This window comes from Saccostrea echinata, unplaced genomic scaffold, assembly GCF_033153115.1.
Source record: "Saccostrea echinata isolate AGI-Se365-2 ecotype Australia unplaced genomic scaffold, CSIRO_AGI_Sech_v1 ptg000019l, whole genome shotgun sequence".
NCBI classification, from domain to species: Eukaryota; Metazoa; Mollusca; class Bivalvia; order Ostreida; family Ostreidae; genus Saccostrea; species Saccostrea echinata.
Genome location: NW_026889768.1, coordinates 96,604 through 216,250, shown reverse-complemented (window position 1 = coordinate 216,250; position 119,647 = coordinate 96,604). Strand labels below are relative to the sequence as shown.

Below are 119,647 nucleotides of genomic sequence, written 5' to 3'. Positions count from 1 at the left end.
AGGCATCTAAACCGCATGTGAACCGAACAGATGAATTTTCACTTTTGTAGAACTAGTTTCTACTGAGTATGCATGTACATTATGCTTATCTTAATTTTTTTTAAGGTCATGGATTCTTTCTGGTAAAAGTCGTATTGCTGCAGATTGCATTGAGTCATTTTCATTGGTCGAAGTTACCCTCTGACGCCGTACTCAAGCAGGGCCAACTTCGGTCGATTTCTGTGCAGCTGAATTGCATTTTAATTTGTAAAAACTATGAATAATTTAAATTAAAAAGGCAAGAATTTCAGTTGCAAAAACAAAAGATTGTATTCAGAATTTCAAAAGAATTGACCTATAGGAGAGAACAATTTCCCGGAAAAAGTCAAACTTAAAAATCAATGTTAATTAATTGTTTTTAACCGTACATATTTCAAAATTTTTCAAATTTACATTTTGAACCTAAAATTTATTATTTGCAACTTTAATGCCGCATATAATTCCATCGAAACAAGCGATTTTTTTTCTATCAAAATGACATCTAATTTCATCTTTTAGAATGGTATTTCAGCAATAATACATGTATCTACAATATGTTGGATAACTTGAAAAGGTTAAATATATTCTTAAATTCAGTAATTTATCACGATGAAAATGATGATATGACGTATTATAAGTCTGAATTATTATTATTATTATTGAAAGAATAAATAATCTGATAAAAAACAAATGAAATGAAATTTGCTGGGCTCGAAACCATATATTCCAACAGGGAAATGTTATATCCGATTTATTTACGTCAAGGACATCGATAAAAATAAGAGAATAATTTTCACTGTGGTCCCTCAAGGATATATCTTGTATGATGGTTTTTTTTTCTTTTGAATAGTTTAATTGTGTCATCACAGCACGTAGTATATCGGAGGGGGGGGGGGGGGTGGCTCTCATTATTTTTTTCCGAAAATAGTCTCTTGCTGTTAATTTAGTATGGAAATCTTTATTAAAAGGCCGGTCTCCCACCACCACTTTCTGTTGCAGTATGGACCCCCCTCCCCCCCCCCCCAAACACACACACAAACATTAAATACGTTTTTGTGCGTGGAAAGTTTTCTATTTTTTTAATGTCAAAGTTTTTTTTCAGGTAATTTTTTTTTTTTGGGGGGGGGGGGGCTAGTGAAGTCAATTAAATTTTTTTCTCCTTACCTTAAAAAGTTAATTGCTTTGCCATTTTTTTAATACCAATTTGACCACGGTTTACTCCATTTACCTGCAGGCATGCTATCTTAGGACTATGATGTATCCTTAGAACATCTTAGCAAGTATCTTAGTTTCTCGAAGCTTTCCTAAATTTAGGACCTCGCCATAAGTTTGTCCTAACTTTAGGACAACATAAATCATGTCCTAAGATCATCTTAATTAAGGTTGTGGTGATGCTTATTTTTCTAAGTATCGCAAGTATAAGTGACAATTTCTCGTTCCTCAACAGTCTGTGTATGAAATGAACTGAATTACACAAACCATTTTTTTCACAAATGTTATCCCAAGCCCTCTTCTTTGCAACATTAGTTATAATATTCGATAATTTGCAGATGATGTCTATTTTTTCCACCTCATCCAAAATCATCTGAATTTTGCACTTGAAAATTTTCAGTTCCTCTTCTTATTCATAAATAAAAGAAAAATAAAATTGATTAACCAAAAAAAATTTCTGAAAACTCCCTGACATAAATAAAAAAAAATGTCCGCACTCAAAAACTTACTTAATATATGCGTGTGTTTGGGGGGGGGGGGGGTCCGTCCATACTGCAACAGAAAGTGAGGGGGACCAGTCTTTTAATAAAAATTTCCATACTAAATTAACAGACTATTTTCGGAAAAATGATGAAGGGCCAGCTCCATCCCCTCTCCGATATACCACGTGTTGTGATGAGACAATGAAGCTATTAAAAGAAAAAAATTATACAAGTTTTATGTGTAAGGGGCCAAAAAAGAAAATTATCCTCTTAGTTTTATCTATAACCTTGGCATAGGTAAATCGGGGTTTTGATTTATATCATTTAAAACCACTGAGAGTTCTAAAACTCGGGGATTAAACATTGTCTTTAAAATAGTGCAACATTTCCCAGTTTGAATATTATAGTACATGGTTTCGAGCCCTGCAAAAATTCATTTCATATTTTTTATCAGTTTATTTTTCCAAAAAATAATTCAGACTTTTATAATACGTCATATTATAATCTAAATTATTGTAAATTACCTGATTCAAGGTTATTTTTTAACTTTAAAGTAATAAAACATATTGTAAACATATTGCTGAAACATTGCTTAAAAAAAAAAAAAACTAAATCTTTCAATTTGATAGAAAATAAATTTGCTTGTTTCCTTCCGATTTACATGCGGTATTAAATATTTCTTTTATAGTTTTAAAGACATAAATATTAAATTATACTGAAGTCGTCATGCAAATGGATAATTTTTTGTTATGAAATATAATAGTTGACTGGGGATGCTTACTCCTCGTAGGCACATAGCCATCCATTATAAGTATAGCATAGAAAAGTATGTTGGACTATTGGGGAACAAGAAATTGTCGCTTATACTTGAAAAACTCAGAAAAAAATAAGCATTACAAGCGCTGCGTTTGCACTTTATCTATATATTTATTATTACAAAAGCTTCTAAATGATTTCATTTTCGAATAACCCCTATAATAGTTGGCTGTTTTTACAGGGTGTCCTATATATATCGCATCGGAGGTATACACTCCATCTGCAGGTGATAATGGTATGCTTGTATTACTACATAAATAAGAGAATTTGAGGATTGAAATGTTGGTAATTACGTTCTTTCTGTAGTAAAATAGCACAGTAATAAATAATGTATCAGAATCTTTGGTGGCTTCTATTTCGAGTTCAATATAACGGGATAATATTAACTGATAAAACGTCGTCGATATATCTAAATGTCGAATTGAAGGCCACAGCATGGGACTTCTTTTCATGAAGAAATTTTTGAATAATTAAAATCTGCTTCGTATGAATACAGAAATAGGTCTTCTAATAAGGGGGCATTCCAACAGATTATTGGAAGACTGGTTTCCGAAAACTACATAGAAATTGTCAATGAGAAATTCAAGCATCTTTTTAATACCAGCCTCGGAGTACTTGTATATAAGTAGAATAAGTATGTTTTTTAACAACGGAAGTTTGTAGATGACCAAAGACAAGGTATGCATTTACGAGATTCATTTTTACTGAAGAAGCAGTTGTCTATAATGTCAAAAAGCACCGTCTGTAATTTAAAAGTTGTTTAACGTATTGAAAAGTCGTATGTTTTGATGCTATTGATTTGGGGAAAAAAAAGGATTTTAAATTTTCTGAAAGTTCCTTGGAGTTAATAAGTATTCACATCTGATTAACACCACTTCTCGAATATGTTGTACAGTACCCCTGAAGTTTCTCCTTCACTGCTATTAATATTTTCGAGAGGAGTAAAGAAAGAGGGTAGGTAGAACATTTGCTTAGAACCCGCTATGTATCTTTATTTGTAAGGTTTTTTTTTTGAAGTTTAGGAATCCAGAATAAGTATGATAGTTCAAATTTAATTTGGTTGTCGGGAATATTAAAAAAAAAAAAACATTGAAAATTGACATAAGATTTTGAAAAAATTCCTTCTTAGAAAGGAAACTATGAGTATAAATTGGATTACCTAGTAAAGAATGAAATCCAAGTTCTTCTAAAATGCAATTATAATAATGAGCCTTACAAAGACAATGTAATTACCCTTGGTCATCTGTGACCAGTATATATTGACCTTGTAATCTATCTTCCGTCAATTCTCGTTAATTATCTCTTGTACAGAGAAAAAACTTTGATATACTAGTATGCGAGAAATCGAGATATCGAGGCTAAAACGAAAAGAAAATGTGGTAGGGACTCCCAGTTTTCTACATATCCATGGTATTCGAGATCTTGAACTTTAACTGTTTTTGTTTTTTTTTTTACTTCTGAATTAATGAAACAGTAAAATAGAGATGATTCGTTTTAAACAATGAGTTTATAACATAAATGTTTTAAGTTATTTTAGATAAATACGACAATCCTCTTGTATAAAATATACAGGCAAGTCATTATGATAGGTATACCCAGAAAGTAGCGTCAATAACGTGTTAAGCAAAGAATTTAATTGAAGGCAAACCATTTAAAGTTTATTAGAGCTTTGAAAAAACAAGTGTCGGTATATCAATTACCATGACAAATACTAAATTATTCAGATCAGAATGTTTTTACATTTTGGTGACATTATAATTAATATTACTTCTTAAATATCTGTTGGTGAAATACCGTCTTTTAGTATGCCTTTGAATTCCTATCTTAAAACCATCAACTTAATTGGTAAAAGGGTCACAAAAGCTATAAGAGTTAAATGAAGCCGATTTTAAACAGGATATAGTTGCTCCTAACAAAGATTATGAACTTGTTATTGCCCAAGCATTTAATTCGGGATAGTCTTAAAATTATAGTAATCTAATTCCATTAACTCATTGTATAGAGGTAACTTGTCTGTAATATGATAAACAAAAGCTACTGAAATTGTAGGAAACATTTTATCCGTCGAAAAGGAAGAATATTAATTGATTTATTTTAAATAATGCGGCATGTAAAGCTTGGTGTAATTTACTTTAATTAATTTTGTTTATTTATTTTAAGTTAGGAGGATAAATAAATCTTATTAAATAGCTCAAAAAATGTTGTTCAGCAAAGATATGCATTTATTAAATTTTCTCTCTTTTTTCAAATGGTATTCGAATAGATGTAATTTTCGCCTAATCATACGGGTATTTTACATTGTTAAAGCGGATATTTTATGTATTTCGAAATCCCGGTTTTCAAGGTTCGTATAGTTAGTATTGAGTATGCATGAAATTGTCCATGCACCATGCCTTAAATCTCCAACATTTCCCAAACACTATATTACGAATTTTAGAAAAACTGGAGTGCTGTTATCCTATAGCAAATATTAAAAAAAGTATTTCTGAACTTAAAAGTTTATTGTGTATGCTATACTATGTATACTAATAATCTACAGATTTAGACATATTTCTTTTTATATAAATATACACGAAACATTGCGATTATAAGCGAAAAATTCTCTACAAATAAATGACTTGCATGTTTGATGGGTTCGTCGGAAAATTCGAATCCTTCCTCTTTAAAGTGTTTAATATTTGTACAGACTGTTCATTTGGAATTGTCAATTTGAAATTGAATATATTAACATTTTAATCTAAAGAATGAAAATGAATTAAGTGTAAATTTTTAATTGAATAAATCATAGTTGTGAATATCAATTCATTGGTGTTTTTTTATGTTGTTGAATTTAAACCGATTTCATGATCAAAATTCCACGACGCGGCTCATTTTCAATGGACTAGGAACTAAATTCAACACCTTTGGTCTCAATATTCAAAATTCTACATTACAAGGGATCCAGGCTTTGTTCCGGAAAGGGGGGGGGGGGGGCACCCACTCAAAAAAAAAAAAAAAAAAAAAAAAAAAAAAAAAAAAATTGAGAATTTTTTTGACAAAATTCTGACTAAGATTTATTTTTTAACAATCAAGAATCAAGTTTTCCAAACCTGATAAGTATATTTCGCTCGCCCGCGTGCGTTTATATGCGTGTGTGTGTGTGAGGGTGTGTGTGTGTGTGTGTGGGGGGGGGGGGGGTTACATGTAGTTGCTTGCCTTTACAAATATGCAGAAACTGTACATGTGTTATATGACTTTACTAATCATTTTTACTAGGGGTCAGTGTTTCGAATGGGTGTTTTTATTAACTAATAACTATATACACTTTATACTTCTAATAACTAAAAAAAACTTTCGGGGGAACAGGACCCCATACCCCCCCCACCCCCTAAATCCGCGCATACATATGAAAATAGGAAATAGGAACAACAGGTAATATTTGTTTTATAAAAAAGAGAAAAATGCCAAAAAGATACATCTTCGGAAATTTTCATAAGCATGCCTGCTGATTCCCTAATCCTTGTCATTCCCATACATAAAAACTCGGGAATTCCAATTTTTGCTAACTTCAAAAGCAAGTAAAGCTATAGTTCGGTTAGATTCGGATAGAAAATTAGATGGTACATATTATTGATATAGGGACTGCCTGGTTTAAGTGATATAGGGACTGTTTGGTATAATTGATATAGGGGCATTCTATCACTTGCTTCACCTTTCAGATAGTTTATATAATTATAAAATTGTTTAATAAATAACAGAATAATAGAATCAGTATTGGTTCATCACAGTGCAGTTTACTCTACGAGGATAAATGGAATTCACAAGGAAAGAATACCGTAATGTTCAGTACATGGATTATATAGGAAAGGATATTTAATGAATGAAAATGATTGTCAAAAAATCTGAAATATCTTGAATTGAAAATTTTGCTTATCACTATCATCTTTATCGTCTATATGTATAAAATAATTAAAAAACAAAGCATTACTTACTTTCCTTCCTGCAGCAAGAAGGAAAAACAGTTTATCTGCACAGGATAAATAAAAATGATCGCCGACAAAAACAGCCACTCTTTCGGGTCCACAATCATTTTATGTTATAACTCTTTTATAACTCGCTGACACTTTAAGCTTTATTTTCTTCTAGCCAAAATATCCTGTTTCTACAAGGAAAAGCCATCCTTTAATGGTGAAATAATTTTATTTACCCCCAGAGCCCTCGTTTCATTTAAATCTCCTGCCTTTTTGTACACGTATAATAATTATTGCTTCCGACTTATTTGACAATTCATGAATTGTTGTTTTTCATTTTTTGCTTTGTGTACCTGCAGATAAAATCACTGTAGTTTTGTCCAAAGAGCACCAGAACAAGAAAGTGAAATATATTTGTTACAGGACATTCGTTCTATTACGTCCTTGACAATGTGTTAAATAGTTGAAGAAAATTAGTTTAGCGTTCGATGATCGTACCGCATCATTTCTCATGTAAACGAAGATCCATTAGCCAAACAAGCAGAAAAGGTTTGATGAAATTTGAACAGCCAAATACTTATGAAAGGCATTAGAAATAAGCTCAAACTTATCTAATTTTTTTCCAATGAACTTTATACACGTATACATAAAGGTTATTTAATCCCTCGACCTATAGTTGTTTACCTCATCAATTCTAACAATTTATCAAATTCAGCGGAATGTCAGCCCAATATCTGGCACCCCCTTCTTCCAAAAAGATTAATTTCTTTAATTTTAATGTCTAATGGAATATTGAAATTTAAAATGAAGATATCTATAATTTACAAGAAAATTCAAAGAGCAAGGATTACTAAGGGACTTGTAAAATTCTGAGAAATTTAAAAAAGTTCAAGTTAATTGGATTAAGTGTAAGTTATGTGTATCAACTGGACCTATGCTGACCACTTATCTATTAGTAATAGCCTATATATAATATAAAGGAATATATATGCAAATGTAAAAGAAATCATTTGATCCCCACCGTATATTTTATTCTGTTTTTTGAAGACTTCGAATAGGGCACAGCCTCCAATCCAACATTCAAAAGACTAATGTTACCATAATTTCTGTTACCAAAATCATTATACACGTTTTATTCTTTAAAAATATTATTTTTACTGCATAAATCTGATTGGTTTGCTGAATATCTTATACTTGATTATATTTTAACTTCATTGACTTGAGTTTCTAAACTAAGATCGGGCAAAATCCAAAGATGAGTTTTATGTTAGGCATTAAAGGTAAATATGATTAAAAACTTACAAGTTCTACAATGATGACTCTGTTTGTCTCTTATTTGTCCAGAAGAAAATAATCTAACAAACGTATCCCCTTCATTCCCCCAAATCACAGATATATCAACTTCACAGAAAAGTATATTGACCTCGCATTTCGTACTCGGTCGATACGGTGTACATGTATGCTTCCTGTGAAATCACTATACATGTATCTATGAATCAATTTCTTTAAAGGGCTATATTTGTATAATATTGAGATGCATGTTCATATTTCAATAAAACATTATAGTTTTATTATACCTGTAATCGATGACTCTCAGAGGGGTTTTTTTTTTAAATAAGGTAATAACAGTGTAAAGTACCTTCTTGATATAAATGCTTGAAATAGGACATAAACATTGAGTAATTGAACCGGTATATTTTTCTGCATCACCGAATTATTACCAAGCATTCTAATCAAAGAATCCAGTTTTAATTAGTTTGTATTACCATGGATCCTAGGAGTGTTAAACATTCTGGCAGAATGTGCTTTATAGGGAGCCAGTGATTCGTGACATTTCATTATTTAGATGTAATACAGGACTGAGAAGAATGCATACTGTGATTCAGTGATTTAAAAATTGTGTAATTAAAATAAAAATTTACAGTAGGTAGTTTTTGGTGAAAGGACACACCTGTATTTCTAAAGAGGAACTGTTTTTCTCTCATCTGTACAATATACAAACACATGTATAAACCCGTTACCCATTTCCCGTGTTACGACTGCAAGGAACTATAAATGTACCGAAGATAAAAAAAAATCTTTCCTGAGTGGAAAAGTGCGCAAATTATCAATTTCCTTTCTTCTGATGAAACTAGTATTAAAAATATTGGAACCCCCCCAAACCCCCCCCCCAAAAAAAAAAAAATAAATAAAACAAAAACAAAATTTAAATTTAAAAAACAAAAACAAACTAACAAACAGAAACGAATAACAAACAATCAAAAGAAGAACAAAACAAAAAATCAAACAAATAAACAAAAACAAACAAACACCCCCCCCCAAAAAAAAAACAAACCAAGCTAACACTACCCTAAAAATTAATAATTGTAAAGCTATGAAAATGTGTGACCTGTCTTTGAAAAAATGCAATTTTTCTCTTTATAAAGTAAAATTCAAAACAGACATGTAAATTAGTTTTTATCAGTTTTCACTTTTCTGGACCAACTTACTACAAAAGAGCAGAAACGGCGGATAAATACAAGGGCTTTCATTTTCAGCTAAATAGTGTACTGGTCTATAATTAATGAGGTTTTTCATGAAATGTTAAGAAAAAGAACAGTGATCATGCTAAAAAGTCCATTAAACAATTCAAATAGTCTGTAGAGCCAACACAGACATTTAAAAACAGAGACGGGATCAGGTGCCATGGAGAAGTAAGCATACCCTGTTCACAGGTCACACCCACCGTGTGCTCCCTGTCATGATTGGGTAAAAGGAAAAATCCGTAGTCAACAAAAAATGTAAATATTTGGATTTAACTCATTTAAGTTAAATCGGTTTATCAAAGCATAAATAGCGTTAATGACATTTTCACGGGTTTATCGGGTTTTTAGTCACCCCTAGTTCATGATCGGGCATTAGTGTGAAATATGACGTCACGGCCTTCCTGCAGTCTCCCTGCATACTTTTGGCATTCAACACGTGAAAATTCACCCACCCAATCCTCCCATCAAAAGGGTGTTACCTTTAAAATTTTTAGGTTTCTCAAAGTAATTGTATTATGGGTTGTAAGGATTGAAGAAATTTATTTTCCAAGTGTCTTTGGCTTCGTTTTTGTGTATTTTTCAGGTTAAAATCCTACCACGAGAGCCAACCCCTCTGTCACGGATGCTGATCCCTAGAGTGAGCGGATATTAAGCTTACCAGTAGTGCTCACCTGGACTTTTCAATTAATTTTATTCAGAAAGCATTAAAGAACATGATCATTATTTTAATTTCCGGGTGTCCATCTGTTCCCAGGGTTCACCTTGGAACTGTTTCCATTTTTTGTACTTGCAGTTACGAATGCAGCTGTGGCCATAACCGCCAATAAACCATTATAAAAACTTGAAATATGTGTCAGTTTTTCTTCTTAAGCTTAATTTGATATGGTACCCTAGTAAGCAAATTTTGTCTTTGATTAAAACCTAACAAATTGTAATAAAGACGGTATTCAACTGTCGACATAACAATAGATCATATTTGAAAAGAAGGCCATTGTTTCGTTGTTACAATTTGCAAAATTTAACCTTTAGCCTATAGCCTTATAGATTCTTTATCATCAATTTATTTGTCAATAGCTTGTTTTGTTTTTAAAAAATGTTCGCACGTAGAACATGCTCTTGCTTATCGAATCAACTGGGAGACATAAACTCCATATACAGGTGATAATGGCATATTATACTATATAAATAAGGGAAGTTGACGATAAAAAGTTGAAATCATCTCGTATATCATGTTTTAATTGTTACTTTGCCATCAATGTCTTCCTGTGAAGTAAACTATCCAAATATGAAACGAATGTGTCAGACTAGCTGGTGTCTTTTATTTCGAGTACAATGAGATATATCGAATCAACGTAGGAATAAAATGCATATATATGAAATGTTATATATGTTAATTTATAAATCGTCAATATATCTAAATTGTCGAATTGAAGGCCAGAACAAGGGATTTCTTTTCATGTAGAAGTTTTTGAATAAATTTTGCTTCATATGAATAAAAAAATAGGTCTTCTAATAACAGGGCGCAATAAGTACCCATGGGAATTTCAACAGATCTTTGGAAGACGTGGTTTTCGAAAGCTTCATAGATATTTTCAATGAGAAATTCAAGCAAACTTTTAAAACCAACCTCGAAGCACGGAATGTATTTTAACAAAGTAAATTCACAGATGTTAGTGGTACAATATAAATGTAGCATATGTGTAATGTATTATACTCGTGAATGTGTATTAACAATGATAACTTGTTTTCCTGTAACGTTACCAAATAAATCTAAGAGTGTTAATTTATAAAAGAGGTCAATTGTTGCAATATTTTTCGAACTGGTCTTCATTGTCACAATATTATGTATATCTGTTTTGACTTGTTTTCCTCACACAGTCTTTTGTGAGCGCTTTGTCAGCGATGTTTTAACAGTTGTATAAGTATATGTCACTTGTATACATGTTATTTTTGTTCCATTCACAAGAATCAAAATCATACACAACATGACGAATCTAATGTAGCATTTTAAATTTCGAATTCACAGCTGATAGAATAAAACTTAGCAAAACATATCCCTATCCCCCTCCCAAACCTTTCTGTATTTTGATAGTTGAAATGTATCAAAAGAATTCATTAAAAAATAATGTTCCTCGTAAAGAAAAAAAATTCTTTGAGCAAAATTGTACCCCCTTCAGTTAAGATTTAATTATGTTTATGTACACATACGTGTGGGGATGATTTGACACGGCAATAGAGAATGAAATAGTCTGACACGTTTAATTATTGTATTTAACAATGTCCAAAATGTACTGAACCCATTAAAACGCCATTCACATCATTTTAAACTGGTTGTTTTCATTTCTCCCTATGAAATTTACAAAAGGAAATTATTATTTTGATTTCATTATTGTTATTTATCGTTCCTTTAACAGTGCATCACCCACAGATGATATGGATGAATGACCAAACAATGGAGAGCCTTGACAGAATTACCTGAGACCATCAGTACACCTACATACAGATCGATCCTCGACGATTTAATGTTTCCGAAATGACAATGCATGTACTCGATATTTAGGTTATGGGGTTATAATGTTGGAAAATCCAATTGCAACACCCCTTTTAACCGCCACTGTCAACAGAAAAATACGATGTTGCTGGGTACTGTTTACCGAAGCGTGATTTCCATACAGAAAAGAAAAAAAATGAAATGTTAACAGGGGTATGACGTAGGTTAGAACATATAAACATGCATCGCCAAGCATGGAGAGATGTCATTGCCTTATTGACTTATACCCCATCATAGTTTTTATCCGATAAATCTCTGGTCCATAAAACCCAACAGAAGTAATTGACAACTAAGTGCACTAGTACAAATTGCTAATCTGTGATATTACAATAAGAATGATAAATGCACTTTGTGCATGGAAACTATTAAGTTATAATTCCAGAGTAAGCAAATATTAAAAAAAAATTACTTCAAGGATATTTGCTCCTTATTCAGGAACAATAACTCTTAAAATTATTATTAAATTGACTAAGTCTCAAAATGATCGATCAAAGCATGAAACTGATTTTTTTGTGCAACGATTTTAATTTCATACAGCTTAATATGATTCAAGGATGTTTGAAGTCTTAGAAACTTGTGTAAAAAGACATTTGCACCACATAAAAGCACAAAGAGAGAGAGAGAGAGAGAGAGAGAGAGAGAGAGAGAAAAGAAACAACAATAACGACACATTTTAAGAGGAATCAAATTTCCTTTAATCTTCCCTTAGATACCAATGTTTAATAGCATGAAAAGTAATTAATGATCTGTGATATCTTACACTGATAACACATGCTTTTTACACCATGTATTTAATAACAATTGAAGTTAATGGAAGAAATAAAATACCGCATAGGTTTAAGAAAAAAAAAAACATTTATTTTTTTTCCGAATGCCTGTATACCAATATTTTTTTTAACCAAAAATATATCTGTTCATCAATTTTCAATTAGGAAATACATACTTGGTGCTTCTATTCAAGTTTCCTGGAAATTTAAATTGAGATTTGATAATTTTCCTATCAAATATAGATAACTATAAATCTAACCTTTGAAGAAATAACATGGGAATATTCACATTACTACGTGAACTCAGTGACATTTTTGTATTTTCAATTACTTAATTACCTGCTGATTTTCAGAACATGAGGAAAAAACCTTCTTGAAGGTTCGTGTTTAATTCCGATAGTAAATCACCTTCATTAATAAACGATTAAATAAAAAGTACTTTGAATGATGGCATGGATGCAGTTGAATATGTTTCTTTCGGGGTTAGGGATTGGGGATTAGGTAGCCTTAGGACAGTTTCAGTTGCTTAAGATGCCGCATATTTTATCTTGGGATACTATTTACTATTGCAAGCCGTTTGGAATTGATAAAAGTCTTTAAATTAGTCTTGCATTCCACCATATTTTAAGTTGTAGTCTACATCCTGCATTTCCTACAGATATTCACCAACTGTTGCTTCCAAACTTTACAATTATAAACAACCCTTACAGTGCCTAGATACTGAACATCTGAAACAAAATCCTCTTAGGTGTTCTTGCTTTTCTTCTTCTTTCAACTATAGCCCCACCGGACACATCATCACTGATGATGTGAATATAGTCGAAATGACGCTTTGTCAAAATTGATTAAATGTTTTAGGAATGTATTTAAAAATATTGTCAGAAAGTTAAAAGGTCAAATAAGAACCATATATCCTTCCGTTTTCTCTATACCGGAAGTGAAAAAAAATACAAAGAATATATGAGCAATATTTTTTTTGTTCCAGCTGAAAAGGCTTGTAACAATATCATCTTTATTTGTAAGGCTCATTATTACAATTGTATTTTAGAAGAACTTGGTTTTAATTTTATATCTGGAAATTCAGCTTACACTCACAATTCACTTTCTAAGGATGAAATTCTTCAAAATCACATTTCAATCTTTAAAATACTTTTAATTTCAGTGAACGAAAGTGAGTTTGAACAACCCTACCTATACTGGATTCCTAAACCTCTGAAAAATCCTTACTAGCATAGATACATTGCAGGTTCAAGCAAATGCTCTACTAAGCCCTATCCATACTCCCCACAAAAATATTAACTGCTGTGAAGGAGAAACTTCAGACGAACTGTGCTAAAGCATATTCTAGAAGTGATGTCAATCAAATGTTGATTCTCAAAAACTCCGAAGAACTTTTAGAAAATTTAAAATCACAATTTTTTTTTAAAAAGTCAGTCACATTAAAACGCATGGCTTTTCTATACATTATGCAACCATTTTCACGATAAATTAAAGACAAGGCTTTTTGGTATCATAGACAACTGTTTTTTCAATAAAAATATCAAAGAATGGAACTCAGATTTTCATATCTCGTGATTGGTCATCTACAAAATTTACTTTGTAAAAATCATTCTGAATCAACATACAAGTACTCTGATGTTGATATTAAAAGGGGCTGGTGTTTCTCATTGACAACATATATGAGCCTTTGAGACCAGGTCTTCCGACAATCTGTTGGAATTCCAATGGGCACTGTGCTCATCTATTATCCGACCTGTTTTTATATTCCTATAAAGCAGGATTTATTTAAAAACTTGTCCATGAGAAAAAATGTTTTGGCCTTCAACTCTATATACTGAGATTTATCAACGATGTTTTAACAATAGTTACTTTCATTCATATGTCGATATATCCCAGTGAAGTCGAAACAAAAGACACCACAGAGTCTGCCACATCTGCTTCATACTTGGATATTTTACTGACTATAGGCGTTATGGCAAACGAGATGACTTCAGGTTTTCCATCGTCCACATTCCCTGTTTATGTAGTAATATTCCACAATCACCTGTGTATGGTATTTCCTAACTGATTTGATACTCAAGAGCACGTTCCAAGTACGATCAAGTTTTAAACAGAGACAGGCTACAGACAAATAAGTTGATTTTAACAGGTTTTCAATTATCTGTTTAAAGTTTAAAGTCAGCATTTCGTAAATTCTATTGTCGTTATATTGACCTTGTTTCCAAACACAACCTATCTATGGGTCGTATTTTGACCGAACATGTTTCCTAACAATTATGAGGCCATTTTTTTTAAAATACCATTTTGATTTATACCATTTGATAAAATTTTAACTTAAAAAAGGAAAACCAATTAAAGAATCAAATCACAATCCTAAAATCTACTTGCAATGATGTTCATTTGTTTCTATTTTGTTAAGTACTAAGTTTGATGAGAAAATGTGTGAATTGTAAGATTCTTTTGCTTAATTTCTTATTTGTCCATTGATGCATTTTTTTTTCGAAATAAGAAATATTTTAAAAAAAATCAGATATAGATAATGATTAATTAGTTAACAATCATCTATCAATGGTATGAAATTTATAATTGTTGGAACTTACAAAATTCAAAATGTGGATATCTTGTCTTAAAAAGTAATAATAAAATAAAAACAGAATTTAGCAGAGCGTGGTTTCGATCCACGGACCTCTGGGTTATGGGCCCAGCACGCTTCCACTGCGCCACTCTGCTTTCTTAAAGTTGACCGACAATTTTTGTTTAATATTCTATTTCCTCAATGTGAAGGTTGATTGCATCAGAACATTTTTCGAGTGGGGTCTGTCAGCTACCATCCGCAACTGTACTCGGCAGTACTGGTACCGGACATCCATGACTGTACCTGCTCACTAATATCAAAAACGGAATGTCAGAGCAAGATTTTCCGGATTGTTCAACGTATTAAACTATATGTTTTTGATTAAGTATGGATTGTTTTTTAATGAAAAATACGAAATGTGTTAATATGGAGGAAAGAAAATTTCTGATTTTAAATAAATCTACTTTATGGAAGGCTGTAATCGCCAAAACGGTAACGATAACTGGCTTAGTGAATATATCGCGGAAAATATATGTAAACTTGACTATGCCTAAATCCATTGTATGAATCGCTATTATCTCTAAAAAGTAACATTTACTACAGCCTACATTTTGTATATCTATGACTGTATCCTGTGCCTGATATACAACATCTGCGACTGTACCTGTGCCGTACATACACACTACCACTGACTCAACCCGCGCTTGATTAATAACATCCACAACAAAAAATTCTGTGGATTTTCTCCGATTTAGATTTAGACCGAATTCAATCAAAGCGCAATTAACGCTAATCTTTATATTACCCATGACAGTGATACCGAGACAAACGATGTCAGCAGTAATTAGGGAAGGATCCAAAACTTTTACAGATTTAAGTTTAAAGCTTTATGTTCAGAGTACAATATGAGCCAGGTCTTCAATTTTTTTGGGGGTGGGGGGTTCTGCTGTACTGTCCAGACAACTCTAGAAATTTTACACCATGACTGTACCGGTGTCTGATTGACAACATCCACGACTGTACCAGATCCAAAACTTTTACAGATTTAAATTTAAATCTTTATGTTCAGAGAACAATATGAACCAGTTCTTTATTTATTTTTTTTTTGGGGGGGGGGAGGGGGGTGGGGGCTGGGGGCATGATTTCAATATCCTACGTGCTCAATAATAATGATGAATTTAAAAATGAAACAAAGTAAAATAGAAAAGGAAATTAAAATAAATATTGGAATTAATTTTGTAATCCTTAATTTTATGTTAGAAAGTATAAGTACGTCACAATATTATTAATTTCACCCATTTCATTGATCACGCAAGTGGTGTCAATGAAAAACACAGGTTTTATTTCCCATAAATATACATTTGTATGTCTTACGATATATACGGGTGGAATGGGCTGATCCACCCGTTTTCAATGTGTTATATATAAACATCTCAAGTGCACCCCAGGAAGTAGCCTCCTATGCCCTGAAAAGAATAGTTCCTGACAAAACACCTTTATTTATTTACAAAGTACATAAAATTTACTAGGAACAGGCATCAAAGTTGTAAAAATAGGCTGGAAGACCCCCCCCCCCCCCAAAAAAAAAAAAAAAAAAAATTTCAAAAGAAATAAAAATTAATTTTATATGCATGAAACAGTTTACATCTTGACTGGTCGATAACCGTGGTGTGATACCTGAAATATGCAGGGTATGGTATTAAAATAATTGATCATATTAAAGGAAATTTATGCTAAAATTATCGATAACATCCAAACTAAATATTTGTATAAGTAAATATTTTTATTAGATCCACCTCTCTAAGATTCTGCTGTACTGTCCAGAAAACTCTAGAAATTTTACACCATGACTATACCGGTGTCTGATTGACAACATCTACGACTGTACCTGTCCAGTACATACACTTTATTCTACATCCATGACTGTACCTGTGTCTTATAAACAACATCCACGACTGAACCTGTGCATATATATATATATATATATATATATATATACTTTATTCTACATCCCTGACTGTATCCGTGCCTTATAAACAACATCCACGACTGTACCTGTGCATATATATATATATATATATATATATATATATATATATATATATATATATATATATATATATATATATATATACTTTATTCTACATCCATGACTGTACCCGTGCCTTATAAACAACATCCACGACTGTACCTGTCCAATACACACAATTTTTTCTACATCCATGACTGAACCTGTGCCTTATAAACAACATCCACGACTGTACCTGTCCAATACACACAATTTTTTCTACATCCATGACTGAACCTGTGCCTTATAAACAACATCCACGACTGTACCTGTGCCTTATAAACAACATCCACGACTGTACCTGTGCATATATACATACTTTATTCTACATCCCTGACTGTACCCGTGCCTTATGAACAACATCCACGACTGTACCTGTGCAGTACACACACTTTATTCTACATCCATGACTGTACCTGTGTCTTATAAACAACATCCCTGACTGTACCTGTGCAGTATACACATCTTACTCTACATCCCTGACTCTACCTGTGCTTATAAACAACATCCATGACTGTACCTGTGCATATATACATACTTTATTCTACATCCCTGACTGTACCTGTGCCTTATAAACAACATCCACGACTGTACCTGTGCATATATACATACTTTATTCTACATCCATGACTGTACCTGTGCCTTATAAACAACATCCACGACTGTACCTGTCCAGTACACACACTTTATTCTACATCCCTGACTGTACCTGTGCCTTATAAACAACATCCACAACTGTACCTGTGTATGACACACACTACATCTATGACTGTACCTATGCCTTATATAATCAAGATTTACACACAATAAACATCTCAGGGTTTAAGAGGTACGTATTGTATACTGTATTTTGACCATCCTTCCATAAAAAACAACAATATTTAAACAATTTTATTTCATTCACAAATTTTGATCTTTAAGTGTGTCATTGACTGTTAAAATTTGACCATGAAAATCAATTAGAATCAAGTTCGAGACACGAATAATCATCAGTGTACAGGTGGAAAACTCAAAGCTACAAGTCAACTCATTGCCAATTACTATTATTAATTTTAATTAATTTTAATAAACATTTGTCGTATACGTTTGACGTATAATCAGTTGTAAACTATGATAATAATACCCTGCAACTTTGGGATTGGCACAGAAGAAGGTGTAAAAATGTTTTCATAGTTGAAAACATTTTAGGATGGAATAGTGCATTTTATCGTGTTAACAAAGAAAGACCTATTGAAAATAATTATTGCAGTACATGTAATACTACATGTATCTACACTTCACAATTCAATGTTTAAATGGCATTCAAAAGAATTAAGAAATAAGCCAATAATGAAACATGACATAAACAGGAGAGGAAAATGAGGAAAAAGTTGGATTTTTTTCATGTGCTTAAGTGCCCTCTATACACTGCACACTGAAGAGTTCTAATTTTGTGGTACATTTATGCAAATAGAGTAATTAATCTGCCCTTTCATCAAGAACAAGCATTCTGAGAGTATTGCATTAGCAATACTAGTCCCCTACCGGCAAGTGTAATCTGGTTCCCGTTAAAAATTGAAAATGCCATAATTCCGTCAAAAATCAATGAAGCGGAACGAAATAAAAACTTCCTCTATAACTCATCATGGTAAAGTCACATACCAAAAATCAGCTCAATATCTGCAAGCGTTTATAAAAAAATTGCGGAAAACCCTGAAAAAATGAAAAGGTAATATTTCCGTCAAAAAGCACTGAAGCGTAACGAAATGCAAACTTTAGCCCGGTAGGGGACTAGTATTGCTAATGCAGAAGGCTTGTCTCAATAGCTTTAATACGCATGCTTGAATAAATCATATGATAGCAAGAATGATAGTAAAATTCTGCCACCTATCGCAGAGTTAATTTAGAAAGTTAACATATTGGAATGATTTTTTCATATTTATATACCGAATATTTATGTGAATTTTATCAGAAAACATAACTTATTTGGGAAAACAAAGAGAGATAAATTTATAATTTTGGTAAAACTTGATCTCTATAGAAATCAATGGAAAATATTTTTATCCCCCCCCCCTCACTGAAACAACAATTCCTTTTTTCAAGTATTATGAATTGTTATTTCACAAATTCAAATTTATACCAGTTGTTTGTTGTTTCAGGGGAGTGAGTTATTTGAAGGGGGGATGGATGAGGGTGTAGAAAATATGTTTACAGACTCAAGGCTCGAAAAAGAACGAACTTTAAGTAGAGCTTTGAATAACTTTTCTTGGATGTTGTTAATAAAGCAAGATGCAGTCATGGAAGTAGAATAATGTGTGTGTACGGGACAGGTACAGTCGTGGATGTTGTTTATAAGGCACAGGTACAGTCAGGGATGTAGAATAAAGTGTGTGTACTGCACAGGTACAGTCGTGGATGTTGTTTATAAGGCACAGGTACAGTCAGGGATGTAGAATAGTGTGTACTGCACAGGTACAGTCGTGGATGTTGTTTATAAGGCACAGGTACAGTCAGGGATGTAGAGTTAGATGTGTATACTGCACAGGTACAGTCGTGGATGTTTTACAGTCATTGATGTTGTTTATAAGGCACAGGGACAGTCATGGATGTTGTTTATAAGGCACAGGTACAGTCATGGATGTTGTTTATAAGGCACAGGTACAGTCAGGGATGTTGTTTATAAGGCACAGGTACAGTCAGGGATGTTGTTTATAAGCACTGGTACAGTCAATGTAGAATAAAGTGTGTGTACTGGACAGGTACAGTCGTGGATGTTGTCAATCAGACACCGGTACAGTCATGGTGTAAAATTTCTAGAGTTGTCTGGACAGTACAGCAGAACCCCCCCCCCCCCCCCCAAAAAAAAAAAAAAAAAAAAAAAGAAAAAAAAATGAAGACCTGGCTCATATTGTACTCTGAACATAAAGCTTTAAACTTAAATCTGTAAAAGTTTTGGATCCTTCCCTAATTACTGCTGACATCGTTTGTCTCGGTATCACTGTCATGGGTAATATAAAGATTAGCGTTAATTGCGCTTTGATTGAATTCGGTCTAAATCTATATCGGAGAAAATCCACAGAATTTTTTGTTGTGGATGTTATTAATCAAGCGCGGGTTGAGTCAGTGGTAGTGTGTATGTACGGCACAGGTTGTATATCAGGCACAGGATACAGTCATAGATATACAAAATGTAGGCTGTAGTAAATGTTACTTTTTAGAGATAATAGCGATTCATACAATGGATTTAGGCATAGTCAAGTTTACATATATTTTCCGCGATATATTCACTAAGCCAGTTATCGTTACCGTTTTGGCGATTACAGCCTTCCATAAAGTAGATTTATTTAAAATCAGAAATTTTCTTTCCTCCATATTAACACATATTTCGTATTTTTCATTAAAAAACAATCCATACTTAATCAACAACATATAGTTTAATACGTTGAACAATCCGGAAAATCTTGCTCTGACATTCCGTATTTGATATTAGTGAGCAGGTACAGTCATGGATGTCCGGTACCAGCATTGCCGAGTACAGTTGCGGATGATAGCTGACAGCCACTGTTGCATTTTTCTGCGGAAAAAATTTAGAGTTATCTCGCTTGACATTTAGCAAGCTGGAAATGAAAAATAAATTCTTTTGGAGAGAGAGAGAGAGAGAGAGAGAGAGAGAGAGAGAGAGAGAGAGAGAGAGGAGACATCCCTGGAATCATTAACCCGATATAATTCTTTTTCTAAACATTTGATAATTATTTTTTTCCCCATAAATTATACCTTCTGAAGTCTTTAAGAATTACATCTCTAACATTAAAGAAATTACACAAAGAATTAATATTTGCGTAAGATTATCAATTTACTGGACTGTAAATATTTTTTCAGTATATGGCCTTTCGCTAAGAAAGCTTTACCAGTTTTCAATGTCTATTTTAATTCTCAATTTCTTAAGTGCTTAACTCTAAGAATTGCAGAAAATACAAGAATTAATGCGGCTAACAGACAATGATTTCAATCAGATGAGCTGGTTTTAAATATACTTCTGAATTATGTATATATTTGAAACTGATTGTCTTTTGATTATTATATTTTTATGAATACAGATCTTTATAATTATATTACGTTTTGTATTTATTTATCTATTTTCTTATTTGGGAGCATGAAGCATAAATTCAAGAGATTTATTATGTTTTTAATTTATTGAAGTAAACATATATCATGATGGATTTAAAGTAAAAATAAATAGATAAATAAATAAAGAAATAAAATAATAAAGAAATAAAGAAAATAAGAAGAAATAGTATAAAAGATGTCTGTGAAATGGGAAAAAAGAAATCTTATCCGACGAAAATCAAAAGCATAGAATTGTTGAAATTTATTTAAAAAAAAATTAAATTAGCAGAGCGTGGTTTCGATCCACGGACCTCTGGGTTATGGGCCCAGCACGCTTCCACTGCGCCACTCTGCTTTCTTAACGTTGACCGACGATTTTTGTTTAATATTCTATTTCCTCAATGTGAAGGTTGATTGCATCAGAACATTTTTCTGCGGAAAAAATTTAGAGTTATCTCGCTTGACATTTAGCAAGCTGGAAATGAAAAATAAATTCTTTCAGAGAGAGAGAGAGAGAGAGAGAGAGAGAGAGAGAGAGAGAGAGAGAGAGAGAGAGAGAGAGGAGACATCCCTGGAATCATTAACCCGATATAATTCTTTTTCTAAACATTTCATAATTATTTTTTTCCATAAATTATACCTTCTGAAGTCTTTAAGAATTACATCTCTAACATTAAAGAAATTACACAAAGAATTAATATTTGCGTAAGATTATCAATTTACTGGACTGTAAATATTTTTCCAGTATATGGACTTTCGCTAAGAAAGCTTTACCAGCTTTTAATGTCTATTTTAATTCTCAATTTAAGTGCTTAACTCTAAGAATTGCAGAAATTACAAGAATTAATGCGGCTAACAGACAATGATTTCAATCAGATGAGCTGGTTTTAAATATACTTCTGAACTATGTATATATTTGAAACTGATTGTCTTTTGATTATTATATTTTTATGAATACAGATATTTATAATTATATTACGTTTTTTTTTATTTATTTATCTATTTTCTTATTTGGGGGCATAAAGCATAAATTCAAGAGATTTATTATGTTTTTAGTTTATTGAAGTAAACATATATCATGATGGATTTAAAGTAAAAATAAATAGATAAATAAATAAAGAAAGAAATAAAGAAATAAAATAATAAAGAAATAAAGAAAAAAAAGAAATAGTATCAAAGATGTCTTTGTGAGATGGGGAAAAAAAAAAGAAATCTTATCAAACGAAACTCAAAAGCACAGAATTGTTTGAATTTGTTGAAAAAATTGAATAGCAGAGCGTGGTTTCGATCCACGGACCTCTGGGTTATGGGCCCAGCACGCTTCCACTGCGCCACTCTGCTTACTGACATAGGAGGAAGAAGGTTTAATAGTGTTAAAGTTGGTATTGATTGCATCAGAAAATTATACAGCATGGGAAAAAGAGTTATTGCGCTTTAAATTAATTATTGGACAGATCAGAAACCCAGTCCTTGTTGGAAATTTCTTCTTTCGTATTTATAATTCATTCTTTGATTTTTGATTCTCAAACAAATTTGCAATTGGATTTGATAGCAAATAAATTGAGAGAGAGAGAGATTGTAAGAAATGATAAGTTTTTGTCCATGAATACCGTTATCTATATGCACTGGACCGATAAATTTTTACCATCATAACTAGCTCTCCTATCGTTTAGTATTTGTCACTCAGAGTGGCAGAGAGTGCAAGAGTTAATATGGTTCATGCGCCTTACAAGTTTAAAGGTCTGAATTGGCAGTTAAAAATTGAAAATGATCATCTCTCAAGAATTATATTTTTATGAATACAGAACTTTATAAACTTAATTAATTTAATATTTTTTTTATGTGGAAGCATGAAATTTGCACTGTGAATTATCGTTTTATTTAAACCACTTCCTTTCACAGAGCGAGAACAATGTGGTATGCCCACAATCTATCCCAGAAGTCACCCGGTTCTGTAGTGTAGTGGTTATCACGTCTGCTTCACACGCAGAAGGTCGCGAGTTCGAGCCTCGCCAGAACCTAATCATTTTTATAAACCCTTCTTTTTCAAGTGTAATGTTAGATGATGTTTCTTTTTAAAATTATAATGCGTTAAAGTATTAAATGTGCATTTTACATTATATTATGAAACTTAATCACCAATGTAATTTTAAATTAAAAAAAAATAACACCAGAAGATATATGCAGACAATTTTTTTTGTTGCTTGGTGCTTACGCTTTATCATGAACATGGTAAATTTGAATAGAAATGTAAATGTACTGCTAATTAAAGAATTATAACATTTGTAATATTGGACCTTTATTCACTGGTGAGGAAAAGGCCATAATCCGGTTTGAGTGAAATAGCAGGAAGAAGAGACTGCAACGGTGTTCGTTATGTTATGATATTTAGTGAAGTATTATTACTTCTATATACGAGGTCATGCTAGACAAACCAGATAATTTAGAAACACATTGTGACAGGTAACATATGAAATGAGTTATTACATTTCTAGTCAGCTAGCGCAGTGCTTAAAAGGTAAAAATATTACCTCATTTGAAAATGTTTCATAACAGGGTGAAAAAAGTTCATTGACAGGAATGTCTATTTTTTTAAGGACGCTTAGTGCAAGAAGGTTTTCCAAGGCATTACCATACATTTTCATTAAGTTTCGTTTGTGTGTGTGTGTGTGTGTTGCATTCAATTTTTATTTGGATGAACAGGTAGCGATGTTCCGCTGAAATAGGTAACCTTTCCCCCTTGTTTTAACCTCGGAATAGAAAACGGGGTATGAAAATCTGGTTGAGATATATATGATAAGGTTTCCAATATCTCCATAATTGTAATGTTAAGTAATATTCGTCTTACGCAGCATGACGTATAAAAAAGCTTGATGGTGTTTAGGATTGAACGGAGGAATCCCCATACATCTTAAAATTTACTATAATCTGTATCAAAAATGATGAAGTTTGGTAGATCGTTTAAATACATGTTTCTTAACCTGATTCTAAAGAAAAGAAGCGACAATAGATATTTGTGTGTGTTTGTGTGTGTGTGTATGTCAGATTTAAGAATTTTCATTTTCATCCAGATGGCCAAGAAAGGGTAGAAAAACTACGCTTTCTACAAAAACCATGCTCACAGAACTCCTCTCACATTTTAAGCCGCAGGTAAATCATATTTTGGAATATGATTGATGATGTAGATATGGATTAAGTTTTCAGAATTAATTTTAATAAATGTACCTAAGGGCCGAAAAGCTGAAACACATTTTTTTTATTATACACAAAAACCTTCTTTTCAATTTCCTGTCAAATATAATTAATGTTTCATCAAATTCTTTAATTTCAGACTGATAATGTATTTATCATATGAAACACTTACATAAAAGGTCCATGGGCTACATGCTCACCTGAGCATTTATACTCAATTTGATACATATATTGTTATATTTCTGTAAATCTGAATAAACTGTAGAATTAATTTTGTTCTTCTTCGCTTACTATCCCTGGGGGGGGGGGGGATAGTGCCCCCCCCCCCCAATAATTTTGCCGATATATAGATTACTATAGAAAATATAGATACTATATGTTTGTGCCCCCTCAATAAAAACGTCTGATGAGCTGCTTTTTTTTTCCTTGTCAAGAAATTTTGATAGTTGATAGTGCCCCCTCAACTGAAAATGTATGGCTGTGCCCCCCAAAACTGAAATTGCTTCCTACGGGCCTGAGTTTATTATAATTTATGATAATATTTACTTATAACTTTGCATTGATATGTTACTAAATCTAGAAAAATATACCATACTATGGGCATTTGTGGAAATATTTGTGACATTTACTAAACATGTAGATTAATAATTTTTATACCTGCATGTGGCAGTGATGAGGTTACAAGACAGAATTTGAACATTTTCTTATACTTTAAATTATACAATATTTTATCTGGCGGCCGCCAGAAACTTATCTGGCGACCGCCAGATAAAATATTTTTTTCTACCTTGCACCTACCGGCTTCCGTAAAATTACATGTAAAATTTAATACAATAATAAATATTATACAGTAAATTAATGATGATTTTTTTTTGATGGATTCAAAATTCCATTCAATAAATAAAATTCATTGCTTACGTCTTCTTACTATTCTCAATGCTTTGATTTTCTAGTAGCCATTGGTGCAATTATTATAAGAACATGTTTAGGTGAAAGTAATGGTAAAATGAGTGTTTCACTTGGGAGTTGGGATACGAGCCCTCGGTTTATAGGAGTGGGGCCCGTTTTACAAAGGAACTTGCGGCTAAGATAAAAATTTTAGTTGATTGTAAAATCTTGAAAAATTAATGTTTACGTTAAAAATGAGCTGGTATAAAAATGTCGCTCTTAAAACGAATTTCAAATTAATGTAAAAGAGAAAGTTATTCCCAAAGTTACATTTTAATCTTAGTAGTAAGTTCTTTTGTAAAACGGGGTCTTGGTCTTCAAGTCCCACAGTGAGATAGAACGACAAAGCGCTGAACCATGTTATTATAGTTTTTGTTTGTAAGACTCGTTATTAGTCCCCTACCGGTGAAACCGGAGGGGACTATAGGTTTCCTCTGAGTCTGTCCGTCCGTCTGTCTAGCTGTTCCTCTGTCTGTCAGTCTGTCCCACTTGGTTTTCCGCACTTTTTTTTCTAAACGCTTGCAGATATTTAGCTGATTTTTGGTATGTGAGTGTATCTTGCTGAGTCACAGATCAAGTTTGCATTTCGTTCCACTTCAATGATTTTTATCGGAATTACGACCTTTGCAATTTTTCAGGGCTTCCGCACTTTTTTCTTTTCTAAACGCCTGCAAATATTGAGCTGATTTTTTGGTATGTGACTTTACCTTGATGAGTTATAGATCAAGTTTGCATTTCATTCCACTTCATTGATTTTTGACCGAAATATGTCATTTTCAATTTTTAACGGGAACCAGATTACACTTGCCGGTAGGGGACTAGTATTGCTAATGCAATACTCTCAGAATGCTTGTTATAATACAACTGTGTTGTATTTTTAGAGGAACTTGGATTTAAATCTGCAAGTGGTAATCCAGCTTATACTGATAGTTCCCTTCCCAAGAAAGTGATTCTTTTAAATCATATGCCAGTATTAAATATTTTTAATACTCTATATCAAATTGAATTTAAATTACCATACCTATATAACTTTAGTAGTACTGTAAAACAACATATTATTTGTGAAGTGGTGTTAATCAAATGAATCAAATTTAAATACTGAAGATTTGAAATCACAAAATTTTGCCAAACTCAAAAGCATCAAAACGTATGACTTTACATTTTTTACAATCATTACCCACGATTAATTAAAAGGTAGGCTTTTTGTATGGCTTGTCATGGGTCATCTGCAAACTTATTTTATTGAAAAAATACATGTACTCTGATGTGATAATCATGCCGGAGCTCCTCATGAATTATGAAGTCTTTAGAGGACAGGTCATCCTACAATCTGCTGAAAATCCAACGCATATGGGCATTAATTTTACATCATTATAATCAGGCCTGTTTTTATATTCTTAGGAAGCAGGACTTAAAAAAAAACCCTTCTACCTGAAAAGAGTCTCTTGGTGTGGTCTTCAACTTGACATTTAGATTTATTATACTTTCATGTAAATTAGTTAAATCTGATTCGTTGAAAAACATTTGTTAAAAAATACTATTACCCGCTGAATGATGAAGCCACGCCCTCCAGCGTAGCAACAGTCAACATTGCTTGACGACGGGTGATATTCCAAAAAATAGTGACTGTGCAGAATTTATGCGTGCAAGGTTCACTGTTATATGTATTCGTATAAAACAAAGGGTATCAAAAATCCCGTTCAAAGTCACCTTTTTGCAAATCTATGGTTGACAAAATGACTTTTTTCCAAATACAATCTGTTGTTATGTCGAATGTTGACTGACGTCTTAATTTCACACAAATTATAAGGTCATTGTTTTCATACTAGGTTGTCTGCGGATTTTCCCCATTTATCCGACTATGAATAGAGAATTTTCAATGTTCTGTTGCTGGATATGGAATTTATTTCACGAGTGGGACATGACTTTTTGATATTTTCACGAGTGCGAAGCACGAATGAAAAAAATATATATAAAAAAAATCCTATCTCACGTGTGAAATAAATTCCATTTCTAACTACAAAACATTAAATTTTGTGTTCGTTACATTTCTTTAATTTGCCCTTTGCCTCTATCTTTTCTTAACACAGTGTCATAGACTGTAACGTCATAATTGAGCGGTTGAGACGTCATATATCATCAAAATTGGTACCGTACATGATTTATATCGTAGCAGTTGTGAGATTGAAAACATGGTAACATAGATTTTAGCAACATATTTGGGAAGAAATTGGCAGTTTTAGTCTCTTTCAAGATGGTTTAGTTACTATCTCTATCTTATGACAAGCTAAAAATATTTTTTACTTACTTTAATATATTTTCACACTGTGACAGAATATCACTTTGGTGTCCTTTCACACTGTGAGAGAAAAATCGCGTTTATTCAATACATAAATCACAATATTTCACTGTTTAATATGTAATAAAAAGTAGTTTACAGTGGGCATGATTGTTCAACAGAGGATGAATTCGAACTCCTCCATGGCACCTGATCCAAGCTCTGATATTTTAGGAATCTTTGATTGCTTTGTTCGTAATTTGTATTGTATTATTGGACTTTTGAGTTTGGATACTGTCCGTTATTTTCAGATTTCCCCTAATATCATTTCATAGTTTCAAGCCTCTATGTCGAACTGTTCTCGAATAATGGCCTAGAATTTTTTTGTTTGATTTCATTTGAAGAATTTTGTCAAGATAAAAATAATTGTTCAGTACATCTCATCTAATCCTCATTTTTCCATGTTCCAAAGCCTGAAGTCCTCATGTCAAAAGGTTTTCAAGTTATGGCCTAGACAATATTTCGAAGAAGAAAATTGGTGTGAACACCCTTTTTAATACCACTTTTCCGAGTTCTTAATGTCACTGGGTCTTTTAGAAATGAGCCGGACAAAGTCAAATACACCGACGATCACCATTACATTTGTATGCAGAGTTTATCGCAGCTGAAGCAAAACTAAGCCTACTTGAAGTAACCTGTCGGACAAAAAACCTGCCAAATTCAGCAGAAAACCGTTTCTTTAACATGTAGACTAAAGCTAAAATTGGTACCTAAGCACACTTATAACCCAAAGACGCTTAACACCCATGGAAGGAAAATATTAATATTAGTGGATGTAAGTGACAAGGAATATATCTGTTACAGTTAAGCTTGTGTTCTGTTATTTTCCAGTTTGTTTTGTGCTTGACAAGCCTCTCACTTTTTTTTCATGAAGGTATTTTGCCTTGCTTAGAAACCAATTTCCTTTTTAAATGATGATAGTGGTTAACTTGAAATACAATTTTTTATTAGAACATATCTTACCGATTCTTTTTTTTGTTGAACTCAGAATAGAGAAGTTGATCTAATTAGATGTTCCTCAAGAATATTGTATTTTGGTTTTTGTAAAAAAAACAAAAAACAAAACAACCCTGCTTGTAATTAGATTAAAGTTTATTTGTTATAATGCAATGAAAAACTCATGCAGTTCCTCGTGCTTCGGATAGTTAACATCGATTCAGATCTGAATGGATTGCAATCTCGATTGAATTCGTCATTTCGCAAGTTCTATGGTTGATACAATGACCTTGTCAGCAAATACAATTTATCATCAAGTCAAAGGCTGACTGACGTTTTTCATTCTAATTGTTAGGCCGTTATTTACACACTGAATTGTCGACGGATTTTTTCGTTTTTACTCGATCATGAGCACACGACGGGTGTGACCGGTCGGCAGGGGATGCTCACTCCTCCATGGCACCTGATCCCACCTCTGATGTTTTAGAGGTCCGTGTTTGCTCTGCTCCAAAATTTGAATTGTTTAATGGACTTTTGAGCTTGAATACTGTTCGTTATCTCCATACGTTTCATTTCTAAATCAATCAGAACAGAAACAACAGTTAAAATCTGATAAAATTCACTGAGAAATTAATATGATCGCCGAATGTTTAAAAATTTTTTTTTAAAAATGTATGTTTTGGGGGCTGACAAAATATTTGAATCCAACGTTTCTGTGGAACAACTGTATGTTTGTTCTGCTGCTAAGAACCGGTCACTGTAGCCTAGTATTAGGGCGTTATCTTCCTGATCGGGAGGCAGGGTTCGATTCTCATTCACCGAGCCACGTCAAACCTAAGACGTAAATATAGGCATCGACTGTTCCTTCGCCAAGCGCTCGGTACAATAGAAGCCTTTCGTAAGAGGCCTTAAAACCCTAGATCCCGGGTCACCGTAGGCTTTGCCACAATTAAGAGACATCACTGCTCAATGGCCCTGAGTAGGGAGTACATGAACACCGGTATATGGTGACGTCTCTATTCTCTATATGAGTGAATAATTCTTGAATGGGACGTAGAACAACATTCAATCTGCTATAAAGCTATAATCATGATGAGAGAAAGTGTTGCAGAATTTAGTCAATGAAAAGTAAAATTCATCTGGGCCTTCCAATAGGTTGATTACAAATAAATGGCACATTCACAACCGAAGATTCCTCCATCCTGTAAAGATCTTTTCAATTTTAATAGATATGCCTGTCATTCCTTCTGTAAGCAACCAGTGAGTATTATATATACAATGTAATCATAGGTTTTTAGTAGAGTTTATATTTATTCATTGACTTAGTTTTTTTCATTTCTCACAGAGATGTGCATACGTATGTATTGATCAGATAGACGGAATATACCATGGTCAGATTTATTTAAAATAAAATAAAAAACCAAACAAAGGCCTAACAATTGGTATGAAACATGTCAGCCAAAATACAACCCAGTGAAAGCATATATTTGCTAACAAGATCACTATAACATCCATAGAATTTACAAAATGCTGACTTTAAACGAGATTGTCGAAATTCCAGTGAAATCAACTTATCTGTCAGTAGTCTGAATCGGTTTAAAAATGATCTTACTCAGAGCATGCTATGGAGCATCTAATGAGTTGGAAAACATAAGCAAACTAACTGCAGACTACACATACATGTATGCTCCTGAACATTTTAAATAAAGTGAAGCCTTTAAAAAAATATATACCATTCCCAAAACAAAAATGCCCAAGTTTCCTAAAAACCTTCTTTAGCTCAAATTACTAGTAATTGATATGGAATTATTATCTGAAGAAACATTAATTCTATAGCTTCAAGTGCATGCTCCAAGTATGATCAATTTTTAAACCGAGGCAGACTACTGACAGATAATTGATGTTACAGGGATTTCAACAACCTCGTTTAAAGTCAGCATTATGGTTGTTATAATGAATGACCTCGTTAGCAAATATAATCTATCATCGGGTTGTATTTTGGCTGACTTGTTTCATATCAATTTTTAGGCCTTTGTTTTTTTATACTGAATTTAACCATTGAATGTTTCGTATACCTGATCAATAGATAGGGCTCACGGCGGGTGTGACCGGTCAACAGGGGATGCTTACCCCTCCTAGACACCTGATCATATCTCTGGAATTTCCAAGGGTCTGTGTTTTATGCCATTTTCACAGAATTGTATTTTTTTAATAGATTTTTTGATATCGATTTCTGTTCGTTATTTTCACCTTATTTAAATCCTTTATGATGTCATGATTTTTTCCGATACTTGAAGCTATTTCATAGTATGTAATTTGAAATCATATGAAATGTAATCAGGATACTCATTTTCATTCACTTATCAAATTTCAGAAAACTATATGCACCTCTCATATAATAGATCTTTACCTTAGCTTACATATTGCACACATGCATATAACTCAAACTGTGTCACCTTAATTGGAATAACATCTATGTGAGAAATTCATTTTACTTTCAGATTATTAAAGATTATAGGGGAATAATAGTTACCTTTACCTTTTCCCATTAATCTGAAACGAAAGATACTTTCGTTTTCAATATTTCATTTGAACGACACGATTCTACTTTCTTCTTTCGATGAGATAACAAGTTAATCGTCGACAAAGAAACCGATTTTAAAGATTATCAACATTTTGTAAAAAAAGAAAAATAAAATAAAATAATAATAATAAAAAAAAAATAATAATAAAAAAAAAAAAAAATAGAAAAATCAAAGCAAGTCGTAGTATGTCTATCCGTTTTTTTAAGGTTTAATTAAAATAATTAAAACAATTCGCTATGTTTACTTTGAAAATTATTTTATGCAAAATAAAATTATCCTTTCATTAAATGATTTTCAAAGTACACGAAATATTTCCTAAAAACTGAATTTTTTCTCAATATATGTGGTTTCCAATAGCAGACATAGCAATTTAACAATCCCTGGATAAAATGAAGTCAAATGATAGCTACTTTTTTTTTAAATTTTGAAATGGATTTCAGATGGGCAAAACTGTGATACACAACTCAGATCAGAATATAAATGTTGCTAATCATCTCTCTAGAATATGTTAACCCGTATTCTATGCATGTATATAGGATGAATATACTAAAATTCACTTGAGACTACAAATATGTACATATCCTTAACAAAGTCTTAACTATGCGATGGTCTATGGATTTGTGTTTAGACATATATAAATATCTGTCTTATTCAGATAGATTGTGCTTAAGGCTTGCGAACTATTTATTAAAAGATTTAAATTTTTTAGGGTATTAGTAAACATTGAGTATCCATATCTACCTGTACGTAATCTCTCCTTTTGTTTTAATTCTTTCTATATTTTGGAAAGTTTTGAAGCATAATTAATTTTTGGCAGGTGTTTAAGGGGACAGGTGTTTCTATAAGCATTATGAAGCCTTAATCCTCCTTCCAATTAGTATCTCAGAGATTTACAGTATTCAATTATTAATTTTGTACAAGATACGGATAACTTAAAGTAACAGTTAAGCTATAATTAGTGAATGAAAGGCATATTCTGTTCCATATCTTCCTCCAGTGGGTCCCTCCTTAACTACCTCTTTCCTTTCCTCTGTTTTATTTTACCATTCCATACCATTCTTATTCAAAAAAAAGTTTACGATGTCAAATAGTTTAAAAAGAAAATTTATGACTGTCATTTTTATTTTGAGAGTATCCACAAACACTTTTTCGGATTATGATTGCATTTTTTTTTAAGAGTATGCTTGCTTTTAACTTTCAAGAGTACATGTTTCCATAATGGAATTAATGTACACACTTAATACATATAGTTGTCAATTTCAACTGAGTTGAAGGCGCTTCTGAAGAGTGTATATCCGTCATACATTAACAAAAATAATTTCAAAAACCTCACTAACTCGCATTCTCCTCTTGCATTTACACAAATTGCTTTACAAGTGCAGAAAAAAAGTTATAAGGAAGGTTTTCTAGTACGTGGACGATGGATAAAGATCGGAGTTGCGCGCACAATCGTCTTTGAATCAAAGCCTCTTTTCAGATTACTGTTAAACAGCACGGCGGAAGGAAATATGTGTATAGTGTGTGACATTTAGACAGACATTTTCTTAGGAGGATATATAGTATATATATGTATTTTTTTTTTTACAAATAATATTCTTACAGTAGCATTATCGATTTTGTCCCCGACATCGTAATAGTTGAACGTTTTATGATGGACGATTTATAGCGCTAGCAGCTTAACAATTATCGAGTTAGATTACACAGGTAAGAGTTCTCCTACAACTTTTAAGTTTTTCTTGTTTTCATTTCAGTTTGATGTGAATCAGAATGTTAAATTTCACATATCTTTTACAATATTCCATTTTTAGCATGCTTCATGATTGTTTGAATTATTAAACCAGATTTGCTTACAATGCTTCTCGCATTTAAAGAACACATTGTAAACGCAGCTGTTCTTGCATGTAATCCTGTGTATTTAATTATCTAAAATCCCCTGTATTAATCTCTCAATCACTGCAGAAAATATAATTACCACTGTGTACTGTTAATGGGTTACAATAACATGCTCGTTAAGCTTGAATTTGCGTTTTCTGGTGGCATTTGAAGAACTAAGATATGAAATCTAGAGTAAAAACAAAACAGGTCATTCCTTCTGTAAAGAAATTTCATTCAGATAATCGTCAAGAAAATTTTACATTTAAGATAAACTCGGAATTGTCTTTTTAAATATCTTGATAGACTTCCATAGCAAATCGAATTGGACAAACTGAAATGTTAAAATTTAAGATAACCGTTTTTTTTTAGTTGAGTACATGTATTTTTGCTCACAATATTCGAATGAAGAGGAAAGCGTCTCAATGACAGTGATTGTTTATATTTTAGATCCAATGAACTTCAATTTGAATATATTGTAAATGTATTCTGATAAAATGTATCAAACAAGATAGCCACGTTTTAGTTGAAAAGAAGCAATGGCTATTTAAAAAAAAATTAATAAAATGCCCAAATTCTTTGATCCAGAGATCGATTTTACTGAAAATTGGGCTGGTATTTGATTTCCTCTCGTTCTCTGATGTTCTCCCTCCGATTCTCATTGCTATTATTCCTCTGTCCCCCAACATCATTTCTCCTTGTCTTGTACCCCTTTTAAAGCCAGTATAAATACCCTTATTTCATTTTCCCACCTCAGGGTAACCAAATCATAAACCGCTCTGGCTTGTCAATGATATTTTTACGACATACCGCAGTAATGATAACGCGACACTTACATGCTATTGACATTGTTTGTAACAAGTGGTGAATTAATTCCGCCCTCTTAGTGTGGTTTTATTCAAGCATTACTCAAACACTTTTGTCAGGTTTCTTTTTATAATGATTACTGATAGAAACAGACTGTGCATTTGCATTTTTATGGAAAATGTATATGGGAGTTCATAGTGATATAAATCCAACCGGGGAGTGCAGTTTTCATAGAGGAAGGAAACATAAGTATGCAAATATATTCTGATACTAGTAATCTGGAATGTTACTAAGAACTACAAAAAACTTAAGTTTAATTCGATCATATCAGAGTGAAAGTCAAGCATCACTGTACTAAATAATTTTTATTGCTGTATTCTTCTAATGTAAGCATCTATGGACTGTTCATATTCACCAAATACTCGTAATAATTATAAGAAGGAGACATAAACCTACATTTTAAAATCCCTGCTGTCATTATCTACAATTCCTTAAGGCATTTGTTATAATTAAATTCAAGGTATTTCTTAATGTGACACTTTTACTTTTGTGAAATGTTCTCGTCAAAAAAACAAAAAAAAAAAAAAAAAACAAAAACAAAAAAAAAAACAAAAAAAAAAAAAAAAAAAACACACACAATAACCTTCATGTATTTCCATTTTCGAAACAGGTCATGTGCAGAATCGGTTATCTAGAGATATGCTTATTTCATTGTAAATGAGTTCAATATTTCTTTCAATGCATAAAATTAATCTTTTAAATCTTAAGTACAGTTACTAATTAAACAGTCTGCCAGAAGTTTTCAAAACATAAGCTGGAACGCAAATGTTTATTACATGGTTCTGACTGTTTTTATATCAAGTAAGTTGCGTTTTTGGGTAACTAGTAATCATGATTAAATTAACCAATTAAATATAAGTCACATATTTTGTAAATTTCTGTATCTCATAGATTGTTCGGTTATCATCGAGTGCCGAGCGAAATTTTCGCTCTGGATACGTTTGTTAATTTAGAATACATGTTCAGTCTCAGTAATTTAAATTCCCCGAGATTACACTTCATAAGGTAATTATGCTACATAAAACAGGCCGACACTGTAGTACAACACAAAGAACAAAGGTTATAATACTCAAATAAATACAAAACTGAGCTTCTCCACATAAAACGGGAACTAAGCAAAGAAGAACCAAAAATGACTAATTTTGAAGACTCTGGAAGATAGTATGAAGTAGCACTAAATAACTGAAGTGTTAGGTTCGACGATATCCTATGCATTTATACCGACAGATGGAGACATGTTAAAGTTAAGACATGGAGACTGTAAGACAGATACTAGAATGCACTTACTTTTAGACCGATAGGTACTTGATGCTAAAAAGATAGACGATGAAAACTAAAATGATTTGAATGCGTGGATGAGGAAAAGAAGTGCATGTCTACTCCAAACTAGATAAAATCAGCGATGAACACTAGATTCTCGCAAATATTACCACCATTTGGGAAACAAAATTCACAGAACTATTAAATGCATATTATATATATATATATATATATATATATATATATATATATATATATATATATATATATATATATATATATATATATAATGTTATTCATTTTGTAACTGTTTGAAGAGCCAATAAAAGGCAGAAAGCGCTTACAGTTAAGATAATTATTCAAGTCTTGTGAATCTTGATTTTTTTCATTGGGTATATCAATATTTTACTGTACCAAAAATTGGATTTTTCTTAAACTATATATGAAATATGGAGATAACGAACAGTATTCAAGCTCAAAGTCCATTAAAAAAATGCAAATCGGGAGCAGAGCAAACAAGGACCTCCAAAAACATCAGAGGTGGGATCAGGTGCCATGGAGGAGTGAGCATCCCTTGCCAACCGGTCACACCCACCGTGTGCTCCTTGTCCTGATCGGGAAATAACGGAAAAATCCGTTGAACATTAAGTGTGTAAATAATGGCCTAACAATTAGTATGAAAAACGTCAGTCAGCATTTGACTTAATGATAAATTGTATTTGCTGACAAGGTCATTGTATCGACCATAGAACTTACGAAATGATGACTGTAAACGAAATTGTTGATATTTTTGTTTCATCAACTTGTTTATCAATAACTAACATCGTTTTAGAAATTGTTCATACGCAGGGCATGCTCTTGTGTATCGAATCAACTAAGAGATATATTCACCCCATATGCAGGTGATGGTGTATATTGCTGCATAAGTAAAGGAAGTTGACGACTGAAAAGTTAAATCATCACGTTTATCATAAAGCTTTGTTGATAGATTACCATTAACGTCTTTTTCTAGTAAAATATCCAGATATGAAACAGATGTGTCAGACTCTGTGGTATCTTTTATTTCAAGCTCACTGGGATATATCGTGTCGACATATGAATGAAAAAAACTATTGTTAATTGATAATACGTCGTCGATATATTATCTAAATGTGGAGTTGAAGGCCACAACAAGAGATTTCTTTTTCTCATGTATAAGATTTTGAATAAATTGTGCTTCATATATATATATATATATATATATATATATATATATATATATATATATATATATATATATATATATATATATATATATATATATATATATATATATATATATATATAAAGATAACAAACAGCAATCAAGCTCAGAAGTCCAAAACAAGAAAACTTTGGGGTAGATGAAATACGGACCTCTAAAAACATCAGAGTTGGGATCAGGTGCCATTGGCAGTGAATACCCCCTGTTGACCGGTCACAACCACCGTGTGCTCCTTTTTATGATCGGGCAAACGGAAAATCCGTAGCCAATTAAGTATGAAAATAATGGCCTAGCAATTTGTATGAATAACGTTAGTCAACATTCGACTTAAAAATAAATTGTATTTGCTGACGAGGTCATTGTATTACCATAGAATTTGCGAAATGTTGACTTTAAACGAGACTGTTATTTCTTCAACTTATTTGTCAATAGTTTGCCTCGTTTAAAATATTGTTCGTAGTAAAATATCCAAATATGAAACAGGCATGTGTCAGACTCTGTGGTATCTTTGATTTCGAGTTCAACGTAATATATCGAATCAACGAATCGAATCGTTGATATATCTAAATGTTGAATTGAAGACCACAGCAAGAGACTTTTTCTTTTCATGTGGAACATTTTGAGTAGATTCTGCCTCGTATGAATACAAAAATAGGTCTGTAATAACCTATAAAGTGAATTTCGCTGTGCTTGTGCTTTATATTGTGCTTTGTATATATATAAAATTCACATATAACTTATAATTTAAAAAAATAAACTTTAAAAAAACTACATTTTACTACGTAACTCAATAGTTCTTTTGTCATAAAACGGTCATCTCAATACGTTCTAAATTTAAGTGGGTTTTGATTGAAATTCTCTCCAGAGTTTTAAATAAAGCCCTTCGGTTATGAGAAACAGTTAATAAGACGGAGAATATTACATGAGAGCTACTTCCTGGGTCCTCAATACTGACGTACTTTACTGTGTCTCATCTGATATAAGATGTGTATAATAACTCTCTCTTTCTACAGTTATTTACAGTATATATATTAAAATGTGGCGTACTTTAGCGTCTCGTTGAATCTATAAATAAAGAAGCTTATGAATCTTTCTTCCCAGAAATAAATTTCAACCATGTCTGCAGACAAAAAATCCAAACGGTTATTGGCAGAAGTTACCGAGGATCTGACTCAGGAACAAATAGAAGGTTAGTAACTGGTCTCTTCTGTGAGTGAATATCTTATTTAATAAAACGCGGAAAAAAATCTAATCCTTTTGTCAAACTTATTGTTTATACATAATTTTTTTTAACATAAGGGTAAAATCAAAAGGAGATAGATAGCGTCGTTTCGATGTGAGTTTAAGATGCATACAGGAATCGGTGTCTTTAAGAATAATTAAAACTCTTCATACAGAAGAAAAGGCGTATAAAAACAATAATTTGCTTCTGTCAAAATATAAAAGACTAAGGAAAAACAAGTGCCATCGATTGAAATAGAAATATTCGTTTTTCTTTATCATAAGACAGGAACGTGTTAGTTCATGGCACTTTTTATTCAGAGAATTTCTTTCAAGAAATTTGACACCAACTTAAGGATGTTTCCCTTTCTACCCACATAACTCTTTATCATAAATTGATACATGTATTTATTAAGACTTCATTTCATTGTTAATCATAGCCCAGGTAGATTCGTAATAAAGAACCAGGTTTCCACCTCAGTTCATCAGTTACTAGTTACATATACTATAGAAATACAAACACAGGGTTGCGTCGATATTAATTAAAATCCTGTAAAAATATTTTGTTCTTTTGTTGTATATTTGATAATACATCACATTTCTGTATGGACTTATTATATTGATGGTATGCTTATCTTAGGGTAGGTTTCATGTAATTTACATAGTAGTTAAAAGGGAGTATGTGATAGTACACACACATTTCTAAATGTATTCATTCGTTTTTACTTCTTCATTAATTTTTTTTTGTTTAATTGAATCTGAAATATTGTTTTACATTAAGTTTTACTGCGCAAGTGGATTGAGTTGACAGAGTATTCTTTTCTTGATTAATTTCATTGTCTCTTTGTTTGGCCTTTTCTGTTTTTAGGGTTCCATCCAATTTCTATCATCTACATCTTATGGTCAGTGCTATTTATGAAGTAATGAAATAAACAAATATAAAATGAAAACTCGTTCTCCATTATCGGTTACTTACTCCTCCATGGCACCTGATCACACCTCTGATGTTTTTAGAGTTCCGTGTTTGTTCTGCTCAATATTTGTATTGTTTCATTGGACTTCTGAGCATGACTACTGTTCGTTATCCTCATATTTGACTAATATCTAACATATATACTTCTAGTTGCCATAGAGATTAATTCATCTGGATTATTAGAAATGAGGGATCACTGACTCTTTGTGTAGGTAGAAAAGCAATAATAAATCAAGGGAGTGGTCTATTCAAAAGAGAAAACATATGAACAAAGGTAATCCGAGTGTATATCAAAGCAAGTTATCATTACACGATTTTCACACCAGTGCAATGGGTATGGTTTTAAATATAGTCAGGACACAATATTTCTTTCATGCTTTTGTAAAAGATCTGGCAGTTATTATAATTTTTATTCAGAAATAAGAAAAGTATAAACAGATTGGTAAGATCAAAGATAACATGCAAAAAATCCTGCTTAGGGTGATTCTTAAGGGGGACCAACCCTTTGATAAGAGATATAACTTTCCAAGTACAAAATACGAATAATACTCATAGCTTTCTTCATCAGAGTTTCATTATCGAGATCTTTGAGTAGTCAATTCGATCAATTCTGACATATGATGGAAACATTACCTTTTATTTCCTGTGCATATTCTTTTCAAATTGTTTTATTATATTTAGCAAAAACATTTAGATCCAGTTTTAAAAGCCTTATAAATCGAATAAGTTCTATCTTCTTAAGGACCAATTTAGAAATGGTTTAATGTTCAAGTACCAAATATAGAATTTTTATTAGTATTACATTTTTTCCATTAAAAAAAAATTATAAGAAAGATAACTCTTGCTAACAGATTTTTTTTCTTACAACCACATACTACATTATGATATTCTGACTTAGAAAACCGCTCTTTGTTATGTTTTCTAGTATGATTTTAATAAGTATGATACTAATTATTTTCATATATACCTCATATTTTTAATTTTATGTTGTGATAATAAATTGTTACTCTTTCTATTCTCTGTCTTAAAATTTCTTCATATCATGATCTGACATAAAAATCATTTCTGAAAAAATAAGCAGCGCTTCATACCTCATACTATTTTCCATTTGAAGCTGATGCTTTTGCTCTTGATGAAAATCAATGTTAAAAAAATGTGAAATTTAGAGCAGAGGGTCATTAGTCCTTAAATGTCAGCCCAGAGTTTCGATGTTTAATGTAGAAATAGTCGTTCAGGATTATGATGTTTACTACTAACTTCATTTTTGTTGAATTGTTGGACCCATTCATTTGCTGTAATGTGCAAATCTAGAGTGATGAATAGCAATAATATAATAAACTGTTACAGCTATATCTTTTTATAAATTCATTTAGCATTTTAATTTATTTCATATTTAGCATCTATTTTGTGTGTATTAGTGGTGCATCTTTTCAATATAAAACATATGACCTATATTATTGAATGAAAAAGGTAAAACATTCAAATGTGCAGTAAGTTTACGCATGTACTAGAATTTTTCAAATGGCATTATTTTTATAAGAGTCCTTCATCTCTGATAATTTTGAAATATTTCCTATTTTTTCTACTGTTTCAGAGTTCAAGAAAGCATTTTCGTCCATTGATCTTAATAAAGACGGTAAAATATCGAAGAAAGAACTGGTAGAGGCTGCAAAATTGTTGGGTATTAATATTACACTAGAGGAATCGAAAAAATTGATCGAAAGTGTAGATCTGAATAGTAAGTAGCTTGCTGCATTTAAACCCTAGTAAACATGTAATGACGTTGCGCACGGTGTTGGTACACATTGACGTTACGTCAAAATAACGTTATTGAAGTCATAACGTTCTTACAACGTTTTAAACGTTAATTGAAAATTTTAGTTGTTTAATGTGAATTCTATTTATTATTTTTTTTTAAAATCTAAATAAAATAACAGAGCACAAACTTTTCAATTTTTGAATCTTCGTTGAAAATATTAAGATGTACACTAAAAATCTTATAATCTTATAAATATTTAATAAAATGTCAGATTTTTATTATGAAATTGTCACAGGCATACATATCCCCATTCATATTCTTGATTCCTCTTTCTATTTCTTTTTTCTCACTTTGTACGCTCTGTCTTGCAAAGAGAAAAACACATCAAGTAGCTTTCTCTTTCAACCGTTTCTCCTTCATTTTTTTTTCCATTAGATCATTTCAAGTTTTCTATTTCTATCAAGCCCCGCATGCGCCTTGGTTTCTGACAACCAAGATCAGAGAAAAGCACAGAAAATCGGTTAATGCGCGGTTCCAGGAAATTTTGCGAGGGGGGGGTCCAACCAATAAAAAAATATGACACTCGAAGTTTTTGACAAGCAAAAAAAAATATAACTGAAAATCCCAGGGGGGAGGGGGATCCGGAACCCCCTTCCCGACTTCCCCCGCCTGCCTTTTTTATTGAAACTTTCTTTCTATATTTTTCTAATATGTTAAATCAGGTAATGTACCTAGCATTTACAACCTTGATTTTGCGAAGGAATATATTTTTCTATGATAGAGAAAATATGTCTTTCTACGAGAAAAATGGAATTATGAAATCAAAACATATGAATGATGTAATTTTTATGACAACCGCTGTACAAAGTAGGATTTCCCCCATAACCAGCCCTCCACCCCACCCCGGAATCTATACTCAGGAATCTTACACTAGAGCTAATTTTCCTCTCTTTCTCTCTCAGAGTAGGTTTTCCCCTGTTTTATCAATGCTTAAATCATATCGACATTGCTAAAGTTTATATGAAAGTCAACTGGTTTTTTAATAGAAATATGAGTGTTTTCGCTCAAAAATTTTTCAAAGGATCACTTCTTGGTAAATATATACGTTGACTTATATGGCCGATATTGGTTTCAGTCTTTAGAGAAAGCTTATCGATATCCGTTCCCTGACTTTAGGCCACATGCGTGTAGTTTCTTGTTTCTCATGTATCGTTTTAGTTCTAGTCAACTGTCTTCATATGACCCTACATCGATATTTACAGAAACATCCTTTATACGAGAGTCCTTACTTGATGCCTGGGTAATGGCAACGGGACATAAAACTTTAACTGACCTTACCACATTCTTTTCTAATCTGTAAACCTCCCCCAGCATTTTGACATAACATGTCGCCAATGCACACAATTTTCCCGAGGAATGAATTGCATCTACTCTGCATAGCGCAGTATCTCTCCCAGTGGCACAACAGTACTATTACCCAGAGATATTCTTGAAAGACAAACACAGCAATATTTGCTCGGCATGATTTTTTTTCCGTGACACCTGCAGTATCGAGTAACAAAGTGAATGATTCGTGTCCTCGAACAAAGTGTGCTTACACTGAGGTATAGTTCCGGTTGACTGCGTTTAGTTAAAGAGAATTTATGATCTGCATTTCCATAAATGTCTTTTATATCAACAGCAAACATATACATTTAACGAAGAAAATAGAAGTAAAATGAAAAAGCCTGTATGAAAAATTAAATTCGTGTTTATACAGGTGAAAAATTTGAAAAAAAAAAAAAAAAAGTGTGCCAACAGGTGGATTCGAACCAGGACGCTAAAATTGTCCATGGTGAAAGTCTACGGTCTGTCTCTCTGAGCTATACTAACTATGAGAACATACGTCTGACATAAATATAATCCAGTATGATAGAAATAGGTTTTCGCACTTTTTGTAGGTTTTTTACGAATTTCGACCCTAGGGCAGGGGTGTCCCTAAAAAAACCTTGTTTTAAATCATTCTTCAGATCAAAATCTATCAAAATTTCATAATTTAAATTAGGGGTAGGCCTGCCCTGAAGGACTTCTATTCCAAAATTTACGCAAAAATTAGTGCTTTAACGGATAATATACTGTCTTGACCAACTTTGTACGTTAATTTCAAAGTTGCAAATAAAAAAAAAATAGGTTCAAAATGCAAATTTGAAAAATTTAGACAAATTTACGATAGAAAACAACTAAAGAACATTGATTTTTAAATGTGACTTTTTCAGGAAATTGTTCTCTCCTACAGGTCAAATCTTTTGTTATAACGAAAACATCCTTTAGTATGAAATTTTAGTAGTTAAAAAAATACAATACAAGAAGCACTGCTCTTGCAAGCTGTAGGATAGGTATGACTCCTCGACCACAGAGGTGTAATACTGGATAGCTATTTTAAACCCCAGAGACTTGGCGAGACACTTAATCAATATTATGCACATGTAGTTTTATGAAATATAACTGGAGAAAAAAAATCCATTAAAAATAAAATTCCTCGTTTTTTTTAAAATTAAATGTTGACACAACTAGACTTTTTTTTATTACAATTTTTGTGAAGTTTCATTAAGATTGTCTACTGCGAGAGCACCTGTGAAAAAATTACAGAAAGTACATTTGTAACCATATGTCGCCCCCTCCCCCTCATATATAAGTACTGGCATGATATTTTATAGCAGAAGGGGTAAATTGGCTCTTCAGGGAATCGCACTTTATAACTGTTACACAGAGTAGGGATTTCCCCGGAAAATTGAATGTGGTGTGAGATTTCTGATGATGGGGAAATTATACTCAAGAGCCAGTTTTCCGAAAAAGACTTTAGAGGGGAAAGACCGGTATAAAGTTCTTGTTTTAATTTTGGGCTTTTGTACTGATATGTTTTTTGAATCGGTAGATAGGTTCTAGAATTATAGGAGGTCGCTAAACGGAAAAAAAAAATTAAATGGCCTTATACTGAATTAAACTTTTCTTGTTTTTTTTTTTTTCTTCACCCCAAGTAGTTAAGCTCTCTTTATAAATGGGGGGGGGGTACTGACATGCAAAAAAGAAGGGATGGGGATGTTTCGCTATTAAAAACCCTACTAAATTGAAAAAAAAAACTAGCCAGAAAAAATAAAATTCAGAAACCCTTTCTTTTACTTTTTCGTGGAGGGGGGGGGGCTCTCATTCTCATTTAGCAAAGAGAGAGAGAGAGAGAGAGAGAGAGAACAACGTGATATGTTTAGATATTGCTGCAGCAAAATAAAAAGGGGGTATCGGCCTTTGAATGAAAATTTTCAGAATATTTAAAACAAAAGATTGTTCTAAAATGGTACTCCGGACCTGCAGAAAATTGGGAAAAAAAGAGCACGGCGATACAATTTGACGCTCCCGACGTCATTCGTATATATACATGTAGTGTATAAAATGACATTTTTGTACCTGTGACAAAATGGCTACATCTATATTAATGCTTGCGTTTATTTCATGTAGATGATAACCGTAAAAATTATGTTTTTATCTAATACAGTATGAAATGTTCTTTCAAGATACAGTAAATGATTGGTATATATATGACATTAATTTATGTATATTTGATATGTAACTGAGACATATTAAGTAATAGTACAGCGACTCGTACGTGCATAACAAAATGGCTACACTTAACAAAGCCTTACTAATATTAACGTATCGGCAGTTATATAGCATGTATCAACATAACTAATTTTAGAAACATATGTACTTAAAGATTATTCATCAAAATTTATCTTTGTGTGGCATTTATGTCTAGTTACACATCGCCATGCGGGCTAATGTCAACTTCAGGAAACGATTTTTTCCTGTTGGACATATTACTTACGCACTGTAGATACAGCCCAAACTCGTGAAATTGAGAAAATGATGCTAAAAATTCAACAATATCACAAAGAATGCATACATATTATTGTATTTCCTAAATTTTATTTAATTTAGAGGATTGGAAGTGGATCTTTTTATATCTTGTAGTTGCGCGAACAATAATTTATGTAACGTTGGACACGGGAATTTCGCCGTAATAACCAATATTTAATAAAGCCATATCATACCTAAGATATTTTTATATTATTAAAAAGAGAGTTTTTAGAATAATTTATTACCTTGGATAAAATAATTAATTTCATTTTTAATTTCTAGTATCTTTATCATCTTGAAAACGCCAGTTTCTTTATGACATCTAAAGAGTCAGATTTTATAGTACCAACACCGTGCGCAACGTCAATATTGAGCCATAAGTATATAATTCTACTTTTCCTTTCATGAAAATACAAATGCAGATATAGAAATGTAATAATAAAGAAATATAAAGAGTTAAAAAAAGCCTACGTAAACCAAGATATGATACTGTACTGACATCTTCAATGCTCTTCATTTGATGTTTACACGCTGACGGCATCCATTATAGGATCAAGTTTAGAACTGTGTTAGCAAAACTGGGAAATTACTCTAAATTTATTTAGACTATGAACTACCATTTTTCACTACCATAAATTTGCTTATTTTTGAGGTTACTCTCGGAAGAAACACCACAATGAAATTGCATTGACTTACATTTTCTGTGATATAATTTCAACAACGCTTTTTCAATTAGCTAAACTTCGGCTTTTATTTCAGAAGATGGAAATATAGGATTTGAAGAATATGTCCTACTCATGAAAGACACATTTCTACAAATAGAACTTAACTGTGAACGATTCAGAGCATCATTTATGCTGATAGACAAGAATAACGATGGTGTGATTTCCTTCGACGAACTTGTACGAGCTTTAGCATTTAAAAAAGAGCATCATGATCTAAATAAAGTACGCGAAATCTTTAGTGCTGCAGACACGGATGGAGACGGAACTATTAATTTTAAAGGTAAAATGTTAGCTGTATTGCTTACTTTAAATATTTAGAGACTGTGGGGTCAAACAATTTTGTTTTGTTTCTATATTCTATTTAGCATACGTATCCATAGTATGTGAATGGACTTTATACTACTGAGAATGTATATAAGGAAGAGTTATATATATATATATATATATATATATATATATATATATATATATATATATATATATATATATATATATATATATATATATATATATATATATATATCACTCAATATGACAGGAAGACAAAAAAAAAATAAAATAAAAGAGGAAGCAAAATATCTAAGATCTATAATTTAAAGCAAATCACTCTTGCAGTTAAGCTTAAAGACTAGGGTTCTTTCTTATGATACTGCTAATGTGAGAGATATTTATGTTTTCTATTCACAACTAAATTTCTTTAATTTTGAATTATTTATATTCATATAAAAGAAAATTTCCAGTTTTCAAATATCATTTCACTAGCCCTTTCTTCTTGATTTACATACATCCATCTTCAGCTTTACATCCAGTTGAACTGTTCAAATGTATGTCCATTTCTTTTTCAGAATTTGCTACATCATCTTTACCAAGTGTTGTATTTGGAGAATAGTTATGGATTAATTATCTTAGTTAAATTGTGATAAAAACTATGAAGACTGGAGAAGTTAAAACTCTGTGCAGGAAAGAGGAATTTTTGATGTTGTCTTTGAATATTTCTGTTACATTTTGTAAATTGTTTGCATGTGTTCAGCAGAATTCGTTCGAACAAATAAGTACAGTTTTTTTTTATTTATAATTTGTTCATCAGACATTTTGTGATATTTGATGCTTGATATGTGAATCTTTACTTTGAACAGAAATCCATTCCAATATACCTTTTTCATTGCTATCATTATTATTCAAATCATCGAAATTGAATTAGAGATAACAGAAATCTTTGATACAAATTCTAGAATGATTTGTTCCCGTCTTTGGACATGAAGGGATTCAATAAAACTGAAATTTTTCATGAGTCAATGAGAGATAACCCTTGATATTTATTGTCCCTCATATTAAATTGCGCTTTACTAACACTTTTGATTTTCCAAAAGAAATCGAACTCATAATTAAGTCCACACAATTCAGCCTACCTTGTAAGGGAAAATTGAACTGAAATGGCCTTTTTACTTGACAATAGTATAAAGGAATGAGTCAATTATCCTTGTGATACTAGTAGTTATATGTTAGACATATCAAACAAAACACAACAGAACGATTCGTTGTATTTGCTAACAAGATCATTATAACGACCAAAGAATTTGCGAAATAGGGACCTGAAACAGAGTTGCTGAAATCCCTGTAACCTAATCTTATTTGTCAATAGCATATTTCTGTTTAAAAGGTTTAAGTCAATGAACAGAGATCAATCTTAAAAATATCAGAATTAATAATTAAATTTTTTAAAACGGGTCATAAAAACGGACCCCCTGGAAATTCAAGAGGTTAGATCAGGTGCCCAGGAGGAGTTCGCACCCCCTGTTGACCGAATCAGTTGGATGACATAATCACCATATGCAGGTGGTGGTGGAATATTATTACATAAATAAAGAAACCTTAACGATGGAAGAGATGATGTTATCCCGTCTGTTTTACTGTTTATTTTTTAGTTGACCAGGATTCTTCATGGGCATTTTAACTTGGTGGCACCAGCCACAGTTAAATCCCTTAGCGCTACAGTTAATAAAAATCAGCGCCATAGTTCCGCCACAGTTAAAATATTGGCGCGCTGTAAAATCGTCGTCGTCAGTAATATAAATATATTAATTTATAATTCAAATGAACCTCCAAATTATGTACTGTTTTTCAGTTTCTAATGCTAAACCGTTAATTCTCTAATTAGGGCCCATTGTTTGGTTAGCACAATCAATTTTTCGCTGCACACATGAATGAAAAGAGACAAGCCATTAATTAATACTTCACGATAATTACAAATGAAATTTTTGATATCAATTAATTCAAGCTTTAATATTAATAGTTCTACAGATAACCACGTCACTAAAATTGCAATGGCTATGCGAGTCAAACATCGTACATGTATTGTTATCATGCAAATTTGCAATGATGAAAAATCAACAATACGAGTAGATCTACCAAAATATAGGTCGCCCGCGTGGCACAGTGGTTAGAGCGTTCGCTCTAGAGTCGCGGAGTAAGGAGTTGATCCTTACGTACCAGGTTCGAATCCCACTGTGGGACGTGGACACCGGTCCTTCGGATGAGACCGTATAAACAGAGGTCCCGTGTCGCAGTAGGTGCTGGCACGAAAAAGATCCCTCACTGCTCAAAGGCCCTAAGTTCCGAGTATCGGTCAAAATTTGTAGCTCTCCACCGGCAAGTGGTGGCGTCTCCATATGAGTGAAAAATTCTCGAGAGGGACGTTAAACAATAAACAAACAAACAAACAAAAACCAAAATATAATTTTATGACTCTAAACTGATTAAAGATTTTTTTATTCACAAGTTTTAAAGATACCTCAGTCTTCAGATCAATAATTGTAAATATATATAGATGGAAGGGTGACCTACAGATACCAGAATTTTTACTGTCCTTTAATGAACACTGTAGGTGTATAATTTACCTTTATGTTATTACTGGTACTATTATTTTCATATTCTATAAGGTAATATTTGTTCATTTATTAGCACGTATGTGTTGGGGGTGTCTTTTTCACAGTATACATATATTTTGGAAACATGCTAATTTTTGTTTTACACAAAGCTTAATCGATATCGATTAATTGTTTTAGTAGTAAATTTATCAATCAATTTGCCCAATAATTAATGCCATTTGTGTATTAAACTTTAATAATTGAATCACCGAGGTTGTGTGTTTTCAATTTATTTCGTGGTTCCTTCGCGGATATAAGCATTTCGCGTAAATCTTGCGCCAAAGTTACATTTGAAATGATGGAGAACCCTGGTTGGCCATTTTCGTCTTAAGCCATTTATACATCCAAATATGAAACATACCCTGCGGTAACTTTTATTTTGAGTTCACTGGGTTATATCGAGTCGGCATATGAAAAAAGTAACTACTTTATTGTTAATTGATAACACGTTCTCCCTAATTTGTGATTTGATCGATTATTTTTATCGAACAAGTTGTGTGTTTCTATTCCCGAGCCTTATTGATAAATTGTCTTCGATGTATCTAAATAAAGAGTTGACAGTCACAGCAAGGATTTTCCTCTCATGTAGAAGTTTTTGAATTCTGCTTCATAGAAAAATAAAACAGGTCTTTTAATAAAGGAGCGCCTTTTGTGCCCTTTGGAATTTCCAAAAGATTGCTAGGAGACCTGGCCTCAAATTCTATACAGATATTGACAATGAGGAACTCCAGCATCTGTTTTATATCGGCTTCAGAGAACTTGTTTGTATAATAAGAAATGTGAAGATAACGAATAATGATCATTCTCAAAAGTCTATTAAAACAATTCAAATTATGAGCGAGGCCAACACAGACATCTGAAAACATAGTACGGATCATGTGCCGTGGAGGAGGAAGCATCCACTGTCGACTGATCACACACCGCCATGTATTTCCTTGACATGATCGGGTGAACAGAAATCCGTAGACATTTCAGTATGAAATTATGGCTTATGTATGAAAGACGTCAGTCAACAATCAACGTAACGATAGATTGATTAGCAAACAAGGTCGTTGTACAGACCTCATAATTTGCAAAATATTGACTTTAAATGAGATTTCCTTGTATCATCAACTTATTTGTAACTTGCCTATATCGTTTTATAAATTTTGCGTACGTGGAACATGCTCTTGCATATGTTAAAGGTAAAGATAACGAACAGTGATCGATCTAAAAAAGAATCCACATACAGTACAAATATGTGAAGAGGGCATAAAACACGGACCCCTTGAAATTCCATAGTTAGGATCAGGTGCCTAGGAGGAGTAAGCATCCCCTGTTGACCTGTTACACCCGCTGTGAGCCCCATGTATTGATCAGGTAGACGGAACTATCCGTAGTCAATTTAGTACAAAAAAATAAGGCTTAACAATTAGTATGAAACAAGTTAGCCAAAATACGAACCAATGATAGGTTATATTTGCTAACAAGGTCATTATAACGACTATAAAATTTACGAAATGCTGACTTTAAACGAGGCTGTCGAAATCCCTGTAATATCAATTTATCAGTGAGCCTGCCATATCAACTGATGACATAAACTCATTTAGCAGGAGATGATGGCATATTGCTACAATGTACATAAATAAGGAAGGTGGTCGATAGAAAAATTCAAGTCTATACGTTTTTCATAAGGTTTGGTTATCAGTTTGCCTTTAGTATCTTTTCACAAAAAAAAAAAAAAAAAAAAAAAAAAAAAAAAAAATGACGACATAACCACAGAAAAAGTCAATTTTTACTCAAGTTGTCAACAAAATTCATTTCAAAAAATAGGTTGTTATCAATTTTGATTGATTGCTTAGGATAAAATTTAAAAAGATATGGGAATGCTTGTGTGAAGTGTAGAAAATTTTATACGTTTTGATGCTATAAATTTAGACAAAATTTTGTGATTTCATTTTTTTCTTAAAGTTCCTTTGAGTTTTTATGAATCCACATCTGATAAATACAACTTCTGGAATATGATGCTAGACAGTACTCATGAATTTTTTCCTTCACTGATATTATACTAGTAATTTTTGCGAGGAATAAAGAAAGAGGCTTGGTAGAATTTTAACTAGAACCCTCTGTATATCTTTTTGGGGGTATAGTAGTTCAAATTGGATTTGGTTTATAGGAAAATATTTAAAACTAACACGATTTTGAAGAATATTTTCTTTATAAAAGGAACTATGAGTATAAGTTGGAATACTAATTGTAGAATTAAATCCATGCTCATCTAAAATGCAATTGTAATGATGAATTTTAAAAACTAAGATTATGTTGTTACCTGCTTTGTAAGCTGAGACCAGTACCCAGTAACCATTAATCGGGTAATCTATCTAATTCTTCTTTCACTTCTGAATTACTGAAGATAGAAGGATAGATGGTTTTTGTATTGCTCTTCGACCGTTAACACGATATTTCAACATCAACTTAATATTTTTAACCCATTCTGACAAAGTAAAAAGGATTTGACCCATCGTCTGGCATAATCTTCGAATGGTTTTTGGCAAAATAATTTTGTGGATGACCAATGTGAAGAAGTAAAAATTTCTGAGTTCCATTTTTATTGGGGAAGCAGTTGTTTGTGATGTCAGAGAGCCTGCTCTTTAATTTATCGTGAAGACAAATTAAAAACACAAGGTATTTAAATCCGACCCGTTAAACATGCAGTATATGTTCCCACACTGCATGCATCGATATGATAAGAATTTAATTGCAGATTATCTTCGGTATCTTTGGTATCTTATACAAAGAGACGACAAAAAGAATTAAAGCTTCATTTAACGGCCATGAACTGTAACATGCATCCTATTTCCGTTGACGTCAATTAAATGTTAAACATAAACAAGACAGATGATTGCCATGTGCCCTGTATGTCCAAATGATTGAATTATTCAAAACTTCTTCCCAAAACTTCAGAATATTCAATCTATTTAAGACTGTAACTAGTAGTATAAGGTGTGTATTAACCAATCTTTATTTACCGAAAGGACGTTTAATACAAGTTGCGTGTAGAATTTTGATGGTGTCATTTAAATCAACTAGTGAATTTAAAGTTTCAAAATTGACACCACCATGGGCATGGTTATAAAAGCAACAAAAGACAAGGGCCATTCCATTTTAGCTCACCTCAGCCGGAGGCTTAAGTGAGCTTTTCTGATCAAAAACAGTCTGTTGTCTAGCTGTAGTTATCGTTGATGTTGTCACAAACTTTTCACATTTTCATCTTCTCCAGAACCACCGAGCCAATTTCAACAAAACTTGCCAAAAAGCTTCCTTCTGTAAGGGGGATTCACATTTGTTCAAAACAAGGGTCAGGCCTTCTTTCAAGGGGAGATAATTAAAAAATAGTAAAAATTGATATGGCATCTTTCAAAAATCTTTTTCTCCAGGACCACTGGGCCAGAGAGGTATATCTTATGTTTAAGCTTCATTACACATAGCGTAAATTTGAGTTTGTTCAAATAATAACCCATCAAGGATAGGATGGGGCCACCATTTGCTATCAAAGTTGTACATGGAAACTTTTAGGAAAAACGCTTTTAAAAATCTCCTTCTCATGATATCTTGGGCTAGGAAAGTTGAAAGATATGTAAAACATTAATTACATTTTATATTAAGTCTGTTCGAATCATAACCCCTTATTATCATTATTAAGAACAGTAAGCATGATTAATAATATTGATATGGAAGCATCCTCCGGAAGTACAGATTCAATTTTGTTCAAATCATGACCCCCAAGAATAGAGTGGAGCCACGATGGAAGATCAAAAATTTTACATTAAGATACAAGGGAAAAAATCTAAAAATCTTCTTCTCAAGAAGCTTAAACATGTTTATATGGGAGCATCATCAGGTAGTGTAGATTCAAAGTTAAAACATGACCTCTATGAGTAGGGTGGGGCCATAATGGATGATCAATGTTTTATAAAGAAATACAAAGAAAAAATCTTTAAACATTTTTTTTCTCAATATCAAATGCATGATTGGTCTTGATGATATAAAAGCTTTTTAAGATAGTGTAGATTCAAGTTTATTCAAATCATGATCCCTGGGAATAGGGTGGGGCCAAAACAGTGATATTTTTTATTCAAAGGAATATATTGGAAAATATCCTAAATATCCTAATGTGATGCCAAATAGACTCAGGTGAGCATTGTGGTCATAGGTATCTTGTAATTATATGGGTTCTTTCCTCTTCAGCACTTCTCAAAGGGATTCTTATATAGAATACATTGATAAACAACAAATACGGTCCTTAAAAGTAAACATTGGGTGAAGTGGATAAAAAGAGTTGTTCCTATGAATTTTCAGCCATCTAAGGGAAAGATGAACGATTTTTACCATTTCGTCTGTAGAAAATAAAGGTATAAAATTACTTCAATATCCTTGAAGAGTCACAACGGTGTTTATTCTTTTACAAGGATAGAATCCGGTACCTATCACTTCTTATGTTTGAATATACAAGTCTTTTGAGATATTTTTAATTTTTGTTCTTGATAATATTATACATTTATTGGTTGCGCAACCATAGTTTAATGGAATCCGAGAACTAAATTGTTTCCTGAAGCCGTTAGGTCGAAGTTAACAATTTGGTCCGATGCAAGGAACGACAACCCATATTCTACCAGAGAACCCAGACCATAAATGTGTTGCTATACCTTTTACGTAACTGTTGAATACCAAAGAATGCAGATTAGATATATAGCTTGTTGACTTGTGTCGGATTATCCAGCCTAAGCCGAAGATTAACAAATACAAATCCAATGTGACGTAAAAAGTCATAATTGTCCAATATTTCACCGACCTGTTCGACATTATATTTTTAACACATTAATCAAAAACTGGAAATGATAAACTTTAATAAAATATAGATTTATGTGGAAAACACTTTTCGAACTTTACAATATTATTTACATAAAGAATACGTTTTAAGAAATGGGAAATTGCATAGCACTAGGTTAAATTACTCAAGCCTCCCTAAGATAAAACACATTATCCTGAATAATATGAATTTCTAAAATAAAAACACTGACTGGTAGAGCATTTCTCAATTTGATTACTTAAGTAATACTTTGACAATACTCTATCATGCTCGATGTAGCACGAAATGAAACACTTACTTTTATTATTTTTCTTTCTTATTCTGAACTGATTGAATAAATGATTGATAAACAATGATATTTAATGGAAAATTACCAAGCTTTATACTCGATGATGAATGTGGGCTGAGAGATATACAGACTTTAACATGGATACGTTTTTCGTATGTTGCAAAGCATAGTCAGTCATTCACATGATAATGGTTTAACATAGAGAATTCATCATTTATATAGTGATTATTGCAATGTTCTGTTTATGCTGTGTAGAAGTCTTTAATCACAATGAAAAGAGACTAACATCTTCTCAAAAGTCTCAACACAGTATTTGTTGTCAGGTGAAAAGGTAGGTGGCCATTAGAAGTCCCCACTTGTTAAAACAGCCTTAAACTCTGTTAAAATAGATTAAGGGACAGGTATTAAGTGTGTTGCCATGATAACACAATATATAAAACATTCAATGTACAATACATAACACATAGAATAAGAAACAAATCTGTCTACCATCAAAGCTGATGACACCATCGCCATTTTTATCAGCTTCCCGAATCATGGCCTCTGCCTCTTCCTCTGGCATTTCACATCCCATAGAGCGAAGCACTTTTTTTAGTTCTTTCTTCGTAATGGATCCATCGCCATCCAAATCAAATTCATTAAATTTAGCAAGTAACATTTCATCTTCATAGTCAATCTCAACACTCTGTCCAGCTAACATTTTCTCCAGCTCAGGAAAGGTGATATAACCATCAGCTAAAGATGCAGAAAAACAAAAAAATATGTTTGATAATAACGAATAGTGATCATTCTTAAAAGTCAATTTAAACAATATAAATTATGAGCAAGGACCTCTGAAAACAGAGGTGGGATCAGGTGCATGGAGGAGTAAGCATCCCCTGTCGACCTGTCACACATCTGCCGTGTGTTCCTTGTCTTGATCGGGTGAACGGGAAAATCCGTTGATAATTCGGGGTGAAAATGATGACCAAACAGTTTGCATGATTTCATCAATTGACTTAACGACGGATGAAATTTGCAAACAAGGTCATTTTTACCATAAAATTTACGAATTGCTGCCTTTAGATGAGGTTCATAATATCCTTGTATCATCAACTGATTCGTCAAAACATGCCTTGATGTAGAAATTGTTCAATGTAGGAAATACTCTTGCGCATCGAATCAACCTGGAGACATTAAATCTTATATGCAGGATGTAATGTTACATTGCTAATAAATAAGTGAAGCCGACAATAGAAAAGTTGAAGTCATCAAGTTTAACATAAAGTTTAGTTATCAGTTCGCCATCAAAGTTTTTTCTCGGAAAAAATCAAATATGAAACAGGTGTTTCAAACTCTGTGGTGTCTTTTATTTCGATTTCAATTGGAATATTAAATCAACTTAGGAATTAAACTGAGTATTGTTAATTGTTGAAACGTTTTCGAAATATCTTTATATCAAACTGAAGGCACATTAAGAGAACTTTGTTTCATATAGGAGTTTTATGAATAAATTCTGCTTCATATGAATAAAATAATCATTCTCATCATTTAGACGTGAAAAGTTTAAGGAAACCTGTAAGTAAATTATTACTGCTAATTATTAAGTCTTACAATCAGTGTGGATCGTTCGGAGTACTTTTTCTATATCCTTGAGTGTTTTATTGCTTCCAGTCCTTCTGGATGCTCGAGCTAGCTCATGCTTTGAAACCTTTCCATCCCCATTCTCATCAAAAGCTTTAAATATTTTCAGCAATTCTACAATGAATGAAAATTTTTCTGTCGTGAACTACATATCATGTAGAATTTTGAAGTGCTCTTAAAACTAAAATAGAATGCATGAGTTAATTAATTCATTCTTCATCTTTATAATTCCTCTTCTAATAAGAATTACAATCCATATCCTACTCAATAACAGATCTTTGGTATCAGTACTATCTAACATTTCTGATATAAATGATGTACTCCATATCAAGGATTATAAATAAATAAATAAATAAATAAATATATAAATATATATATATATATATATATATATATATATATATATATATATATATATATATATATATATATATATATATATATATATATATATATATATATATACACACACACACACACACACACTACATATCAAGTTTTCAATCAAAGTGTTTTCTGAGACGTATAATGTATCTGATGTTATATACATCAGGAAAATATGTACAGAGAATATAAATATATGTCAGATTCTCAGGAACATCGTAAGAACATTTTATCTCACCCGCAATACTTAGAGAGACATTCTTATATTCAATCATGTTTTAATATTCTGTTGTTTTTTTAAATACCAAATTCATATTCTTTTCATTTTTATTCAAATAAAAATCTGCATAATATAGATATATTAGATATTTTTATATGTTTTAATCCATTAAAATATAATTTTAGTTATTTGTACTAAAGCACTTTAGAATAATTGTTTTTATTACGAGAGGTATTTCATAAATCTCTTGTGTAGTAACTTTGGGAAATAACAAGATTTGTAATCTTTAATATTAATTATTATTCAGGCACAAACGTAAAATCCAAGATAAAACACTTTAAATTTGATTTGTATCATTCAATTGAAATAAACCTGAACAAACATAACACAATTCAAAACAAAACAACGTAATGAATATTAGATATCTCACATTTTAAACAAAATTAATACGAATAAAATCGAAAGAAACAACAAATAAATCAAAAAGAAAGAAAATAATTATACCCCCGTACCATCACATTTCACGCAACAAATTTACTAACTGTGCACTTAAATATTTTAGAACTTTTACGCCCACCAGTTTCATCAAAAAATCACACTTTGCAATTTAATTTAATTTAGTAATTTGTCATTTCTGCATCGTTTTTTTATATAATTTTGAAATAAGGTTTCAATGAAATCATCATTAAAAGCAATAAATAAAGTACCTGCTCTCTTTTCTTTAGGCAAACGATTTTGCTTTACTGAAACTCCAATTTCCATGCTCTGTCTTCTGCTTCTCTCTTCTCTTTAAAATCTCCTTAATTCAAAAACAAAACAACAATAAATATCAAGGTTAAACATAAAAGTTTAAATTGCTTTTCAAACGACTTATTTCGTATACATTTCATATACAAATCTGTATGGCCATTCGATGGTTGTCATTATAAGGGTGGTCACAAAATTACGTTCCAAATCACTCAGTCTAAATGACGCATTAAAAAACTTATACCATTATCTAAAGATTATGGATTGAGATCGGATGTACTGATAAAAATGCAAATCCGTATTTATCAATAAAAAACAAATGAATCGATGGACTTGGCATTTAATTCTTGTCGCCTTCTTAAAAAACAGCCTGACATTTTGACTGGCATTTAATGTAGAAGCTAAGGTTTTTATTAACGCTTCGTAAAACCAATTGAAACCGCCAATATTATGTCTTATTTACTTAATGTATATTAAAAAGCCCTGTTTTCTTCGTTTTACACAACCAGAGATTAGATAAGATTTGTTCATTTGTAAGGTAATTTATTTTAGTCCCTGTAAGTAAACTAATGAAGAATCTTCAGATGAAAGTATTTAAAAAACAGAATTGTACATAATTTTAGAACTAAATACCTATTGTAATTATATATTTTGTGCACATATTCACTGGTCTTAATCAAATGACGTGGTCAGATGTGGATTTACTACGTATACTTATTTCAAATTATCCTCGACAGGTTGCAAAGTATTTGTATTTTTCATTTATGCGGAGACAGTCCGTTATGTTCAGAAAATAAGAATGTATTTCAGTGTCATATTTATCTACCAATAACTCTTATAACAGACACTACCAATCTTAGCATACAAAATACATATATATGTATATATATCACAGTTATGTTTATTTACTTTTTTGTTTATCTCTTAACGTTGTGCTCTTTATTTTCTTTATATATTGTATTTCAATTTTGTGTTTAAAGTGGCATATAGACCCGATGGGCCGGGTGTTGATTGTTATTTTATACAGTTTGTAAACAAAGGATTTAATTATGTACACATGTCACTACAAATAAATAAATTACTTACTTACTATTCAACAATTTCTAAGAATATTTTTCCAATGGTTGACATAAAGAAAAGGAAGTATTCAATAAATGTTTTATTATAAAATAAATATTTTACTAATAATTCGAAAGTAGAGTGGTGAAAATTTTGTTAATACACATTTTTGCAAGTGCCATAAATATTTCAGAGTTGATGACATTGACAGTTTTTTTTTTACCGGATACACTGAAGTTCCAAAGGACATCATTCTTTATAACACAATGTGTCTTTCAGCACGTAGCTCAAAAAAGTTAAGAATTCCAAACATGTATTTCCTCTCTAGATCATTTTCATTAAAATTAGCTTTGTTCTTTTCATGTCCTTGGCATAATAAACAAGGTTTATTAAGTTTAATATCAGTTGCAGTCTTTTTCATTTATGAAATCTATGTTTATGTGCCGCCATGCATTATTCAAACCTCTATTAACCTTTAAAATCAAATAAAAGCCAATTGAGTTTATCATTTTTCAGTGCTGGTATACGAAACCATAAACAAATACAATGATGTCTTTTCATTTGGTGTTCTCTTGATTCATCTTATACTAAGTCTTTGCACTCCTTTGGAATGCATTTCCTTTCTTAGAACTTGACACCTTTGTTGAAATATTATCAAACCCTTGAAAATTTAGCACACACCTACGTGTATAATTTCACCATATAAAGTAATCGTAAATTGTTAATAACATAAACATTGTCTCATATGATATACTGATGATACTTTGGTCTTCAGATGAGTTAAAAAAAATACAATAGTAAAGTATAGTTTACTATAAGTAATTATGGTTTGATTAATTAACTCAAGTAAATCAAAGTGTCAAAGTCATAATTAATTAAAAGTAAATCAAATTTTTAAAAAGTTATCACTTTAGTGTCATAGTAAACACTAAGTTTTCACAGTTAACACTTTAGTGTCATAGTTACCATTATATTTAATCAAAGTGTCATAGTAATCTCTAAAATTAATCAAAGTATTCAAAGTGATAACAATATCAACATTCAAAGTGTCATCTTATCCCTAGAGTAAATCGGTTTTGTGGGATAGAAGTCATATATAATTTTAAAACCAGTATATTTACTAGTAATGCAGACTTTTTTGTCCTTGATGAAAAATAGCTGGCTGTTAATGTCATGCATTTACAATATGAAAATTCCATACACTTTCTATTGAATACCTTTCATTTAAAATCTTATTCTTAAAACTAAAACAAAATTTTTCAATAATCAGTAATGGCAAGATAATTCTAAATTAATAAATTAGATCAGTCTCTCCTTTCACTTTTTAAAAATATTAAATCTTTTAATGAAGAAAATTAAAGACCCACTTATGTTTTATTTTATTAGTATGGTACATTAGAAAGTGGTCACTGTTTCACAATACAAATGCCATTAGGTATTTCAAACTAGACGTGTAGAGTTAATACCTTATACAGAACGATATAAAGTAAATCTGACCTGTATAAACCAAAGTGTCAAAGTTAACATTACAGTAAATCAAAGTTTTCATAGATATCACTTTAGTAAGTAAAAAGTTTCAAAGTTATAACTAAAGTAAATCAAAGTGTCAAAGTCATCATTATATTTAACTATAGTTTCCATGGAGTCAAAGTTATCACGATAATTAACTATAGTTTACGATAGTTATCTTAAGTATACTAAAGTATTTTTGTTAGGGAAATTTGATTTTCTGTTTGAAAATGTATTTTGAACCTCTGTTTGATTTTCAGAAATTTTACCTAATGATTTAATACCAAACTAGCAGTGTGAACCATGTCCTTTAAGTATGTTTCACAGGCACTTGGGGTCTGGACCCCCCCCCCCCCCCTTTTCCATTTTTTTTTCTTTTTAAATATGGAGTCGATTCACCTTTTTCCTATTTTTGTATTCTAATATGCACTATATGTTATCAATAATGTAACTCTTTTGTCTCTATATGCTGTTTTTAAATATACCGTTTTCGACTGATACATAAAAAGAGAGAAGGCTTGCAACTCTTTTCTCGTCGTCTGCCTCACCTCGCTTAAACTTCGCCTGATTATTTATCTAAAGCATAAGAATACATGGAATATGCATACATCAATAAATTTGTTACACATTCTTCTTCCTTCTCATATTTCCATTTAATTTTTATGTGCCCCCGATTTGTAAATATTTCGATTAAATCAACCGCATCTAGGGTTAATTTTGTTGATGTGCATTAGCTGGGACGGAAGTGTCCGGTATTTTCGGGCGTCATCATTATGTGTAATGTCATTCGGAACATTAAATGAAAGAGGGAAAAAAATCCCGAATTTTCTCTTCATAATACATGTAACGGTAAGTTCTGTATATAACAAGATAACTCTAACTAGCAGATTCTAATGGATGAAGATTAACATTAAACATACGATCTAGACAACCAAATTTCTCAATATTTTTATTACAAAGCTTTGAATTTTTATTTATATACAGAACATTTGTAAAGTTAGAGTTACCGTTATTGCACTTCCGTCCCAGCTAGTGCACATCAACAAAATTAACCCTAGATGCGGTTGATTTAATCGAAATATTTACAAATCGGGGGCACATAAAAATTAAATGGAAATATGAGAAGGAAGAAGAATGTGTAACAAATTTATTGATGTATGCATATTCCATGTATTCTTATGCTTTAGATAAATAATCAGGCGAAGTTTAAGCGAGGTGAGGCAGACGACGAGAAAAGAGTTGCAAGCCTTCTCTCTTTTTATGTATCAGTCGAAAACGGTATATTTAAAAACAGCATATAGAGACAAAAGAGTTACATTATTGATAACATATAGTGCATATTAGAATACAAAAATAGGAAAAAGGTGAATCGACTCCATATTTAAAAAGAAAAAAAAAATGGAAAAGGGGGGGGGGTCCAGACCCCAAGTGCCTGTGGTATGTTTTAGAGGTCTTCAAACGGAAAAAAGTAGACCGTACATGTATATTTTACTTTATATTCATTTTTTTGATTTTTCAATTTCTTCCCTACGATAACCAAAGGACCAAGCAAAATTTTTCACAATGATGGGACCAGTCCAATAGGTATGGGACAATGATTTTTTTCATCGAAAAAAAAAACAACAACAAAAAACCATGGGACAAAAACTTTTTTTTAGCATTAAGTACCCATGGGACACAAACTTTTTAAGAATGAGTTACAGTTCTTATTTATAATATTTAAAAATATTTTATATTTTATTTTTTCCAAAAAAGTCATATCTTTTAAAGTCAAAGGAAGGATACAAATTGCAACATAAATCTTCATATTAATGGGAAAATTAACGAAGTAACAATGTTAATAAACGTTATGAATATAATAAACAAGCAAATCATTTCAATAAATCTCATGCATTCAAAATATTCTACTAAAAAATTCTAGAGCATCATCAGAATCAATCATGTACTTTATACACGAATGGTGTACGTCTCAAGTTTAATCAATTCAGAAAACTTTCATCGTTTATTCAATCCAAAAAACTTTCATCGATGTTTGAAATATCTGTAATCTGAAAGACTCCTTCAGTAACTAAAATTGTTATCAATGCACTTCTTGTTATTTTTGTTCTAAAAATCTCATGAACATCTAGATATAACCATGGGACGGTAACTTTTTTTTACAAGCCTAAAGGCATGGGACAAATATTTTTTTTTTAAATTTGAATGCCATGGGACATGTAATTTTTTTTATTGAGAATTTTGTTTTGTACCGGACCCATCATTGTGATAAATTTTGCCTTCCCTTATAAGTGTCTGCAGAAGAAGTTTAAAAAACCTCAACCCATTAGTATGAGTCAAGAACTTTTTGAGAAGAACATTGGTTCCGTCCATGAACAATTTTAAATAAACCATGAATTTTTCTTTTACTAGTACTCCCTTAAGTTAAGGGATCAGGTTCAATTCTCTTTCATCCATTTTATTTTAAGACATGTAGACACAGGTACAATGATTGGAATACCTTTTCTACGATTTAATATATCAATGAAGAGTGATTGATAAAAAAAATGGCTAAGTAACATAAATTTGTCCGAACAGTGAGCCACTATACAGGAGATATCACACTTAATTGAGAAAGAAAGATAACTTGGTTTGCATTACTTAGTTTTCCCTGCTATGGTAGCTCTTAATATTGTCATATGTCCCATTTTAACACAAAGTAAAATAGGACATCCAGTTGTATTTAAAATATTTTGATAAAGGATACTTCAATGAATTTTTACACTATTCAGCTATGATAGATTCTCCCAACTTATTCTATACTCAAGAGCATGATCTGCATGACTTTCTGTGATATGTTTAATTGATGTAATGTATACATTCATGCCTTTTCAATACCCCTGTAATCGAAGATTCGGGGGACAAATATTTTTTGGTCTGAACATCCGTCTTTCTGTCTGTTAGTCTTTTTGTCTGGGCATTCATATTTCACACGTATATTCCTTGTGACAAGACTTTTGTTTGGGCACCAACATATTTGACCTCTTGACCTTGGAGTTTAACTTACTTTTACATAATTTAACCTTGAGAGGGACGTTAAAAACAAACAAACATGAAGTATGACCTACTTTTGAAAAACTTTAACAATTTTGTTATTTTACGTACCGGTATTTTTTATGTCGGAGATTGCGCCGGGTGGGAGGACACGGTAACATTGAAATTCTTATTACTCGTACGTTTTTCAAGTAATCTTGTTAAAACATCGTAATTGATCAGCTAAAAACACATTTAATACACCCACAAAATTATGTAAAGATACGTTGATTTCTGTAATAGATATGAGCTCAGTCTACGGAATTTTGGGACAACCCTCGTATAGTCACGGGTATACCGAAGACAAAAATCAGTAACATTTTTTGAAATATCAGGAATTTAACAACATTTTAACACTACTGTTCTTGTTTCCAACAAATATTAAAACTCATAATGTAATGTTTTTATGTAAGAACATATCATAATTATACTCCAACAATCATACAACTGTTAAACAAAGGAGAAAGCAAAATTTGAAAACAACTAGTTCTAATTGTAACGGAGACCGTTACTGATGTTCCCAAAATGCCCACCCCCATTCCCTTGGGGCCATATTTCCTATATGCTTCAACAGATTAAGCAAAACCTTTGTATTATAGACTTTATCAACTTATTTTCAAAAGCATTCTGAAGAAATAACAATACAAATATAGCACAGTGAGAATAAGCAAATCAGATTTAAGTTCACATGCAAGTACATGATTTCGAAAAATACCATATTCGTGTAGAAAATCTGATAGAATGTCATAAGAAAAAGCTCCATTTTAAATTTCAAAGAATTTCACTGAGAACATAGAAAGTTACAGCAACATGAATATCAAACAATCAGGTATCATATCATCTTCATATCTGATGATTGAATAATGTAGGAACTTGTATTATTTATATATAATCTGAATTTCATCTTCTTTGGTTAACAATTAAGAACCTTATAAATACTAATAACCTTAGCCAATCAGATTTCAGCAAACGTGCATGCGCGTATTTCTAGATTTCTCACATATATATTCTTTTTGTGCCTTATAACATATGACAATGTCTTAAATTTCAAAGAATTATAATTAATAGTAAGAGAGATACAGCCTATAATGTATTAACCAATCAGATTTCAGCACACGTACGTACGTTTATGTTCTTGCATTCAATTTTGATAGATCTAAGCATAATGTAGGAATCTATTATACCTATCTATATTCTAAATTTCATTCCGTTTCGTTGAAAACTCAAGAGGTTATATCCATTTATAGTTTCAGCCAATCAAATATCAGAACACGTGCATGCGCGTCTTTTCAAGAATTTATGCATAACATATTGTAGAACATTATAATATATACGTATATCTTAAATTTCAAAGAATTTTGTCAAATTCAAGGAAAATATTGAGATTTTTGCTTCAGCCAATCAAGCAAAACGCATGTGCATGAATTCATCCTAATTTGACCATATCATCTTTTTTACACTACTAATATACTAGTATCTTAATATTTTGAATTTCAAAGCATTTCATAAAAAAATGTAAAAGTTATTTCATAAAAAATGTAAAAGTTATCGCTATATCAAGTATATCAGTCATTTTACTCATTGCACGCGCACTAACGTAAAAATGCACCTTCGTTCCGCACATGTATACAGCATGCTTTTTAACCCTAAAAAGGATTCATCTCAATCGGATGAGTAGTTTCCAAGAACACTCACGGACAAAAAAGTACCGGAGAAGAAATTTTGAAAAAGAAAGTAAAAACAATATGTTCCCAAACTTCGTTTAGGGATCATAATAAATACTCCACTAATTACTGATAAATGAGTTAAGACTTTTCAATACTGGCGTCTTTCATATTTGAATTTCCAACGACAGGTGCTTTAAAACGAACAATTTGATTGGTCGATAAAAATGTAAGCAAAGCTATGGTTGGACAAGAAGGAAAAGGAATAAGCCTTTGAGAATCTCATTATGGGTTGAACTCACTCTGAGGCACACACAAGGAAATAAAGTCTGGACCAATCAGAGAACACCAGATTTTCTGATCATTTAATAATGCGAAATATAAACATATCTAAAAATACTATATACGCTAATGCCGAAATTATACAACTATATATTCATTATAAACAGCTAATTTCTTCGATATAATGTTTATGGATCGTTAGATAAATCGCAGAACGGTGATTATTGTTAACGTCGACAAAAACCTATCGACGTTAGTGTAAAAATCAAACGACTGTATCAAATAAGAAAATAACGTTATAGTTTATTTTATTGAATTAGGTATTTTAATTGTTGTGCTTGGGAGTTTACATAGCTGTATAGCGAAATGCTATGAACGTTTTACAGGAAATAATACTTTGGTTATTAGTCCCCTACCGGTGAAACCGGAGGGGACTATAGGTTTCCTGTGAGTCTGTCCGTCCGTCTGTCTGTCTGTCTGTCCGTCTGTCTGTCTGTCTGTCCCTCTGTCTGTCTGTCAGTCTGTCCCACTTGGTTTTCCGCACTTTTTTCCTAAACGCTTGCAGATATTGAGCTGATTTTTGGTATGTGAGTGTATCTTGATGAGTTACAGATCAAGTTTGCATTTCGTTCCGCTTCATTGATTTTTGACGGAATTACGGCCTTCTCAATTTTTACGGGTTTTCCGCAATTTTCTTCTAAACGCTTGTAGATATTGAGCTGATTTTTGGTATGTGGCTTTACCTTGATTAGTTATAGATCAAGTTTGCATTTCGTCCCGCTTCATTAATTTTTGACGGAATTATGGTATTTTCAATTCTTAACTGGAACCAGATTACACTTGCCGGTAGGGGACTAGTATTGCTAATGCAATACTCTCAGAATGCTTGTTATAGTTTGTTTATGCCACAAAATGATGTATGAAATAGAGAACACTTTGTCAAAATTAAATTTCTTTCAACCAGATGCTAATATTACAAAGCCAAATGTGTCAATATAATCTATTTTTATTTATCAAAGACAAGATATATAACCTAAAGCATCAAAGCAACAGAAATCATAGCGTTATCTCAGAAATCATTAAAAATTACTGTTTAAGTAAAGATATCCAAATTTATTGTTAAAATCATGTAATTTTATTTCAAGTCTATGCAGGCCTAAAGCACTATATCGCTTTCTCCATATATTAAATTGTTTTGGTCTAGGGATTTTTTGAATTGTTCTAGATGTCCCAAAATCGAAGGGTAGGTTATTAGCATATATGTGTATAATGACATGACAACATATTCTGTGGTTAAAAATGCTGGCAAAAGTATGGAATTATATGGTTTGATATTACTGTCTAACAATAAAATCATTCTCACTCATGTTTCACAGGTTATGAATGCTAGTGCTCTTGCAGAATTTTGATATGAGCTACATAAGTAGATCATGACATAGAAATTGAGTTGCAATTATATTTGTCATTTCAAAATACTAAAGTATATTTGACACATGTATGACCTTCACATTGCTTTACATAATTTTTTCTAAGTTTATATTTGCAATAAATGGTCATTGAATAAACAAGGCTAATGCTAGTAAATTAATGCTAGTTCCTGTTCTATTTCATAAGAACTATATAAAGGCGGAACATCATGTGCACCTGTTTATTCATTCAAGCGTCACGCTCTGTCTACTGAACGTCAGGAATAAGTTGAGCTGGGGGGGGGGGGGGAAAGGATATCCTTTACTAGTAGATTAATTTTTTTTGGTGCACTTTCATATGAATATACTGCATAATAAGGTAACCCATTGTTTTCTTTGTTTTTTTTTTTTGTTTGTTTGTTGTTTGTTTTTTTTTTTTGCTTGTTTATTTTCAGTTGAACGATAAAAGGATTTAATATTTGCCCTCAATATAAATCTTTGATGGATAAATTTTTAATAATGTTCTCAATCACGGAGATATTTGCAGATTTCAAATCAATAAATATTTTCCTCAACTATGACGTCATAAGTAAGGCATGACCTCAAAAAATGGCTTAAATTGAAAATTTCAAGGTTTTTAATTGAAAGAACTGATGTTTTTATGCTGATAGTTTGATTGGAAAATATCGAGCGTAGAACTGCTTAAATATGATCTTTTGAGATGATTTGTAGAATGATATCAATGAAATATGTGAATATTGCACTTAGGCAAGCTTGCACTTTGATTACTATAGTCAAAATTGAACAACTTTGTGCATTTTGACTTCTTTTTATATAACAGGAAATAGAATGTATAGTGTAGTTTGTGACGTCACAGATACAATGCATCCAATTCATGATATATCGAATTCTACCAATTCAGATTTTTCAGATATTTTTAAAACAATATATAAAACTGTGCACATATCAATAGATTTTCAGAAATTGACTATTATAGGATCTGGAATATGCCTCTACCATATGTAGTTCCCTATATTCACGCTATTTCGGTATCTTTATAAAGTGCAAACTAGATCACATAAATCGAATTTTTGCATTAATATATAATTCTTTTGCAAACGTTAAATAATTTTTGCAATATCAGCATGTGTTAAAAATACGTATGTCACTATAAACGTTCCTTTCCGACAGCATTATGTAATCTGCCTTGTAGAACAATTACATTATGTCAGTAATGTTTAAGTTATTTACGGCCTCAGTAGCGGCCGATCTATTTGTGGTCGTGTTAGAATGTACACATGGGGAAATTTTCATTGGTTCAATGGAATATTTCCCTATTGAGAACATACAAAAAAAAAATATGAATGTATTTTTAAAAAAAAATGTAAATGATTGTAATTACGTTTCGATCTGTTTTTCATTTCTCATTAGATGTTTATTAATTTATGATTTTACAAAAATTGTTACATGAACTGCTTCCCAACATGGGAGTGTGTAAGACACACACACACACACCCTCACCCTCACACACACACACGCACACACACACACACAATGAGTTTTCGGATATTAATTACTGTGCCAAAATGGTTAATAAATATTTGAAGTAAATTATGTTTTGAATACAGAACAGTTGTAAATGACACAATGATATATTTTTCTGCACTTCACATTTATTGTAATACATGTCTATTACAATCAAAACCTTAAAAAAAAAAAGATCCAGGGTATCAGCACCTAAAACGTTTGCGCGTTTTTTTGTCAGAAATCAATTCAGACATTCATTGCCTGACGCCACGTGCGTCAGGCAGTATAAGGATTAATATTTCAGGGATCCGAAACTAAGCGATCATTCTTAATGAACTAGATTTTGTGCAAGCTGATATACATCGGAATTTGTTACCTGCATTTAAACAAATACAGTTTGCAGGAGAAAGAATCATATAACTGATGCAAAATAATGATGTGTTTGAACCCCTCAGTTTTTTGCATGCACATGTTTATTCTTTGCGTTTCTTTGTACGGACATGTCCGTGTAACATTTTTTCTGCGTTTCTAAACTACTGGATCAGTCCATTTGCCTTCTACGAAAGGGGTGACACAATCATTTCGCGCCAAATGTCACATGTAAATTATCTTCGCACCTTTTTATTGGGTTGTTCTATTGAATGGGTGTGATACCTTCTATGGAAATAAATAATGTTTATTCTTTTAACACGATTCTTAAGCTCCAGATTTTTTATTAACAGTAAATTTTATCTCATTTTTTAAGAGAACACATTGTATATGGACAGGCAACACTAAAGCAATGGATTTGCTGATTATTCTTACTATTTATCCCATAAGTGGAATAGTCTCATCATAAACAAACTCCCTCCACCTAGTAATTAAATGGGACATCCCTTCTTGATTCAGTCTGTTTTCCACCTAGCCTTTTTTTTCAATATATCATTTATTAATAATGTACGTTACGAGGTTAGGTTTTTAAGAAAGCTTAGAAAGTCAGCGAGTAGCATATTATCTCATGCTTTGTGATGAACAAGGATTTCCTTTTAATACAGTGACAAGAGTGTAGGTCAGTGCCCTTAGAGGAATGGGCTTCACTCCCGTAAGGTTCTAAGTAAAGAATCGGCAAAATGAAGACGACATCATGATCTGTACTGGTTTTGATTTCATAAAAAAGCAGGTTATTATAATTATGAGAAAGGTCTTGAAATCGGTTGAAAAAAAACTTAACAATTTCAAAACTGTATATAAAGATGTATTTTAAACTCATTTATAATACATGTATATGGTAAGACCATCATCGCGTGAGTTTTGTCCGGGGGGGGGGGGGGGGAGGGGGTATTATTAGTATCTTGTTTTGCGCTAGCTATAAAGTGTACAGGTCATTTACTTTGATTTCTAGAGCAGCATTGAAGCATTTTTGTCTCAAACACTTCAAGACAACTTTCCCAGTTAAAACTGTTCATAATTTACTTCGTCGTCTAGTGTGCATGAAGCGCGCCCTCTAGTAAGAGAGTACATGTAATATGAATTTCTTAAGAATCATCTAACTATTTCAGAATTATCAGTGGTGGATCCAGGAATTTCAGAACCGGAGGGTGCAGTAGAAGGCAGGGGGTCTGGGGGCTGTATTGAAACCCCAGTGGGTCCAGGGCAAAGCCCTGATGGGGGTTCGGGGGGCGAAGCTCCCGGAAGCTGACGAATTCTTACAAAAATGAGGTGTTTTTTCCTTGATTTTAGCATAATGAACATATAAGTTCTACATACAAAAAATTCAAACGGGGGGTTGGGGGGGGGGGCGCACGCCAGGCGCGCCGGTGCTTTGATTATAATCTACGCTAGCGCACTTGCAGTTTCATCCCAACGTAACTAGTCAGCCCGTGGGTTAACTAATAAATGACCAAATAGTGGCATGTCTTAGATATTCGTTAATATGTAGTATTTGGTTATGACATTTGAGAAAGTCAATTGTACATCTTGTGTAATGAAGTATCGCAACTATGTCACTCCTTGATGACGGAAAAATCTTGCATATACGTTCCATAGATATTGATTGATTAGTCAGGCAAGCTTTTTGAAAAGCTATTACTTGTAATAATCTTATATACACTAGACAAAATAGCTCACGCACCACCTAAATAAACGGTGCGCAGTGCACGTCGGGAAATTGCTTTTTGGGCAAGAAGGTCCTGTAAGGGTCTTATCATGACACGAAGACATTTCTCAATCCAACAGTTTTGAAAAAGATGGCATATATTATATACTAGTATCGATCAGGCAAATGATCAATTCACAAATAAGAATAACAAGTGGTACGTTAGCAATTTTGTCTAGTGTATAAGTTATAATACTTGTCTTAATTTTAAAGAATAGTTTAAAATTCACTGAAAATTACATGTAGGGTATTAAAAATGTGCAGAAAAGTAAACAAAGTATACAGTTTTGCAAGCAAAAAAAATTAAACTTTTTCTACTTTGAAATTTATTTTCTTTGGACTTTTTCATAGGGAAATACTTTAAAATACGAAACATTTGTGCGGCCGATTTGATCCTTTTGCATTGATTTCACTTGTAAAGATGTGATACTTTTAATAGATAAGCAGGTTGACACGTACGTACTTTGACGTTTGTCATCCCTATATGGTTTAAAATGACATTTTACAAATGAACGCAGTAATGGTATTCAATATGATGTCTACTTTTTCAAAACGTAATCATAAGCTAAAAATTATTGTGCAATGCTAATATAATACAAGCAATTATGACGTCACATCTAGAATAATTATTTAAAAATACATCAAACCAACATTGGTTTTGTCATTAAAATACCCCTGGATGTTGATGGCATCTATAAGCCAGCATAAGAACTTTTTTATTTTGTTCAAATACAAAACATGTTTTCAAAAGCAACAACTCTAAATAATTGGATCACACAATAACATTCAAAACTCTTTCACTGTGCAGTAAAAAAAAAAACATACTTTTTAAATGTTGAATAAATTACAAATTTTGTATCATTGAAAATAACAAAAAAAAAAAAAAAAAAAAAAAAAAAAAAAAAAAAAATAAATATATAAATAAATCGTTATTAAACATTTTTGCCTATCAAAATTGGTGGTGGAATTATAATGGCTGCACATGCAATCGAATTGGAGATTTTAATGCCAGTATAACGAAATGTTTTGATAATATGAAGGGAAATGGTGATAATTTAGTACTTGCTTTTATGCCACAGAATGATGCATTAAATGCTTTGCACAATCCAAAAAAGTAAGCAATTGTTAAAGATTAAAGAAGAAAGTACGTTATGTATCAAAATTGGCCCTGTCCCCAAAATGACGAAGAATTTTTTGAAGCATGTCTAAGATGTCCTCTTTTTAATTCAGCTTAATTTTTGTAATTATCTCAAATCAATTTTCCTACAAAGCTATCTGAATATAGATCGTTTCTTTGGAAAATAACACTAAGACGTTATGACGTCAACCTAGCGACGCTAGACAATTCAGTGTGAAAATAATGGCCTAACCCTTTGTATGAAAAACGTCAATCAACATTGGACTTAATGATAGATTATATTTGCCTACAAGGTCATTGTATCGACCATAAAATTTGCGAACTGATGACGCTCAACGAGAGTTTATATCCTTGTTTCATCAACATATTTTTCAATAGCTTGCCTCATTTATAAATTGTTCGTACGTAGATCATGTTCTTGTTTATCGAATGAACTCGAAGACATAAACTCCATATGCAGGTGATAATGGTATATTGTTACATAAATAAGGGAAGTTGACGATAGAAAATTAAAGCTGAATTCATCATGTTTATCATAAAGTCTTGTTGTTAGATTACCCTTTTTTAGTCCTTTTCTAGTAAAATATCAAAATATGAAACAGATGTGTCAAACTCTTTGGTATCTTTTATTTAGAGTTCAAAGGGATACATATATATCTAATCAACGTAGGAATGAAAATGAAAATTGTTTATTGATAAAACGTCGTCGATATACTAGTATCTAAATGTTGAATTGAAAACCACAGTAAATGATTTTTCCTTTTCATGTACAAGTTTTTTGAATAAATTCTGCTTCATATGCATTCAAAAATAAGTCTGGTAATAACGGAGCACTATTAATACCCATGGAAATAACGATAGATTGTTGGAAGACTTGATCTCTAAAAACTTCATAGATATTGTCAATCAGGAATTCAAGCATCTTTTAAATATCAACGTCGGAGTATTTGTGTGTACAATCAGAATGTTTTTAGCAAAATGATTTTGCAAATGACCAACGACAAAGTAAGTAAATTTACAAGTTCCATTTTTATTGAAAAGCAGCTGTCTCTGATGTCAAAATGCCTGGACTTTAATTTATCGTGTGGAAAGGTTGTATAACGTGTTGAAAAGTCGAACGTTTTGACGTTATTGATTTTGGTAAAATATAATTTGATGTGAGTTAAGCATGTAAACAGATTGTGACTTAAAATCGAGTTGAAGTAATTAATCATTCAACGTCACAAAAATATATTTGACACATGTATGACCTTGCTTTACATAATTTGCTAATTTTAATTTGTACTTACAATAAATGTTTATTGATTCAACAATTTTACAACGCAAAAGCTGGTAAATCAATATTAGTTCCTGTTTTAATTTCATAATAACTATAAAAAGGTTGAACACGTGTATCTGTTTAAACTCCTTCATACAAGCGTCACGCTCTATTTACTGAACGCACGTAATAGGGTTGAGTGAACTGGGGAAGGGAACTAAATAAAATTGGATGGCATATAGATTACTTTCCTTTCCTGATTCACTTTCATCAAGAGACTAGTCTTCAAAATAAAGGTAATCCCTTTAATTATTTTTGGTTGAGTTATAATTGATGAAGAAATCAACTTCTTTATCTTAATCAAGAATAAAAAGTTTGAACAAGATTGAACGTAAGAATATATTTTTACATAAAGTACACAAAAATATGAACGATTTTCAAAGTACAAGAGCAGACGAACATGTCCCACTTGATGCTCTACTAACAGCCTGTCTATTCATCGAGAGGTAAATTTATTCAAGTTGTAATGTCGATCGATTTACATTATGTCCTTTTTCCGAGCAAGTCGGCCGTTGAACTATTTTCAACGGATGTTGACGTCTGAAAGAAAGTCATTCCATTTTTTACGAACTAGGTTTTTCTGTTGAAAAACATTGACAACGTACGTCTTATTTTTCCGAGGTAATGTAAAACGTACTTCTAATTTCAGATTTCTGAAATATTTTATATTGTTCTTAAGGCAATATTTTAACTTTCTCTACCATAGTCTGCTTTATTCGAAGGTCAGATTTTAATATGTTGACAGGCTTTAATATTAAATGAATGTGTATGCAAAAATATAATTGACAGGTAAAACAAGAACCTTCATTAAGACCTGTAACCTCTTTGTTTGTTGATAACGATAACTCGTAAAGGAAAAATATTTTAACATCATAAAATAAAGTTTATGAATGTGGTTTAATGAATCAAACTTTGTATGCATGTAAATTATGACAATTTTAAATATCAAGAATGCTCAGCATTTCTTTAGCAATAATATGTAAATTCCATGCCAGGCCTAATGTATTTCTTTTGTTAATAAGGAATTTGCAAAATTGTCATCTCCACATTGCTTCCTCTGCGTTAATATCTGAGTCGACTGTGTGCAGGATTTAAAGGAAAGTTACTAAGCTTATATCTTTTATTGTCTCTTTTGACTAATAATGTTTGCCGTCTTAGCTTAGCTGTGCAGTTTTTTGTTATGTAGAATAGGGGGGGGGGGGGGGCACAGTTCAACGCAATACAGGCAAAACATCGAATACAGTTTTTGCACAGGATACAGAGTCAGTTAGAGAGTGATGGACTGTGGAATATGTTGTCCACGCTAAACTTTTAAAGCAGGAATTAGAATTGTAGGGAAATTTTAATTTAAAAGCCCTCTTTTTATCAGTATTGACAGTATCACGAAAATTAAATCACAGTTGAACTTAGTTGATAAACTCTAAGACTGTATGAACTTGACAGCCTGATGGTCAATATATAGGGCAATCTAGGATCTAGAATCCATTTTTTCAGAATTTGAATGTTATTGACTAAATTTTACCTAGTTTATTCTCCGCCGCCTTCGTCAGCTAATTGTTTCTGATTTACTCCACTCCTCACAATCAGTGTTTTAGAGGAGTGGAGCGGATGAGAATCACTCAGTGAAAATGTTTTTAAATTAGGAGACAAAAAGATATGCTATTATTATTTTTTTCATTTTCTGAAGATTTGCTCTCGTTCAAATCTTTAAAGTTCTAAGTAATATTTTGCATTTTCACAGACATTATATTTTCAAAATATTTTGTAAATTTGTGAAAACATCATTTGTGATAATAATTGTCATTATGTTTTGTGTATTTGCCTTCTTTACAAAGATATTCATATCCTTTTGTAAGAACAAAGTAATTTTAAAATAACAAAAAATGAAATAATGACACTTATTATTCACATGAAACTACACACAGCTTTTTCATAATTTTTCGCTTAGAAATAGATAAGGAAAAGAAACAACCTTAGCCTAGATATATTAACAATATGAAAGCATTTGCAAAATGCGTTTTTACGTTGGATTTCTTATATAAAGACAAAGAAGAAACCAAAATCTTAACTAGAAACATTAACAATATTATCATGATTAAAGCATTTACAAAAATACTGCATTTAGTTGAAAGTAACATTGAAAGTTTTCATTTCAATAAAACCATTGTTGACAATGGTTTTCTTCGAGTGGAAATTTTTCAATCTTACCTTCAACTGCATGCAGTTTTTATTATATTTTATTTTATCCTGCAACTGCCCCTTGTATTGACCTAATAGAGGTAACCTAATAAACCAAAGCTTTATTCGGTCAATGCCCTAATAAAGCCTCGTGCACGTATTCCAACGTTCTAAAAGCATTGTGACGTCATGAATATTGCAATGTTTACGCCATGGCGTCTTAGTTTTAACTGCAGAGATGTACCTAAATCGGTTGAAAACAGCTCGTTTTGGAGGTCCTGTAAAAATGTGTTGCAGGATAAACAAAATACACGGAGACTGTCTTGAAATATAAGCGATATTTGGGCTCGGGTCGAAAACGTGATAGGGGCTCGGCAAGCCTCGCCCTCTATCACGTTTTCTTACTCTTGCCCAAATATCGCTTATATTTCAAGACAGTAACCATGTATTTTATATATATAGCTAATAAATAGTATATAATTAAAAACTACCAAAAGTCTAGAGAATTTTAGCGTTCAATATCTTGGCGTTTTATTGAACGCTGAGTTTGTACGAGGTATTACGTATATGAGTATGCCCGAAACATTCCGAATACGAGCGTTCAATATCGAACGCCCCGTTGTAAACAAAAAATGTCGTCTGGTCAACCTCTCAAAGGCAAATTTATGGTAGGTAGTGGCACTTAGGTAAGATATGTTTATTTTTACGCAAAACTGAAATAACTGTTTAATAATTTGAGGTTTTGCCAAAGGTCAAGATGTTCAAAAATTAATTTTTACAATAGCTCCAAAACTATGTGAGGTATAAAGTTAAAACTTTTACAGTTTATAAATATATCATTGTTTAACAGATAGAAAGTATCATTTGAAAATAAATATTTAAAAAAATATATTTTTTAAGGAAAAAAATTTCAAAAAAATTGCATATTTTAAAAAAATGCAACTGCTTAATTCTGTACTTTTAGTGAAAACCATCATTGCAGAAATAATATATGTATATCAATGAAGGGCAAGTTGGACGTGAATGGTCTCTGAAAGGCTGTTATTGAAAGCATGACATGTATAAAGACAAGACCCTTATAAAATCAGCCATTTGCAATGTACTTTCGGTTTCAAATCTAAACATTTGGATTAAATAAACAGGGAAAACAACTTTCCAACTTGCCCTTCATTGATAAACATATATTGTTTCTGCAATGATGGCTTTCACAAAAAGTACGGAATTAATTAGGTGTATTTTTTGAAAATATATGCATTTTTTTAAAAGAATTTTTCTCAATAATTTTTTTTAAAGTATTTGTTATCAAGTGATACTTTCTATCTGTTAATCAATGATATATTTATAAACTGTAAAAGTTTTTACTTTATAAACCACATAGTTTTGGAGCTATTGTAAAAATAAATTTTTGGACATGTTGACCTTTGGCAAAACCTTAATAAGTAATAGCCTTAATAAAAGCTCAATGTGCATACTGTATATGTACTTAAAAAAGCGGCTTTGGCGCAGACAACGATGCGCTAATTCATGAATACCGCCAAGAAATCATTTATAAATACAATATACGACACGAACATGTGTAGCGCTAATTCATGATTTCGCCAACAGCTCCATATCCAGTGATTGCACTAAATTTTGAATACGCCAGCTGATGTACACGTACAGTATCATAACGCTTGGTAGGGTTATTGGAATGATGCGATATTAAACACTTACAGGACAAACGTTAATTTAACGACGACGGACCTAATTCATTTCTGCAATAGATTTTTTATTCAAATTTTAATATAAGGTAAAGTGAATTTTGGTGAGTTAAAATCAATAAAAAAGTCATATGGTCATCGATGTAGATTTTTAATGGGGAGCGTTTCTAAAGTTGGCAATGGAAATCCATAATTACTATAGGAAGTAACGGGAAATTACCAGTGTTGGGTATAAGAGTGATCATTGAAAAAAATTCTGCAATAGAATTTTTATTCATATTTAAGGACAATGTTAACAAGACAATTTACCAGCAAATTATGCCAAAAAATTAATGGGTCTTTGGCTTAGATTTTTCAGGGGGCATGTCAAACTCAGGTGTAGGGCACATTTTAGGGGAAATTTTTAATGAAAATACCTTGGCCAAATAAATCATTTATTTATAAAACCAACAAATGAATATAAATTGAAATATTTACAATATTTTTGAATTGAGAGAAAACGTTTGAATATCTTTAAAAGAATTAAAAATGTATATTTTTTATCTTTTGCAATACATAATTAAGTCAATTTGATTCAAGGCATATGCGCAGTTTTCTGCGCAGTGGCATGAAATTTTGAATTAGGTCCGTCGTCCTTAAATAATGATACTGAAAATTCGTATTAATTTGAGTTATTTTGTTGAAATAATTAATATAAATAAATGGGAGATGTTTTAGCTATATAATAAAGGAGTTATTGAACTTATATTTGGTGAATATTGGCACTCGTTGGATGTACAAATGCATTCACAAGCTCGTGCATTTGTACAGCCAACTCCTGCCAATATTCACCAATATAAGTTCAATAACCCTATAATACCGAATGTCTTTTGCAAATACAAATAAATGTGAAGTGCACGCGCATAGTTTCCGCGCAGTCAATATTTTTCTTTTGGAAAAATCACCCGTCGTCAAGCAATGTTGACTGTTGCTAAGTTCTATCGCGCTGGAGGACGTGGGTTCATCATTCAAAGGGTGAACAGTGTTTTTTAACAAATGTTTCTCGACGAACCAAATTCAAGTTATTTACTTGAAAGCAGCTGTTTTCTCACAGAAAGACAAATAATTAATAGATAGCCAAACATGTGAATAAACACACCAAATTCTACAATATTTCATATATATTCATTGACGAAAAGGCCATGCATTCAAACGGCAGTATTTCAATGAAATGATAGGAATCGATAGTACTTCAACGAAATAAATTATTTTTCTGACGAAAGCAACATCTTCAAAGAGTTCTGAAAACCACTGGCTTAATGAATCTGTGTAGATCGTGATTACTGGACTCGTTGATAAAATCCAGACATAGTCTAGAGAATCGCCTTGATTAAATGAGTTGTTTTTTGTCTTTGAAATCAGGCTGGGGTTGTCTGCTCAGGTAATCTAGATTTAGGGCAAGATAAACAGCGATGTATCTAGTGTAGTTTTCACCTTTCCTGTATTTTCTGTATCCCTTTAATTGCAACAATGCTATTTTGAGTCATTTTGACGCAGTATCCAATATAAATTGGAAGAAAAGACTGGATTTTTCCGATACTTTTCATGCTTTTGTTGCAGGGAAAATGACTCTTTGTCTGACTGGAAAGACAGCTCTTGTAACGGGATCCACTGGAAAGCTAGGTAGAACTGTTATCAAGGATTTAGTCCAAGCCGGATGTTTCATTATAGCAACAGACCGTGTCCCTAGATATTCTGTTGATGATCTCTTCGAGGAAATGAATGCTGTGTAGGTATTGCATGTACTGACTTAATGAATGATCTGTATATTTTTCAAAGAAGGACTGATCTATTTTAATAATTTTATTAGGCTCATTAGCTTTACGTTTTGTATCATGAATTAATTGCAGTCTGCAAAGCTGTGAATGTGAAATGTATAATTATAATAAATGTGTAATGATTATAAAGAATATTAGCAAGTTTACTTTAACCCATTGATGATTGATGAACACTTGAAAATCACAGAAATTATAATGACTTTTTGTCTGTGTATAGAATTATTCTATTAAACATATTCTGAAAAATTGTGAATACTTTAACCAGAGAATTAATTTATATATAAAATTATTTTGATGTGAATGTTTAAAAAGATTTTCTCAAGAAAATTGGATAGTCAAAAAGTTATGGAAATCTGTAAAACAGTTTGTGCACGCTTAATTACTGATAAACACATATTTATCATGAAATTTCCCAATCAAACCAGCATTTTTTCAACCTCCTCAAATCTATACTTTAATATCTTTTTTGAAATTCTCATGAAAAAAGAAAATTTAAAAAAAAAAAAAAAAAAAAAAAAAAAAAAAAAATATATATATATATATATATATATATATATATATATATATATATATATATATATATATATATATATATATATACACTGCAGTATATATATATATATATATATATATATATATATATATATATATTCCCAAAAAAATACAATTTTTCTACGATTAAAAAAATAATTTGAAACTAAAAGAGTTATTTCAAATTCCACTTTTTGAAGATTTTGGGTTCCATATGACCTTTTAAGAAAGTTAAAGTTTATAAAGATCTCATGGATTTTTTTTTTTTTTTTTTTTTTTTTTTTTTATAAAAAGTCCAGAAATGCATGAACCACGTGAGGCATCCTTCCAACAAGTGGGTGAAACATACATAACGATTACTTATACATATAGTGTGCTTCTAGTACGGGAATTTTGAATTAAAATGTTTAGAAAAAGTTTTTTAAAAAAGTATTTTCCGTCATATTTTTCTTTATCGTGTAACTCAATTAGGAGACAATCAATACTCTGGATTTCTTGATTCTTACTTTGTTATATTAATTTATAAAAAAGCCTTCACATTTCCTTAAACGTGTATGGAATAGGAATCCTAATTCTTAACTGTTTGTGTCTTTCTGATTAATTTCTACTTGGTTTAATACTTTTTTTGCATGTTTGGAATCAAACGAACTGTTCTTTTTCAAATTACCTTCACAACATTGACTTTTCATTTCATAAATTATTCTCAAGCAACTTAAAACAAGAGAAAGAACACGCTCTATTCTGATACATGTACATTGTATAACGCTGCAAAATTCCAAGCATTTCACATTTCATGCATTTGTCAAATTGCATGTGTCAAATGCATAGTGTAATAAGACCTAAGAAATGAAATGTGTACAATGTCTGTTTTTTTTTTGTTTTTTTTTTTTTGTTTTTTGCAAAGGAACATATAATAAACTCAAAATAATCATCGAGTGGTTTTTAACATTTTATGGTTTAAATGTGACCATATGCTATGATATGAAATTAAAACAGGATTATATTTTTAGGTACATCGCATCATAAAATATTTAACACTCCAGAATTTATATAGTCTAAGACGCGATATTTAAAAGAACCAAGAGGGGGAACTGAAGAATTGAAAGATAATTCAAAGATGTAAGAAACTCATGAAAAAAACCTTTCAATTGAGAAAACCGCATAAATTTCGGTTCTGCAGCAATTTTTTCATTGCATCTGTTTATTATCTTGAAAAGTGAAAAGCAAAATGCTGCTTTGCTAAATTAAAATATTAGCAGTTTTTTCTGCAGCATTTTAAGATTATTTTGGCTATCCATTTATTACAAAAACATTACAATTTTTCGCAATATATTTACATCCACTGAATATCATTTCCTCTATTTCTCAAGAGAACCATCAGTCAGTAAACAACACAAAGCATATCACCTCTACAGCAGTGGCTCTGTCATCAATGAAATATACAATGACGTAAATATCAATAATACAATATTTAATCTACTTAATCCTACTTTAAATGCTAATTTGTACAGATATAAATATAAACAATAAAATGTCTTTCTTTGTTAGTACGGGAATTAATGTTGCAGCTATTACAGAAAAAATACATAGCCCACTTACGCGAGTTATACATTTTATTTGCAACAATAAAAGAAAGCATTTTATTGTTCAAATTTAACATTTTCATATCTCTGAACTACGTCTGATAATGAACTACTAGTATTTGCCACTTCGAATTTATTCTTACCTAGCAAGTTTCTCAAGATCCTAAAAGATCACGGATAATGTGGCAGTTGAACTTAACGTTTGTTTGGTACAAGCAGTGGAGGCCTAAAATGGAATAATGAATTGCTAGATTATAGGTCTTCTATTGAGTAATTAATGCCTTTTGAGCTTAAAAAATTATGTGACTAAAATTATGAAAATCATTACAATACCTTAAAAAAAATTACGCTTTTATCGGGTGTCAGTAAATACAAATAAATTTATATTAACTGCCACCCGTTAAATTCAAATTTACAACATGACGAATTAATTTAATAACTATACTCAAGTTATGTTATATAATAAGGGTTACGGCAGTTTCCGCTGTATAAATCGCAAAGTGGCATATATAAAAATGAGTAAACTGTTCCAATGTAGGTTAAACAAAGGCACGTAGAATCAGGTGTGGATGGTCTGCCCCCTCCTTCCACCTCTTTTTTTTTTAATCATAATGGCTTTCTGTTAATGTACATTGAAAGAGCGTCCCCTACTATTCTTTCTATCTTTTTTGTATAGTCAAATCTTCTTATGTTAACGTATTCTAAAAAAAAATTCCTTGTCAATGAAGTTGGGAAGATAAAGAAAACGGTCAATCGGTTCTCGATCACTTTTTTCTGCTTTGAGTAAAATATAAACTACTTCAACATCCAAATCAAACCTGGCTTATACGGAGAGGGCATTTAAATAGTTTGTACAGTAAAACTCGTTTAGTACGAACACGGATATTGCGAATTCACGGATATAGCGAAGTTGTCTTGGATCCCCATCTATATAAATTTACGAATTCCTTAAACGGATATAACGAATTACGTATATAGCGAAGTAATTTCACAGGTCCCAGTGACTTCGTTATAACCGAGTTTTACTGTATATGTTGTGCATGTGCTACATGTATATGCAAACAAGTTAGTAATATCCTTACAAGGAGATATACTGTACTAGATTTCGGACACATTAATATAAATGGATTTTTCCCTGATTACATCATCGCATAGAATCTCATTCAACTATTTAAATGAAGCAAATAGTAAAGAAATAGAACAAAATAAAAAAGGCGGCATATTCACCAAACAACTGGAAGGGAAAGACGTAGACTGTAAACTTATGTCATCCGTTAACATGGTGTATTCTATTGGAGTGATATGGTTAAAAACTGTCAAAACTAAAAGCTTAGTAATTGTATCTTAGAGTTTATTATGCATATAATATTTCTGAGAAATGTTGGTGAGATCTGATAGACTTTACGAGAACTTGAGATTTGTTTGTAGAAATCTGATTTTAGTAAATTTTAAGTCCTTGATTTTTCAGCAAATACTGCATGGGGAATCAAGGACTTCTATCTTCTACAGCAAAAACAATAGAACTTGATGAAATGAAATGACTCAATTCAGTTAATTTCATAGACGTTTTATTTATTATGTGAAAAGGGTGAAGATAACGAATAGCGATCGATCTCAAAAATCTACAAACAATACAGATCTGTGAACAGGGCATAAAACACGGACCCCCAGAAATTTCAGAGGTGGGATCAGCCGGCTAGGAGAAGTAAGCGTGCCCTGTTTACCAGTCAAACCCTTCGAGAGCCGTATGTATTGATCAGGTAGACGGAACATTCCGTAGTCAAATTTGGTATAAAACAATGACCTAACACATCAGCCAAAATACGACACAATGATAGGATATTCATCGTATTTCTTAACAAGGTCATTTAACGTTGTTGAAATCCCTGTAACATGCCTGTCTGACACGACCTTTGACCATGGTATTTTATTTTCCATTATGCCATTAAATCTGCATTAACAATTTCCCCTTATTTCTTTTTGATAATTATATAATCATTTTGTGCACTTTATAGATGTTTGTGAAAGTTATTTTTAATTTTATTTCTAGATGCAAATGTCTACTCTACTTTAATTTGTGTCTTATAGAAGAATGAAATAAATATTTTTGCTTTTAATCTGTAGTTCAGATATGTTGTGCATCATATCAACCAGCATCAAGCAATCACATATGTGTATATAACTCTGTAAATATATTCCAGTGAAAAATAGCTCAATACTAAAGGTTATTTGTAGTGGAAAATGTTATTTGAAACACAATCAAATAAATATGAGTTTCATTTATACAATGACCTTATCAGCAAATACAATCTATCATTAGGTCAAATTGCTGTCGACGTTTTTTAGCTCACCTGAGCTGAAAGCTCAAGTGAGCTTTTCTGATCACATTTTGTCTGTAGTCCGTCTGTCCGTCTGTCTGTAAACTTTTTACATTTTCGACTTCTTCTCCAGAACCACTGGGTCAATTTCAACCAAACTCACCACAAAGCATCCTTGGGTGAAGGAGATTCAAGTTTGTTCAAATGAAGGGCCATGTCCTCTTCCAAGGGGAGATAATTAAGAGTTGGTGAAAATTTGGTGTCATCTTTTAAAATCTTCTTCTCAATAACCATTGGGCCGGAAAAGTTGAAACTTATGTGAAACCTTCATTACATAGTGTAGATTTAATTTTGTTCAAATCATGACTCCGGGGGGTAGGGTGGGGCCACAATGGGCGATCAAAGTTTTACATAGGAATATATACGAAAAATCTTTTAAAATCTTCTTCTCAAGAACAACAAAGCCACGATTAGTCATATTGATGTGGAATCATCCTCAGGTAGTGTAGATTCAAATTTGTTATAATCATGACCCCTGGGGGTAGGATGGGGCCATAATGGGGGATCCAAGTTTTACATAGGAATATATACGAAAAATCTTTAAAAATCTTCTTCTCAAGAATAACAAACCCACGATTAGTCATATTGATGTGGAATCATCCTCAGGTATTGTAGATTCAAGTTTGTTCAAATCATGACCCCCGGGGGTATGGTGGGGCCACAATGGGGCATCCAAGTTTTACATAGGAATATATAGGAAAATTCTATAAAAATCTTCTTCTCAAGAACAACAAAGCCATGATAAGTCATATTGATATGGAAGGATCATCAGGTAGTGTAGATTCAAGTTTGTTCAAATTATGACCCTCCTCCCCCCCCCCCCCCCCCGGGTAGGTTGTAAGACATCTTTAAAATACAGTTTTCAAGAACAGCAAAGCCATGATTAGTTATATGAATATAGAAGCATCCTCAGAAAGTTAGGATTCAATTTCATTCAAAACATGGCATCTGGGGGTAGGGTATGGCTAGAACAGGTGATCAAAGATTTACATATGAATATATAGGAGAAGAAATAGGCTGACGAAGAACAACAGGGCCATATTGACTCAGGTGAGCGTTGTGGCCCATGGGCCTCTTGTTTTATACTATAATTGTTAGGCTATTATTTACACACTGGAATTCTTACGGATTTTTTCCGTTTGCTCGATCATGACAAGGAGCACCTGTCGACAGGGGATGCTTACTCCTCCATGGCACCTGATCACGCCTCTGATATTTTGGAGGTCCGTGTTTGCTTTCCTGGTTAGTAATATTTGAATGGCCTATTAGCTTGGATTACCGTTCGTTGTCTCCTTATTGTATTGAAGTCAACGATGTCATTGAAAACAAAACAAAAAAAATTGATGAAGTCGTGATTTATAATTTTGCTCTACGCTTGAGTTTATGACAGTTTTCATTGTATTGAAAGAAACTTCTTTAAGAATTGGAATTTTTTTTAAGATCTGGTGAAAATATGACGTACATATCTTGTGACCTGGCATCAACAGAGGATATCGAAAAGATGTTCAGGGAAATAGACAAAGAGCGTCCCGATGGCGTTGATATTTTTGTAAACATTGCAGGTAAATAAAAATTGCAAAATTATGAATAATCCCTCAAACGAAAGGTTTTCATAACATGTTTTGCAATATATAGACATATTCACATTTTTTTTTCTTAATGTCTTTAGAGTTTTTAAATAAGAAAGAAGTTTCCTTTGAATATTGTATACATGTTTATGATCTATATTTTATATTTTAATTTTATTCTGCTCCAATGAAAGTTAAGATGTTGATTCAAATAATTAAATTGCTATTTTTATTTATGCCTTAAATTACAATCGTGACTTACAACTACTTTACCGTCCTCCGTCTATCGTAACCATCTATGTTTAAATTGAATCAATTTTAACCAGATTTGATGGAAATTCTTAAGCTTTGAAAAGGGAAAAACTTTAAAACTTCGTAGTCCCTGCCTTAACCAGATTTATTGTCGTTCAAAAAACAACTGTATAAATGCAATCCATTTACGTGTCATATTGAGAAAATTATTATTGATACATCGTGAGCATGAGGTATTCTTTAGCAAATTTGTCAAATTCATATCTCATGGATTTTAAGGTTCAAGTTGGAACTAAGTTTGGTATTGTGACATAATTATAATTTAGAAATCCATAATAGTCAGGTGATCATGATCAAAACATATTCCAGAGTCTCTTGTTTAATACTAATAGTAAAATCTGATAAATATAATTAAATTGGTAACATTTATATTTTCATTTTACAGCATCATTTTGTTTTGGGTCCCTTGTAGAAGACATAACTCTGGAACAGTGGTCTAGGGAGATTTCAATTAATCTCACATCGGCATTCATGATTACACAATATATTATTTCCAAAATGAAAGATAAAGGTAAAGTTTATTGGAACATCTTATTTAAGGAATTGGTCTTGATACAATTTTTGCAAACCTCACAAATTGATATAAACTCCAATGATAAATACTCCCCTTTTTTTCAAAATAGACTTACAAAGTGAGAGCGTGTATTAAACAACGTAGCAAGTATAAGCTGTGCTTTATATACTTAAGCTGAACAAATATAATTTCTCATATAACTCATCTCTTTGAGTCAAGAACTTCTTTAAAAGGCCGATTTCTCATGTCATTGAGCATGAAATGAATACATGCTTTCACCATAGGTTGGGGACGGGTCATATACGTTTCCTCCCAGCTTGGATTAACAGCCATACCGAAAGCGGCAGCTTATATAACCTCCAAGGCCGGACTCCTGGGTCTCACACGGGTAAGTATTGTCTTATAGTTCAGGGACCCTTGGATAAGAGAAATACATGCGATTCTCATTGGGACATCTAATCAAGATTGAGGAGGTGTGTCATGAAACAGGCAAATGGGAAATTCAGACTGAAAGTTTTATTTAAATAACACAAACACACTTTTCTCCCAAAATTCAAATATCTTTGCTAAAATAGGCGCCTCACTTATTTTAGAAGAGAAATATTTGTTCATTTAAGCAGCTTAATGTTTGGCCAAGTCACATAATTTGATGAAAATTGCGAAAATGCATTTTACAGTTCAGCATATTTTTTGAAAAGTTTTAGAAATGTATAAATTTTTCTTACTGCAGAGTTTTTTGGGATATTTTCAAGAGTGTATTTTTACAATCTTAAGAAATAAAATTTCTGAATTACATTTCCTTTGAAAGAAATATTTAAAAGGATACCAGTGTAACTCTTCTGTCTGGGAGGTAAGAAAATTTGTTTGTGGTATGTATCTTTAAGACTAAGCTTTTGTTTTAGGCGGTAGCTGTGGAAGTAGCCGACAAAGGGGTGACGGTCAATGCTGTGTGTCCAGGCCCAATGGAGACTGGATGTTAGTGAACTAAGTACTGAGATCTTTCCAAATCTCCGTGCCTTATCTTTCATTTCTCATGACCAGGTCGACTCAATATCCATTCACATGCACCAAAATTTAGAACTCATTTGCCAAATATTTTTGTGGAATGTTAATGAAAATTCATAAAAATTTATTGGTTTAGAGAAAATGTGTATAGTGGTTCAGTCGCACAAGGACAAAACAAAATCTAAAAATCCAAGAGATTAATGTTGCCCACGTTGTTACAAATGGGTCTTGCAATGTATAGGAAGAATGTTAAAGACACATCATCGTAAAATTTAAGTTAAGATACATTTGATTAAAATGGAATGTTATTTGTTTTGTTATCAAGATCTCTCACTTATGTGTTCCGCGGTTTTCAATTTCGAAACGTATCCATATTCATGAAAACTTAATTCATGTACGGTTGGTGGTTACATTGAAAACGATACCTTCTGTTAACATTAGCATATTTTGCTCTATGAGTAAGGGTGACCGATTTTCGAGTATTCTGATGCAATTAGTCTGTTTACCTTCATGCAGGTATTAAAGCATTCTAATAAAAATATGTCTGAGATAGCTTTCAATCTCACTTCTACTATAATCTTGTCAATTAAACATTAAGCAACCCTTCAGTGGTATCTGCTGACGTCTCATATGACCGAAATAATCTTGTAATGAAATATATGGAGATAACGAACAGTATTCAAGCTCGAAAGTCCATTAAACAATACAAAATTTTGAAACAGAGCAAACACGGACCTCTAAAACATCAGAGGTAGGATCAGGTGCCATGGAGGAGTGAGCATCCCCTTCCGACCGGTCACACCCGCCGTGTGCTCCTTGTCATGATCGGTAATAACGGAAAAATCCGTCGAAAATTAAATGTGTAAATAATGGCCTAACAATTAGTATGAAAAACGTCAGTCAGTATTTGACTTATTGATAAATTGTATTTGCTGACAAGGTCATTGTATCGACCATATAACTAACTGACGATTTTAAACGAGACTGCTGATATTCTTGTTTCATCAACTTGTTTGTCAATAACTTACATCGTTTTAGAAATTGTTCATACGTAGAGCATGCTCTTGCGTATCGAATCAAGCGAGAAATATAAACCCCGTATGCAGGTGATAAAGGTATATTGCTGCATAAGTAAGGGACATTGACGATTGAAAAGTTAAAGGCATCACGTTTATCATAAAGTTTGGCTGTTAGATTAACGTCTTTTCCTAGTAAAATATCCAAATAGGAAACATGTGTCAGACTCTGTGGTATCTTTTAAGGGACGAAAACCTACAACAATTAATCAATCAATCAATCAATCAATCAATCATCAAGCATTCAATTATTTTGCAATTGTTTCCAATCGACGCTCATATATTCCTAGTATCTATTGTTTATATTGCTTTAATTCTACTTTTCCTTTATAACTAGTTGTTGATGATGTTGTCAAGACTCATGCAGTTGATAGGAATATATCAATTCAAGATGCTAAGGTAATTATATCTACTTTTTTAATCTGATAAAACATCAAGTTAAAAAAAAATGAAAAAAAGCTATATGACTATCTAATGAGAATTTTCATTGTCATTACTAATTAAACATCTTTTAATGTAAATTGTAAAAAAAGCATACAATATTCACAATGTTATTTATAATACTTTATTCATAAATGCACGAAGAGTTAATTCCTTGTCTATTTCAGCAACTAGTACAGACATACCTGCCCACTAAGCGTTTTTCTAGTGCCACGCAAGTAAGATATACTATATAGGACTTTCTTTATCCTGTTATTATATAAAAAAATGAAACAAGCTAAATGTATTTGATTGGATAGAAAGAAATTATTATTATTATTAATATATTATTATATATCCATCTGTTTAGTATTTGGATTTTTTTACTGACTATAGATGATAAGGACCAACAAACAACTAAACTTTATGACAAACGAGATGACTTCAGCTTTTCCATCGTCAACTTTCCTTTTATAGTAATGTTCCACTATCACCTGCATATGGTGTTTATGTCTCCCAACTTAATTAATGTTCAAAAGCATGAGCCGAGTACGATAAATTTTTAAACAGAAGCAGGCTACTGACAAATATATTGATGTTTTAGGGATTTCAAAGACCTCGTTTAATATCAACATTTCGTATGTTCTATGGTCGTTATAATGACCATGTTGGCAAATACAACCTATCACTGGGTTGTATTTTGACTGACATACATTTGTTTTTCATACCAATTGTTAGTCCTTTGTTTTGATACTAAATTTTACTACGGTTTACTCGGTCTACCTGATCAATATATAGGACTCACGGCGGGTGTGACTACCTGATCAATACATAGGACTCACGGCGGGTGTGACTACCTGATCAATACATAGGACTCACAGCAGGCGTGACTACCTGATCAATACATAGGACTCACAGCAGGTGTGACTACCTGATCAATACATAGGAATCACGGCGGGTCTGACTACCTGATCAATATATAGGACTCACGGCGGGTCTAACTACCTGATCAATACATAGGACTCACAGCAGGTGTGACTACCTGATCAATATATAGGACTTACGGCGGGTCTGACTACCTGATCAATACATAGGACTCACGGCGGGTCTGACTACCTGATCAATACATAGGACTCACGGCGGGTCTGACCGGTCTACAGGGGGTGGTCGCTCTCCCTAGGCACCTTATCTCAACTCTGGAATTTATAGGGGTCCGGGTTTTATGCCCTGTTCACAGATTTGTATCGTTTATAGTTTTTTTTAAGACCGATACTGTTCATTATCTTCGTCTATTTCATTCTATATAATGAAATAATGTAAATACATATAGAGAGTGCAGTGCAGAAACTGAAAACAGGAATAGATATATGCCTCAACAGCTTGAAAGATTCATTCTGTTAAATAAACTGTAAAAAAAAATTCTATGTAGAGAAAGTTTATGAATAGTGTTTTTCTGTTTGTTTTTTTTTTTGGTAGATATCATCATTCATTTTATACCTGTGTTCACCTGGAGCAGACAACATGACTGGAACGTCTACTTCAATGGATGGAGGTGTGAATGCTATGTGAAAATGACTACATTTCATCAACACTTTTTAAAGATAATTTCCGGTGAATTACATTGACTTTCAATTTTAAAAATATCAATGCTCACAAATCCTATGATGCGTTTTATGAGGAAGTGACTTTCGTACATTTAATGTATATATTCTTTTAGGACGATGAATTTTGGAGTTGATGCTATAGTGGAAACAAATCATTTCATTGTTTAAGGATAATTGTCTTGTAATGAGTGAATGAAAAAAAAACCCTGCACATTTTTGAAAGATTTGAATGTTTAATAAAATAAAATAGATTTTATAAAAAGAGTATAACTAATTTTAATATAAGGCTACTTGCTTCATCAAATAATGTAAGAAAATGTTTCAGATGCTGGTATCAGTTACTGAAATTTATTTTTATGCGACTTTATGCATCACATGCAAGCATCGTATTCACACATGGGATTTTAAAATATATATTAATATACAACTATTTTCCATAAAAAATGAGAAAATACTTTGAAAATGAATTGAAATGCATTTTCAGAATACAAAGGTAATTCACTCACCTTGATGTCTTATCTCCATATTCAAGGAATGATCGATTTCAGAGGGGTATAAAGTTTTGTATTTTGCATACAATTCATGTTTTGTTACTCGAGAGACAACTTTAAGGACATACGCAACGTAGTTTGAACTTTACTGTCTTTTTCCTTGGAGTTGAAGAGTTCCAATACTTAAAGGAACTGTGTGCTACATTTTAATGTCTATATATGCTATTGTACACTTCTTCTAAAACAAGTTTGGATAAACAAAACATCTAGAATGTATGTTTAGTAATTTTTGTATATTTTTCTTTGAATTATACAAGAATTTTCATCAATTGATATCTCTTCAAAACCCCTGGTAATGCATGCTGATTTTTTGTCTACGAACATTTGGTGGCACTATAATCTTAAATTAAGAATATCTCGAAAAATTATCAGTAGGTAAGGTACGTTGCGTGTGTCCTTAAATGATCTTTATTTGGCTCGCACATTGTCATCTGCAAAAAAATATCATAAAGAATCCAAATTTCATTTAAGAAAGTGAAACTAATGTATTCTTGTTATTAACCGAGAATCAATAAGCGCATGAGCGAAGGGAGGTGTTTTATCATCTCGAGCGAAATATTCTTTGGAAAACGACATACATTTAATAGATTGTAAAATTGTTTGATTGAATAATTTTATCTCTGGTTGGCTGAGATCTGACATTATAGAAATAAAACTACTTATGTTTACCTGCACGTGACCTTCCAGGTGAACATAAGAATTTAATTTATCTACATTGGATTATAAATAGATCGGCGAATTTCAAATTGGTACAGAGAGTTTTGGAAAGCTATTTCACTTGCACCAGAATTCCACTCAGGTGAACATTACATTCAGGTATATAAAACGATGAATGGGGGATGTCGAGCTCCAGCCCCCTCCCCATACATTTATTAATGTAAATTTTTACTTTTAATTTAGCATAAAAATGAATGTTCATTGAAAAGCTGTCCCCCTGCTAATGCACCCCACCCAAAAATAAAATTTTGAGTGGGAGAATTTTCTTCTTTTTGGGAGGATAGTCAAAATATTTTTCCTTGTAATGCCCCCTTTCAAAATTAATCCTATATATTATTTATCATTAAAAAATTATTGCTGATTTTGATATTAGCCACCTTCGAAGTACAATATTCGCTTCGCCTTCGGGTTCAGTGAATATCATTTATCATACTCAGGTTGCTAAATCATCGTATTGACCACAAAACGGCAATAATTGTATAATATCATAACAGCATTAAGTCCTTATTAAAGAAGGGATCTGATCTACACCCACATCTACCCTATTTATTCTTCGTCTAGCCCTTCTGATAGGAACAGTGACAGGACCAGTAGTGTACACAGCATTGTGCTATCAGGAACTACTTGTAAATCGCATTACCATAGGTACCACCAAAAAAAGGAACCCGCATCCCTTAAACAATTGCTTATTTACCAAGGTCAGAATCAAGCAAAGTATTTCATCCCATCCTAATTAAATCATATTTCAGAATGATAGAGGCATGCTGAGAGGTCTTTTTCTTCATAAAGTAGGCATTATTGCTAAGGAACAACCAGTATTTAACATTACTAGTGTTTGAATGGGAAAAAGTTAAACTGAAATGAAACAGGAACTTTTATAAAGAATTTTTCTACATGCAGCACAGAGAAATAAATATGTTGAGGAAACTTGCAACAGCAGGTAATGGAAGGACAATACACATTTCTATTCATAAAGGCCATTTCAATTGCCCAGACATCAATAGAGTATACATAGCGGAGATCCAAATGATACCTACAGCAGATGTTAACATATTATTAATATATTATAACATATCCATCTGTAAACGTGAACATCGTTTTAACAGACATTCTGTAAACAAACAACCGGGGGGAATATTAAAGGAATGACAATAAACCATTTTGGACAGAAACAGAAGTTCAATGATGTTTCGCCACTTAAAGATTGAGGGAAGTTATTTCGTGACAGCACATTGTAGATATACTATAGACACCTTCGAAAAACAACAAAAAGTCAATAGTATTGGGATCTGACAACGTCTCTAAATAGTGTCCAAAATGCGTACACACACGGCCTTACATTTATCATCACATGCATCTTCAAATGATCATTAGCAACCGTCTGCCTTTCTATACGCAACAAATGTAGCGCCGATCTTCAAGTAAGGGTACAATTCCAAAGAAAGTAAAGATATATGTTCTATTAAAAAAAGAGCAGTGATCAAAACATAAATCCAGTAAGAATACGAATCGTGAACAGGACAAAACACCAAAGGGATCAGGTGCCTAGGAGGAGTAAGCACAACCCAGATCATAATATATGCTCATTTTTGGCTTCTGTTTTCTTTTGCAGATATCCCGAGGAAGAGAAATTCACGTGTTTGGTTGACGATTTCCATTGGTCTTCTAAATCTTTACTGTTTGAGGCTATCGCTAGCTTTAATTCAGTTAAGAAATTCATTATTCCTCTACATCTGTTTAAGAACATGATAAATTGTCGATGATTGATATATTTGAAGGGATGTTTAAAAAAAGGTTACAATAATTGGCAGTTTCTTTCCTGGCTTTATTAGCCAATGCACAAGACGAGGTGTTAATGTAATCGAATAACATTGATATACAATGATAAATGGGTACACTGAATTGCAATGAGCAGGATTCAAAAGAGCATGCAATTATCTTCATCAACTTTTTCAACAGTGTATGATATAGAAATCTCGTGGCAAGGTGTTGGCAGAAGTATTTCATACAAATTGTTTGGCCATTAATTTCACAATGAATTGTTTACGGATTTTTTTTTCGTTTGTCCATGAAAAGGAGCACACGTCGGGTGTGACCGGTCGACAGGGATGCTTACTCCTTCATGGTAACTGATCCCATCTCTAATGTTTTAAAGGGTCCGTGTTTTCCCTGCTTCAAATTTGTATCAGTTCAATGGACTTTTGAGCGTGATTACTGTTTCAGATCCTCTTTTCTCATGGAAAATTATTAAATTATAAAATTGGGAGGGAGGGTGGTATATTAACTTTAAAGATTAGAATCAGAAAGCAAAGGAAGAGTCGTACACGCGTACGTTACGGATGTGGGTAAACTTAGGATGAAATTATGTTTTCAAGAAATAGAGTTATCTTTCGTAGCCAATTTATCTATTTAGCTCCATAACGAAACTTAACCAATAATCAAGTTAGGTCTGATAATGTTGACAAAACGTTTATGCAGTGATTGGCAGTTTACATGTATATGATTTTATTTATCAATACATATGTCAAATCATCCATACAATATTCACTCAAGTGAATAGTAAACTGGTAAACAAGTACAATATAAAGCAATGTTAACTTGGTTACTATTGGACTTTTGCGAGAAGCACTGACTTTTACAGTCGATGGTTTACTTTGACATTCAAACCTGCCTAATGTATGGAGTTACGGAATTGATAATAGACAAGAAAACCTTAAAAGTGGTTGTAGGTATGGTGTTAGGGGCACTAACATGATTTACAGGTATGCAATCAACTCAAGAGATGATGGGAGGCAGAATTACATAATTAAAACTACCTTATTCGTGAGTGGTAGCATCTCCTTTCAATCTCATTTTCTAGAGGAATCAAATAATGAAGAAAAAACATTCCGGAAGGAAAACTTAGCAAGAGTTGGTCAATGTGGGAAGAGAGGGGGGTTGAGGGTAGGGTGGTTGCCGTTCCCTTCCTAGACAACGTAATATTTGCTTTGAAATGGCCCATTATTATTGGTTAATGAACTGTTAAGCATAATATTTATATCGCAAGAAAAAGCTTCCGTATATTGTCCTAGTGTAAAAGTAAGTCGTCGATTGTAAAAGTCAGCGCTTCTCGCAAAAGTCTATTAGCAGAAATCTATGGGGTTTCATATATATGACATACACAATGATCTTAATAGTGCAGGATGAAGAAAGCATGAAACAAAGGACATAATGACAGAAGTCCTATTATTGGTCATACATCTTGGATAATAAGGGGATGAGCAACAGGTTCCCAGCGAAATTAGGTCATAATCTGTATGTCATTAGACAAGAGCCATTAAAATAGGAATTGATATGCCAAAGGCAAGCAAATTTTGCCCATGCCATGACAAAACTGCTATTGTTAACCTTGTACACAAAGAATGTTAGTAATTACATGTGAAACAAGTTTCAAACTGGAGCTTGAGCAATATGTGAGGAAATTCTAAAACGATTTCCTTATTAATTAATAAGATTTATTTCCTTTACGAAGTAAATCCAATTATTATAGCGATAGTTACTGCTGTGCGTGAGATCCTCGCCTTAGATTTGTGCGTGTAATGCCCTGCTGTAGATGACGTTATCGCTGTTTATGTTTGACGTCACAATATGTGTTACAGTTGGATTGAGAGGTGGGTGTAGTTTGTCTCGTAGCTAAAAAAATCTATATAACTCCTAATTTTTGGAATTTTATCCTTCATTTATATCTTATTTATTAAGCACAGTGATGGTTATTTATAAATCAACAGAATTCATGTGTATAATGTATTATTTCCAAATATAAACATACTTTTAGATCTATATCGTTAGTTGTTTATCTCAACAACGGCTTTAAGATACTCAATTTGTTTTTATACATCAGAATTAAAATATATTTACATATTTTATTTCGAGAATAGGCAACCTCGACAAAAGTCGCATTCTATTGACGAAGGGGGAGGGGGTCATCGAATGGAAAACGCAAATTCACAGGAAAGGCTAGAAGACCGGGCGTTAAGAAAAGATGTCAGACTCAGAGGGAAAAGAACCCAGAACGGATCCTGTAACAAACAAGGAGTCAATGCCAGATCTAGAGAAAGTTGTTTTATCAGTTGCAGTTATCATGCTGCCAGAAATCAACAGAATGATAGAGAAGATTATTTTTCAACGTCTTGACACATCTCGACTGAAGGTAGCAAAGTCTCTTATAGTACATCAACTACAAATGTACCAAATTTATCAGATTCAAATCAAGTTGTTTGTTTTTACACAATTTCCCCTTCATGTTCACTACCTCAGAGCATAACCAGTGTAAATGACGATCTAGGTATGCATGTTACAAAATCAGTTAGACAAAAAATCATATAAGGGGAGTTTGTGGAACTACATACACTTTTAAATAAGCAAACAGATATTGAAACACAGGAAAGTAGAGTTCCATTAAAGAATGGTCAACTTACATTAAAACCTGCAATACAATCAAAATTACAACAATTGATACTTGGCTGGACGCATTTTTCATTTATATGAGCATATAATTGTCAAACTCACAGTCTTATCAAATATATGACTAATGTAAAACTCAGTGCCAGTCGAGTTTCTGGTGGATTAGGTTGGAAAGAATATGACCGACAATTTTGATTAAAAAGAGCCAAAGATAACAGTATTTCCTTGGACAAAATTGACCCAGAGCTTTGGCTTCTTTATATAACCCCAAATACTCAGTCAGTATATAAGGATCCTCAGGGCAACTCAAAATTTTGTTATGAGAACAACAACAATGGTTCTTGTCGCATACAAAAATTGTCAATATCAACACCAATGTTTAAAGTGTCAAGACAAACATCCTGCTATTCATTGTTCTGATAAACAAGCTGTACAGAGGATATCATCCTCAAGGGATTTTCAAGTTCCCTTCTTAGTTTTTTGTCAGTCAGGCAGCAAATATTCAACATAACAGGTTTAAGTCCAATTAACTTGAACAATAGGTGTCCTTACTTGGCAATTTTTTTTTATAAATCAAACTATAGCTAATGAATTGAAGAACGGTTTTGCATTAGGTTTTATCTACATTATGAAGGTCCAAGAGTGTCAACACTGTAATAATTTAGTTTCTGTGAATGATCACCCCAAAGAGGTATAAGTAAAAAATTGACAAGGAAATTTCTTTGGGTCGCATAGGAGGTCCTTTCAAACATGAGCCTTCATCTAATTTAAGGCTATCACCTATTTAACAATACTTATTTTCATTCATATGTCGACCCAGTGAGCTCAAAATAAAAGATACCACAGATTCTGACACATTTATTTTATATTTAGATATTTTACTAGAAAAAGACGTTAATGGTAACCTAACAATAAAGCTTTATAAACGTGATGACTTTAACTTTTCACAAGTTGATGAAACAAGGATATCAACAGTTTCGATTGATGTCATCATTTCGCAAGTTTTACGGTCGATACAATGACCTTGTCAGCAAATACAACCTATCATTGAGTCAAATGCTGACTAACGTTTTCCATACTAATTGTTAGGCCATTATTTATACAATGAACTGTCTGCGGATTTTTCCGGGTGGTTTTTTTCGATCATGACAAGGAGCACACGGCGGGTGTGACCGGCCGGCAGGGGATGCTCACTCCTCCATGGCACCTGATCCCACCTCTAAATTTCGAGGTCCATGTTTGCTCTGCTCCAAATTTGTATCGTTTCATTGGACTTTCGAGATCGAATACTGTTCGTTATCGTCATATTTCATTCAGTGGGTAGTAGAATTAAAAACTGGAGATCATACATTGAACCATTACTTAGACGATTTCATATTTGCTGGAGGCACGTTAGAATATGTAATTTGCTAATGTTTTCAAAAGTACCTGCTCTGATTTTGGTATCTCTCTTGCAGAAGAGAAAACAGAAGGTCCAAAACAGTTCTTTATGAAGCTTTATGATAAACGTGATGACTTTAACTTTTCAATCGTCAACTTCCCTTACTTATGCAGCAATATACCCTTATCACCTGCATACGGGGTTTATATCTCTCAGTTGATTCGATACGCAAGAGCATGTTCTATGTATGAATAACTGAAACGAGGTAAATTATTGACAAACAAGTTGACGAAACAAGAATATCAGCAGTGTAGAATAAAATATTCAAGTCATTTCATTAGGGTAACAAAGGGACTGAAATCCGACCTTCGTGTGTGGCTAGATTTTATACACAGGTTCAATGGTAGTTTAAATTTCATGAATGTTAATTGGTTGTCTAATGACCAACTTCATCTCTACACTGATAGCGCAGGCAATCAACATTTAGGATGCGGCGTTTACCTTCTTGGGCAAGGGGCATATTTTGGATGGCCGGATAGCTGGAAAAACCCAGACATTATGTTATAACGTTTTTAGAGTTAGTGCTAATTGTCCTTGCAATTTACTTATTTAAGAATGAATTCCTCGACAAGAAGATATTGCTACACACTGACAATAAAGGTTTAGTTTCCATTTTCAGCAAAAAATCATCAAGATCACCTCGGTTTATGGAATTGGTTAGGCCATTGGTTTTGTAACCTATGGTAAACAATTTTTACTTTAAAGTCTGTCATATATGGTTATAACAATGCTATAGATGATTCTATTTCTCGCAAACATTGGACCAGATTTCGTTTTCTCGCCACCAAATCCGATCAACACCACCTATTCCAGAGGATTTTATAAAAGTGATCTTGGAGCTGAAATTAAACGCCTGACACTTAATTCGGTATCATTAAATACAAGACAAGACTAGTCTAAGATGTTTTGAGCAATATAGAATTTTGTTTGAACTGTGTTCTATTTGGCTTCCACCTGTTCCACACATTTGTATGTTTATCGCTTATTTATACCTGCAAGGTTTGACTAATGTTACTATTTCATCCTATATATCAGGAATAAGTTTCAAATGCAAAATACTGCGATTCTTGACAACACAAAATATATTTTTAATTAGAAAATTATAGGAGGGAATCAAAAGGTCAAACGATTCAAAAGATTGTAGACTTCCTATTATAAAACACATTCTTAAGAAACTTATAAAAACAGTATCTTTAGTTTGTTCGTCAAACTTTGAGGCCATCCTTTTTTCAACGGCATTTCATTAGCTTATCATGCTTTTCTTAGAGTCGGTGAATTTACTTTTATTGTTCAAATCAAGAAATCCAATTATTTCTTGTGAACATATGAAGTTCAGAAGAAATGGAGATTCTTGGGAAAAGTTCATAGAGCTTAGAGTTCCTTTCTCAAAAACTGAACAACTTGGGAAAGGGACATCCGTATTCTTGCCATGGAGGAGTGAGCATCCCCTACCGACCGGTCACACCCGCCGTGTGCTCCTTGTCCTGATCGGGAAATAACGGAAAAATCCGTCGACAATTCAGTGTGTAAATAATGATCTAACAATTAGTATCAAAAACGTAAGTCAGCATTTGACTCAATGATAAATTGTTTTTGCTGACAAGGTCATTGTATCGACCACAGAGCTTACGAACTAAACGAGACTGCTGATATTCTTGTTTCATCAACTTGTTTGTCAATAATTTACCTCGTTTTAGAAATTGTACATACGTAGAACATGCTCCTGTGTATCGAATCAACTGAGAGATATAAACCCCATATGCAGGTGATGAAGGTATATTGCCACATAAGTAAGGGAAGTTGACGATTGAAAAGTTAAAGTCATCACGTTTATCATAAAGCTTGGTTTTAGATTACCATTAACGTCTTTTTCAAGTAAGATATCCAAATATGAAACAGATGTGTCAGACTCTGTGGTATCATTTATCTCAAGCTCAACGGGATATTTCGTATCGACATAAGAATGGAAATAACCATTGTTAATTGACAATACGTCGTCGATCTTAATGTCGAGTTGAAGGCCACAGCAAGTGTTTTCTTCTTTTCACATATGAAGTTTTGGACAAATTCTGCTTCATATGAAGTGAAAAGGTTATTTGGATTGTTGGTTCTTCAATTATTAAGTGGGCGTTCTACTATGCAAGAAAATCCTTAGATGGTGTGGATTTAGGTTTAAGACGAAGAAATTACAGAAGTTTTGGCAGGGAAAGGGAGGTATGAAATGGTTTGACCTTATTCCAAAAATAAAGCTTTTGTTAAGGTATGATTCTTCACCAGAAATTTAATTATTCATTGTTGAAGTAAAATTCCATTATTGCAACTACGGTCTATTATGTGTTCAACACTCGAGAAACTTAAACAGCTACTCCCTAAAACAACACTTGGTTGGTCAAATATCTTGCCAAGAATTTCATTTCGTTTTAGTTCAAACTCGAAATAGCAAAATCGTACTACTGTCAGACTCAATAATTTTATGAATCATTTAGTCACTGTCAGTGGTCCTTATCAAATACCCAGAGATTACTTGGGATTCAAAGGAAATGTTTAATAGTGACGGAGTTCACCTGTCATACCTCAGTAATTGTTTCTTGCTATTCAACTTACAAAGGACTCTGCAAGAATATGTTTTTCTATAAAATAGTAAATATGTAGATCGAGCTTCAAGATGTGGCCACGCCTACACATATTTTGCGTCTCTCATGCCACCTAACTTTGTTGGCGGTGGTTGTCCTTTTCATCGGACAACCATTTGGCGGTTATTCGAGACACCTTCTATAATACAATTATTTTTTCACAACTTCTGCTGAGTATCTGCTCACTCAGTATCAGTATGAATGTTGTCACTATTCACATTTTAAGGAATTTATAAGGATAAGGATTATAAGGTTTATAAGGATAAGGATATAAGGTTTGATTATAAAGTTTATAAGGATTAATGTTATATACGATTAATAAAGTATATATATTGTATTATGTATTATGTAACTCAAAAAATAAATAATTATAAGAAGGTATACTTGTCTTCATCGTCTTTAATAATAACATAACGTTGAAGGGAGCAATGATTCAGGTAAACACCAAATTATCTACTTACGAAGTGATTTGTAGCGTTGTAAATTTTTGTAGAGTATTTTTAATAAACCGCCCTGAATGGTATTGAAGAATACAATTTTGCAAAATCAGAAAGGGCTGATTAAAGTGGAATTAACACTGCTAAATAGGATGACAAGCATGAAAATCCAGTGGTGAAGCTAAAATCCACTTAGAATATGTTGACTATTTCGTGGGTTAAGGTAACCCACGGATTTACATACTTATGAACGAACACAGCGATATTTTCGATTCATTGAATATTTTGTTTATACGATTTATCCAAGAAAAAACATCACCATAAATTAGTTATATTTATCAATTATGTATACCAAAGAACTTTGATTCCACAGTACATTGAATATATTTGTTTTTAGTGCCCTCACCCCTTTAAATTTAAAACCACAATCTAAAACGAGGCTTATCTGCTTTAGACTTTCATCTTCCTCTCATCTAAATATCTTCGATCACAAGTGGTGCATACACAATCATAACTGAATGAGATTTACATGTACACATGTCTAAGCCAATAAACTGAATAGATTTTTGAAGCACTGATGTAAATTAGTATGGTGAATGGCTAACCGCTTGGGTTAATGAAAAGTTGGCCTAGAATGTTGGGTCTAATACAAAAGTAGCACTGAAGAATTTCAGAGTAAATGTTTCTTACCTTAATTAAAATATGGATGACCAATTCTTTTGCACACTAATTAGTTTTTGAGCTCCTATTACATAGCTGAATTTGAGTTTGCTGTTATTCAATATCATCAAATGACAATACAAATGAATTTTGACGCAGGCATGTAAACTCGCTAATTATAACACAACAAAAAATGTTAAGTAAAAGCTTACACAAACATTGGGACATAGTGTGAATTTGAGCAAACTGATACCGGTATCGAAAAAGTTTGTTTTTGATTAAGTAATGGTTGTGTTCTTGGGAAGCTAATATCTTAAACAGGATTCTTAACATGTTGATGTTGTCACGCTGTTGTGGTGTCATTCATGGCATGTTTTTGTATAGTTCGAAGCTAATTGCACTTAAAAAGTACCCTGCATTTGATTGTGCTATAAAGTTAGCTGCTAGGGATGCTTTTTGATAAACCTATCTAGGAGGCACCAAATCAAAGGCCATCAATATATATATATATATATATATATATATATATATATATATATATATATATATATATATATATATATATATATATATATATATATATATATTATATATATATTATATATATATATTATATATATATATATATATATATATATATATATATATATATATATATATATATATATATATATATATATATATATATATATGAAATACCTGAACTAATTCAAATCCCCAGCGATTATTTAATATTTTTTTTAAACTACTGTATGAAATATGAGGATAAAGAACAGTAATCAAGCTCAAAGGTACACTGGAACAATACAATTTGGGAACAGAACTATCACGGACCTCTAAATACATTAGGAGTGTAATCAGGTGCCACAGATAAGCATGCATCCCCTGCCTACCGGTCACACCCGCCTTGTTTTACTTGTCATAATCGGATAAACGGAAAATATTCGGCGACAATTAAGTGTGAAAAATAATCGCCTAACAATTTGTTTGAAAAACTCAGTCAACATTTAGTATGGAATCTACATTTGGTTTCAGAGATTCAGTAATTCTTCTACGGTTTTGGTCTGCTTTTAATAAGGCTTTCTACACATATACACTATACAGAGATACATGATTTTGTACATCGGTTTTAATAAGCATGCATCCCCTGCCTAACGGTCACACCCGCCTTGTTTTACTTGTCATAATCGGATAAACGGAATGCTAATCTTTCTATAGTTTTGGTCTAATTTCAATAAGACTTGGTCGCAGGGGTTAGAGCGTTTGCTCTAGAGTCGCGGAGTATGAACTTTCTCCTTATGTCGCGAGTTCGAATCCACTGTATGACCGGTCTGATGAGAAAGTGTGAACCGAGGTCCTGTGTCGCAGAAGGTGCTAGCACGAAAAAGATGCTCAATTGCCGTAAGTGCCATGTACAGGTCTAAATTGCAGCCCTCCAGCAGCAAGTGGTGGCCTCTCAATATAATATAAAAACTCTCGAAAGGGACGTTGAAAAGCAAACAAACAAACAAATAAGACTTGCTACGCAAGTACACTCTACTAAGATACACAAATTACTTACCAGTAAAGCTTCAGTTTCGTCAGAGAATTCTGGTTCAGAGATAGAACAATCAAAGGGTTTAAACTTATCAATATAGAACTCATCCTAAGTACGAATCTCCAAAACGCAAAAAGCTTAACTGGTATTAGCCTTGAGGCACTTGAAAAGTTGGAGCAAAACGATTTTTTTAATCAATCTTTGTTTTGAAGGTACAATAGCCTTTGTACCACAAGTTTATCTCTGGAAAAGTTTGGAGAGGATCTACTTTGCACCTCCCTTAGTTTTACACCTTTAGGATACAAAGTTGTTTATGCTTATGTGTTTCTGCACATATAGCGGTCTTAGGTTGAAAGAGAGTCCTCAAGTCAGAATTTAAATGAAATAAAATATGAAGATAACAAACAGTAACAATAATATTTTTCAAAAGTTCATTTCAACGAAAACATTGCAAGCAGAGAATTTTGAGAATTGAAAACTTCAGAGATCAGGTGCCATAGAGGGATATGTATCCCCTGTCTACCTGATACATCATGCATGTTTCCTTTATTATGATTAGTTAAACTGAGAAAATTCGTATATAAATATATAACAATGTTTAAAAGTAAGGTTCAATATCCAAACTAGTAAATAAATAAATGATAAAGTAAGCATAATCATTTGATAGAAAATCGTGCTCACACGTTTTGGAGAAATAGATTTCCAACTTCTTCTTTGAAATTGTGTTCTTTATGTTTGAATTCATTAAAAAGGCAGTAAAAAAAATAACTGGGTTGCATGCTTTTAACCATAGAAGAGCGTGATAGAGCAGCTGGTATGATGTCTACAAGATTTTCTTTCGAAATGTTTGTCTAGAAATAAAACAATTCAAAATTTGCTGTTTCTATTGGTTGAAAAGTAATTCGACTAGATTAAGGAATGTGATTTATGTCTCTCACTGTGTTTTTCCTAAATCAAGCAGCTCACCACAGCTTGATTTATGCTCTGAATTTTAAATAGGACATGATTTTTTTCAGTATTTCTTCAATCAGTATAATAAAATTAAACATGGCTAAAACGAGGACCCCTGGACACGCCAGAGGTGGGATCAGGTGTCCACCTTTTATGAAATTGATCGTATTAAGAACATGCTCTTGTTTAGCAAATCAGTTGAGAGACAAAAACACCAAATGCAGGTGATGTTGGAATATTGTTACATAATTAAGGGAAGATGACGGTGGAAAAAACTGAAGCCGTGTGCTATACAGTTTAGACGGTCATTATCGTCTTTTAGCAAGTAAAACATCCAAACATGAAATAGAAGTGGCAAACTCTGTAGTGTCTTTTATTTCGAGTATACTGGAATATATCGAGCATATGAATGAAAGTAACTATTGTTAATTGATAAAACGTCGACGATATGCATGTTTCTAATTGCTGAGTTGAAAGCCACAGCAAGAGCTTTCTTCTTCTCATGAAGTATTTTTTTAAATGAATTCTGATCCATAGGAATATAAAAACAAGTCGACTGATGAAGGAGCAGAATTAGCGACCATCAGATTGTATGAAGACCTCCATAGATAACGTAGACATTGTCAGTGAGGAACTCCAGCATCTTTTAATTATCAACTTCAGAGTACTTGGGTCCAGAATCTGAATAATTAAAAAAAAGTATTTTTGTAGATGACCAACAACAAAATATGAAAAACGATATCCATTTTTATTAACGTAGCAGTTGTCTTTGATGTCAAAAATTAGCGTGAGGAATAATTGTATAAAGCGTAGTAAAGTCATATGTATTGATGTTTGAAAAGTTTTGAGATTTTAAATTTCCAGAAGTTTTTCTGTACTTTTCATCTGTTGTGTGTGTTTATCAGGTACATGTGAATTGTACGTCACATCTAAAACAAGAAACAAATAAAGTTTGAGGCTGAAAGCTCTATGACCATTTTTTGTTTTTATTAAGAGAGTTATCATAAAAAATGTATTATCGAGAGTCGTTTTCAATTACTTACAATAAATACTAAAATAAATATTTCATTGAAGTTGATTTTAAATTAAAGTATAACTATATAAAGTACAACTATAATCACTGTGATACATTACTAGATATTATGAAGATTTGCCAGTTTTATGGGAAATTAGTATTTTTTCTTAGTTTTTAAATTTCAATACACTATGTATTATTATGGTGCTGCGTGTATATAGAGTTTTATTGACAATGGTTATAAAGGAAGGCATTAAGGGGTCAAACTTGAGTACCTGGTCAGGTACACAAGTTCAGACGTGAGGACTTCCCTGAGTTCAGATGTGAGGACTTTCTTGAGTGTTGGATTACGGACATCCCAGGCAGTGTTTCTGATTTAGAACTGAGTTGTTAGGGACAGATGTGTGGCCATCCGAGCTTGTTGCTGCGCAATGGCAGGTTGTGGATATCCCTGCTTGTCCCTTGTGGAAGTGCGCTGGTTTGTAGACTTTCCTGCCAGCGTATGTGTTCGCTACAAGTCATAGATACTATATACGAGCAGTAACTAATGATAAAGATTAAATATTTGTAGCACCTCATGGCTATTCGTTTCTATCACGGGTACGAGCCCGCGGAGGGGGGGGGGGGGTCAAGGTAGTGACCTCCATTGCAGTTACAAATGCTACCATGAACCGCTTTTACAATGCACAGTTTAAATTGGTAAAAAAGCTAAAGCTGTCTGACGTCATCATCAGATTTATCCTATATGATAAAACACATTTTATATCGCATATGCTATAGTGTTGCCATAATATCAACATTTCATCGATATACAATACTGGAAGAAAATGTGCTTAAATGTTTCATTTCTAAGTCTTGTACTTTTAGAAACAAGGTAGGGGTATTCAATGCTGATTTTACAGATTACGACTGTTGAATTATAAAACACTTTAAACTTTCGATTCCATATCTGCAAATTAATGTTCAAAAGTAGTTTAAAAATACGTACACGCAGTTAATGATTCGCGCAACCTCTAGAACTGATTAAAATATTCCTACACTTCACTACATGCAAAGAACTCCATTACCATACAATTGTAATACAAAACCTCAATATGTATCGAATTTCGTTATTATAATTACTACGGTATTGTCTCCGATTCTGATGTAATAGCGCAAATTTCTCCCCCTAGGACTGACCCTCTTCATTACTACCAACTGCAATTATGATACAAATCGCATTGTCAAACGCCTTGCACTGAACTTGGAACGTCACATCTAAAGATCTTCAGTGAATGTCAAATTTGTAGAATTAAACAGTGACCTTCATTTTCGGAAATATTCCGGTAACAATACCATACGCAGCAATGCCATTAAATATAGCAGTATCGAGAAATTAGTGGGTGACTCTTGTAGCACTTTTGCTTTGATCTATAATCTGTCACGGTTTAAGAATTAAATCTCTACAAGTCAACCATTCCTTTGGAACACCCCATAGATTTTGTTGTGGATCACCGCGCCTTGATATCGACTTCTCATCAAGGGTCATGAAAACAAAGTATTCTGCCAAACAGATATCGACATATAGTAATTGAATGTCTAATTCCAGGTATTTCATTGGTTTATAGCAAGTACCATCGTTCGCGGGGTGGATGGGATTCGATGTGCTTAACGCCTACCTGAAATGTGTGAATAAATATGAAATGAAAGATTGAAACATTAGAACAGTAGGAACCATGTCTTATGTGTGCATTGTGAACGTGTGGCTTCTGTGTGTTTGTGTTTGTAATTTTTGTACCGTGTGCACCCCTGTTCCCATTGACCCGGTCACAAGCTTGCAAGATAACACAAGTGAGTAGTTTTTTTTAAATGAAAAAGTAATTTATAATGGATTCCTACTTCTTCATTTATTTGCATTTAACAGATTTTGATGCAATTTTGCTTCTCACTAAGCATTAATGAAAGTTATATATTTTATTTTTTTAATTAATTTATTTTTTTGCTTTATTTTCATAAATTTAAACCTCAAGTTTGCATAATCAAACACCACTAAATTTACATATCTGATATAATTCAAGTCTATGGGTAGAACATTTGTACTACTGTATATTATTGGTATAACAACTCACTTTTTTATTTTTTATTTTTAAAAATTCAAGATAGATATCGTTTTTATCCCCCTATATTTTTGGACTTAAGATTATCAATCTATGAAGTTGTACAAGTAGTTCAAGTATTAATTGTTGCCGACAAAATTTCTACAGACAGATATGATGTCCTTTTCTACATCTGTAACACAGACTTAAAGATATTTCTTCAATCTTAACGCGTATTTCCCCGTTTTTCTTGAAACCTTCTTAATTAAAAAAAAGCAAACCTTTTTCAGGGACTGTCTTTGAAAAGATTTTGTCTTCAGGCAAATGTGAAATCAAAATTAATCATTTGATAATATCCAGCTAGATTTAGAACTCTATTATTTATTTATTTATCTAAATTTAACATTTAAAGTTTTGCTATATGTACGTGTATTACTTAATTTAAAAACAAAGTAATTAAAAGTTATTTTTTTCTATTGGAAAGCAATTGTGAAATGCTATACATCTTCAAAATATAAAAAAAGTGAAAAATAAAAGTTGCAACATTAAAATTACAAAAAGAAATTGACATTTAAGCTTGCAGTTTGTCCCTGATGAAAGTACCTTATCACTTAAAGTACGTTGTAAGTTTAAACATAGGGTGGAATTCAGAAAGAATTCTTTTAAATTAAATTGCCTTAACATGTTTTTACTGTAGAGAGTAGAAATGACTTTTTGCCAATGACATATTGGCCTTCGGGTATATCGATATCAAAATATTATATTTTGCAATTTTTCTACTGTGATTGTCAAATTGTGCGTGTATTGGAACTTACTACACGCCTCAGAAGTTTTCCTAAACCAAATATATATTCACAACGACATACACTGGAATGATAATTAAACAATAATAATATGGTATATTAAATCTCTGAGCTATAAGAAATCCTTAGGCTGTATAACATTTCAAAGTAAATAGGTACTTAATTAAGATATTAAGTTTTGTTATAACAGTGAAGCTTGTTTTAAGTTCATGATAAAAAAAAATTGTAAATTAAAAAAAAAAGATCTGAAAGAATCAATTAGGTGTTTATTGTTGAAAAATCCCATTTTAAATTACTTTTTTTTAAATTGTAATTTCTTTTCGATCATTTTGAAAAAGGAATTTGGTAAAAATTTAGAAACTGTTACTCACTTTCTGGCAACATTAAGTGTAGAAGCTGAACGCTCGTTTGGCGTATTACTGGTCATGTAAATGTCCCCAAGGAAATGGTGTTGTAGATTGCCAATGTATTTACATTCTCCCTAGCCAGGCAAACATTGACTTCCTAAAGAGAAGGTGTTAGCATTATGATTGAGAGGAAACTTGAATATAACTCCCGTTATTTAACAAGTTTCATTACATTAATAACATCTATATCCCATGTCAAAAATTAGCCTATAATGAATCCATATAAGGGGAAATCAGAATAACTGCGTAAAACACTGTCAAGTTATACTATATCAGTTTAGGGGCAAATTTCAATTTGCAGGGAAATCGTGTATATCGAAAAAAATCTTTTGATGACGTCATATAACGACGTCTTCCAATTCAGTGTGATTTTGATTTATCACTGTTAACTTCACATCCAATTTTATTGTCTGTTCTTTTTGTGAGATCATACTTCATTTTGTCCATTAATTTCTTTGTGAGATCATACTTCATTTTGTCCATTAATTTCTTTGTGAGATCATACTTCATTTTGTCCATTGATTTCTTTGAACTTCTTGTCTCTTACATGTAGCTACATGTATTTGCCATACGAATAGCAACGTAAGTACCATTCAAAAGCAATTTTGATACTCCTTGAAAAGTAAAAACATTTGTTGTTTTCCATTTTGTATTTTAAAGTGGCCATATGTTTCGAAGAAAAAAGTAAAAGGTAATTCTGTTATTTTTTGTCCAATTTTTTATGGGGTGGGGGTTGGGATAGACCATTATTCACACTACCAAATCATGACTTCGTAACTTTCAAATGTTCATAAATGAAATCAGAAAGAAATAAAATATCTAATGTCTGTATGTACTAAAAAGAGCCTTCGCGCAACAGCGGTTGCTATCTTTACATAAGGATTGAGGTCTATCATTGTTAACTTCCGCATAAAACATCCGATTTTCTTGTCTGTTCTTTTTTCAGTTGTGTGATCACACTCCATTCTTTGAACTTTTAGGCTCTTAACTATAGAATAGTTAATAGAGCAGTCACCTATTATAGAACAAGAATACTCTAAAGAGTACTCTAAATAGCGGGTACTCAGAATTACGTTCTACTCGGAGATAATTTTCTCCCTGGGATGGTTGTCAGCAGATGAGTATGTGTTTAATATTAAATATTTAAATGAAATTTAAATGGTCAGATCGAGTGACATTAACATAGGCCAATTTTATTAATGTGGTTTCTTAATTATCTCCTTCACAATCACCCATCAGCATTGAAGTAAGTGCGTTACTGATAAATTACATATATGTGACTGATCAGTGCTACAGTGTCTTGAAGTCTTTGTATATACTTGACTTGTAAAGATTTGTAGCTTGAGTTTAATCTTTGTTCTACTCGAAATTATAGCTAACTTTATCAAAGTACAACACAAAACGTAGAAATTAAATGTTATTTAAGAATAGAGTGGATAAGTCACTTTAAAAATAAGATCTCAAAAGTCGGTAAGATTACATTTACCTGTTATAATGTAAAAAAGAACCCTACGTTTTATTTCATAATACTTATCCGATAAAACAAATAACCACCAGGAAAGTTGATACCAGAATGCAAGGAAATCATGCAAGACAAGAATAAAAACATCCCCACGTACACTCAGATATCTTGCTGTGCGCGTCTTGGAGTCTAATATAATCTTTATGTCGACGAAATGGTTTTACTTTATTTCATACACTGTAGGGTCTGTCTCCCATATCTAATAACACATTTACTGCTACGGAAAAATTAGTGTCGCTAGGAAAATGATCCATGCAGTGTATGTTCTCGCACTTTCCAGAGACGACGCACTATCATTATTTAAAATGTCTAGAAGATATCCTATTTATATGTCCTTTGCACAGGATTGTACCAATCCCCCCCCCCCTCTCGAAAATATATGCTTACTCGACAATATGTCATGTTTTCTGTAAAAGATAACTCTTCCCTCTAATCATCTCTATTTGAGATTCACTGTTAATTAAACTATATCCATACATTCAAGCTTTGCAAGTATTATCTCGTCTTTATGTTATGCACAGTTTAAATTGGTTATAGTTTAATTTTGGTTGTAACGCGTCATTTAATTGGATAAAAAAGTTAGTTTATATCGTATGACCTGTGTTGCCTACGTCACAATGACTTACGTCAAAAACGTATCAATCCACTTGACGTCACATTTAAAATATGTACAATTTGAAGGCATTTTTCTACACTTAATGATGGAAATTAAGTTATAAAGAATGAATTTAATAGCTATCCAAGTTATAGTGGTATAACCTGGGTTGGAATAGTTTACGCTTTTTTATAAACCGCTTAATTCGCGGTTTATAAAGCGTAAACTGCCCCAACCCAGGTTATACAGTATAACTTGGATAGGATAGCTATTAAATTTATTCCTTAAATATTTTCGGAATCAGCTAAGTCCTCAGTGGGATGTTTCTTCGTAAGTGTTTTTTGTAACATACAGACAAAACTGCATTGTATATAAAAACATACTTGAAGATATAATCATGGCGGTCAGGCAGATTCTTTGCTGGTGACTTGATAGCTGAGTTAGGTCATGTCTAGAGCTCAAGGAGCCAGGGTTAAAATGCTTTTGTGTTCACGGGTATGTTGCATTTTTACAATGCCTGTATGGTAATTTTTTGTTGCATTTTTTTTCCATTTGTCCTCCTGTTACTTGGTAGTGTCATATCGCTGTGGGTGGGTGGGTGGGTGGCTGGGGGGGGGGGGGGGTAGGCGATGACATGGCATGCATGAGTTGGTGCCCTCGGAAATGGAGACATTTATGGATGGATGAATATGGCGTTGAAGTACATGTAAATTTGTTTACCAGTGATCTGATCGCTGAAAGCAATTATCTAGAACTTTGAGCGCTCGGGATTCAATTCCGTAATAGTTCATCGCATTTTCCCCATTTCTGATAAATATATTAACCATCGGGGAAAAAATGTACGTTTGTTGAATTGATATACCAATAGCATGCTCTGCGTATGAACAATTTCTAAAACGAGGTAGGTAATTGACAAACAAGTTGATGAAACAAGAATATCAGCAGTCCCGTTTAAAGTAGTCATTTCGTAAGTTCTATGGGCGATACAATGACCTTGTCAGCAAATACAATTTATCATTAAGTGAAATGTTGACAGACGTTTTTCATACTAATTGTTAGGCCATTATTTACACACTGAATTTGTCGTTTTTTTTTTCGTTATTTCCCGATCATGACAAGGAGCATACGGCGAGTGTGACCGGTCGGCAGGGGATGCTCACTCCTCCATGGCACCTGATCCCACCTCTGATGTTTTAGAGGTCCGTGTTTGCTCTGCTCCAAAATTTGTACTGTTTAATGGACTTTTGAGCTTGAATATTGTTTGTTATCTCTATACATCTCATGTAAAAGTATTTAAATTGAATATTTGACATTTCTATAAATAAAATAAATTCTATATATAATTATGCACATATCTGTAACGCTTATAAACTCAAACAAATATTATTTAGTCCGAACGTAACGTGCTTACCATACTACCAAAAGTTCACATGATTAACACTTGTTCATAATTATGTTATAAGAAAGACATACATGATGCTGACATATCAATCCATCAGACTAATTTATAAATACAGAGTTATTTCGACCTCAGTAAAATCTGCACCTTGTCTGAAAAATATTTTGCCGTGTTCCAGGTCCTAGATTTCCCTGGCTATCTCATTTCCTTGTAAACATCAATTATGGCGGATAAAACATAAAGGTGACCAAGATGGTTTTCTTTTAATGGAATAAACTATAAGTTTACTCGAAACACCAATGAACAAGTTAACTTTTTCTCGTAGAAAGGGCATACTTTCTTTTCGAAAACAAATAAAATTCTTGCGCACATTGACAACACGTAATTTTTACACCATGGAAAACATTACACGTTTGCATTTTGAATTCACTGAAAGGAAGTGCCTCAGTATTATGTAAAATTTTACATAAAGCTATCAGTGCATACAAAACGAAGTAGTCACTGGCGTCATGTGTGCGCAAATGTTACATTTGCTAGATCCAGCTTCATTAATCGGTGCACACTTTCCCTTAAGAAAAATCGCTAGTGACATTAAAAAAGGATGTGACCTCACAGCGAAGAATTAATTTTTATTACTTTTCATCTTCAATGAAACGTGTCATGAGGTGGCGAATATCAGTTAAAAGTAGGATGAATGTTTATGATGGGTATCCACTTGAAAAAAATGTACTGTTCTTGTTTTTACTGCAAGATTGCTTCTCAGAGAATGCATTTATATTTATTTTGGTCATCCACAGCGGCCGATCACGGTTGCATCCGGCTTTCTGTAACCATTTAGCATGCCCACTTGTTTGCTATGCACTGCTACCTTTCCTGTAAAATTATTCTAAAATTTTACATGTATGAAAAAACAAGCTTTTTTCGCATTGTATTTACATCTGAAATACAAACATGCATACCGTTTCACGAACAAACCCAAAAATGAAAAGAAATATCACAGTGTCCGGTAATATATATATATATATATATATATATATATATATATATATATATATATATATATATATATATATATATATATATATATATATATATATATATATATATATATATTACCGTTTAGGGAAAGTTAATTCGTTCGATAGGTTGTTGACTGCTCTGTACATTTATTTCATTACAAGCCTGAAAATGAATTGAGATTTCTGAGTATTAGGTTTCCCGATCATTCTCTACAAATGAATACTTGTTCTAATGCTTGTCTTTCACTCAATATGTTTTCATTTCTTATTGCGTCATTGATAAAGGGAATGATCTGAATGTTTTCAAGCTTCGATCTTCATGTGATATCAGTCCTCAAAACTAAAGACAGCAGGCAAATTGCCCTTTGTATTAAATGAAAGAGTGACGTTGTAAGTTAAAACTGAAACACGACTAGCAAAAAGAAAATATATTCTTGTCCGCCATATTTCTCTTCGTTTTTTCTCTAGCCGCTATACAAACCTCAGATTTCTTCACGGTACGAATTATTTTGCTGTACAGATCTCAACTGTGTTACATTGAAAATTATCAAATATATACAACAATACCGTGTCATGAGAAAAAGTAACATCAACTGCACAGGACAGTGCATTACAAACAAACACAAATGCACGTAAAAATGAAATAAAATGCAAACACTAAGACAACGTAAGAAATACATTAACTTTAGTTGGCCATGAATTCCAAGTGTGCAATTCGGTCTAACGATTGCGAAGGGTACATGTATTTATGGCCGGTGCTGATACTGGAGATAGGAAAATATCGCTACATCCTAAAAGACTTTCTAAAATATATATACAAAAGAAATTATGGTTTTTATTCTTCTAACTTGTGTCAGGGATATAAATATTGAGATATAAACCTTAATTTAAAAAAAGAATTGGATTTTTTGATTGTTATTTTACATTTTTTCTCTTAAAGAATGTTACGTGAAGTTACTTTACTCTGATTGGATATTATATGAAAAACGGAAAAAAAAACCTACATGTACATGTATGAAGTAATTTTCATTCCATTTCTCGAACAGAGTCCGACTTTTTTTTCATTCTTGTTTTCTGGAATACTACACTTATTGTATTGATTTCTGGTATACCTACAATTTTAGACTTTCTTTAATTTCTTTAAAAAAGCAATTGAACACGAAGATGAAGTACAAGTATACTTTCCATTTTTCCCCATTGTCGTCCTCTATGGAATCAAGGTCCTGATTATCTTAAAATCCTTTAGAAAATTAATAAAGAATGGGGGCGTACATGGTGAGGACAATTCCCCGCTCTACGGCGATGTATTTCAATTTTTAAAGTTCGCGGAAAAGTTTTATTTAAAAAAAAACATTATCAATAATGTCATCTTTAACACATTTGATTCATTTATTTTGCTGGATAACTTATTGATTGACAATATGTTTTTAAGCTGAATGTTTAAGCATATGTAGTGGAAAATGGGTCTATCAGAGCCATTGAAAATGATTTTTGAGTATGAATGGGTCAAATCTCTCCTCTTCTACATAAACTTCTAGATAATGGAAATATGAATGTAAAATTTATTTTATGTTTCAAATAAATGGAGTCTGAACCCAATTTCATATATAAATTTAAAATTCTGAAAAAACTATACGCTTCAATAATCTCATCTATCTAAATCACACTGACATTTAAGATACAAGATGATTGCGTAGTCTAATGGTTAAGGCGTTTTCAACCACCTCCACTTTTGGACTGAGTTCGAATAAAAATAATGCATGAGGCTCTTTTTTTTCTTTTCACATACTTAAAAACAAAACTGAAAAAAAGATTTTCAAGTAATAATTCAATAATATTGATTACCAAATTTTTGAAAAACATGAATTTTCTATGAACTTTTAGAATTGAGAAATATCTTTTCATAGAGCGGGGCATTGTCCTTGACTTGTACGCCTCCAATGTGGCTATACCTGAAAGTACTGAAATGATCTGTGATTGAGTTGCTTCAGAGACGCATCTAGGTTAAATGAATTGAAGTCTTTCAAAGGAGTAAAAAATTATATGTTAATCATTGTTTAGAATATTCCTGGTAATGCTGTTACTTAACTATTGCTCCCCAATGTGTATCTCAAAAATTAAAACATATCATTAAGTCGACTTTAGAAAACTTTGAGCAGATACAATTATTTGATGCTATATTGCTTTAGCCAGTGGAAGTAACGCACTTACGAGAATACAAAAGTGCAGAAATCCCTATAAATTTGGTCGTCAGTGGAATTTTACGTGAAACTTGATCTTCATATTTAGCATGAAATTGTGATAGAGATGATGTGACTTTGAACTGATTTGCATTTTCTTTTATTTCAGTTGTATGAAGCACGTGTTTTCAAATTGCGTCATATATAATTGGTTTCAAATTTAAACGTCCTGATGAGAATGATTTAATGATTTAATTTAGCAGATTTTATTTGGTCAATTACTTACTAAGGAGATAATAAACATGATCAACATTTTCGAAAACTAAAAATATTACGTCTTGACAAAAAGGCATTACCATGATTTTCAGCATTTTTATGATTATTAAAATCAGATCATTCTAACGTTATGGCCATTCATATTAAAGCAATCACTTAGGAGCTTGACAACAAAGCATTGCATCTAAAGTAATATCTGTTAACTCCAAATGTTTCAACATAACAAGATTCTAAAATGGGACTAGTCCCCAAATTTATTCTTATTAATTTTTCCTTCTATCTTTTTTCCTGGCGGCATTCTCTTATAAGGTGATCATTGTTAATGAATTGGACCTACGAGAATAAGGCATTGTCTGAATTCCATTTATTGCACTTATCACTCCATGGCCAGCCTTACTGCAAATCATATTTCGTTTGCATATAAAGATATGTAAGGATGGCTATTACTTAATGATTTTCATTATAAATGGTCTCTTAGGCACTCAATGGTACGGTGCAGAAATCTATGGAGCGTGGATTATTTAACTGCCATGATTGCTGTAGATGACTTTATGAAAGACAACTATATATGTTTTATAACAGTTTAAGAGAAGCAATACCGTCATTACAAGGATGAAATACATCCGGAATCTGAAATGTTCTATTTGTTTGTAGGCGTAGTTCCCTAAAATTTCATAAATGCATCCAACAAAGACTCTTTAAAACAGATGATGGGCTGAAGGAAATGAATTTCCTCCCAATATCGATGATGTCCAGGCATCTGAAGTCAACAAACCGTATGATCAAGGCGTTTTGTTCAGTACTTATCTTTATTCAGGCCATACCAAAATTCTTTGATGAGAAAATCAATGCTCATTTTATATGGCATAAATAAGGCGTATTATTTTGATTGAGAGATTTTTGGTATAATCCACAAAACGTCCTCCGAAATTTAAAGACATCGATTCATCAACTCTTTCAACAGACGTTAATTCATGCAGAATCATCCCTATTGAAAACGCCCGAGATCATCCTACAAAAAACAATGAATAGACGTTATCTTATTTGTAGTTTGCATGGTAAAGTGACTTCTTTTTCTAGGACATCAAAGCACATTTATAACATTCTTAGTACAGCTGGATGCCCTTCTAAAAACGTTAATAACATTCATGATACTAAACAATAGTAGATCTGAAGGATTCCTCCAAAGCACATACTGTTATTTGTACAAACAGATTCGATTCTTTACAAAACAAGCTTCCGTTAGATTTTGATGCATGTTTCATATGCATTCAAAGAGAAAAAAAATGGAATTTCAAATTCTGCTTTATTAAACTAAGGTTTCAATTGTGACCAAAAAAAAAAATACTTATTGTTTGATTTTTGGAGCGTATCTTACGATGTGAACACGACACACCCGTACCTTGAATTATTTGACATGACGCTTTTTATTATGAGTATGTCAAATTGTATTGTGTACCTTACCAATACAAACTTAAATTATGGTTAATACATTTAATAACCATTTGGGAGTATCCTCACGAAATATTTACAAAAACGTCTTTGTTCGAGTATTTATCCTCGTTTTTCCACATTACATCAATTCGGATGTAGTAAACGGCGGCTGACATCTGGTAACTACACATCGTCAATCAAGTTCATTTTAATAAATTTATCTGTACTTCTGATCTGCGAAAGGTAGCAATTTTGTATTGGGATAAATAGGAAACCCGTCACTATCTCGACTAGACTTATTTATTCTACGTACTAATTATTTTCAATACAAATCACCTCAGTCAAGGATTGTGTGTTGCAATGCGTTTAAATTCCTTTTGCCATTGTTTCGCAATGCATTTAGCAAAATCACCTTTTCTCCTCATTTAAAAATAAAGAAAAAACGTTTTTTCCAACAGTATTAAAACAAGGAGAGAAATTAATTGTGCACGAAATTACTGATAAATAATGGGTTTATCGGTTCAATAATGGCAATTTGGACACGAATAAAATTGGACCGCTTTGTTCAAAAGTGACACAAAACGAGAGAGAGGAAAGTCCGAGGCTGACACAGTGTACATCAACCTAACTAAATAGGTTAACTGCTGACAAACACGAATGCCGAATCATCGTACATAAATAAAAATGATTTTTTTGTTTTATTTTCGGATATTCATCAATTTCAGGAATGGGAAATTGCTCAAAGAAGTTACTGAATAATTTCTTTCATAGCTGTAAAATTCAACTATGCAAGTTCATATAAATACCTCTTTATCCACTGAATGCAAAATTAAAAGAGTTTATCAAAATACAGTCACCAGATATTCAGAAAGGAAAAAAAAACATTGCTTATATATAAACTAGATAAATTCTGAGCAATATTTCCATTATGCCATAGCCAAAGGCATCACTCATTTAGGATTGGTTAAATATTTAAATGTACAATTCAGCGACCAGTTCGCTTTGTGTTAATGAAAGGAAAGCAATTAAAAACTTTCGTCAATACTCTTAATGAGAATGTAATAAATAAATCGCCATCAATAGCAGAGAATAATGTATATGTAACGAGGGCAAATTCATCATCTCTTGACCGTAAATTTATGATGCAGTAATGGTCGTATCTTCAGTAGCAACAAGAGAAATACAGTTCTGCTATAAATCATTGCAAATTCCTTGGGACATTCCACAAAGAATCGAACAAATTGGTCTGATTGAGATATTTAACTGGTATATAAGAGAGAGTCCGTATATGTATTTGATATAATTTTATAGTATCTTTTAAAACGAACAACTCTAAAAAAAAACAAAAAAAAACAAGATGTGTTTGTGAAAAACTGATGCCCCGTATGGCAATTAACTTATAGCAAAGGTTAAACTTTTTCAAATGCAAATCAAATTTGTTGGTATCTAAAGTAAGGTATTGTCCCGAGAAAAATATACCTGTGAAATATGAAAACCCTAGCAGCAGCCATTGAAAACATATGGAAAAGGTTAAATAATTTTCAAAAGTAAGTCAAACATCAAGGTCAAAATTAATGGTGCTCAAGGAAAGGTCTTCTCACAAGAAATACACAAGTGAAATATGAAAGCCCTAGCACCAACCGTTTAAAAGATATTGCCAAGGTTAAAGTTTTTCAAAAGTAGGTCAAACTTGTAGGTCAAGGTCAAAAGGGTCAAAGTTGTTGGTATCCAAAGGAAGGTCTTGTCACAAGGATTACACATGTGAAGTATGAAAGCCCTAGCACCAATTATTCAAAAGTTATGGTCAAGGTTAATGTTGGGTAAAATTTTGTAAAACTGGGTCAAACTCCAAGGTCAAGGTCAAATAAGATGGTATCCAAAGAAAGGTCTTGTCACAAGGAATACACATGTGAAATATAAAAGCCATAGCTCCAACCAATCAAAAGTTATGGGCAATGTTAAAGTTTTTGCGGACAAACAGATAAACAGATCTAGACAAACAGACAGACAGACAGATGGACGGACAGGGCAAAAACTATATACCCCCGAACTTCGATACGGGGGCATAAAAAATCAATAATTATAGATTGATTGATTTGTTCTGGATACAGAGAACATATTACTTCTTATGATAAAATTTGATATACACATGTACTTATTCACAATGACAATTATAACATACTTTTTTTTAGTTGCAATCCATACTAAAGATTTTACTTTATTTCAGAACAAGGGATTTGTACACAGGCACTTGTTTCTGTAATTTAAAAAAAAAAAACTATGTTGTATGAAAGAGCAAAATTTAAAAGTAGGTGGGTTTAAAAATTCAATTCCAATGTTTAAATATTGCAAAGAATAAATCGAATTTGTTCACGTTTTATTTTCCATTAAAAAACACAATTACGATATTCTTCCGATGTAATTTTAGGAACATTTTAGCCAATAAAAATCCAAGAACACATTCCGCCAGAGATTAGTATAATTATACTTCGTTTTTCACGAATTTTCAAATAGGCAAGCAGGATTTCGACGCTGTTTAGAGAGACAAAAGAAAATAAAGACGATGAAGCCATATATGGTTGCGTAGATAGAGAATGGTTCAAAACAGATTGCCAGTGCGTTTTCTATGAAAGTGTAAATGACTGCAATTTTGGGGAAAGGGTACCGTACGTAATTCGGAGTTACGATACCTTGTGATAGAATTATTCTATGGGATAAAAATTAATTACATAAACAAATGCCTGCATGAACATTTGTACCCAATATGGTAACGATCTTGCACAAAATATGAAATTAAATTTATTGCTTTGAAAGAAGTAGGAAATTTGTCCTTATATTAATATCTAGATGCTTTTACACTGATATGATTAAAATGTATATGAATATTCGATGTAAACTGTATAATTTTTAATATTGCCTTTGAGAAGATTCTTCTGCATGACATATAATCGCTAAAACACTGTTGAAAGCCTATAAATCCAACATTTTGTGTTACACTGTGATCAGTATTGACATAATGATCTCTTACAATGTTTTGAGGGCAATTTACTGCTGCTACAATCGTTCACAGCTTCTTTGGTCTGTCTTCATACCCCCGTGACGCAAACTAATGTCTTTGTAAACAGAACTGCACTGGAAAACATAGCCTCAATTAGACAAAACAAGGAATTAACTCAACTTTGAAGGGCTAAGAAGTATCAAACCACTAAAATTCACGGAGCTAAATAATATAACCATCACATTGACACGTGATAGTTGTTAAACGAACACTAACGGTTTGATTTGCTCTAACACACATGTGCCGTCAATAACTCTTTCGATGGACAAAGTATTCAATCCAGTGTCTAAAGAATTGATCAGGTTGCTTTATTATGAGTTGAAAATACGACACAACCTTGTGATCTTGATCTAACTATTAATGACACATTTATATGGTTATCAATTCTATTTGTGGCTATAGAACCACATCCAATTTGTTATGAAGTTTTCAGATGTGTCTTTACATTCTAAAAATGGACGGCCATTAATATTTTTCTTTTGTTCAGACACAACTATTATCAAGAAATTTCAAAAGAAGCCAAGTCACTCAATGTCCAGGGAATTCCTCAGACTAGAAAAAAAATATTGTAAACACAGAACTACTGCTGTTTTGTAAATGTTTTGTATCTCTGTTCTAATGAACTTTGGTTCTGTTTTCAGTTGATGAAATAAACGATGACATTCCAGTAGACAAACGATCTGTTCGGTTATGTAAAGGACATCCTAATGTGCTGCAGTGTATACGGTCTTATTTCTCAAGCAGATTTAAACTTATGCACCGTGCTGTGAAAGATCCGGTAGACCTACGTAATATTGGAAAACGCGGGAAAAGGTTTTCAGGCCAGATAGCTGTAGAAGTTCCACAATGGCGTCTGGATCGACTGAATAGTTTGTATAAAGCCATGATTAAGAAGGCTGCAAGTGATTTTCGAAACATTGGAAAGAAACGAGCTGCAGATGATTTCAGGAGCGTCAGTCGTAGAAGTATTGCTGCCGATTTCAGAAACATTGGGAAAAGATATTATGGTGCAGACTGGAGGAATATCGGCAAACGACTCTCTGGAGACTTCCGAAATATTGGTAAAAGAAGTTTTGCCGCCGATTTTAGAAATATAGGAAAAAGAGGTTTTGCCGGCGATTTTAGAGATATAGGAAAACGAAGTTTTGCGGCAGATTTTAGAAATATTGGTAAAAGACGCTATGCAGCAGATTTCCGAAATATTGGAAAACGACTTGGAGTTGACTTCCGAAATATTGGAAAAAGGACACTATCGAATTTGGATAATGACATGGCTTTAGATGACGAAATTTTGACTTTACTCTGCCCGGACTCAATTTCTCTTGTAGAATGTTCAGACAGAATTGCTATCAACGCATAATTTTTGAAATATATAGTGAAAAAAATTTATAAAAAATACAAATAAATATAGATAGTAATATTTCATACAACTGTCCAGATACTTGTATATTATTTATTATATGAAACAAATTTGAAGAAATGGATTCAAGTAACATTATATTTTTTATTACATCTTTCATGAAATTTTACGGAAATAAATAATAAGTCGTTACAAGTAATGATGTAATGTTTCACCTCTCTCTCTCTCCATTTGAGTGAAAAATTCTCGAGAGGGACGTTAAACAACAATCAAACTCTCTCTCTCTCTTTCAGTTTAAATGCTCAGCATCCCCGTTTTTAGGTATGACTGAATCCTTTTGAGATTTTTCAGTATTTTAGCTAATAGATTGAAGATTTTATTAACAAATTAGATTTGTGTAAATTGTTTCCTGTAAAACAATTTGGAACAGATGTATTACACCTGAAGCTTTTGGAGGCAATAAAGGCAATGAAAGTTAATATACGATTACAGCATCATAGATTTGTTTGTTAGAGCTCATTGTGTATTAACTGAAATTAAGAGATCTTTAGAAAAATCAATAATCATCTAATCATAGTTTTCCCCAAACACGAGTGCTCCATATTCATATCGTATATTTTATATTGCATTTTACAAAATGTAAAGGGTATTACACAAATAGTATCAATTTTTTTAGAATCTCTCAAGACTCATAAAAAACAATGGACGTGTAATATGAATGATTTAAAGGGGCCAGGACACAGTTGTATTGTTCACATTTTAAATTTCTATCCTTATTCAAAAACTAAAACCAGCTGAATGAATTGAACTTACATGAATATTCTTAGAATTCAATGACGACATTCTTCTTAATTTACATCAAACATCTGTTTCTTTAAACAGGGTATGAGCTCTTTTATTGTTAATGTTTACGTTTCACCGGGTGTGTTCAATCTGTTAAACTCTGCACACATTATTGAGCACGGACTGACAATACTTGTGAGTTGGTTGTGTTTTCTTGCATTTGTACTCTGAGTTTTCAGGATTATTGTTTTAATATTTTTCATTAATTCACAACAAAATTTCTACTTTTCTTAAGTATTAAGGATAAAGTTTACTTTGTGAAAGCGCAAGGTTGTGTCAATCAAACCGTCCTGAAATTCGGAGTTTCAATAATTTCCAGATAAAAGAAGTTTCTGAACACGCTTTCATTATATTTCCGTGTGAAATGCTATAGCAACATATGTCATGATATTATACAGAAATATGAGAAAATATTAACTTCAAATGTGTGTCCAGGCCCTTTAATAGAATATTAGTAATAAACAGATGATAACAGTTTACTTACTTGCTTGAAATGGTATTTTTCTTAATTATTATTTTTTTTGTGCATACATTGTGTGAACTTGATTATCTCATGAACTAGTAGTTAAAGTGAATCATATACATGTATATCCTGCGAAT

The 119,647-nt window shown here is 32.3% G+C and overlaps 4 protein-coding genes, 4 non-coding genes and 1 pseudogene across 10 annotated transcripts; 5 read left to right on the top strand and 4 right to left on the bottom strand.

Annotated features, from left to right (window-relative positions):
- Positions 1 to 14,979: 14,979 nt before the first annotated feature.
- Trnam-cau (transfer RNA methionine (anticodon CAU)) lies at positions 14,980 to 15,051 on the bottom strand. The gene has a single exon. It is a non-coding gene; the product is annotated as a tRNA-Met (tRNA).
- Positions 15,052 to 21,333: 6,282 nt separating this feature from the next.
- On the bottom strand, positions 21,334 to 21,405 carry Trnam-cau (transfer RNA methionine (anticodon CAU)). Its single transcript has one exon. It is a non-coding gene; the product is annotated as a tRNA-Met (tRNA).
- A 914-nt stretch (positions 21,406 to 22,319) lies between these two features.
- Trnam-cau (transfer RNA methionine (anticodon CAU)) lies at positions 22,320 to 22,391 on the bottom strand. Its single transcript has one exon. It is a non-coding gene; the product is annotated as a tRNA-Met (tRNA).
- A 607-nt stretch (positions 22,392 to 22,998) lies between these two features.
- On the top strand, positions 22,999 to 23,071 carry Trnav-cac (transfer RNA valine (anticodon CAC)). The gene has a single exon. It is a non-coding gene; the product is annotated as a tRNA-Val (tRNA).
- Positions 23,072 to 32,502: 9,431 nt separating this feature from the next.
- On the top strand, positions 32,503 to 45,999 carry LOC133189709 (calmodulin-like). 2 transcript variants are annotated; one of them, XM_061325110.1, is made up of 5 exons: positions 32,503 to 32,753; positions 37,393 to 37,480; positions 40,080 to 40,223; positions 44,895 to 45,140; positions 45,706 to 45,999. In XM_061325110.1, the coding sequence occupies exons 2-5, from the start codon at positions 37,408 to 37,410 to the stop codon at positions 45,747 to 45,749; spliced, it is 507 nt and encodes a 168-aa protein (XP_061181094.1). In that variant the 5' UTR covers positions 32,503 to 32,753; positions 37,393 to 37,407; the 3' UTR covers positions 45,750 to 45,999. The 2 variants fall into 2 exon arrangements, with proteins under 2 accessions (XP_061181094.1, XP_061181093.1); XM_061325109.1 differs by lacking the exon at positions 32,503 to 32,753 and having other exon boundaries at positions 37,341 to 37,480; positions 45,706 to 45,998.
- A 7,030-nt stretch (positions 46,000 to 53,029) lies between these two features.
- On the bottom strand, positions 53,030 to 55,950 carry LOC133189708 (calmodulin-alpha-like). The gene is made up of 4 exons (XM_061325108.1): positions 55,860 to 55,950; positions 54,519 to 54,662; positions 53,415 to 53,660; positions 53,030 to 53,302 (listed from the first exon to the last, which is right to left on the bottom strand). Exons 1-4 carry the CDS (start codon positions 55,912 to 55,914, stop codon positions 53,268 to 53,270), a joined length of 480 nt encoding a protein of 159 aa, XP_061181092.1. The 5' UTR covers positions 55,915 to 55,950; the 3' UTR covers positions 53,030 to 53,267.
- A 15,256-nt stretch (positions 55,951 to 71,206) lies between these two features.
- Positions 71,207 to 87,921, top strand: LOC133189707 (D-beta-hydroxybutyrate dehydrogenase-like). 2 transcript variants are annotated; one of them, XM_061325105.1, is made up of 9 exons: positions 71,207 to 71,241; positions 76,483 to 76,651; positions 82,633 to 82,754; positions 83,458 to 83,583; positions 83,871 to 83,974; positions 84,489 to 84,561; positions 86,005 to 86,066; positions 86,276 to 86,326; positions 87,564 to 87,921. In XM_061325105.1, exons 2-9 carry the CDS (start codon positions 76,488 to 76,490, stop codon positions 87,654 to 87,656), a joined length of 795 nt encoding a protein of 264 aa, XP_061181089.1. In that variant the 5' UTR covers positions 71,207 to 71,241; positions 76,483 to 76,487; the 3' UTR covers positions 87,657 to 87,921. The 2 variants fall into 2 exon arrangements, with proteins under 2 accessions (XP_061181089.1, XP_061181091.1); XM_061325107.1 differs by lacking the exon at positions 71,207 to 71,241 and adding an exon at positions 71,572 to 71,626.
- A 3,789-nt stretch (positions 87,922 to 91,710) lies between these two features.
- On the top strand, positions 91,711 to 93,913 carry LOC133189644 (uncharacterized; annotated as a pseudogene).
- A 9,867-nt stretch (positions 93,914 to 103,780) lies between these two features.
- On the top strand, positions 103,781 to 118,204 carry LOC133189643 (uncharacterized). The gene is made up of 2 exons (XM_061325046.1): positions 103,781 to 103,906; positions 117,486 to 118,204. Exons 1-2 carry the CDS (start codon positions 103,792 to 103,794, stop codon positions 118,202 to 118,204), a joined length of 834 nt encoding a protein of 277 aa, XP_061181030.1. The 5' UTR covers positions 103,781 to 103,791.
- The last annotated feature ends 1,443 nt before the right edge of the window (positions 118,205 to 119,647 follow it).

What these genes read in the sequence shown, in the direction of transcription:
- LOC133189709 (XM_061325110.1), top strand. Translation starts at nt 37,408, where the DNA reads ATGTCTGCAGACAAAAAATCCAAACGGTTATTGGCAGAAGTTACCGAG. An exon ending in GACTCAGGAACAAATAGAAG is followed by an intron (nt 37,481 to 40,079) that starts GTTAGTAACTGG and finishes CTACTGTTTCAG; the next exon opens with AGTTCAAGAAAGCATTTTCG. An exon ending in CGAAAGTGTAGATCTGAATA is followed by an intron (nt 40,224 to 44,894) that starts GTAAGTAGCTTG and finishes CTTTTATTTCAG; the next exon opens with AAGATGGAAATATAGGATTT.
- LOC133189708 (XM_061325108.1), bottom strand. Translation starts at nt 55,914, where the DNA reads ATGGAAATTGGAGTTTCAGTAAAGCAAAATCGTTTGCCTAAAGAAAAG. An exon ending in CCGAACGATCCACACTGATT is followed by an intron (nt 53,661 to 54,518) that starts GTAAGACTTAAT and finishes CTGCATCTTTAG; the next exon opens with CTGATGGTTATATCACCTTT. An exon ending in TGGTGTCATCAGCTTTGATG is followed by an intron (nt 53,303 to 53,414) that starts GTAGACAGATTT and finishes CTATTTTAACAG; the next exon opens with AGTTTAAGGCTGTTTTAACA.
- LOC133189707 (XM_061325105.1), top strand. Translation starts at nt 76,488, where the DNA reads ATGACTCTTTGTCTGACTGGAAAGACAGCTCTTGTAACGGGATCCACT. An exon ending in TATTTTTGTAAACATTGCAG is followed by an intron (nt 82,755 to 83,457) that starts GTAAATAAAAAT and finishes TTCATTTTACAG; the next exon opens with CATCATTTTGTTTTGGGTCC. An exon ending in TATCAATTCAAGATGCTAAG is followed by an intron (nt 86,067 to 86,275) that starts GTAATTATATCT and finishes TGTCTATTTCAG; the next exon opens with CAACTAGTACAGACATACCT.
- LOC133189643 (XM_061325046.1), top strand. Translation starts at nt 103,792, where the DNA reads ATGTCTTATGTGTGCATTGTGAACGTGTGGCTTCTGTGTGTTTGTGTT. An exon ending in AAGCTTGCAAGATAACACAA is followed by an intron (nt 103,907 to 117,485) that starts GTGAGTAGTTTT and finishes TTCTGTTTTCAG; the next exon opens with TTGATGAAATAAACGATGAC.